This window comes from Archocentrus centrarchus, chromosome 14, assembly GCF_007364275.1.
Source record: "Archocentrus centrarchus isolate MPI-CPG fArcCen1 chromosome 14, fArcCen1, whole genome shotgun sequence".
In the NCBI taxonomy this organism is placed as follows: domain Eukaryota; kingdom Metazoa; phylum Chordata; class Actinopteri; order Cichliformes; family Cichlidae; genus Archocentrus; species Archocentrus centrarchus.
This window is the reverse complement of record NC_044359.1, coordinates 207,813-324,165: the sequence shown is the minus strand read 5'-3', so window position 1 is coordinate 324,165 and position 116,353 is coordinate 207,813. Positions and strand designations below refer to the sequence as shown.

The window sequence follows — 116,353 nt, the reverse complement described above, 5'->3', positions numbered from 1 at the left end:
CTATCTGAGCTAATACAAATCAGCTGGTTCAGGGCATGAAGTCTGAACCCCTCTCTGGCTAAACCCAGACATCTCGTTATCTCATTCTATTACATCATTAGAAATATTTGAAAAATGTGCAAGGATGGTTCAGGCTGGTTCCCATCCGTGGTTGGTTTTGGGGACCTTGGATGTTCCCCTTATCGTTCCATTTGTCTCCTCGGGTGCCTAAGCCAGCCGTTGCCGCACCGCCCAGCACTTTCTGGAATCTGTTATGACAGACACAGAGACACAGAAGGCCTAGGCTGTCCTTGCTACCAAACAAAAACAAAATGTACTTCTACTCTGGTGATTAGCACTACTATCTTCATTTCTCTCTTCTAAAACAGTTGAATACATTTAAATCAGCAAAGGCAGAAATGCATAAAATGATTATACTTGTGATTTTCATAATATTACTTCCTTCAAGGTCAGGAACACTTCAGCTTCTGTTTGTCAGAGATGCTGAGATAAGGTTTCTGATGCAGGCCTGAGTCTGTCCACTCAGGCTTCACCAACTGGTCACATGACCTGAATCCACCTGAGTGGTTCTGTCTGATGTTGCTTCCTGTTCAAAGGAACAGGACAAAGGGGTTCAGCTGTGTGAGGAGCTCAGTTCAGCCTCAGCTTCTTGTGGAACTTTTGAAGGAGTTTATCACTGGGGTCATCTTTGGCCACCAGAAAAAAATTTCAGCTTCATTTCCATGAGCGAAGAGGATGATGGTCTACCTCCAGGCACCCTCTGGGTGCCTTCAGCACAGTGTCTCTTTCCTTTGCTGTGTCCCACACTGATGACCAGCAGGATGGTGTGGGGCCCCGGGGCCGAGATGATGTTGCATTTGTGGTGCCTCTGACTCAAGAGGTAGAGCAGGTCACCTACTAATACAAAGGTTGGTGGTTTGATCCTGGCTGCTCCAGGCTGCATGCCAAAGTATCCTTGGGCAAGATACTGAACCCCAAGTTGCTCTCCGATGCAACCGTAGGAGTGTGAATGTTAGATAGAAAGCACTTAAGTGTAGAAAGAAGTCCTTGCATGAATATGGATGATTAAGGCATGTTGTATAAAGTGCTTTGAGTAGAGTAGAAAAGCGCTATATAAAAACCAGTTCATTTGCTATTTGAAGATCTCCCTCTTCACGGTGTCTTCAGGCAGAGAGGTGTCAAAGAGGCTGGGAGTGTCCACCACAGAGACAATTCTCTGCGCCTTCAATCCTGGAGAACTTTTCACCAAAAGATCTTCTAAATGTGGTTGATAGCACGAAACCTTCCTCTTGTTCAATTGATGTTGTACCCACATTTCAATTAAAGGTTTTCTGCACCATTGGGCCGTGTGTTAACAATAATTAACGGGTCACTGGTTACTGGCTCTGATATTTTAAACAGGCTGTAATTCATCCCTTATTTAAAAAGCCTGATGCTGTTCCTTCTCTCTCTCAGAATTTTAGACCAATTTCAAAGTTGCCTTTTATGTCAAAAATTGTAGAAAAAGTTGTGGACAAACAGCTAAATGTTATGTTAGCTAAATATAACATACTCAATAAGTTTCAGGTTTTGGTTTTGGTTCTACTGCCGAGAAGCTTTTACTCCATTGGGATTGTTTTTCACCTGCTAAAAAGGTAACAGGAGTGTCGAGCCACGAAACCAACACTGTTAGAGGAGTTTGATGAACTGACATTACCTCCCAATTATTTAAATTAAGCTTCAAACTTGAGGCTTTAGATAATGTATCAATAAATTGCAATATCTTTGGGACTTCTGGGTGGTAGTGGCGCAGTGGGCAGGTGCTCACCTTGCAACTGGAGGGTTGCTGGTTGGAGTCCCCATTTGAGCACATACTGTCATTGTGTCCCTGGGCAAGACACCTGTGTGAATGTGGTTGTGTGTTTGGTGGTGGTCAGAGGAGCCGTAGGCGCAAATTGGCACGCCTCTGTCAGACTGCCCCAGGGCAGCTGTTGCTACATCAGTAGCTTACCCCCACCAGGTGTGAATGAATAGTGCATGAAATTGTAAAGTGTCTTTGAGTGTCTAGAAAAGCGCTATATAAGACTAATGCATTATTATTATTATTCTGTTAAGTGCTTCATAAAGATTGTTGTATTGTCACCAAACTCTCTGACCTACCAGACTGCTTCACACACACAGACTGGGACGTATTCAAACACAAGGACCTGGAAACATTCACAGGGACGGTACTGGACTACATTAGGTGCTGCATTGGAAATGTGACTGTTAGCAAAAACATCCGGGTTTTCCCTAACCAGAAAACCCGCGATGCTGCCTTCAGGTCAGGCGACAGAGCTCTGTACAGTGCTGCTCGAGCTGACCTGAACAGAGCAATTACAAAAGCCAAGGTGGACTACAGGAGGAGAATAGAGTCCCATCTCTCCAGCAATAACACACGGGAGGTGTGGCAGGGCACTTAACTGTTTCTTTGCTCACTTTGAGACACCTCAGGACCACACAAATTTGCTGACGACACCACAGTGGTCGGACTCATCTCAAAGGGAGATGAGGCAGCCTACAGAGAGGAGGTCCTGAAGTTGAAAGCCTGGTGTTCAGAGAACAACCTGCACTGAACACCATGAAAACCAAAGAGATCATCATCGACTTCAGGAAGCACAGGACTGACCCAGCTCCCCCTCTACATCAACGGTGTCCACACCTTCAGGTTTCTTGGTGTCCTCATCTCTGCTGTTCTCTCTTGGTCAGATAACATCACAGCTGTTATGAAGAAGGCTCAGCAGAGACTTCACTTCCTCAGGAAGAACAACTTGGACTCAAACCTGCTGCTGACCTTCTACCACTCATCCATTGAGAGCCTGCTGACGTACTGTATCACAGTATGGTACAGCAGCTGCACTGAGGCAGACAGGGTCAGGCTTCAGAGGGTAGTCAAGACAGCACAGAGAATTGTTGGCTGATGGCTCTCCTCATCTCCCATTAATTTTAGTTGGCGACTGTGACTGAAATCACAGTTCCAAACAGAACACTCAGGAACATCATAGTCACAGATCTAAAGATAAAGCCATTTACATGCGCCTGTCACCCACTTCCACCAACAAACTGGCCATAATACTGCAGTTTGCAAACAGAAAATATAAATGAATCTTTTATAGCTGCAATTGAGAGAACAATAAAAGATTTTAGCTGTAAAGTTAAACACAAACACAAGAAAAACATACTTCCCTGGATGAGCTCTGACATACTCAAACTAATGAAAGAGAGGGATCTTGCATTAAAAACTGCAATTAAAACTAAGTCAGTTAGTGCTAAAAATCTGTTCACAACACTGAGGAATAAAACTGTTAAAGCCATACGCAAGGCTAAAGCAGATTTTTTCTTGACTATAATAGAAAATGCAAAAGGGGATTCTAAAACAATATGGAACCAACTGAAAAACTTTTAGGACAGGACATAAAAAGGAAACAACTTCTAGAAATTAAGATAAATGGACAAATTACAAATAACACAAACAAAGTTGCAGATGCCTTTCAAAATTTTTTTATTGAATCTATATCCACTATTGCCCAAAGCTTCCCACCTAACAATCTGAATGTTTGTCCGAAAAATAAGTCAAAGCCGATTTTCAATCTAGGCACAGACACAGAATCTGAAGTCTTACAGACAATAAAAACATTAAAAGCTTCCAGAACTAGAGACATATTTGGCATAGATATGTGCATGCTGAAAGAATTCAGTTCCACGTTATTAACACCAGTGACCAAAATTGTCAATCTCTCCATTATTGAGGCGGTATTTCCAAGTGTGTGGAAATCAGCTGCTGTTGTCCCAGTATTCAAAAACGGAGATCCATTGTCAGTGTAAAATTACAGACCAATCAGTATCTTACCTACAGTGTCAAAAGTTGCAGAGAAACTTATTTCCCAACAAATAATAACACATCTGAATACCACTACATTTTCTCTTCATTCAATGCAATTTGGTTTCAGAACTCGACACTCTACGGAAACTGCTAATTGTTTTTTCATAGAAAATATCAAACATTTGCTGGATAAAGGTGGTGTGGTTGGGGCTGTGTTTCTTGATCTAAAAAAAGCCTTTGACACAGTAAACCATAAAATATTGTTAACCAAATTAAGAAAATTTAACTTCTCAGCAGATGCAATAAAATGGATAGAATCATATCTTTCGAATCGCTCACAGTCAGTCAGGATCAGTGATTACCACTCACCGCTCCTCGCTCTGTCCACAGGGGTGCCTCAAGGTTCTATTTTGGGGCCTCTGCTATTTTCACTTTATATAAACGACTTACCTTCAGTTTGTCCAGATGTCTATATTCAGATGTATGCAGATGATACCGTTATTTACACGCATGGTAAAAACACAACACAAGTAGCTGAAAAACTTTCACAGTCTATGGCCCATGTCTCTGAATGGCTAAACCAATCCTGCTTACAACTTAATGTAAACAAAACTGTTTCAGTGTTCTTTTCTAAATCAAACATTGCAGATAATAAAGCAGATATTTATGTGACAGGTGAAAAAATAAAAGTTGTGTCAGAATTCAAATATCTAGGTATCTTAATAGACTCTAGACTAACTTTTAAGTCACAGATAAAAACAATCTGTAAGCGAGTGAAATTTAATATTGCAAATTTCCGTTACATAAGATCACACCTATCACTTCAGGCAGCTAAAATGTTCATGTACAGTATGGTTCTGTCTCATATCACCTACTGTCTTACAACGTGGTCACAGGCAAACAAAACAACACTCAAACCTTTAGAGTCACTTTACAAACAGACAATCAAAATTTTGGATAGAAAACCATCACGATATCATCAGTGTGCCATTCTACAAAAGCATAAGCTTTTAAGTTGGGAAAATGTCATCAAGTATTCAAATCTCTGTCTGATATTCAAAATCATCCGTGGTCTGTCATCTCCTCCACTCAGTCAGTTTGTTAACATCAGAAATGCCACCCACAGAGTAACACGAGGGGCGGCCCGAGGAGACTGTGTTGTTCCTCTCAGGAAAAGTGCCTTCAGTCAAAGTGCCTTTTCAGTTACAGCAGCACAGGAGTGGAACTGTGTCCCTCAAAACATCAGAGAACTGACCACATACACTCAGTTCAAAAAGCATCTAAAAAACTGGTTCATAACACATCAGATATGTCAGCATTAATAGGATTATGGACAGTGTCTCCCCTCAACCCAACTCTGTTGCCACTTGTGTCTTTATGTTATTATGTAGTATAATTTTTTTGTCTGTATTATACTTAACTAGGATTCTGTTTTTATCAGCAGGATTTGAAGAATTATCTGTTTTATTGCTCTTTTATATTTGTTCATTGTAATCTTCTTATTGTTGTTTTTTAGGTAGACAATTTTAAGATCTGTCCAGGGACAACAGATGAAAAATAGCCTTTCGGCTAATTCTGTTGCATTTATTGTAATGTTAATTAATGTACACTGTCCCTGTCAAATAAACTAATAATAATAAAAAAAAAAAAACATAAATCTGATCTGAACTGGAAACCATTGATTAAACAGCCTATACAGCACAAGACATGGAATGTGACAGAGATCCAGAAAATAACTTTATAATATATATATATATATATATATATATATATATATATATATATATATATATATATATATATATATAATCGATAGATAGAGATGGATATGCATATAGATATACGTGTGTGTGTGTGTGTGTGTGTGTGTGTGTGTGTGTGTGTGTGTGTGTGTGTGTGTGTGTGTGTGTGTGTAAAATCACATTAAATAGTTGGACTTCTGGACCTTGGCCTCATGAAATTTTCTGACTGGACCTCCTTATTTCAATACCCCTGTTTTATACTTTTGAATGGTGTTATCTTACTTGAATTATTGTTTGGAAATATAGGGTAGCAAAAACACTCTACAGCCACTATGCACATTACAAATAAGGGCAATAAGGACAGTTAATAATGTTGCATATCTGGAGCAAACATATGCTTTATTTTTTAAAGGTTGAAATTTATGGATCTGGTCAAATTTAAAACTGGTCAAATACTATACAAAGAAAGAATATGTTAGCAGAAACCATGAAAACGTGTTCACAGACAGAGAAGGGGGTTATGAACTGAGGAAAGAGCTCAATTTTAAAAAACACAAAGTAACGACAAGAATGAGGAACATGTGCAGAGTGCTCTGTGAAATGAATTTGTGGAACAATTTAGAAGATAAATTTAAAAACATGTACCAATATAAATCAGTTAAAAAAAACTATATAACACTTATAAAGAGCTATATGAACGAGGTAGAGTGTTAAATATTTATATGGTTGTTCTGTAAATAAAAAAAATATATAACTGATTATAATGACATACTATCAAAATCAATACTTCTAGCTAGGTATAGTTGATTATTAATTATTTCATAAAGATAATATAACAAGTTAATGTGTATCATGTACATATTATGCACATATGTAAATTTCTGACTGTATAACTAGAAGAGATATAAAGGATGTTAGGGGTAGGAATTAATAAGCAGTTGCTTCCTCCTACTGCTTTTTAAATAAGAAAAAGTCACTTATTGCATTTGAACTTGATTATTATGTGTATTAACTTATGTTATTTTTGATTGATTGATTGATTGAACTCATTCAATCACATTTTACACCCCATTCAAACTCACAAAAAAATATTTCCCAAAAGCACGATTCATATTTTAGGGACTAAATATTTGAAATTTCCTATTGCCCGAAAGGCCAAAGAAATTAATCTAAAGACATTAAATGGAATTTATCCATCTGGTGATTTGGTTTTGAAATAACTGTTGTGTATTTTGGGATAATGAGCCTGAATCTACAGACCATTCATTTTGCCATTGTTTGTATTCTGAAGCCTTTTGGCATGATGTTTATGATTGGTTGTAGCCAAAAGTGTCTCAGCTTGAAAAATTCTGTCAAAAGGATATTGTTGATGGACTTGTTATGGGAAATGAAAAAATAACTTTCTGGTGAACATTATTTTGATTTTAGGGAAAACATATATACTCATTCCTACGCCCTTGAGTTTACTATTGGGGGGACACATATTGGAAACCTGACAGATCTGTAAGTACTCTGAGGTGGGATAAATGTGCCTGTCTCCAATATTGGGGGCGCCCCGCCCCTCTCGGTTCCTACGCCTATGGCACCCTCAAATTCTCTGTATTTTTCAACGAGTTTCTATCATATATATAAAAGCCCTTAAAATAATGGAAAATGTGAATGCAAAAACAAAAAATTAATAAAAAAAATGTGTAGAACATAATCTACAAAAAAAAAGCCCTGACACCTTCAAGTTACTTTTTTATTTTTCTGTTATTTTATGCTGGTTGTGTTTTCATTTGTTCTTCTTGCACCTGTGCCTTTAAACTCTTTGTTTACATATTGAATTTATTTTATATGGCTTGTTGTTTGCACGATTCATAAATAAAGCATTTAAAAAAAATTTAAACAGGAAGAGGAAGCTATCACTGGCCAGGAAGTGACGTCAGGGAGCGTGTTCCGGCAGCTTCGTCTGTGTTTACAGGTGAGAGCGAAAATCAGCTGGTTTTAACGTTTCTCTGGTTCGCTATATCGCCAGACGTCACGGCGATTACGTCAGGCAGAGCTGTGACATAGGAGGTCGCTGACACCGCGTGTTGAGTCGCAGCTGACCGTTAGCTTAGCTGTTAGCAGGTAGCTCTGTTACAAATAAACCTGATCAGTGATCGATACCTGCTGATCACCAGGAAGTGATGCTGAGGTAAAGCTGAATGATCCTGCAGTGGCTGATCAACTGATCACAGCAGAAGAAAAAGAGCGAGGATGATGAGCAACAGACGCTAGCAGTTACAGCTAACATAGCTTTGTGTGGAAGGTGCAGGTCAGGGGTCAAAGGTCAGGCCTCTGATCGGTTTATAAAACTTTTTTTTTTGTCTCAGAGCTTCAGGATGAGCCAAGGAGGAGCACAGAGAGGGAGCAGAGCCACCGAGGAGGAGCAGGAGGAGGACTTCTACGACTGTCAGGAGACCCTGCAGCCTCCAAACCCCACAGGAGGAGGAGGAGGAGGAGGGGAGGAGACCCAGCAGCACATTCACATTAAAGACACTCAGACAGGTGGAGGAGCAGGGGACAGAGAGATGGAGGCAGGAGGAGGACAGCAGGAGGGGAAGCAGGATGACAGCCTGAAGAAGGAGGAAGAGGAGCAGGAGGGAGTGACAGTTCAGCAGGAGATAAAGGAGGAGCAGGAGGTGAAGGTTCAGCAGGATGGAGACTCTCAGCAGGAGGACTCTGACTCAGAGCTGAAAGAGGAGGTGGGCCTGCCCTCAGAGTTTGATAATGAATATCTGAGGGAGATGGAGAAGGAGCTGACGGAGGAAGAGAAGGAGGTAGCACCTGTTAACCTGTACCTGCGCTGAGAGGTGTTCAGGTGTTGGCACACAGTGGTAAAATAGAGTTCTTCTGTTTCAGAGTCGCCGACAGCAGAGCCTCAGTCTGAAGGAGGCGGGAAACGCCCACTTTAAGAGGGGAGGTGAGTGTGTGACCCAGTCTGTCGACCAGTATGTGAAACAAGTATGACGGATCCAGGATATGTTTCCGTGGATTCACTTATCCTAACAGGTGGTCCCATTTTTATTACTGTAGGGTCTTTACCTTGAGGCAACTGTTTGTTGGCGCTATATAAATAAAATTGAATTGAACTGAAATGAAGCTGGTTCTCCTGTCGATAACCGCACCCAGGGTTTATTGATGTATCTATGAGCCTGCAGATGTGAGAGGTGGATTTAGGACCATGTGACCAATCAGAAACATGAACAGGTGTACTGACAGCAGAGAGGCTGATTTAACAGAAAGAGATAAAAGTGTGAGATTAGAAAGGTGCAGCAGTTACACACAGAGGCAGAAGCAGCTGTGTGTGTGTGAGTGAGTGTGTGTTTTAAGACTTTGGCTCGCTCACTGTTAACAACCAGCTGTATGAATAAAGTTTATTTGAAGCAGGAAGATAGCGGCTGTCTGATTCAGATACTAGAGGATCTGATTGGTCAGATGTGTGTGAGGCGCTATGATTGGATGAGTTGCAGCCTTGTTAACACAGAGGAAAGAAAAATAAAAATAAAATCAGATTTTCATGCTTATAGAACCACTGCTGTACAACAGTTTTGAGGCCTCACGAGAACATCAGGACTGATTTTAAGAACTTCTTCCAGATGATCCTCAGATGAACACAGAGAACTTCTGACTGTCTGCACTCTGAGGGCTCTGAGTGAATGGAGATACTATTCTAGAGATCTGATTGGTCAGTAGGTGGTGATTTCATACCTGTTGGTCTCTAATCTGGAACATTACCTGCTCCAGAGCTGCTGTAATGTCATGGGATCATTAAAGTTTTATCTCTTAGCATCAGTTACCATGGCGATATACCACGTAAGAAGTGACCCACCTTGATAGTACTGAAAACCCAGGATGAACTTTGAAGTTACAGACCAAATCCTGCTTTGTGATAAAGGATTCAGGTCTGTATCTGGTCTGTAACCAGTCTGTAACTGATGTTTATTGTTCCTCCAGACTGGGCGGAGGCGGGGCGGAGCTACACGGAGGCGCTGTCTATGTGTCCAGTTTGCTTCAGCAGAGAGCGAGCCGTGCTGTTCTCCAACAGAGCTGCTGCGAGGCTGCACCTGGTAACATGCCAAAAACACACTAAATACATGCTAACAGCAGGCTGAGAACATGCTAACTACAGCAGCAGGTGTGAGTGAGAAAGTTCATCATATCCTGGCTTTCTCTGCATTAGCTGGATCAACAAATCCTAAAACCCCATTCAGAGAGTCACATCACTACAGCGGTTATCTGCTTCAGGCTCTTAGCACACTCAGGCTGCTTTCTCACCGTCGGGGTTCCGGAACCGGTGCCAGTATTTGAACCGTTCAGCGGTTTTTCCACCGCAAATGCACTCGATGCTCGGCTGAAGAACGGGTTCAGCTTGGGCCCCGCAAACTAGCTGGTCTGGAACCAAGAACGTGTGATGAAAGCGGCAGAAGGGCGTGACTCTGCCGTCTCAACATCAAGTTTTCTACCATATTACATGTGTATTACGTGAGAAAAGCGAAGTGATTTTCACGGCTGTGAATTAGGTTGGGCTCTAAGGCTGAACTTGCTGCTTTGTATCAGTTCATATCACAGATAAAAGGACACAAAGTGCGTACTTGTCGTCTTGCTCTAATCGCTGTCTGTGTTTCCCTCTGTGCTGCACACAGATGCTGCAGTAGTTTGCTTTGGACCCTAAAACGTATTTGCAGCACAAGAAAGGGGAGCGTGCTCTCCCACGTTTGTGCGCATTGGCCTCCGTGTCCAGACGAGGACCCGCCCACACTCAGACGTAAAGGAGCGATTCACCGAACCCGCACCGCAACGCAGCATATATATGTGGTTGCCGGCTTCACTGCTAAGCCACCCAGGTGCCCTGCTGGCCCATTCTTAAGAGTTTTGCCGGTTCATTGAAACTGGCACTGGCACCACCTCGCCAGTGGTAAAGTAGTATCAGACGACCCCTGTGAGTGCCGTTGGCTCTAGTCAGAGACTTTATCAGATGATGATGAGAATATGGTGATCAAATATGTCTGTGTAGATTCTCAGTCATCCAGGTCATAGTATCTCTGGAGCTTGAAAAAGGCGACTGGACTTCTTTTTGTTTCTTGAAGACGTTTCACCTCTCATCCGAAAGGCTTCTTCAGTTCTCAACCAAATGGTGGAGAGACCCAGGTATTTAAACCCCTGTGGGCGTAGTCCCCTGGAGGTGGTTATGACCCTCTATTGATCATGTGCGTGAACACATGTGCCCAGGTGTGAAGGGGGCGTGGGTCATATTTAATCAGTGGTGATCAAATATATGCAAAGAACATAAAAATCCAATAGTAAAATAATCTCAGTGGTTAATGCTGCAGAAACAGATTAATCTGCTGGTTTCTGACACAGAAACAAAGAGCTGAATGATTCTGAGTGCTGACTGAGACTTTAAATACACGAAAGCTTCCTGTCCCACAGCATGATGGAGACGTGGAAATCAGTGATCAGAGATTAATGTGACTGAACAGGTGTTCTTGGTGTGTGTGTCTGTTTGCAGCAGAGACTCTGCAGCAGGTTAACACATTTCCTTCATCTGCACATTAACACACACACAGTTTGAGCTTCATTCAGAGTTTCAGTAATGAGCTGCTATTAGAAACATGTTCTCAGCAGAGAGTCTGCATCACTCTGAGAACATGCTGGGAAGAAACGTGGCACTTCAGCTGATTTTACACTGAAGCTCTGAACATAAGCGCTTTGAGTGCTCATACTGAGTAGAAAAGCGCTATATAAGAACTAGTCCATTTACCATTTACCATCACCTGCTGCCGACCAGGTGAGGCAGTCAGCATCAGTTACCATGGTGATTTAGCAGGTAAAAAAGAGAAACTCTGACTGAAAGCTCAACACAGCTTGCTCGCACATCTGACTTAACACATAATTTGACTTACAGTGCCTCCACGCACTGTAAATGCCACTTATCGCTCTCTGAAACTCAAGTACTCACTAACTGTTTCTACTTCTTGCATCACTTCCTGTGCGATGTCCTGTATGTGGGTATGCTGCTCATCTGAGTCACCAGGTTCACACACAGCTTCTGGAGGTCCACCTTCGGAGAAGGTCCAATGTGAGGCTGTAACAGGTGGACGCTTCCTCCTGATCAGCCAATGAAAGCAAAGATCTGAAGCACATACAAAGCACTGCGTGTTTGCAAATACACTACACTGCTCAAGGTATTCACTTGTCTGCCTTCACACACATAGGAAACTGAATGACATCCCATTCTTAATTCATAGGGTTTAATTTGATGTCAGCCTACCGTTTGCAGCTATAACAGCTTCAGCTCCTCTGGGAAGGCTTTCCAAAAGGTTTAGGATTGTGATTGTTAAGGAGAGGAAAGCTTCAATTCAGAAGTGCCTGACTCTGTGGTATAACTCAGAAATGCACAGCTTAAAGCAGATAACCCGTAAACTGAAGAGGAAATGGTGTCTCACTAATTTAGGGATCATTCACAATTATTAATGTTTTCCAAAGCATACACATCGTATGCTGGGGGGAAGGGGTTTACACCCAACATATGCTTCTCAAATAGTTAGAAAATGTCAGTCAGAACTATGTAAATTGAACACCGCTGCTTGACCGCCAATGCCTGAGGCATCCACTCTCGTTCACTTGTACTGCTGCGTGGTCTGCAAGCAATATGGCCTCCGGTCTGACGGATCAGTTCAAAGGCCTCATTGAATTATCTAAAATAGACCATCATTGGTTCACAAAAAGACTCTACTAACAATATTAGGTAGGAACAAGCTGCATGTGTGGGGTGGCATGTGTGGCAAGCAGCCAAAGCCGCCACAGATAAATTAAACGAAGTGGAAGCATTGTTCCAAAAAGCCGAATCAAAAATGGAAACCATACACAGTAAACCGCAGAAAACGATGATAGATTTTATTCAGAAGGTATGTTCATTAATTCATGTTACTGGTGTATTTTCATTATTGCTGGCCTGTATATTTGTACATAATCTAGTGACTGGCGACCAGCACTGTTGCCAAATTTGTGTAAGAAAACTCGCTGTCGGCTATCGCAAAAGCCGCTAGAAGTCTCTAAAGTACAAATTGAGGTCTGAGGATTGCAAGTGGGGCGTGTCCCCCTCGATGCCAAAGTGAGGTCCAGGCAATGCCATAGCCTATGTAAGGACGCAGTACATTCACTGTATGTACACAAAACACAGTGGCAGTGGAGGATTTCAGGTTTCCAGCCTCCAAATCTCCCAAACTATCCAAAAGTCGCCAACGTCAGTGGAAAAAGTTGCTAAATTTGTCGCTTTTTGGGGGGAAAATGTCACTAGGGGGGGTCTGAAAAGTTGCTAATTAGGCAACACTTGACCCAGCTGTCTTAGCTAATTATAGGCCAATCTCCAACCTTCCTTTTCTCTCAAAGATTCTTGAAAGAGTAGTTGTAAAACAGCTCACTGATCATCTGCAGAGGAACGGTTTATTTGAAGAGTTTCAGTCAGGTTTCAGAATTCATCACAGTACAGAAACAGCATTAGTGAAGGTTACAAATGATCTTCTTAGAGCCTCTGACAGTGGACTCATCTCTGTTCTTGTCCTGTTGGACCTCAGTGCAGCTTTTGATACTGTTGACCATAACCATGGTAGCTTAGCCGCCGTTAGCTCCCCCCCAGCAGATCCCGAGCAGCAGGGAAAACAGGCCGGCTGGGTGACGGTGAGGAGGAAGCGTAGTCCTAAGCAGAAGCCCCGGGTACACCACCAACCTGTTCACGTCTCTAACCGTTTTTCTCCACTCGGCGACACACCCGCCGAGGAACAAACTCTGGTTATTGGTGACTCTGTTTTGAGAAACGTGAAGCTAGAGACACCGGCGACCATAGTCAAATGTCTTCCAGGGGCCAGAGCAGGCGACATTCATGGAAATTTGAAACTGCTGGCTAAGGCTAATCGTAGATTTGGTAAGATCGTTATTCACGTCGGCAGTAATGACACCCGGTTACGCCAATCGGAGGTCACTAAAATTAATATTGACTCGGTGTGTAACTTTGCAAAAACGATGTCGGACTCTGTAGTTTTCTCTGGGCCTCTCCCCAATCAGACCAGGAGTGACATGTTTAGCCGCATGTTCTCCTTGAATCGCTGGCTGTCTGAGTGGTGTCCAAAAAATGACGTGGGCTTCATAGATAATTGGCAAAGTTTCTGGGGAAAACCTGGTCTTGTTAGGAGAGACGGCATCCATCCCACTTTGGATGGAGCAGCTCTCATTTCTAGAAATCTGGCCAAATTTATTAACCCTCCTAAAAACTGACTACCCAGGGTTGAGACCAGGAAGCAGAGTTGCAGTCTTACACGCCTCTCTGCAGCTTCTCTCCTCCTGCCATCCCCCCAAAACCCCATCCCCATAGAGTCGGTGCCTGCTCCCAGACCACCAAAAAACAAAGCTAAAATCAGCAAAAAGCTATTTAAGCATAAAAATTCAAAAACAATAAATAATACAGCTTCATCAACTGCACCAAAAAATAAAACAATTAAATGTGGATTGTTACACATTAGGTCTCTCTCTTCCAAGTCCCTATTAGTAAAAGATTTAATAATTGATCAACGTATTGATTTATTCTGCCTTACAGAAACCTGGTTACAGCAGGATGAATATGTTAGTTTAAATGAATCAACACCCCCGAGTCACAGTAACTGTCAGAATGCTCGAAGCACAGGTCGAGGAGGAGGATTAGCTGCAATCTTCAATTCCAGCTTATTAATTAATCAGAGACCCAGACAAAGTTTTCATCCTTTTGAAAGCCTGACTCTTAGTCTTGTCCATCCTAATTGGGAAAATCAAAAAGCTGTTTTATTTGTTATTATCTATCGTCCACCTGGTCCTTACTCAAGAGTTTCTGTCTGATTTCTCTGACTTTTTATCTGATTTAGTGCTCAGTTCAGATAAAATAATTATAGTGGGTGATTTTAACATCCATGTAGATGCTGAGAATGACAGCCTCAACACTGCATTTAATCTATTGTTAGATTCAATTGGCTTCTCTCAAAATGTAAAGGAGCCCACCCACCACTTTAATCATACTCTGGATCTTGTCCTAACATATGGCATAGAAACTGAAGACTTAACAGTATTCCCTGAAAGCCCCCTCCTGTCTGATCATTTCTTAGTAACATTTACATTTACTTTAATGGATTACACAGCAGTGGGGAATAAGTTTTATTACAGTAGAAGTCTTTCTGAAAGTGCTGTAACTAAGTTTAAGGATCTAATTCCTTCATTTAATGATCCCAACACAGTGCAGAGCAGCTACCTAAACTCTGCTCCCAGTGAGGTCAATTATCTCGTCAATAGTTTTACATCCTCACTGCGTATAACTTTGGATACTGTGGCTCCTCTGAAAAGGAAAGCTTCAAATCAGAAGTGCCTGACTCCTGGGTATAATTCACAAACGCACAGCTTAAAGCAGATAACCCGAAAGCTGGAGAGGGAATGGCGTCTCACTAAATTAGAAGATGCTCATTTAGCCTGGAAAAAGAGTTTGTTGCTCTATAAAAAAGCCCTCCGTAAAGCTAGGACATCTTACTATTCATCATTAATTGAAGAAAATAAGAACAACCCCAGGTTTCTTTTCAGCACTGTAGCCAGGCTGACAAAGAGTCAGAGCTCTGTAGAGCCGAGTATTCCTTTCACATTAACTAGTAGTGACTTCATGGATTTCTTTACAAATAAAATTTTAGACATTAGAGAAAAAATTATTCATAACCATCTCAAAGATTATTCTTCATGTTCGGCTGCTTTCAGCCCTGCTGGTATTTGTTTAGACTCTTTTGCTCCAGTTGATCTTTCAGAGTTAACTTCAATAGTTACTTCCTCCAAACCAGCAACATGTTTGTTAGATCCCATTCCTACTAGACTGTTCAAAGAAGTCTTTCCAATTATTGATGCTTCAATCTTAAAAATGATCAATCAGTCTTTACTAGTTGGCTATGTACCACAGACCTTCAAGGTGGCTGTAATTAAACCTCTGCTTAAAAAGCCATCACTGACCCAGCTGTCTTAGCTAATTATAGGCCAATCTCCAACCTTCCTTTTCTCTCAAAGATCCTTGAAAGAGTAGTTGTAAAACAGCTAACTGATCATCTGCAGAGGAACGGTTTATTTGAAGAGTTTCAGTCAGGTTTCAGAATTCATCACAGTACAGAAACAGCATTAGTGAAGGTTACCAATGATCTTCTTAGAGCCTCTGACAGTGGACTCATCTCTGTTCTTGTCCTGTTGGACCTCAGTGCAGCTTTGATACTGTTGACCATAACATTTTATTACAGAGATTAGAGCTTGCTATAGGTATGAAAGGTACTGCACTGCAGTGGTTTGAATCATATTTATCTCATAGACTCCAATTTGTTCATGTAAATGGGGAGTCTTCTTCAGACACTAAGGTTAATTATGGAGTTCCACAGGGTTCTGTGCTAGGACCAATTTTATTTACATTATACATGCTTCCCTTAGGCAGTATTATTAGAAAGCACTGCATCAATTTTCATTGTTATGCAGATGATACTCAGCTTTACCTATCAATGAAGCCAGATGACACACATCAATTAGTTAAACTGCAGGAATGTCTTAAAGACATTAAGGCCTGGATGACCTCTAATTTCCTGCTTCTAAATTCAGATAAAACTGAAATTCTTGTGCTCGGCCCCACAAATCTTAGAAACATGGTGTCTAACCAGATACTTACTCTGGATGGCATTACTTTGGCCTCCAGTAACACTGTGAGAAATCTTGGAGTCATTTTTGACCAGGATATGTCCTTCAATGCACATATTAAACAAATATGTAGGACCGCTTTTTTTGCATTTGTGCAATATTTCTAAAATTAGAAACATCCTTTCTCAGAGTGATGCTGAAAAGCTAATTCATGCATTTATTACTTCTAGGCTGGACTATTGTAATTCATTATTATCAGGCTGTCCTAAAAGCTCCCTTCGCACTGTCACCAAGTGCTGCTCATAGGGGGTCGTTTTGACTGTTAGGTTTTCTCTGTAATTATCGTAGGGCCTTTACCTTACAATATAAAGCACCTTGAGGCGACTGTTGTGGTGCTATATAAATGAAACTGAATTGAATTGTTTACAGGAATTTCTGACCATTCTTCCAGAAGCACATCTGTGAGGTCAGACACTGATGTTGGAGAGAAGGCCTGGCTCACATTCTCTGCTCTAATTCATCCCAAAGGTGTTCTACCAGGCTGAGGTCAGGACTCTGTGCAGGCCAATCAAGTTCTTCCACACCAAACTGGCTCATCCATGTCTTTATGGAGCTGCTTTGTGCACTGGTGTGCAGTCATGTTGGAACAGGAAGGGGCCATCCCCAAACTGTTTCCACAGAGTTGGAGCATCAAATTATCCCAAATGTCTTGGTATGCTGAAGCATTAAGAGTTCCTTTCACTGGAACTAAGGGGCCGAGCCCAACTCCTGAAAAACACCCCCACACCGTAACCCCCCCTCCATCAAACTTTATACTTGGCACAATGCAGTCAGACAGGTACCGTTTCCCTGGCAACCACCAAACCCAGACTCCTCCATCAGATTGGCAGATGGAGAAGTGTGATTCATCCCTCCAGAGAACACGTCTCCACTGCTCTAGAGTCCAGTGGCGGCGTGCTTTACACCACTTGAGCTTGGTGATGTAAGGCTTGGATGCAGCTGATTGGCCACTAATCCCACTAACAGCTGACTGTGGAATATTTAGTAGTGAGGAAATTTCAGGACTGGACTTGCTGCACAGGTATCATCCTATCACAGTACCACACTGGAACTCACTGAGCTTTCGAGAGCAAACATTTTTTCACTGATGTTTGTAGAAGCAGTCTGCATGCCGAGGTGCTTGGTTTATACACCTGTGGCGGTGGAAGTGACTAAAACACCTGGATTCAGTGATTTGGACGGGGAGAGAAGACTTTTGGCAACATAATGTTTCAGTTAAAACTAATGCCATTAGCAGCATGCTAATAGGTTCACAGCATGCCAACAAGTTAGCAATCTGCTATTAGGTTAGTGATGTGGTAACAGCTTAGCAGTACGCTAATATTGTGTATCTCTGTCAGGATCTGAAGGAACAGGCGATCTCAGACTGCAGTAGAGGTGAGTGATGACATCACACCACACCTGTGTAATGATTAATCATTGTACTGATTGGCATTGTGGTTGCCCTAGCACTAGAGCTGGATCCTGACTACCTGCGGGCATTGCTGAGGAGGGCGGAGCTTTACGAGCAGACAGAGAAGCTCGACGAGGCTCTTGAGGACTACCAGAAGGTTCTGGAACGAGACCCGAACAATGTCCCTGCCAGACAGGCTGCCATGGTGAGTTCACTGACTGCTAGGACAAACTAGAAGCAGGCAGGCTTCTAGTTAAAAGCTAAAATGTGAACAACCTGCTGAAAAGAAGCCCAAAGAAATTGGACCTAATTCATAATTCATACACTTTCAGCAAAGTTAGACTTTTATGACCAACTGAAACTTAAATGTGATATAAACAAAGAAATAATAATGGTGGGAATTTTAACATTAACTGAGATGTAAAAACAAAGTTAACAGCTGATAGAGCAGCCTGCTAGAATAATCAAAACAAGCACAGATTTGCTGTTGTCGAATCAGCCACAGAGAATCACTTTGACTGGATGTACAAACTGACTCAATGGTGCATCTCATTCTGAAGCCTTCTCAAAGAGTCTGCAGGAACACCAGAAATATCTGTACTCAAGCAGTGATGTGTTCACAGACGGGGATGCAGACAAAGGGTTAAATTTAGTCCTTGTAAAAAAGAATGAAATGATGGCATCATTCAGCAGAAATAAGGGGCACTCTGTCCTGGTTCAGAGATGAATGCAGGAAACTGATGGCAGATGGGGAGAAAGTTTAAATCAGATGATGATTAGTGGCCAACAAAAAAATCACTGTATGAGGACCAGAGTGATACAGACCACACAAAAGGCTCATTTCTTTGTTCAGATAACTGAAGGTGCAGAGGAGTAATGGAAAATATGTCAAAATATTAATAAATTAATGTGCAGCCAGAAGAATCACAGGAACAAAGATCTAGAACTCCAGATTCATCCAATTCATCACTGAAAACCAACCTCCATACCTGCTTAATTTAATGTATTTTTCTTAAAGTCTGTCCATGAAATCCCTCAACTTGTTACTCCACCTGATGTTGGACTTACAGACTCATTACAACTACAGAGATTAGAACATACTATAGACATCATCGAGTTCCACAGGTTTCTGTGCTAGCACCAAGTCTATTAACACTATACATGCTTCCCTTACGCAGTATTATTAGAACATATTGAATACATTTTCATTGTTATGCAGATGATACCCAGCTTTACCTATCCATGGTGAAAAATACATGTCACTGTGCATTGTACTGTATAACTCTGCATGTGACAAAAACCTTATATTATCCTACTGACCAAATTAGAAAGTTAATCTCAAAGCAACTGAGCCATTAAAAGAGCTCACAGTGTGGAGCTTTGTGTTCAGCACATCACCGGCACCATGTGGTATCAACACACTCAGGTCTGTGCTTATTCAGCACCACCCCCACCCTCACGGTGGGTCACACACAGACACGCTAAGGTCAGGGTCACTCCTGAGAAGGTGTGAAAGTGAAGAAAAACAAACCAGACTCAACTTATTCCTCACAGCTCTCTCTCTCTCTCTACCTGTGTGTTCACCTGTCTATCAGAGGCTGCCTCAACAGATCCAGGAAAGGAATGAGAAGCTGAAGGATGAAATGATCAGTACGTACTCCACCTGAACACACCACTAATCAGTAATCCAGAAAGGTGTCATATGTACCTGTCAGTAAAACATCCAGGTGTGTCTCCACCTCACTACCTGTCACAGGTGAGAGGGGCCATTGAGTGACACAGGAAGAGATTAAATCAGAAGATCAATTCACCTGATTTTAAAGGCAACACAAAACACACAGTGAGTGATCAGCTGTGGCTCTGATCAGCTGTTTAAGAAGTTTAAAAGATGAATATAAATCTGTTTTGTTTCCTGTGCAACTCAATTTGCAAAAATAAGACTACTAAAATAAAAGCCCCACAGCCTGATACCTCAGTACCTGGAGTCTTTTCACTATAAAAGCCATCCATTAGTGTTCCTGTGCAGCTGTGACCTCTGTGTAACCTCTGACCTGCAGGTAAGCTGAAGGATCTGGGTAACATGATCCTGCGGCCGTTTGGACTCTCCACCAACAACTTCCAGGTGAACCAGGACTCCACCAGCGGCGCCTACTCCATCAACTTTGTCCAGAACCCCAACAACAACAACAGGTGATGATGTCACCGCTCACAGCCATGACATCACATTTCAGAGCACCGGTTCACCTGTCTGCTGATCAGTTTATGACTGATCGTGAAGAAGCCGGTATGGACTGGTTATTGAGGGTTATTGATTGTTTACTGACTGGTAATTGGTTCTTTAAAGAGGAATAAAAAAGGTGACTTCCTGTTTGGATTTGTTCCAACCCGACTCCATTCATTTTCTGTCTGATTTAAGCTGCTCTTATAAAACTTTGGTTTGACCTTGAGGTTTTTGTTCTTCACCTCTGACGCAGGAAGTGTTCAACTGGAATAGGTCCCGCCTCCTCTGCTCCAAGGGAGTAGTGAACCTCCTGAAGCTGTTTCTGTACCAGCTGTGCAGATAGATTTGAATGCTGTCTGCAGTAAAGTTAAAAAAAAAAAAAAAGGAAATGAGTTAAATCCTGTTTGACCTCTGTGATACCCTCATCTTCATGTGGACTCTGAGGTCACACTGTTTGTATTCCTGAAGTCTCTGCAGAGCAGTCCTCTAAATAAGAAATGGAGCTTCAGCACTTCCTTCATTACCTCCTTTAGCAGAGGAGACACTGGACCATCCTTTATGAAAGGAGGAAATAATGCCATCCCATAATTCATAGTGATGGACCGGCAGACCACTCATGGAAGCAAACAGATGACTGAAATAAGGCTTAATTTTTGCTTCTTCCTGCTCATAACTTCTCCTGCTCCTGCTGCGATGCCGGCTGGTTGTGCAGAGTGTTTGCAGTCAAGATTTTCTTCTTCAGAAGGGTGTGGCTACAGATGGAGGTCATCAAAGCAGGGTAAAGGTAGAGCCACCTTCCTCTTACAGAAGAGTCTGGCTTTAACCTCGTTACAGCTCACTGACACATTAATCTGGCCTTGTAGTTTCACACCTCTGATGATCAGCTGTTCTGTTTTTAGTTTGACACAACAAACAGGTAAACTAAGGCAAACTTGATTTATACTGATGGTGGGTGACATCCTGTCTGACATCCAGGTACCAATACTTTAGTAAAAGTTGAAGTACTGGTTCAACTTCTTAAGTAAAAGTAAAAAGTACAGGCTCTGAAATGTACTCAAAGTAAGAAAGTAAAAGTAGTTCTTTGGAGGACGTTTCTACCAACTATTTTTCTGTAAAGCTAACTGAACCTCATTATATATTATTACAATCATATAAAATAATACATGAGAATAGAAATGTTATTCCAATCTATATTTTAATCCTAATGAATGTACTCAGCTTGAATCTGTTCTGTAGGACACAAACTGTGAAAGTGAATTTAAACACAATTTAAACTTGGCGACAGTGGAAAGGAAAAACTCCCTTTTAACAGGAAGAAACCTCCAGCAGAACCAGGCTCAGGGAGGGGGGTCATCTGCCGCGACCAGTTGGGCTGAGGGGAGAGAAAAGACATGCTGTGGAAGAGAGCCAGAGATTAATATCAATTAATGATTAAATGCAGAGTGGAGTATAAACAAAGTAAATAAGGTGAATGAAAAGAAACAGTGCATTATGTGAACCCCCCAGCAGCCTAGGTCTATAGCAGCATAACTAAGGGATGGTTCAGGGTCACCTGATCCAGCCCTAACTATAAGCTTGATCATAAAGGAAAGTTTTAAGCCTAATCTTAAAAATAGAGAGGGTGTCTGTCTCCTGAATCCAAGCTGGGAGCTGGTTCCACAGAAGAGGGGCCTGAAAGCTGAAGGCTCTGCCTCCCATTCTACTCTTAAGTATCCTAGGAACCACAAGTAAGCCAGCAGTCTGAGAGAGAAGTGCTCTGTTGGGGTGATATGGTACTATGAGGTCTTTGAGATAAGATGGTGCCTGATTATTCAAGACCTTGTATGTGAGGAGAAGAATTTTAAATTCTATTCTAGATTTAACAGGGAGCCAATGAAGAGAAGCCAATATGGGAGAAATATGCTCTCTCTTTCTAGTCCCTGTCAGTACTCTAGCTGCAGCATTTTGGATCAGCTGAAGGCTTTTCAGGGAGCTTTTAGGACAGCCTGATAATAATGAATTACAATAGTCCAGCCTAGAAGTAATAAATGCATGAATGAGCTTTTCAGCATCACTCTGAGAAAGGATGTTTCTAATTCTAGAAATATTGCGCAAATGCAAAAAAGCGGTCCTACATATTTGTTTAATATGTGCATTGAAGGACATATCCTGGTCAAAAATGACTCCAAGATTTCTCACAGTGTTACTGGAGGCCAAAGTAATGCCATCCAGAGTAAGTATCTGGTTAGACACCATGTTTCTAAGATTTGTGGGGCCGAGTACAAGAACTTCAGTTTGATCTGAATTTAGAAGCAGGAAATTAGAGGTCATCCAGGCCTTAATGTCTTTAAGACATTCCTGCAGTTTAACTACCGTATTTTCCGGAGTATAAGTCGCACTTTTTTTCATAGTTTGGCTGGGGGTGCGACCTATACTCCGGAGCGACGTATATGTGACATTTATAACACATGAACCAAAATACTCCAGCCACTTGACATCTCCGTGAACTGCAGCTTTAAGGCAGTCTTGCGTAACCTGTGGGCGCAGTGGATGATGTATGGAGAGCACAGCTTAACGGCAACTGGGAGAATGCGCCACCCAACTTTCCTGGAAGTCATTGGATGGATCAAGAAAACATGGGCTTCAGTGACAAACCATCCTGTTGGGATTCAGAAAGGCTGGAATAATTGGAACTGCAGCTGACGATGAGTCTGACTAACGTGACACAGAAGAGGAAGCGGCGCTTCGTCTACGGAGTGTACGGAATTGTTTAGAAGTGACACCGAGGATGAAGAATTCAATGGATTGATGGTTTGGTTAACTTGTTAGTATGTTCTTTATGCTATGGTTATCTGAATAACTTAATGTTACGTTAACATACCGAACACGTGTTCGTTGTGCGTCATGTAGCTGAATGTGCTACGTTAGCATAACGTAGGCGTAACCGTGTTCGTCCTGTTCTTTAATCCATTATTATTTTAAATTGCCGTTCAAGATGGAATTTCTGCTCTGGGTCTCGGATTCTATCAACCCCACCCCCCCCCAAAAAAAAAAGTGCGACTTATAGTCCAGTGCGACCTATATATGTTTTTTTCTTCTTTATTATGCATTTTTTGGCTGGTGCGACCTATACTCCGGAGCGACGTATAGTCCGAAAAATACGGTAATTGATGTGCGTCATCTGGCTTCATTGATAGGTAAAGCTGAGTATCATCTGCATAACAATGAAAATTGATGCAGTGCTTTCTAATAATACTGCCTAAGGGAAGCATGTATAATGTAAATAGAATTGGTCCTAGCACAGAACCCTGTGGAACTCCATAATTAACCTTAGTGTGTGAAGAAGACTCCCCATTTACATGAACAAATTGGAGTCTATGAGATAAATATGACTCAAACCACTGCAGTGCAGTACCTTTAATACCTATAGTATGCTCTAATCTCTGTAATAAAATGTTATGGTCAACAGTATCAAAGCTGCACTGAGGTCCAACAGGACAAGAACAGAGATGAGTCCACTGTCAGAGGCTCTAAGAAGATCATTTGTAACCTTCACTAATGCTGTTTCTGTACTGTGATGAATTCTGAAACCTGACTGAAACTCTTCAAATAAACCGTTCCTCTGCAGATGATCAGTTAGCTGTTTTACAACTACTCTTTCAAGAATCTTTGAGAGAAAAGGAAGGTTGGAGATTGGCCTATAATTAGCTAAGACAGCTGGGTCAGTGATGGCTTTTTAAGTAGAGGTTTAATTACAGCCACCTTGAAGGGCTGTGGTACATAGCCAACTAATAAAGACTGATTGATCATTTTTAAGATTGAAGCATCAATAATTGGAAAGACTTCTTTGAACAGTCTAGTAGGAATGGGATCTAATAAACATGTTGCTGGTTTGGAGGAAGTAACTATTGAAGTTAACTCTGAAAGATCAACTGGAGCAAAAGAGTCTAAACAAATACCAGCAGTGCTGAAAGCAGCCGAACATGAAGAATAATCTTTGAGATGGTTATGAATAATTTTTTCTCTAATGTCTAAAATTTTATTTGTAAAGAAATCCATGAAGTCACTACTAGTTAAAGTGAAAGGAATACTCGGCTCTACAGAGCTCTGACTCTTTGTCAGCCTGGCTACAGTGCTGAAAACAAACCTGGGGTTGTTCTTATTTTCTTCAATTAATGATGAGTAGTAAGACAGGGTTAATACAGGAATCCTAGAGTTCAATTTACTACATTTTACTACCTATTTTTACTACCTCTACAATATTTTTACTACCAGCACAAAATCGAGCAGCAGCCTTTTTTGGGGGTCACAGCACTAAGATGATCGCCCATCTCTCATCGAAGACAAAACTTTATCCCACTTACTTGAAGGTGTAACTGACTTTTCCTTGACTAAGACCTCATACACATTAATATTCCAAAATGCATTTTAAGAAGACTCAGGAAATTTGTTTTTTTTAAGAATATTTCACTAGTTAAAGTGAATAGTGTATAATATGTATAATGACAATAAAGGCATTCTATTCTATTCTAAAATGCAATGAAATTCAAGTTTCACAAGCCAATGATTTATTTTCCAATAGAATATTTTCCAATAAAATACTGGAATACTGGTTTGCTGCTGAGGTGTGACGGCAATACTTGTGCTCATAGCTGACCTTGAGGTTGCAGTCACAGTGCTTTGTGTAGCACCAAAAAACAAAATAGGGATGTGCTCCCCACGCGAGAATCCGCTGCTGGTGAACGGTGGATGCTCGGTGTGATTTTATTGCGTCACACTATTCCAGGTCAAATTTATATTTTTTCTGCACACTTTACAAAACGCCTCTCGATCATTCTCCGTGAACGGCTTAAGCCAGTCTTTGAATGCCGGGTCATCGAGCCAAAGTTGTGAAAATTTATTTTCCCATGACAAGGCGCAAAATGACTCCGCGCATGCGCACAGCAGATCGGCAGCAGAACCAATCGAGTCTATCAATGTCAGCTCAGGTCCTGCTGAGTAGTTATATTTTTATACAGATTTTATAGTTAAAAGAATTTAAAACAAAAAGTCTGCATCAATGGAAAAGTCAAAATATATTGAAGGGGTGATGAAAAATTTACTACCAAGTCAAATTCTGTTTGTTACCTTTGCCTACCTTTAAATAGCCTTAATTTGAGCTCATTTAATTTACTACCTTTTATTACCTTTTATTACCCTGCGGAAACCCTGTAAGATGTCCTAGCTTTATGGAGGGCTTTTTTATAGAGCAACAAACTCTTTTTCCAGGCTAAATGAGCATCTTCTAATTTAGTGAGACACCATTCCCTCTCCAGCTTTCGGGTTATCTGCTTTAAGCTGTGCGTTTGTGAATTATACCACGGAGTCAGGCACTTCTGATTTGAAGCTTTCCTTTTCAGAGGAGCCACAGTATCCAAAGTTATACGCAGTGAGGATGTAAAACTATTGACGAGATAATCGACCTCACTGGGAGCAGAGTTTAGGTAGCTGCTCTGTACTGTGTTGGCACTGAAACAAATTACAAATTACAAACAATAGAACAGCAATGAGGTGGCTCTGTGGGCATGTGCAGGCTGCTGTACTTCTTGCTTCTGCACTCCAATAATAAAACACCTCATACACGTAAAAACAATGTTTCAGTTCATCGTGAGACAGTCATCCTCCAACCTGCAAACACAACACTGCCGACACCTGCTGACAGATCCCAGTGAAAACACAGACACACACACACACACACACACAAAGTTCATCGCCACATTCACATTCATCCAGTTTATAGTCTCTGTCACAGGAGCTGCTGCAGAGCTCCAGTGTAAAATGAGGACAGAAACAAACCTCCTGTGTTGGAATCGAACCTCAACATTTGAAATCTCATCAGATTGAACACAATAAAAACAGGCAGAGAGCAGCTTCAAGCTTTTATTGTGGAAAACTCACACAGGAAACACAGCTGTCTGTGAGTGTGTTACAGTCTGTGATGGGGATGATGATGATGGTGGTCACTGCGCTCTCCTGGACAGCAGCATCTCTCTGATGTTGTCTTCAGCTTCCTTAACGCTGCGTTCGAGGTACACCTTCCTCTGCTGGAAATCACACACATCTTGAGTACTCAGCTATGTGTGTATGTTACAGTGTGTGTGTGTGTGTGTGTGTGTGTGTGGGTGTGCACACCTCGAGCTCTTTGATCTTCTCGTCAGCTGTTTTCTGTTTGTCTGTCAGCAGGTTATTGATCTCCTCCTTGGACTGAAGGATGAACCTGAAACACACACAGCTGATCAACGTGGAGTCGATCGCAAATGAATGCGCAGCTGTATTGTTGATGCAGTGAAGGTGAACAAAGCTGAGTTGATCAATAAGAGGGCCAATAATCGATAATCCCAGATGAAGCAGATGCTGCGATGTGATTAGCTCACACCTGCACCAGCAATGACTCACATGCGTCCAACGCCCTCATAGAGTCGCGTGTTGTCAGGCAGTGTGGCGATCTCAGCGTGCGTCAGCTTCGCGTGCTTCTGGACACGGGTAAGCTGATCGATCTGCAGGTCGGCCATCTTGACTTTCTGCTGCGTGTCAATCATCTTCACCTGCAGCTCGGAGAACGCCTGCGGAGCACACCTGAGAGGTTAGTCATCATGGCAACTGAGGCTACACCCTCACACACCACATTGAGAAGTCCCGTTTTAGCGCAGCTGCTCGCTCTGCGTTATGACATCCTACCGAAATATAACAGCATCATACACGCACAACCCACTCGCACATGATTCCACTGCATCACTGTGACGTCAGGAGCTTTAACTATGTCACAAGGCCACTGGAGTAATTTTTGTTTCTTGAAGACATTCCTCCTCTCATCCCAAAGGCTTCTTCAGTTCTCAACCAAATGGTGGAGAGACCCAGGTATTCAAACCCCTGTGGGTGTGGTCCCCTGGAGGTGGTTATGACCCTCTATTGATCATGTGCATAAACACATGTTCCAAGGTGTGAAAGGAGGCGTGGGTCATTGCAATCAGTGGTTTCAGTTGAAACCAATATAGGACTTCGCTCCAGTGTTTCATGTGACCTATTGAGGTCACTGGAACAAAGGTGTGAATGGGGGTTGAGGCACCTGGGGAGGGAGTTCAGGACAGCACTGTAAGCGGGGGAAAGTTGGTGATGTAATCCACCTCCTCTGTTCAATGATAGTTGTTCTCTTTCAAACCATCTGTCTTCACGGTTTAAAATGTGAACATTGGCATCCTCACAGAGTGACCTTTGACCTTCAGATGCAGATGATGTACAGCTGAGTCTTGTCCTGTCGAGGTGGCTCTTCTATGTTGTGCCATTCGTTTGTGAGCTTTTTCAAGCTCCAGAGACTACTATGACCTGGATGACTGAGAATCTACACAGCCATAACTATGTCACACTTTTCTTCAGGATCAATAAAGTACCTATCTATCCATCCATCCATCAATGATGACACGGGAGCTGTTCCGTTTCTGAGCGGTTCGTGCTGCGGCTGTGCAGTCCGTGTTTCTGTGAAGCAGCAGCTGCCACGCAGGTGACACACAGGCACGTGAACAGCGCAGCGGAAGGAACCCTACCTTTTTTTTTTTTTTTTTCGACCTTTATTCAACAAATTAACAAATTCAATATCAAAATCAACAAATGAAATATCAAATATAGCTCAACTTGGGGCTGGGCGATATATCAAGTTTTTAAAAAATATGTTTTCATATGCAGTATAAGATGAGACAATATCATTTGTCAAGTTACAATCATACTTGTAGCTCCACCAGTTCACCTTTCTTTCTCTGCACAACTTCACGCTGCCCCGCCTCTCTCCCTACCGTAAGTCATGTGACCTTAATAGCAGAAGTGGGTCTTTCGTGTGTTTGTGATGCAGCCATGTGTGTAGACACTGCATTGAGCGAGCGTGCCTGTTGCTGTGATACGTCAGCACATATATTCAGTCTGTTTACATGTTTTGCTATTTGCACAGAGTACTAGATGTACAGGAGTACACACAGGAGGAAGTAATTTGGTGAAGTCTACTTCACTGCAGACTGGCTTTGTAAAGAATATTTCAGCCTTTTGCTGCTTATGTTCTGCATCTTTTCTGTTTACATTTTAATAGCACAGTTTTGAGTCGTTTGTTATGGAGGAAAAAAGCATTAATTTAATTAAAAAGCATTATTATTTAATATGCCAATAGTTGATTTTTGAGCAGCTGAATGTTAATAAAAGTGTCTGTGTGACATCTGGCACATGTAGCTTTGACTCTGAAGGGCCGTTTTGTTTCTACCTTTGGAAGAAAAAATATTGAGGTATATATCGTATATCACCATTCAGCTAAAAAAATATCAAGATACTATTTTTGGTCCATATCGCCGTGCCCTAGCTCAACTATTAATTAAGATCTTACACAACTTCAAATAGAAACCTTTCTGCAAGCGTAACAAATAACCAGAGAACAGGAAGAAACAAAAGCAGAGATAAAACCAAAGAAAAAACATCACAGCAAGGGCTGCACAATATGTAGTTACCTCAATGAATCACTGTAAATATCATTCATAAAAGAGTACAATTTTTGGCTTTTGGGAGATTTTGTAAGTTTTAATGACTTGTTATATAAATCAGATTCATTCTGTATTCTGTTTTGTGTATGAAGAACCTGGACAAATGTAAATGACTCTGACACAGATTTCTTTTTTGTTTCCTAAAGTTAAACCAAAGGTTACATCGTCTCCTGACAGAGGAGCTGGTGATGATGCAAACTTTCCTTTTAGCCATGCGATGAGAAGAATATATGGTCACTGGTTTCTTTCTCGCAAATGTACAAACGTTATCTTCAATATTAAAGTGTAACCTTAGTAATTCTTTAGATGGGCAGATGCTATTCATAATTTTAAAGTGTGTCTCTTTTGCTTTTGGGGGTATGGGGAAGGAAACATACATAAGTTATCAATCAACAAGATAAGAACTATCAAATTTATTTAAAATACCATTTTTATTTTGGCGTCCAGGGAATAATTTTTCTGTAAAATATTTTCTAGTATAAGAGTTTTTGCACTTCCTGTCCAGAATTAGAGTTCCCTGATTGACAACGAGGGCATTTGTGGTTGTATTTTTTGGTATGTCATTATACTTTTCACGGAGCCGTGCGTTACGTAATCTCACGAAGTCTCATACAGTAGGACTGAAGCTGTACTTTGTACAGAACTGTTCATAATCTAAAAGGTTACAGCATTGTCATCAATGAAGTGAGCTAATAACGCTACCTTTTTCAGCTCCAGATCTACGGACGCCGCCATCTTCTCCAGCTCCCGGCTCTATGCACACACTGCGCATGCGTGAGATCCTTCTTCTTCGCTGTGTGTGTTTTTTTTGTTTTTTTTTTAAGCTTTATTTATCGTCAAAATGTCACAGTAACAGTAGTCATGGAAGAACAGTGTACAATAATAAACAAGGACATAAAATGAAAGAGGAATATAGTCATAAAATATAGAGATAGAAAACTGTCAAAAAGGAACAGAAGCGGAAAAAAAAATAAATAAATAAAAAATAAATAAAAAGAAATTACACAAATAAATGCGAGTTACAACAATAAGTTACGGTCTTTCCAAATACTTATTGTTTTTATAGCCTTTTTGTTAACTGAGTTTGAGATTGAGTCAAGATACAATTTTACATCTGTTACGAAGAGGTCAAAAAGTGGTTTCCTGTGCATTATTTCACTTTTATGAATATGAAATTTAGCAAGCAACAATATTAGATTGATATGGTATGTGGGAGAGGAATTTTTCGCCTTGAAATCTGTGATACCAAGCAAAACATTTTTTAAAAAAGAAGGAAATCTGGTTGAATGTAGTTGGATATCAGAGTGACAATGTCTTTCCAAAACTTCTTGGAGCATGTACAGTTCCAAAACAGATGAACAGAAGTTTCTGGGTAGAGCTTACAAAAAGAGCAGGAAATATCAATATCAGCTTTGTATTTCTGAAAAAAGTGCTTAGTTGGATAAAATTTATGAATTAATTTAAAAGAAACTTCTTTGATTTTATTAGTGAGAAAAAACTGTTTATATTTATAAATGTTTATATTATTATATTATATAAATTTATATTATGTTTATAAATAAGGGACCAGGCTAAAAGTACCTGTTGGTGAAAACTGGATAGCTTAGTGGGTATTTTTGGAATACTATAATTACAGAGGAGAACAAACTCTAGGCCCCCTAAATGTGAAAAGACATGTTGTGAAATGACGTTCCAAATGGAGTTTGGGTTTTTAAGATAATTTTTGATCCATTTTATTTTAAAGGTGTTATTAAAGGAGTCAAAATCAATAAAATTTAGACCGCCAAACATATCACTGTTAAGGACAACAGTGTTATGTTTTTCCATAAAAAGCTGGAAAGCATTCTGTCAGCAGATTTACAAACTGATTTATCTACATAAAGAGACTGGGCAGTATAGGCTAGCCGGGATAATCCTTCTGCTTTAGTGAGCAGGACTCTGCCTCTCAAGGACAGGTCCCTTTGTAGCCAACTATTAAAAATCTTTTTTGACTTTTCAAGAATGGGAATGAAATTGGTAATACTTCTGTTTTTACTATTCTTAGTGATACTGATACCCAGGTATGTTACATTATCTTTAACAGGGATGCCACAAAAAGAGGACTGTAGTGTGTGTGTGTGTGTGTGTGTGTGTGTGTGTGTGTGTGTGTGTGTGTGTGTGTGTGTGTGTGTGTGTGTGTGTGAGTGAGAGTATAGACGTCACTTCACTTCCTCTTCCTGTTTAAGAAAACGAACATTTAAAAAACATTATTTTTGGATTTTGTTTCTCAAAATAATGAACATAACATTGTCAATCTATTTATCTTATTGGGTAAATTTTACATTCATAAAGCAAAGATGTCAAAAACAACCCCATTATTTATGATATTTTTAATTGAAATGAAACTTTAATTCACTAAAATATATAAACGAAAACAAGAATTGCTTATTAGCTCTTCAATTTTATTCAGAATACTTCGAATGAGAATGTCTGCCTCTTCATTTTTTGTCTTTCTTTATTCATTTATCTATTTTTATCCTATTTTAGTTAGTTGTCTTTTATTTAAGATTATCAATCTTTATTTAAACCTCTGTTCATTAGCAGGGTTTAAATAAAGAGTGAGGAGATCACAATCATTGTTCACTATCAGAGTGAGACGTCCTTCCGCTTAGGCTTTCAGAATACATCTCTGCTCTCGTTTGGCTCCGCCCCCGGAAACGAAACTCTGTGTGTGCGCGCGGAATTCAATTTGAGTAGCGTCTTGCGCGCCGATCAGTGTGTTTCCGAACGGCAGCGATAAATAATCGATAAGTGAATATGGCGACCCCCCCGAAGAGGCCGTGCCCCCCTCTCTGCAACCCGCCGCTGGACGGAAATTTTTTCCGCCACAGGAAGGAGAAGAAGATCTCCATCGAGGGAAACATCGGTGAGTTTAACGGCTCCGCGCGCCTCCAGACCGGCGGGAGCCTCCCGGACCCGGACCCGGACTCGACTCAGGTCGAGTCACCGGTCACCGAGCTCTTAGGCCCGGGTCCGGGTCTTTGTGTCCGCGGGTCCCTCCCGCATTCACGGAGACATGGCGCCAAAAAAGAACATCAGCTGTTTGTGATCAGTAATCAGCTGGCTGTAATGATGCTGTGCTGCAGGGGCAGAAGGCAGTGGTTTAAATTTTTGCCTGTTAACCTTGTGGAGCTCGCTCCTTCAGTTGCTTGGGGGTAAATACCTGAGGGGTGGAACTCAGGTGAGCACAGACTGACGGAGGTTTGCTGGTGGTGTGATCTGTGACAGACGCAGATTTGATAACAGATCGAATCCAGCGCTGAGACGACTGTTTTTAGGTGACCTCCAACACTGAGGTCAGGGGTCATAGTGGAGAGCGTAAACAGTCAGTGATCAAATGTTGGCTTCAGCTCTTCATGCAAAAGTCAACTGTTTGTTTCAAAGCTGGGTCCTTTTCTTAAGCCCCACCCACACAGGAAGTCATCACTGATCGTCTGATGAGTGACAAGTTGAACCCGGCGCTCCGTTAGCAGCTTCTGGTTCCAGCTAACAATGAGGTAAAAGGCGAGTTCGGGGTCAGAGTTCGGGGTCAGAATACCCAGACGCCGCATTAAGCGGGCGGCCCGTTGCTGTGACACGTCAGCCAGTCCGCCATGCTGAATGTGGCAGATCTGCGCTGTAAACTAATACAAGTGAATGGACTGAACTTTATAAAGCGCCTTTCTACAAAGTTCTGTAAGGTAGTGCACATTTGAATGTGTGAATGAAACGCATTAACATATACTGGAAAACTAACAGGCACAAAAAATAACGTAACTTTCTCTAATAATTAAAAATGTTAAATACTCCAGTATGTTAGGGTGCAGCATCAAACTAGAGTATGTATTTCTAATGTTTTTATGAGTGTTTACAGCTGTCGATGTTTGTAACGCTGTTACTGTGATAATTGTCTACAATAACCAGATCCTGACATGTACATAAAACATCTGCAGGGTTATAAGTAAAAAACGTTTTTATATTCACTGATTTTTATTAATTTAAGTATTAATGACGCTCTTTAAGGCATAAAATGAACAAAGTTTATAAGTTAAAATAAGACACCGCAATAGAAACTGATCTATTTCATTTTCTTTTAACAGTAAAACTGTATACTAAAATTATAGATTGATCTTTTATTGCATACAATAAAATTTTATGGTTAAAAAGGTAAAACAAAAAAAAGCACTATATCCAACCTTTATAAAGTTCTTCATGTCTAAATGTATTATTATTACTACACAAAAACAAGGGGCCAAGAAGCACAAATGCAAAAATAGACTCACGTGCAGGCAGCAGCAGACAGAAGGTCTGGATTTGACCTTAATCACGTTATTTGTATCAGAATAGAACGGTTTGGCCCAATGTAGATAGACGTCATTGTTTGGAGGTGCACCGCAGGACTACATAATATCACTGCAACGTCTGCAAATTCTGTTTTTATAATGTTAGAATGGCCAAATAGGAGCAAAAACAATTCTTCAGTCTTACCTGTGAAAGGTAATCCCATGTGATCCTGTTTGACTGTAAAATGTTTCAAACAGCTCCCCACAGCACCAGAGTGCAGCATCTCTCTCATGTTATGTTTGTCCATTTTGCCACATCCAATATGGTGGCGTTGACATACGAGTCAGCGCTCAATGCGGCATCTAGGTATGTATGTCTGTGGTCAGAATAACAACAGAATAAGAATAACAGGAAGTGAGTCATTGTTACAAGTGCTTATGTTACTATGGTAATTGACTCTTGAGGTTAACTCTCTGTGGACCTGAGCTGATCTCAGATCACAGAGTTTAGCTGAACCTGCTTCCTGGATCAGGATCACATTCTGAACCTGTGACTGAACAGGTGCACAACTACTACGATGGGGTCTTGTTCGGGATCTCTGGCAAAGCCCTGGACAGACTCCACTATGGCTAGAATTTAGCTGCCAGGCTTCTAACTAGGGCTGGGCGATACGGACCAAAAATAATATCTCGATATTTTTTAGGTGATTGGCGATATACGATATATATTTCTCGATATTTTTTTCTTCCCAAAAGGTATAAACAAAAAGGCACTTCAGAGTGCAAGCACACGAAAAAAAGAGTTTCAGTTATTAAGGTCACGTGACTTACGGTACAAACCAACTTCTGCTGCGTATGGCGGCGCCTTCTTACCTGCAGCCATGGACTCTTTGGGGTCTGGGCGAAGCCAAAGCGTACGGACGGACATACAAAGGTTGTATGTACACAAAACACAGGGACAGAGGAGGATTTCACATTTCCAAAATTCAATTCAGTTCAATTCAAAAAACTTTATTCATCCCCGAGAGGCAATTTATGGCACATAGAGCACAATAATGCATAATAATTAGTATAATAATATATATACACATATACATATGCATATGCATACACATATACCTACATACACACTCGTATGCACTCATATATATATATATATATATATATATATATATTAGGGGTGGGACTTTAACGCGTTAATTTTGATTAATTAATTACGGGGAAATTAACGCGTTAAAAATTTTAACGCATTTTAATCGCACTTTGCACCGTGGAACGTTTCTCAGTGCGCGAGTTCCCGGTATACAGATTATATCGACGCACAATGTCCAAATTAGGGGCCGCATCCTGCGAAGGACCCGGCCCACGTCTTTCGCAGCCCACGAACACCACAAAGGCCGGAAGTGAGCGGCTAGCCTTCATATCACCTGCCCTCACCTCTGTGTAGCTCATGTCGCCTAGCAACATGAGTGAGAAGCACAGCTGTGTAAAAGCAGCTGTTAAACGGAGAACGAACTTTTTCTCCTTTTTGTGGTTTAATTTTAAGTCTTTATTCAAAATAAGCTGTTAAAATAAGCATAACACATTTCATCATCAAGGAATACAGCTGAGAGAATGATTAATTTCCAACTATAACAAGTGAGACATTAATGTTGAATAAAACTATCCAGTTATGATGCTTAACTTTAATTTCAGGAGTTTGCTTATCACAGGAGCACTTCCACCCTTCGTTGCTCTGTGTAGTAGACTGGTGGGAAAATAAACAAGATTTTGAAGTTTAAGCTTATGTATATTGATTTATTCATCAACTAAACTTAAATTAATATTTCTCATGTCAAATATTGAAATGCGATTAAAATGCGATTAATTTCGATTAATTAATTACAAAGCTTGTAATTAATTTGATTAATTTTTTTAATCGAGTCCCACCCCTAATATATATATATATATATATATATATATATATATATATATATATATATATATATATATATATATATATATATATATATATATATATATATATAGACTTTCCGTTTATGACGAGTAGAACTGATATGATAGGGAGAGGTCCTCCGTAGTATTGTCTCAGGAAACCAATCTGTTGATATCAGGTAAGTATTTAGTGCCAAGCTGCATCAAGAAATCTCTGGCGTAGACAGTCCGTGAATCAGCATGAGAATGTAGTCCATTAACAAAGATACTCTTCCATGAAGAAAAAATGTGCAGCAGTAATGATATCCAAAAAAGGTTGTAAATATCCATATTAACTCCAGTGGCAACACTGCGCCCTCAGCAGTAAAAACTTAAAAACCACAAAAATGCTAAAACTACTCTAAAAATGCTCACTGAGCTCTATGAGCCGTCGGTCAGCCACACGAGCAGCGACCCGGAACCGGATAAACTCTCCAACCTCTCCGGAAAAAGCTGCTAAATTTGTCAGGGGGGGTCTGAAAAGGGTCTGAAAAGCTACTAAATCTAGCAACTAAAAAGTCACTAATTGGGAACACAATACAAACAGCCTCGGACATTACGGTCCTCAGCCACGGGTCTGCTCTTTGTCCCTCACACCAATCTCCATACCTTTGGGGACAGAGCTTTCAGTGTGGCAGCCCTGACTCTCTCCCTACTCAGCTTCACAGTACCTCATCACTGGATGCTTTAAAGAAACTGTTGAAAAATCACCTGTTCAAAAAAGGCCTTCAATCCACAGTATTCCTGATTTCGCACCATTACCCATAATTCATAGTGGAAGCCGGTAGTTTACTTCCGTTTGCGCTGTTGTTCACGGTTGCGGGCTTACACACTTGCCGTTCATTTAAACATTTTAACACTGCAGTTTCTTTTACCTGGCCTAAATGGTACCACATCGGAGGAGAATACATTGCAAAGATGTTTTAGTAACAGTGCCTCACCCGTCACCTCTCACAGTAGATGACATGAAATTATGGCCTGAAGTCGCTACATCGACATTATCAGTTACCTTGTTTTTTCCGAAGGTGTTGATGGCGAGGAATCACGTAATTATAAGAGCACCAGATTACCTTCAAAGCAATAAAATCAATAAAGTAATGCTGAACAAACAAGGCAACGTTGTTTTCCTTAAAGCAGCTGTAGAGCCGAGCCAGAGCATCGGCCAAGCTAAGCACTTAGCATGGGTCATGCTAAGGGAAAGTGGAGCGGTGGAGACAGTCAGCTGTTCCTGTATTGCCCGATTAGGGACATCATGTAGTGATGCTGCAGCTATTCTGTGGAAGGTAAATCACTGATCTGGATATCAGAGTGTTCAGATCACTGAAACAAACACTAGACTGGCTGAAGGCTGTGATCGAGGAGACACGCAGCTGTCATCCTGCTAACTGCTACGTGTTTACATGAAGGCAGGCATTGTTTAAGCTTTGTGTAGGTTGTATACTGTAGTGTCACACTATAAATAAAATAACGTAAAAAACTAAGAGGCTCTCTGACCACGACATGATCCACCTGATCCCCGCGTACAGACAGAGGCTGAAGCTCTCAAAACCTGTGGTGAGGACAACAAAGCAGTGGACCCGTGAGGCTGTGGAGGAGCTCCGCACATGCTTCGAAACTACAGACTGGGACTCAATGAGGGCTGCCTGTGACAGTCTGGATGACTACACGGACACTGTAACCTCGTATATCCACTTCTGCGAGGACAGCATTGTGCCATCACGCACCAGGGTGAGTTATAACAGTGACAAACCCTGGTTTACTCCCAAACTGAAGCAGCTGTGGATAGAGAAGAGGGAGGCTTTTAAAAGTGGGGACAAAGTCTGCTACAAAGAAGCCAAGTACAGGTCTCTGGAGCTTGAAAAAGGCGACTGGACTTCTTTTTGTTTCTTGAAGACGTTTCACCTCTCATCCGAAAGGCTTCTTCAGTTCTCAACCAAATGGTGGAGAGACCCAGGTATTTAAACCCCTGTGGGCGTAGTCCCCTGGAGGTGGTTATGACCCTCTATTGATCATGTGCGTGAACACATGTGCCCAGGTGTGAAGGGGGCGTGGGTCATATTTAATCAGTGGTTTCAGTTGAAACCAATTTAGGACTCCGCTCCATTGTTTCCTGTGGCCTATTGAGGTCACTGGAACAAAGGTGTGAATGGGGGTTGAGACGTCTGGGAAGGGAGCTCAGGACAGCACTGTAAGCGGGGGAAAGTTGGTGACGTAATCCACCTCCTCTGTTCAATGATGGTTGTTCACAGTGGACATAGATGGCTTCTTTCACTCCTCTTTCAAACCATCTGTTTTCCCTGTCCAAAATGTGAACATTGGCATCCTCAAAAGAGTGCCCTTTTTCCTTCAGATGCAGATGTACTGCTGAATCTTGTCCTGTCGAGGTGGCTCTTCTATGTTGTGCCATTCGTTTGTGAAGAGGCTGTTTGGTTTCACCAATGTAGAGGTCCGAGCACTCTTCACTGCACTGAACAGCATACACTACATCGCTGATCTTGTGTTTGGCGGGTTTGTCCTTGGGATGAACCAGTTTTTGTCTTAGGGTGTGACTTGGTTTGAAGTATACTGAGATGTCATGCTTGGAGAAAATTCTTCTGAGTTTCTCTGACAAGCCTGACACATATGGGATGACAATGTCGTTCCTCTTGTCCTTCCCATTCTCTGTAGTTTGTGTTTGGCCTTCATTCCTGTGCATCTTAGCTGATTTGATGAAGGCCCAGTTGGGGTAACCGCATGTTTTGAGGGCTTTCTTAATGTGTGTGTGTTCCTTATGCTTCCCTTCTGCCTTAGAGGGAACACTTTCCGCACGGTGTTGTAGGGTCCTGATCACCCCAAGTTTGTGTTCCAGAGGGTGGTGGGAGTCAAAGAGGAGATACTGGTCTGTGTGTGTGGGCTTCCGGTAAACTTCAATGTTGAGGCTTCCATCTTCCTCGATAAGCACCGCACAAATACCAGGAATGGTAACTTGTTATCTCTGGTGTCCTCCCTGGTAAAACGTATGTATTTATCCACTGAGTTAATGTGACGAGTGAAGGCTTCTACTTCTTGGGTTTTGATTTTGACCCAGGTGTCATCTACCAGTGGCTAGGTGCCATCCCTTTGAAAGAACCAAGAGCTTTACTTTCCACTTCCTCCATGTAAAGGTTGGCTACAATGGGAGACACTGGGGAGCCCATGGCACATCCATGCTTCTGTCTGTAGAATCCATCATTGTATTTAAAATATGTTGTGGTAAGGCAGAGATCTAAAAGTGCACAAATCTGATCTGGGGTGAAGCTGGTTCTGTTCAGTAAGGAATCGTCTTCCTGTAGTCGTCTTCTGACGGTCTCCACTGCCTCAGTTGTGGGTATGCAAGTGAAAAGTGAAACCACATCAAAGGACACCATGGTTTCATCTGGATCCAGTACAAGATTCTGGACCTTGTTAGTAAAATCTGTAGAGTTTTCAATGTGGTGGGGTGTGATGCCAACAAGCGGTGGTTTGCCAGTTTCTTTATTATTGTGGAAATGCAAATCATCACAGCATAGGAAAGGCCAAGTAGAAATTTCAGTGTTTCCTGTTATGAATTCAGAAAAGTTTTATTGTTAAAAAAAATCAAAGAATGTATTCTCCTGCAGGGTTAGGGAAGCATAAGGAACACACACACATTAAGAAAGCCCTCAAAACATGCGGTTACCCCAACTGGGCCTTCATCAAATCAGCTAAGATGCACAGGAATGAAGGCCAAACACAAACTACAGAGAATGGGAAGGACAAGAGGAACGACATTGTCATCCCATATGTGTCAGGCTTGTCAGAGAAACTCAGAAGAATTTTCTCCAAGCATGACATCTCAGTATACTTCAAACCAAGTCACACCCTAAGACAAAAACTGGTTCATCCCAAGGACAAACCCGCCAAACACAAGATCAGCGATGTAGTGTATGCTGTTCAGTGCAGTGAAGAGTGCTCGGACCTCTACATTGGTGAAACCAAACAGCCTCTTCACAAACGAATGGCACAACATAGAAGAGCCACCTCGACAGGACAAGATTCAGCAGTACATCTGCATCTGAAGGAAAAAGGGCACTCTTTTGAGGATGCCAATGTTCACATTTTGGACAGGGAAAACAGATGGTTTGAAAGAGGAGTGAAAGAAGCCATCTATGTCCACTGTGAACAACCATCATTGAACAGAGGAGGTGGATTACGTCACCAACTTTCCCCCGCTTACAGTGCTGTCCTGAGCTCCCTTCCCAGACGTCTCAACCCCCATTCACACCTTTGTTCCAGTGACCTCAATAGGCCACAGGAAACAATGGAGCGGAGTCCTAAATTGGTTTCAACTGAAACCACTGATTAAATATGACCCACGCCCCCTTCACACCTGGGCACATGTGTTCACGCACATGATCAATAGAGGGTCATAACCACCTCCAGGGGACTACGCCCACAGGGGTTTAAATACCTGGGTCTCTCCACCATTTGGTTGAGAACTGAAGAAGCCTTTCGGATGAGAGGTGAAACGTCTTCAAGAAACAAAAAGAAGTCCAGTCGCCTTTTTCAAGCTCCAGAGACTACTATGACCTGGATGACTGAGAATCTACACAGACATAAGCCAAGTACAGGTTTAGCAACGAAGTGGCCACTGCTAGATCACATCACTCTGAGAATATACAGCAGCAGATCTCAGAGAACGACGCGGCCTCTGTATGGAAATGTTTTAGGCAGATTACCAACTACAAGCCTAAAACCCCCCACTCCACAGACGACCTACAAACTGCAAATAGACTGAACGAGTTCTATTGTCGTTTTGATGGTCAGTTCAGCAGCCTTCACACCTCCACCAGTCCCAACTACAATACAGCCAACACAAATATTCACCCCCCAACCTCCCCCACTCCCCACACCTCAGAGAAGCCCACATCATCAAGGACTCCCACCCCAGAGTCCCCCTCATCCCCCACCCCCACAGTCTTTTGTATTCAGGAGGACCAGGTGCTAAAGCAGTTCAGGAGTGTCAAAGCTCGCAAAGCTCCAGGTCCAGATGGTGTCTCACCTGCCACACTGAGACACTGTGCTAACGAGCTTGCCCCATTGTTCACGAACATCTTCAACTCCTCACTGGAGGCTTGCCACGTGCCTGTCTGCTTTAAAACCGCTACCATTGTTCCTCTCCCCAAGAAGCCAAGGATCACTGGACTAAATGACTACAGACCTGTGGCACTGACTTCTGTGGTCATGAAGTCATTTGAGCGTCTGGTGCTGTCCCACCTCAAGTCCCTCACAGCCCCCCTTCTGGACCCCCTGCAGTTTGCCTACAGAGCCAACAGGTCTGTGGACGACGCCATCAACCTGACTCTGCACTTCATCCTACAGCATCTGGACTCCCAGGGAACCTACGCCAGGATCCTGTTTGTGGACTTCAGCTCTGCCTTCAACACCATCATCCCTGATCTCCTCCAAGACAAGCTGTCCCAGATGAACGTGCCAGATCCCATCTGCAGGTGGATCATTGACTTCCTGATGAACAGGAAGCAGCACGTGAGGCTGGGGAAGAATGTCTCGGACTCCCGGACCATCAGCACTGGCACTCCTCAGGGCTGTGTCCTCTCTCCTCTGCTCTTCTCCCTGTATACCAACTGCTGCACCTCTGACCACCAGTCTGTCAAGCTTATTAAGTTTGCAGACGACATGACTCTCATCGGACTCATCTCAGACGGGGACGAGTCGGCCTACAGGACGGAGGTCAAACGTCTGGTGTCCTGGTGCAGCCACAATAACCTGGTACTGAACGCCCAGAAGACAGTGGAGATTATAGTGGACTTTAGGAAGCACACAGCCCCTCTACCCTCCATCATCCTGACTGACACCCCCATCACCACAGTGGACTCTTTTCGCTTCCTGGGAACTACCATCACCCAGGACCTCAAGTGGGAGCCCACCATCACCTCTGTCGTCAAAAAGGCCCAGCAGAGGATGTACTTCCTGCGGCAGTTGAAGAAATTCAACTTGCCAGCAAGGACCATGGTGCAGTTCTATACTGCCATCATTGAGTCCATCCTTACCTCCTCCATCACTGTGTGGTACGCTGGAGCCACCACTAGTGACAAACAGAGACTACAGCGCGTTGTGCACTCTGCTGAGAAGGTGATTGGCTGTAACCTCCCATCTCTCCAGGACCTGTACACCTCCAGGACACTGGGGCGTGCAGGTCGGATCACAGCCGACCACTCTCACCCTGGGCACAGACTTTTTGACCCTCTCCCCTCAGGCCGGAGGCTACGGTCCATACGGACCAGAACCTCCCGCCATAAGAACAGTTTCTTCCCCTCTGCTGTTGGACTCATGAACAATTACCCTAAGACTGTTACCACCACCCTCCACAAACGCTGATGACCCTATGTCTATGCACCTGTCTGATTGCACTGATGTACATATTAGTGGAATATTAGTCTCTGCACTGTATATTTTGTAAGCTCTAATATCTCTGTATATTTGCAATTTGTATACTTGTATATTGTCTTATAGTTTTTATACTTATTTGTTTTTTGTTTTTTGTTTTTTTTTTCTGTAAGCACGAAGTACCGCAGCAATTTCCTAATGCTGTGAACCTGTTCACCCATATGGCAATAAAAACCTTCTGATTCTGATTCTGATTAAAGGAAAACTTAAAACATAAGGAAAAAATACAGTAATAGGATGTGCAGCTGGGCAGTATAATTTGGGGGAAAAAGAACAAATTTACAGAATAAAATAATTTGAAAAAATGTACAGACTGATGTAGTGACAACCGACAACAGCACAAGTTGAACCCGAGCTCGTGTTCCAACTAATAAAGCCGCCTGTTACAGCACAAAGTAACTGAATTTTGTCATTAACTCTGGCTCTGACTTTGGGTAACCAGAAATATAAAACCGTACAGTGGAAGTAGCCGTCTGTCATGGAGCCTACGTGTGCTCTTACAGAAACCCGTGGATACCTAGGGTTTTTTTTCCCCTTTGTTCAGCATCCTTGGATTTCTTGAAAGGTGCTATATAAATCTAAGTCGTTGTTGTTGTTGTTGTTGTTGTTGTTATTGTTGTTGTTATTATTATTAGCTGTGTTTGCTTCCTCAGCAGCAGGCTCGCACATCTGCCACTCTTGGCTTCAGTCTGTTTCTGGACCTAAGGGCATTCACCTCTGTCTCACCTCTGTCTCCAGCTGCAGGGAAGTCGACATTTGTCCGCCTCCTTCAGACGGCGTCGGAGGACTGGGAGGTCATACCTGAACCCATCGGCAAGTGGTGCAATGTCCACAATGACAGTGATGATATTTACCAGGTGAGCCTGAATGCAGCACACCTTCACTGATGTGCAGTTGTGCTCAAAATAATAGCAGTGCATTCAAAAACATGAATAAAGCTCAGAATCCTTATAATAGTTTTTATTTACAGGCATTGGGAACACTGCACATTATATTCTAAATCAAAACATGTAGAAATATGTATAAATTTTCCAATTACTTTACAGGAAATTAAGAAAAATTAATGTTGGGCTGTTCAAAAAAATAGCAGTGTCTGCATTTTTCTTTATAAACTCAAATATTCGCTTTATTAATTGAAAAATCTGTAGGAATTACCATTCCTGTCAATCACTAAACTAATATTTAGCACCATAACCACTGTTTCTGAGAACTTCACATCTGTGTTGCATGGAGTCGACCAACTTCCAGCACCTGTGAACAGGTATTCCAGCCCAGGATGATTTGACAACTTGCGACAATTCTTCTGCATTTCTTGGTTTTGCATCAGAAACAGCATTTTTGATGTCACCCCACAAGTTTTCTATTGGATTCGGGGATTGGGCTGAGCACTCCATAACTTTCATTTTGTTGGTGTGGAACCAAGATGCTGCTCGCTTACTGCTGTGTTTGGGGTCTTTGTCTTGTTGAAACACCTATTTCAAGGACATTTCCTCTTCAGCATAAGGCAATATGATTTTGATAATATGATTTCTACCAAAAAGATTGATTGATTGATCTGGTTAGTCATGTTGGATTGCTATTATTTTGAACACAACTGTATTTACCTGCATATTTACCTGCCTGTTTATCTGTAGGAGCTGAGCTCATCTCAGAAAAGTGGAGGAAACCTGCTGCAGATGCTGTACGATAAACCAAGCCGCTGGTCCTACACCTTCCAGGTAACACACTTGGCTCTGCCCCCTCAGTTGATGGTAATGTGTCTCCACCTCTGTCTCACCTGGGTCTTCACCTGTGTGCAGAGCTACGCGTGTCTGAGCAGAGTTCGAGCACAGCTTCAGCCTCCATCAATCAAACTTCAGCAGGCAGAAAACCCTGTCCAGTTCTATGAGCGCTCCGTTTACTCCGACAGGTAACTCACCTGACATGCATTTAATACAGGCACTTTACTCTGCGTGTACAGGTGTAAATGTTTTTTCTTTTATTTACCCTTTATACAGGTGGTCCCATTGAGACTCAGTGTCTCATTTGCAAGAGAGACTGTTTCCAAAACATAACGTGCCTTGTTTCTACCTGTGTGTACAGGTACGTGTTTGCGTCCAACCTGTTTGAGTGTGGGGACCTCTTGGAGACAGAGTGGAGTGTGTATCAGGACTGGCACACCTGGTTACTGAACCAGTTTGAGTCTGACATTGCTCTTGATGCCATCATCTACCTCAGAGCCCCACCACAGGTAAGAGTCATACAGGTGACACTAAAGCAGACAGGTAAATGCATACGGGTGACACTGCTGCTCTAGGGAGCAGCTTCACCAAACTCTGAGCTTTTAGTTGCAGATGAGGTGATCAGAAAAATCTCTCTTCATTACAGAAGGTGGAGATTTATCTCAGCTACGGTTCAGAGTCTGATGGTAAATCATCACACAGGTCAGCTGTTCCAGTTCAGTTTGTGCAGCTCTCCACCTGAGCTCCACCCTCAGGACCTCACAGAGTCCCAGCAGCATCTATCAGCATAATTCTCCTGATATCAGAGACATGTTGAACCTCTTTCAGCTCCTCTCAGTGATCTGCGCTTCCTCTGGAACGATTGCCACCTTTCCATTAGTACCTACTCAGTGCAGCTTGACTCGGCACGTTTTGTAGGCATTTCCGTTAGTACCAGGTACTTATTAGTATTCACTCAGCCAGGGTTCCAAGCGATCCGAGGCGATCCAAAAATGTGATGCGGAAGAACAGCATGCCACTGATTTGCCAGGGAGTGTCGTTGCTAGTGGAGTCATGAGAGAGACTCCTTCAGTTTGCGGTGGTAGCTTTGCAACAAGAGAGCATAGAATAGAATAGAACTTTATTGTCATTATACATACAATGAAATTAATCATCATACATACAATGGAATTTGTTCAGAACAATCATCCAAGAGGAGGACAGACAAGACTAACATAGGGGAGATGGGTGTCTGCAGCCGCTGCCACTAGGGGCACCACCAGCACAATCAATCCCAGGAAAGGGAAAATAGAAACAATGGGAGAGTTAGGTTAAAAAAATTCATCTCATACTGTGCTCATAATGGCCTCTTTCCCACCAACAGGGTTCCGGAACCCGTGCTGTAATTTGAACCGTTAGGCGGGTTTTCCACCGCCGAAGCACTCGGTGCTTGGCCGAAAAACGTGTTCAATTCTGGCCCCACAAACTAGCTGGTCTGGAACCAGGAACGCGTGCCGAAAGCGGCAGAAGGGCGTGACTCTGCCATCTCAACATCAAGTTTTCTACCATATTACATGTGTATTACATGAGAAAAGCGAAGCGACATTCACGGCTGTGAATTAGGTTGGGCTCTAAGGCTGAACTTGCTGCTTTGTATCAGTTCATATCACAGATAAAAGGACACAAAGTGCGTACTTGTCGTCTTGCTCTAATCTCTGTCTGTGTTTCCCTCTGTGCTGCACACAGATGCTGCAGTAGTTTGGTTTGGACCCTAAAACGTATTTGCAGCACAGAAAGGGGAGCGTGTTCTCCCACGTTTGTGCGCTTCGGCTTCCGTGTCCAGACGAGGACCCGCCCACACTCATACGTAAAGGAGCAGTTCACAGAAATGCGGTGGGAACGCGGGCCCGTTCTTAAGCGTTTCGTCGGTTCCTTGGGATCGACACGGGAACTTGCTCCGGAACCTCGGCGGTGGGAAAGTAGCAAATGAGCACCTTACAAGGTTCCCAAAAAAACACCTCAGCAAAAGCATATCGCACATTCAAAGCCTGGGATAGCAACATGGTGGGGCGGGAGGGGTAGGGGTGGGGATGCCGACAGAAGACGAGAGGGTCAGGGCATTGTGGAGCCAGGACCTATATCCCGCCTAAACAGTTTGCTGATAGTGATGGACGAGCATCAGCGGTCGTGGTAGTCCAGATCCCAGTTCACACAAATCACAGAAGGAAGGTAGGGGCGGGGAGTGCATCTGCTGTCACGTCAATCCGGAGAGATATGATTACCAGCCTCAAGGCCGGCTGAGAGAGCCGAATTCCTGATAATGCAAATGTTTTGGGACAGACTGCCTTGTTGTTTTTCTCAGCAGCCTTCAGTTTCACTGGGACACTCTCAGTATATCCAATGATCCAAGTTTGCTCAATGCCCAACCTCGCTGTACAGAACCGTACCCTTATCTCCAGATCTAATCCTTTCCACCTGCAAGCGCGTTTGCAGCTGGACTGCGAGCATCCAGCCTGCGGCTCAGGTCCATCACGTACTGAGTCTGAGTCTGTGCAGTTGTGCATAGCTCATCCGTCTGGTAGTGTTGTAGTCAAGACCACCTAACCCGAGACCGAGACAAGACCAAGACCAGAGGGTATCGAGACCGAGCCAAGACCAAGACTTTTAGGGTCCGAGACCAGTCGAGACCAAGACCGAGGGGGGGCGAGACCGAGACAAGACCAAGACCAGTGCCTGACACTACATGACACAATAAAATGTGAAACATGATCAAAATCACTTCTCAAATTGATCTGAAAGATCCGCATTCCCATAAAATTACCCTGATATTAAAAACTCACAGCTCAAATAAATATAACCATCTTTATTTAATACTCCTGGGTGACTTCCATCATTTATCACAGAATGTAAAACAATTATTCATAGTTCATCACAATAGTCTTAACTTTTCTCTGCCTTTCATAAACTATGCATAAAGTTGTGTTGTTTTTAAACCAACAACCTTTGTAAAAATGGGTGCTTTTTCAAAACCACATAGCTAAATGTGTAAAACTGAAAAAATGGCAAACACTCATCAACAGTAAGAACTAAAGCCTTTAATCTTATACAGATTAAAGCTGCAGGATGTAACTTTTATAAAAAATCTGGTTTTTACATATTTGTTAAAACTGTCACCATGTCAGACAGTATGAGACCAATAATCTGCGAAAAAAATGGAGCTCCTCCACCTCCTCCCTGAACCGCTCCCAGTCAAAAACAACCAGTCAGAGCCAGGAGGAGGGTCTTAGCACTGTCAATCACTCCTGGTGTATGCTGCTCTATGTAGTTGTGTGTGACACTTCAAGATTTGGTATCGATCCTATGCCACAGGGCCATTATCACCGATACTGATACCAATACTTTTTAATAATTATGAAGAATTTCCATGAAGTTTAACTGGTTTGAGATTTTTTTCCTTTGGATCATTAATTAGTTAAAACCCAGAATAGAATTGGGCAAAGTTTATATGTAAGTAGAAAATACTTTATCAAAATAAAAGTTATTGTTCTGAAACAATAGAATAAAACAATTTTCCCCATACATTGATGTCTGGAATTTTTTTTTCATAAATTAAGTGTACAAAATCATCACTCAAGAACAAATGCAAACTTTTTTCCAGGTAGATTTTTCAGAAAGTATAATAAAAAAATTTAATAAAAAATGTCCCTTCATTCACTAATTTTCTACAAATTTAAATTTAAATTTGATTTAAATGTTTCATAGCAAAATCCTTTTTTTTCCCAAATAAAATATGTTATGCATCACATGACAGTATAACAAAACACTGTGGGGAGGGGAGGAGCAAAGTGCTCTGTGCTGTGACAGGAGCGACACTTAGACAGTCAGCTCGCATCTTTGATGAAACCGCAGCACTGCATACAGGAGAGAAACTGAAGCCAAAGTATCGATCTCATCACACTGATATTGATCAATACCAATACAACGTTGGCATCCATATTATCGATAATAGGATCAATCTGCCCACCACTAGCTCAATGTACTAATGGCGGAGAAACAACTTACTTACTTCTCTGCTGTTACCATTGGTGGTGGCTATGGTAACTTCCGGGTTCTAGCAAGAAATATTTCTCACCCCAGCACTAATGCTAATGCTAATTAGTAAGCTAATACTAACCACCAAATGCCGCTCCCACTTGTTAATTGAGTGATGGGGCCTAAGACATAACCAGAAAGCAGTAATCAGTTTCTTTGGACGTGTAGTTACATTTCTCGAGGTGCATGTCAGGTTTGCTTCAGAGAGGATTTTCAGTTATACACAAAGGATCAATGCAGAACTCTAAATCAGGCCTTATTAGATTGATAGAATGATCATTTTTGCATATAATCCAGAAAAGTTACATTTATACATCACGCATTTAATGTGTCCCAGAGTGCCGTTTCCTTCCACTGTGTTTGCAGAAATCACATAAAAAAATACACAACAAAAACATAATCCAGATTCCTCAGCTGCTAATAGCATTTCCTACATTTGAATATCAGCCACCATATTGTGAGCATAAACTATCACGTTTTTAATGCAACAATAGGAAGTGACATCATCTTGCTGGGAACTGTAGTATTTTATTCTTGAAGGCCTCTCATAGCTCTACTGGTGCTGAAAACTAATGTTTGACTATGGCTTTCTGAATACAAGTAGGGCTGCAACTATCAATTATTTTAGTAAACAAGTATTCAGTTGATTACTCCGTCAATTAATCAAGTAATTGGATAAGAAATAATTTTTCATTTTAACAATTCATCAGCATATTTTAACTTCCGTACTGCAGATGTTTCTCTGTGTGAAACAAACAGGGTGGATGGAGCAGCTACAACGTTCTCTGTTCTTCATGTTGCTGATCAGGTGGTTGATAAAAACATTTTGACGGAGCCCCTCTGTACTGAAGGGGGTGGGGGGGCACCGAACGATTGCTAGTGCTAATGGCAGCCCCCCTTTCCCCAGTACACTGTGGTTATAGATCTGTTCTGGTGTCTACAGCTGACGTAAAGAAAAAAATAACAGCTGACATCCTCTGCACAACACGCGCACATTCAAACATGCGCACTCACAGCACAGAGAAGTGGGGGCGTGAAAAAACATCTCAGCGATCCACTCGTGTTAAAGGGTCGTTTTTGGTTTTTTTGGAAATGCTCCGCTTACACGGAGACACCTGAGCTGCAGAGCTGAAACGAAACATCAAAGCAACAAATTTGTGTCGAGGATTTTTAATAATCGAATTGCGTTATTCCAAGAATCGTTGCAGCCCTAAAACTTGCATTCAATTTTTAGTTTGTGTATCAAAATACATGAAGGTTGGTATTTACCTTTCATGCTGGGATTTTTTTGTTGAATCGGAAGCCTGAAATTTTCCTTTGATCTTCATTTTCCCTCTTACTTCTCATCGTGTTCATGCCGGTTGTTATTTCGATTTATGCAGCACACGCGTGACCATAGTGAGATCAAACGTACACACTGTGAATGAAACTGTCCGTGCTCTGTGGTAGATTGCAAACTGCGGTGAAATGATACAGGCGTAAGCAGCGATAATAGCAGCGACCTAGCCGGGGCAGAGTCTGTGAGGTGCTCCTTTGAGAGGCAGAGGAGCGCAATATTTGTGGGATTTGAATCAGTACGTTTTGCATCCAATAAAAGCAAAGATGTTAACAAATAAATTGGACAGTATTCTGGCAATTTAGTGATATTTCCACAGCTGTGGTCTTGACTGGTCTTGAAATAAAATCCCGAGTCCGCAAGGTCCGAGTCCATGACAAGACCGAGACCATCAAAAAGCGGTCTCGAGACCAAGACCGATCTCGAGTACTACAACACTACCGTCTGGTTGTGTAGTCTGCTGCCCAGACTCTCTTAATTTCCCGGTAAAGCAGATATCCTCCAAGCCCAGACAGGAGAGATCGCGCCACCAAAAAGCCGAATATGTATACGTCTTCCACGTCCTCAGCCAACAGAGCTGAAAGACACACAGGCCTCCAAACACTCCACGAGTCGACTACGTATCCAACAAGGTCTGTTCCGCTAGGAAACGTGGGCTCCCCTTTCCCCGATCTCAGTGGAGAAAATACAATCAATGGTGTTGAGAGCCCAGTTTGCCAGATCCATATTGATTCTTATTCAGTGAATGTGAGGGCAGGAGAGAGAGAGAGAAAGATGTGACCGTCTCCGTCGAGAGCAGGAGGGAGCCACCTGAAACGTGCACACAGCGTACATATTATAACCCTATACTGCCGGGCAATCATCGCTGAAGCACCTGTTACCTGCCCCTACTAGCCGTCAGTGTTAATTTTGACAGCAAATTTTGATTTAATTTTAGTCATAGTCTTTTGACTATGTAATTTAGTTTTAGTCAGAATTTGGTATCTGAATAGTTTTGTTTTAGTCTAGTTTTAGTTGACAAATTATGGTGAGAATGTAGTCGACTAAATCTACAAAATATAAAGGGTGTAAAGTGTAAATGCTTTTTCTTCAGTTCCCTTGAATTAGTCATTATACACACTTACACAAAATTAAACATTTATTAAAAGTTATGGAATATTATTAATAATATTAACATTAGCGTTTCACCTGCTCTGTCCCGTCTTCTGACCTGTGTGAACTGATATTCCTACACCAAGCTGCTGATGAACATCCCACCTGTTATCAGGAACTGTTAGCTGAGTCAGCACACAGTAACCCAAACCCTCTCACCTCCGCTGGCTTCCTTCCATCCCCGTCAGTTACCCACCCTAGCGCTCCCATGCTATTTGCTATATGTGCTCACTATGCAGAGGTTTTTCAACCTCATACTGTGCCCCCATTATGGGGCAAAAAAAAAATTTTTTTCCTCATTTATCCTATTGTGTATGCTTTGTTTCCCTCTTTAGCGCCTGTGACGGCAGCAAGGCCATGGAACACTTATCTCTTGCTTGTCTCTGTCTTTGGATGGGTGTTCTGAAACGCTCGTTATATGTTTGACATTTAACAACAATAATTTGGTCCTAAATTGAGTTTAGATTCTAAATTTATGTACAGCACTTTGGTCAACTGTTGTTGTGTTAAATGTGCTATACAAATAAACTTGACTTGACTTTAGGTGAACTCTCTGTGTCAGGATTAACGTCAGGATTAACAAAATCAGAGTTTTAGCTGAACCTGCTTCCTGAAACAGGTAATTAACAACAGGCAATACTGCTGCCCCAGAGGAAACATTGCATTCTGTGATTGGCTGAGTACCACCTTCAGGCTCCCGTGTTTGTGTGTATTTTGCAGCGCTGCATGCAGCGGCTGCTCCATCGCGGTCGGCAGGAGGAGCAGGGGATTCCTCTGGAGTACCTCGAGCAGCTGCACTTCAAACACGAAGCCTGGCTCTATCACAGGAACCTCAGGTAACCACACCACTGAGCGTGCTCAGACCTGTCAGAGGCCCAGCAGTGCGTTCAGGGACATCTCATTAACCTGTGCGTTTGATTTCAGGTTGGACTTCAGTTACCTGAACGAACTTCCTGTTCTTGTCCTGGATGTCAATGACGACTTCAAGAATGACCGCATCAAACAGGAAGCCATCATCGACAAGGTCAGTCTGAGCTCTTAATCTGAAAGTTTTTTAATTCAGCTAATAGTGCTTTTATTCTGAAAGTTTTTGTAATCTGCTAACAGGACCTTTATTTTGTCTGCAGGTCCAAGAGTTTCTCAACACATTGTGAAACTGCATCAACCAGAGCTGTTGATAGAAGTGGTGCAGAACTTATTTCAACCTGTATTGTTTTTAATGGATTCTTTTTATATTTTTGTAGTTTAATATTTTCTGCGTGTGTGTGTGTGTGTGTGTGTGTGTGTGTGTGTGTGTGCGTGCGTGTGTGTGTGTGTGTGTGTGCGTGTGTGTGAGAGAGTGACAGAGGTAACATGATGTATTTACTTGTTCTATATTAGGTTATATTTTTCCCTTCAGTCTGGATCATTCCTGTTTGTCCTCATGGTGAGGTGTTAGTAACCGCTCCACGATGCTTTCAGGGTCACTGGGTGTTCTGTGTGAATAAATTAAGTCAGACTGAATGTGTGTGCTGAAATTTTCTTTAAAGACCAAAGTCCGACATGTTGGTGAAAGACTAAAGAAAGACAGTTTATATTAATGTGTGTTTGTTCATGTTAAACTCATTGAGGTGACTGCACACCTGAGTATCTGTGCTTTTTGTGTTGTTTGTTTGTTTTGTTTTGTTTTTTCGGGGGGGCGGGGGGGGTCCCTTTAGAACCTCAGAAAAATAGACAGGTACCTTGGTTGTGTAGCTGGAACAGGTAGGAAACTGAAATACCATACAGGTTGATACCTGTCACCTGGTATTCTTTTGATACATTTGTCACCCCCACCCCCTCTTTTTGTGTGTGTGCGTGCGCGTGCCCGTGCATGCTCATATACGTATCCATGTCCATGCAGATATGAGGACATACATGTGATCTTTCCCTAACCTAAAGCGGTGAACTTGACTCAGTATAAGTGAATTTGTTTTAGAAAAAGTCACCAGCAAAGTGCACTCAGTGAAAGTATCCAGACACCTGAACAAGAATCATTTTGATGACCTCCCCACTTTTAATAAAGTCACCAGAGTCCAAACATCACAACACAGGATGGTGATAACCTACATCAAAGGCACAGTAGTAACGGACACCTTGGTGCCAAGGCAGAAACATGCAGGAAGGTCTCCACCAGTGCCTGGGGCCCTCACCAAGACCCAACAGAGGCCAGAGAGCACCCCCCCACCCAGCCCAGAGCACCGCATGTGCCAAGGGACAGCGAACAGACCTAATGCCCAGGCACAAGATTACCAGACCCACATAATGCCCACCCGAGCCCCCCAACAGAGCAAAAGATGCCCACTCCACCCCAGAGAGCCAGGCGCAGAATAACGAGCCAGCACAGTGGGGATGGGGGTGGGGTGGGCCTTTAGAGTTTGTTAATGTTCAACTGTGAGACGGGTGAAGCGTGACAGGAACAATGTTGAGTCATCGTGAACAAGACAGATTCAGTAATGGCCCTCACACACAGGAACAAAGAGGCAGGTGAGGAGGTCACTGATGTTCATGAAACCGGTTTTTATTTGTCTGCAGCTCTCGGACTGATTTATGAGTCACAGGAACTCAAGAACTGAACAAAGGCTGAAATCAGACTGAGTTTAAACGAAGGCCGGTCTGTTTAGGAAGAAACCTGAAATTAGAGTATAAATGAAGTCTGATGTTTGTAAAAATCAGACTAATTGTTTCATTGTACAGCCTTTGAAGAGTTTTTGTGTCACTAAAGAAATGTCACCCTCTGACCTCTGTATGCAGCTTCATAAACACATAAACCAAAGAGTTGTCTGCTCTGCTACATCCACACTGGGTCACAACACATGTGTCCCAGCATGTTCATGAGCCGCCGCCGTCACACTGAAACCTGCTGGGACGATTGTTTACAAAAACACTGCTGCACGAAATCCACGAGAGGGAAACTCAGCGAGGAGCGAGGACACGAAAACAGACGAGTCTGCAGGAGGCAGATGGAGGAGACCTCAGAGGTCTGAGAGGACAGGAGTTTCTGAAAAAACACTTCTTGTTGAATTGTGCTTGGCTTTTATTTTGAAATCATGATAGAATGATTCATATATTTATAATTTATTTTGAAAATCTTTTTGTTTGTATCCATTTTTTACACTTGAAGCCTTCAGATACACACTTATTATAACTGATTGATTATTTTATTGTTATTGATCTGATCAACAGGATGAGAGAGAACTGAAATTGATCAATCTAGTTCATTGAATAAAACACTTGGTTCACAGTCAGAGCAACAAAAACTGGATTTGTTTTTCCTTCTTTGATGAAGGTTTCAGTGGGTCTGAGTGTTTCCTCTCTGCTGGAGGTGGGTGGTGGTGACCTTGTTGGCGTTGTCAGCATCCCACAAACATTAACTGAAACACAAACTTAACAAAACAGACGGAGTCTCTTTAAATTCACCGATTAATGTTCAGTCACTCATTTCCTCTCAGTCTGTCAGCCTGTCCCTCCGTCAGTCGTCCCTCCGTCAGCGGTCCGTCTGTCAGCCCCTGCTCTGTAAGTACTCGGAGTAAATCCTCTTTCTCCCTCTGCATGCTCCTCAGCTGCAGACTGTAATCCTTTAAGCGCTCTCACCAGACTCCATGCAAATATTTCATGATTTTAAACTTAAGCGCAAACTCAGAGCAGCTATTTGCATGCTTTTTACTCTGACCTTTGACCCAAACACCTCAGAGCTGCGGTTTGTTTCTTGTCAGGTTTGATCTGATGGAAAAGAAGCTCAGATCCTGAGAACACCTGGAAATACCTGAAGATACCTGCTGCCGTTTGTTGTTGGGATGGGGTTCACCGATCTGTTGGACGAGGTGAGACACTTCCTTTTTTTAGTGAAATAACTCCACTGTACAAGTGTATGATTCAGTTCAATTCAATTCAATTTTATTTGTATAGCGCCAAATCACAGCAAACAATCACCTCAAGGTGCTTTGTATTGTGGGTAAAGACCCTACAATAATACAGAGAAAACCCAACAGTCTAAACGACCCCCTATGAGCAGCACTTGGTGACAGTGGGAAGGAAAAACTCCCTTTAACAGGAAGAAACCTCCAGCAGAACCAGGCTCAGGGAGGGGGGGTCATCTGAACAAGGGACAGCGAACAGACCTAATGCCCAGGCTCCCCCCCAGCAGATCCCGAGCAGCAGGGAAAACAGGCCGGCTGGGTGACGGTGAGGAGGAAGCGTAGTCCTAAGCAGAAGCCCCGGGTACACCACCAACCTGTTCACGTCTCTAACCGTTTTTCTCCACCCGGCGAGGAACAAACTCTGGTTACTGGCGACTCTGTTTTGAGAAACGTGAAGCTAGAGACACCAGTGACCATAGTCAAATGTCTTCCAGGGTGACATTCATGAAAATTTGAAACTGCTGGCTAAGGCTGATCGTAGATTTGGTATGATCGTTATTCACGTCGGCAGTAATGACACCCAGTTACGCCAATCGGAGGTCACTAAAATTAATATTGACTCGTGTGTAACTTTGCAAAAACAATGTCGGACTCTGTAGTTTTCTCTGGGCCCCTCCCCAATCAGACCAGGAGCGACATGTTTAGCCGCATGTTCTCCTTGAATCGCTGGCTGTCTGAGCGGTGTCCAAAAAACGATAATTGGTAAAGTTTCTGGGGAAAACCTGGTCTTGTTAGGAGAGACGGTATCCATCCCACTTTGGATGGAGCAGCTCTCATTTCTAGAAATATGGCCAAATTTATTAACCCTAAAACCTGACTATCCAGGGTTGAGACCAGGAAGCAGAGTTGCAGTCTTACACGCCTCTCTGCAGCTTCTCTCCTCCTGCCATCCCCCAAAAACCCCATCCCCATAGAGTCGGTGCCTGCTCCCAGACCACCAAAAAACAAAGCTAAAATCAGCAAAAAGCTATTTAAGCATAAAAATTCAAAAACAATAAATAATACAGCTTCATCAACTGCACCAAAGAATAAAACAATTAAATGTGGATTGTTACACATTAGGTCTCTCTCTTCCAAGTCCCTATTAGTAAATGATTTAATAATTGATCAACATATTGACTTATTCTGCCTTACAGAAACCTGGTTACAGCAGGATGAATATGTTAGTTTAAATGAATCAACACCCCCGAGTCACAGTAACTGTCAGAATGCTCGAAGCACAGGTCAAGGAGGAGGAGTAGCAGCAATCTTCAATTCCAGCTTATTAATTAATCACAGACCCAGAGAAAGTTTTCATTCTTTTGAAAGCCTGACTCTTAGTCTTGTCCATCCTAATTGGGAAAATCAAAAACCTGTTTTATTTGTTATTATCTATCGTCCACCTGGTCCTTACTCAAGAGTTTCTGTCTGATTTCTCAGACTTTTTATCTGATTTAGTGCTCAGTTCAGATAAAATAATTATAGTGGGTGATTTTAACATCCATGTAGATGCTGAGAATGACAGCCTCAACACTGCATTTAATCTATTGTTAGATTCAATTGGCTTCTCTCAAAATGTAAAGGAGCCCACCCACCACTTTAATCATACTCTGGATCTTGTCCTAACATATGGCATAGAAACTGAAGACTTAACAGTATTCCCTGAAAGCCCCCTCCTGTCTGATCATTTCTTAGTAACATTTACATTTACTTTAATGGATTACACAGCAGCGGGGAATAAGTTTTATTACAGTAGAAGTCTTTCTGAAAGTGCTGTAACTAAGTTTAAGGATCTAATTCCTTCATTGTTATGCTCTTCAGTGCCAACACAGTGCAGAGCAGCTACCTAAACTCTGCTCCCAGTGAGGTCGATTATCTCGTCAATAGTTTTACATCCTCACTGCGTATAACTTTGGATACTGTGGCTCCTCTGAAAAGGAAAGCTTCAAATCAGAAGTGCCTGACTCCGTGGTATAATTCACAAACGCACAGCTTAAAGCAGATAACCTGTAAGCTGGAGAGGGAATGGCATCTCACTAAATTAGAAGATGCTCATTTAGCCTGGAAAAAGAGTTTGTTGCTCTATAAAAAAGCCCTCCATAAAGGTAGGACATCTTACTATTCATCATTAATTGAAGAAAATAAGAACAACCCCAGGTTTGTTTTCAGCACTGTAGCCAGGCGGACAAAGAGTCAGAGCTCTGTAGAGCCGAGTATTCCTTTCACTTTAACTAGTAGTGACTTCATGGATTTCTTTACAAATAAAATTTTAGACATTAGAGAAAAAATTATTCATAACCATCTCAAAGATTGATCTTCATGTTCGGCTGCTTTCAGCACTGCTGGTATTTGTTCAGACTCTTTGGCTCCAGTTGATCTTTCAGAGTTAACTTCAATAGTTACTTCCTCCAAACCAGCAACATGTTTATTAGATCCCATTCCTACTAGACTGTTCAAAGAAGTCTTTCCAATTATTGATGCTTCAATCTTAAAAATGATCAATCAGTCTTTATTAGTTGGCTATGTACCACAGACCTTCAAGGTGGCTGTAATTAAACCTCTGCTTAAAAAGCCATCACTGACCCAGCTGTCTTAGCTAATTATAGGCCAATCTCCAACCTTCCTTTTCTCTCAAAGACTCTTGAAAGAGTAGTTGTAAAACAGCTAACTGATCATCTGCAGAGGAACGGTTTATTTGAAGAGTTTCAGTCAGGTTTCAGAATTCATCACAGTACAGAAACAACATTAGTGAAGGTTACAAATGATCTTCTTACAGCCTCTGACAGTGGACTCATCTCTGTTCTTGTCCTGTTGGACCTCAGTGCAGCTTTGATACTGTTGACCATAACATTTTATTACAGAGATTAGAGCATACTATAGGTATTAAAGGTACTGCACTGCAGTGGTTTGAATCATATTTATCTCATAGACTCCAATTTGTTCATGTAAATGGGGAGTCTTCTTCACACACTAAGGTTAATTATGGAGTTCCACAGGGTTCTGTGCTAGGACCAATTTTATTTACATTATACATGCTTCCCTTAGGCAGTATTATTAGAAAGCACTGCATCAATTTTCATTGTTATGCAGATGATACTCAGCTTTACCTATCAATGAAGCCAGATGACACACATCAATTAATTAAACTGCAGGAATGTCTTAAAGACGTTAAGGCCTGGATGACCTCTAATTTCCTGCTTCTAAATTCAGATCAAACTTAAATTCTTGTACTTGGCCCCACAAATCTTAGAAACATGGTGTCAAATCAAATACTTATTCTGGATTGCATTACTTTGGCCTCCAGTAACACTGTGAGAAATCTTGGAGTCATTTTTGACCAGGATATGTCCTTCAATGCACATATTAAACAAATATGTAGGACCGCTTTTTTGCATTTGAGCAATATTTCTAAAATTAGAAACATCCTTTCTCAGAGTGATGCTGAAAAGCTAATTCATGCATTTATTACTTCTAGGCTGGATATTGTAATTCATTATTATCAGGCTGTCCTAAAAGCTTTCTGAAAAGCCTTCAGCTGATCCAAAATGCTGCAGCTAGAGTACTGACAGGGACTAGAAAGAGAGAGCAGATTTCTCCCACATTGGCTTCTCTTCATTGGCTCCCTGTTAAATCTAGAATAGAATTTAAAATCCTTCTCCTCACATACAAGGTCTTGAATAATCAGGCCCCATCTTATCTCAAAGACCTCATAGTACCATATCACCCCAACAGAGCACTTCGCTCTCAGACTGCTGGCTTACTTGTGGTTCCTAGGATACTTAAGAGTAGAATGGGAGGCAGAGCCTTCAGCTTTCAGGCCCCTCTTCTGTGGAACCAGCTTCCAGCTTGGATTCGGGAGACAGACACTCTCTCTATTTTTAAGATTAGGCTTAAAACTTTCCTTTTTGATCAAGCCTATAGTTAGGGCTGGATCAGGTGACCCTGAACCATCCCTTAGTTATGCTGCTATAGGCCTAGGCTGCTGGGGGGTTCCCATAATGCACTGTTTCTTTTCATTCACCTTATTTACTTTGTTTATACTCCACTCTGCATTTAATCATTAATTGATATTAATCTCTGGCTCTCTTCCACAGCATGTCTTTTCTCTCCCCTCAGCCCCCCTCAGCAGATGACCCCCCCTCCCTGAGCCTGGTTCTGCTGGAGGTTTCTTCCTGTTAAAAGGGAGTTTTTCCTTTCCACTGTCGCCAAGTGCTGCTCATAGGGGGTCGTTTTGACTGTTGGGTTTTCTCTGTATTATTGTAGGGTCTTTACCCACAATACAAAGTGCCTTGAGGCGACTGTTTGTTGTGATTTGGCGCTAAATAAATAAAATTGAATTGAATTGAACTGAATTGTAATGTGGTTCCTTTTGCTATGGCAAGGTGGGTGGGTTTGGCAGGTACCAGTGGATCCACGTGACCCTGATCAGTTTACCTGGTTTGCTGATGGCGAGTCAGAACCTGCTTAACAACTTTGTCTCTGGAGTCCCTGCCCACTACTGCAGCCTGCCAGCCAATCACAGCTTGACCAACATGTCGCATCTTCACCAGGTGACCTGTCTAACTACCTGTCTTCTAGATTTTACTTCTGTAAACCAGATAAATAGATCAGCCAATCACAGGGATGAATGATTTCTTTGCTCTGATTGGCAGCTCAATGTGATGGATGAATGGGATTGGTTGTTTCAGGTGGATGAGAAGCAGCTGCTGAAAGTGTTCATCCCTCCCGATTCTTCAGGAAAAAGACTGGCCCGTTGCAGGAGGTAATGTTTCCTCTTTAATTTCCGGTTGAGTGGACGCTGATGCATTTTACAGCCGCTACTCGCCGAGAAAACTTTTCACGTTGTGTTTGTTTGACCGATTGGACTTTTTTCTGTGTACGTGATCTATTTTTTCTCAGTTACTCATCACTTCAGTTTTTAGTTGGGCAAGCAACAAGTTTAACTCCTTGACACTCTAATCAGCGGGCTTCATGCCCTTACCTGGCTGCTGTGACTCATAATGTGGGTCAGTGTGATTTAGATCTGGTCTGCTCTTGTTTGGACTCTTCTACCACTCCTGAATCAACCTGTGTCAGGTCTTCTTCAATTCATGGCTGCTGAGCTCCTTCGACTCTGCTGGCACCTGTCTGGGCCTCTGCCGGTGACTTTGTGTCGCCACCCAGACATCACTCTCCTGCCTTGCCGGAGATTTATTCAGCGAGGGTCCTGCTGAAACTTCCAACTCGACATGTCTAAATCTACTCCATCTGGTCCACCACTCATCGGCCTCGCAAGAATGCCAGCTGCTCTGCTGACTTCAACCTGTTGGCCAGTCCAGCCAGATTGGCTGATCTTTCTGTCCAGTGCCGGCCTGAGGAATAGGCGACATATGTGGCTGCATAGGGCCCCCTGGTGGTCAGGGGGCCCTCAAGCTCACCCACATTTGTAATGAAACTTTGTCCTTTTTGAAAATGCCAGTTTCCTAAAAGAAATAAGAAACTATTCCACCTCTTCATATTTGTACAATTGTAACAACACTAATTTAATGAGTAGGCTTCTTGCTGACTGAGTGCCTGTGTCAAGATGAATTCAGGTAGTTTGGGCAGGCTGTGCATCAGCAGTGCTCCAGGTGACCTGATGGTCTGTCAGTTTTGGTCATTTGTGGATGAAGCTACGAAACAGAAATGTGTCAGAAAGGAGCTGTCCCTGTGAGGCAGAGAGGAGGGAAAGGAGAAGATTGGAGGAAGAAAAAAGACAAAGGTATGTTTCCATGAGCAATTACAACACGTTTAGTTTGTAACCAGCTCCAAACGTACTTAGCTATCGCTAGTTGGCTAAGTATGGTATTTATCATGTCGCTGTGTGTCTGTCAAAAACAAGCTGTCAGCCTGTGTCACCGTCCTCAGTGTGTTACTAGTTAATGTACATTTTGCTTGGATCTTATCATCATGGTTGTGGGTTTATAATTTTAGGACTTTCATTTTTGCATTTTTTTAATGTTACTGTTTGATTCATAGTTTATTGTGTTTTTGCAGTTTTGAATTTTTGTCTTTTTCTGCTAATTCCTGGTTGGTTTCATTGTTTCTATCCTCAGGCTTCTTAGTTCAGCTTTCTGAGATCTGTTCTTGGCTGTTGTTCACTTTCTATTTAATCCTGTTTCAGTTCTCTGGGTTCCCCTGTTCCCGGTTCTATTTGGTGTTTCATTGTTTCTGGTTTGGTCTCCTGTTAAGTGGATTTTAGTTCTGGTCTCTGTTCCTTGTGCTGTAGTTTAACTCCTCCTCTTGTGTCTAGTTATGATCTTCTGCTCTAGTGTAGGTGTTGTAGTCCCTCAGTGTGTCTGCTTCCCTGTGTCCTCAAGGCAGCATTTGTGTCCATGTCTACTTCCTGTTTTACTTTGTATCATATTCAGTTTTACTCCCCTTGTCTTGTTCTGCTGTGCTCCCTGCTGTGTCCTCTCTCCCTGATCACCTCGTGTGTGTATCATCTGTGTCCTCTTGTTCTTTGTCACATCGTCTCACTCAGGTGTGTTTCCTGTTTCAGTGTCCCTGAGTATTCCTAGTTGTTGACCTATTAGCTCCAGGTGAGCTTTCTGGTTTCCTTGTACCTGATGTGCATCCAGAAACAAAGTTGTGTATTTCTGAGTTCATGCTTTCCCTCCTGAGTCCTGTGTTTGGGTCCTTATCCTGCCACACTGCAGAATCATGACTCTTATATGTCAGGGCTGTTCAGTAGTTACAAGGTTCAGTGGATGGGACATGCTAGCAGGAGCCTAAGCAAAGAAGCCCAGGCTTCCCTCTCCCCAGCCACCTCCTCCAGCTCATCCGGAGGGACCCCAAGGCGTTCCTAGGCCAGCCGAGAGATATAATCCCTCCAGCGTGTCCTGGGTCTACCACGGGGCCTCTTCCCAGTGGGACATGCCCGGAACACCTCACCTAAGAGGCGGCCAGGAGGCATCCTAATCAGATGCCCGAGCCACCTCAACTGGCTCCTTTCGATGTGGAGGAGCACCGGCTCTACTCTGAGCCCCTCCCGGATGGCCGCACTCCTCACCTTATCTCCAGCCACCCTTCGAAGGAAACTCATTTCTGCCGCTTGTATTCGTGATCTTATTCTTTCGGTCACTACCCAAAGCTCGTGGCCATAGGTGAGGGTAGGAACGTAGATCGACCAGTAAATCGAGAGCTTCGCTTTTACACTAAGCTCTCTCTTCACCACGACAGACCGGTGCAGCGTCCGCATCACTGCAGAAGCAGCCCCGATCCGTCTGTCGATCTCCCGCTCCCTTCTCCCATCACTCGTGAACAAGACCCCGAGATACTTGAACTCCTCCACATGGGGTAAGAACTCGTTCCTGAGCTGGAGAGAGCACTCCACCTTTTTCCGGCTGAGGACCATGGCCTCAGACTTAGAGGTGCTGATTCTCATACCGGCCGCTTCACACTCGGCTGCGAACCGTTCCACTGCGAGCTGGAACCCACCCCCTGATGAAGCCAACAGAACCGCATCATCCGCAATAAGCAGAGATGAGACTCTGAGGCCACCGAGGAAGAAGCCTTCCGCCACCTGGCTACGCCTAGATATTCTGTCCATAAAAATTATGAACAGAATCGGTGACAAAGGGCAGCCCTGACGGAGTCCAACACCCACAGGAAACGAATCCGACTTATTACCGGCTATACGGACCAAGCTCTCACTGCGGTTGTACAAAGACTGAATGGCCCGCAACAACGGGCCAGACACCCCATACTCCCACAGGACCTCCCAAAGGACACCCCGAGGGACGCGGTCGAATGCCTTCTCCAAGTCCACAAAGCACATGTAGACTGGTTGGGCAAACTCCCACGCACACTTGAATATCCTTGAGAGGATAAAGAGCTGGTCCAGCGTTCCGCGACCAGGTCGAAAACCGCATTGTTCCTCCTGGATCCGAGGTTCGACTAACGGACGGACCCTCCTTTCCAGCACCCTGGCATAGACCTTACCGGGGAGGCTGAGGAGTGTGATCCCCCGAAAGTTGGAGCACACTCTCCGGTCTCCCTTCTTAAAGATGGGGACCACCACCCCGGTCTGCCAATCCATTGGCACTGCCCCAGATCTCCACGCGATGTTGCAGAGGCGTGTCAACCAAGACAGCCCTACAACATCCAGAGCCTTCAGGAACTCAGGGCGAATCTCGTCCACCCCAGGGGCCCTGCCACCAAGGAGTTGTTTAACTACCTCAGTGACCTCACCCCCAGTGATGGTCAAGTCATCTCCCTCGTCCCCAGACTCTGCTTCCACTACAGAAGGCGTGTCAGTGGGATTCAAGAGGTCCTCGAAGTATTCCTTCCACCGTCTGACTATAGCCTCAGTTGAAGTCAGCAGCACCCCACCCGCACTATAAACCGTGTGAGTGGAGCACTGCTTTCCCCTCCTGAGTCGCCTGACGGTTTGCCAGAATCGCTTCGATGCCGTCCGAAAGTCTTTTTCCATAGCCTCACCGAACTCCTCCCACACCCGAGTTTTTGCTTCGGCCACTGCCCGAGCTGCATTCCGCTTGGCCTGCCGATACCTGTCAGCTGCCTCCGGAGTCCCACAGGCTAACCAAGCCCGATAGGACTCTTTCTTCAGCTTGATGGCTCCCTTCACCTGTGGTGACCACCATCTGGTTCGGGGGTTACCACCACGACAGGCACCAACCACCTTGCAGCCACAGCTCTGAGCAGCAGCCTCAACAATGGAGGTGCGGAACATGGTCCATTCGGACTCAGTGTCCTCAGCCTCCCTCGGAATGCTGTCGAAGTTCTGCCGGAGGTGGGAGTTGAAGATCTCCCGGGCTGTGGCTTCTGCCAGGCGTTCCCACCACACCCTCACACTACGTTTAGGTGTGCCAGGTCTGTCCAGCATCTTCCCTCGCCACCTGATCCAACTCACCACCAGGTGGTGATCAGTTGACAGCTCAGCTCCCCCGAGTGTCCAGAACATACGGCCGCAGATCTGATGATATGATTACAAAATCGATCATCGACCTGCGACCTAGGGTGTCCTGGTGCCATGTGCACTTATGGACATCCTTATGTTCGAACATGGTGTTCGTTATGGACAAACTGTGGTTTGCACAGAAGTCCAATAACAAAACACCATTCGGGTTCAGATCGGGCAGGCCGTTCCTCCCAATCACGCCCCTCCAGGTCTCACTGTCATTGCCCACGTGAGCGTTGAAGTCTCCCAGCAATACTATGGAGTCCCCAGATGGAGCACCCTCCAGCACCCCACCCAGCGACTCCAAAAAGGGTGGGTACTTTGAACTGTCATTCGGCGCATAAGCGTAAACAACAGTCAGGACCCATTCCCCAGCTCAAAGGCGCAGGGAAACTATCCTCTTGTCCACCGGTGTAAACTCCGACGTACAGGCAGCAAGCCGGGGGGATACAAGAATACCCACCCCAGCTCGCCGCCTCTCACCGAGGGCAACTCCAGACTGGAACAGAGTCCAGCCCTTCTCCAGGAGACTGGTTCCAGAGCCCAGGCCATGCGTTGAGGTGAGCCCAACTATATCTAGCTGGTATCTCTCAACCTCACGCACTAGCTCAGGCTCCTTCCCCACCAGAGAGGTGACATTCCATGTCCCAATAGCCAGTTTTGATAGCCGGGGATCGGTCCGCCAGGGCCTCCGCCCTCGGCCACCGCCCGACACACACTGCACCCGACCCCTACGACACCTCCTGCGGGTGGTGGGCCTACAGGAGGGCGGGCCCATGTAACCTCTTCGGGCTGCGCCCGGCTGAGCACCACGGGCTAATGCCCGGCCACCAGACGCTCTCCCTCGAGCTCCCTCCCTAGGCCTGGCTCCAGGGTGGGGCCCCGGTAACCCTATCCCGGGCAGGGTAAACTGTTCCCTCGTTGTTGCAAACATAGGGGTCTTCTGAACCGCTCTTTGTCTGGACCCTCACCCAGGACCAGTTTGCCATGGGAGACCCTACCAGGGGGACAAGCCCCCGGACAACATAGCTCCTGGGATCACTGGGGCACACAAACCCCTCCACCACGATAAGGTGGCGATTCACGGAGGAATAATTATTATTTATATATTAAAAATGGCTTATTTACTAGTCTGTAATTAGGTGCATTTGCACAGTTATGCAAAACTAAACATCTTTTGGATAAAAACAGTCCAACCTATCCAAAAGCAAAATCACATATTTCCTAAAAAGCCTCTAGATTGGATATGGCATGCATTGATACTTATCCCACCCTCCTCAATGTCATGGACATAGTTTTACTATGTGTCATATTGAAATAAATTGTTTTTCAGTGGGCTGAAACTGAAACAGCGATGCATCCCAAAAAATATTCAACTTCAACCTTGTTATCTTTCCACTCCCAGATCAATAATATTTCTCGGACTGCATTGCTTTCATCTCCGAAACATTAATCGTCTCAGCTCTCCCTGCACACTACCTCCATCCTTGTTCATAGTCTTTGGCCTCCCTCTCAAATCCCTCCAGAAGCTTCAAATGGTTCAAAATTCAGCTGCTCACATTATCACTAAAACCCCTCATTTCACCACATCACCCCAGTCCTACAGCAGCTCCACTGGCTCAATTCCGAATTTAATTCAAAATTCTTCTAAATACATTCAAAGCCATCCACAACCTGGCCCTTCTCTATCTACCTGATCTTCTTCTCATCGCCTCCTCGTCCCGCTTTCTTCATTCTTCTTCTTACGGGATACGGGAGAAGATGCTGTGGGAGATCTGCACAGGTGAGCTGACAGTGTATCCCTATGTTACACAGCAGGAAACGATGCAGAGCAAAGTCCTCATAAGCTATAACACAGACAGTGAACTTTACAAGGGGCAAAGGTTTAAATCACCTGCTGTTTTGGAGGTAAAACTTCTGAATTTGGTGGTGTGCCTTATCACACAGGTGCCCATCTTTGCTTCCTGAGAAAATTGGTCAATGTCATTAAAAAGTAAAGCAAAAGACTCAACAGGGCTCCAGGATGAACGATGGCTGTGTGAGTCGGCTTTTCTCTGCAGCTTCAGGGCCGGGACCGTGTGATTATGTGTGTGATTGTCACCCCCCCCCCCCCCCCCCCCCCCCCCAAAAAAAAAAAAACAGAACAGGTCTCCAGCGCTGTGTTTGCAGCTGTGCTTTTTGCTGATAAACTGGACACACTGCAGGTTATGCAGTGTGTCCAGGAAATTCACAAGACAGTTTTAACCTGAAAAATTAACAAATTTTCATCAACTTAAAATATATTTATTTTTCATGTTATGTTTGAAGAAAAATATAATTTTATATTTTATTTAATGTGTTGAGGAAAATGTTGCTGTATTCTAACCATTTAAATTTATATTGCTGATTAAAATTATTATCTTTAATCCTGTTCAGCCTGCAACTCAGACTGTGTCTTCAATTTTGCCCCGTCCTATGATTGAGTTTGACAGCCCTGGTTTAGACAAATAAACTGACTGTGACATCACTTCTTGTTGCACCTGTTGTCCAGGTATGTGACACCTCAGTGGCAGCTGTTAGCTGCTAACAGTTCTGCTAACATTAGCCAACTGCAGACCGAAGACTGTATCGATGGATGGACCTTTGACCAGTCAGAGTTCTTTGCCACCACCGTCTCTGAGGTAACGGCAGGCACATGGCAAATTTATTAACATGGAGTGCTACCATTATGTTAACGAGGTCACCAGTCTCTTACCTGTCAGTCTCTCACCTGTCTGTGTTGCAGTGGAGTCTGGTCTGCTCGCTCCGCCCTCTCAAACAGATGATTCAGACCATTTATATGGGTGGAGTTTTAACGGGAGCCATAATCTATGGGGGCCTGTCAGACAGGTGAGACTTACCTCTGTAAACCTGTTCTTTGTCTCATGTGAGCATTGCAACCAGACCCCTCTCTTTCTGTCTCTCAGGTTTGGGAGGAGGTCTATTCTGATCTGGTCATACCTGCAACTTGCTGTGCTTGGCTGTAGCTCCGCCCTCTCCCCCACATACTCCGCCTACTGCATTTTCAGGTTTTTGAGTGGGATGGCGGTATCTGGGGTCATCCTCAACGCAGTTTCCCTAAGTACCTGTCTACCTGTAAACTGTTTACCAGTCTATTTATCCATTTGCCTTTATATCTACACCTGAGTGTCTACTGACATTGTACTTATCTGTCCACAGAGGTGGAGTGGATCCCAACCAAGTCAAGGACAGTAGTCGGCACGCTTACTTCCTTTTTCTTCACCTTTGGCCAGATGGTTCTGGCTGGGCTTGCCTATTGGCTGAGAGACTGGAGGAAGCTGCAGTTGGTTGTCTGTGCACCTCACTTCCTGTTCTTCGCCTACAGCTGGTCAGTCAGACTTCCAAAATAAAAGACTAGTGATTAGTCACATGGTTTCTGTCTACACTATGATTGGTTAGGTAGTTTTCTCTGCTTTCTGATTGGTCAGGTGGTACTCAGAGTCAGCTCGTTGGCTTGTTCTGAATCGGCGCTCTGAGGATGCATTGAAGAGTCTTCACCGAGTCGCTCGAATCAACGGGAAATCAGAGATGATCGATAAGATCACCACTGAGGTAACACATCCACTGGTGTAAAGGTACAAGCTGTCCATTCAGATGCTGAGCTCCATACCATGTGACTGCAGGTGCTCCATTCTCACATGAAAAAAGAGATTGAGTCGGCTCGTTCAACATTCACAGTTTTTGACCTGCTGAGGACACCAGGGATGAGACGCATCTCCATTTGTCTGTTGGCTGTCTGGTTAGACACACATCTGCTCACCTCCTCACCTGTTCACCTGCCTCACTTACTTCTCATCCATTTGCCTGCTTCTTCTATCTGTATTTATGTACATACTGAATAAACCAAAGTTCTGGTATTTACCTGTACACCCGTGTACTCACCTCTGTGTAGGTTCTCTACTAGTTTTGCATACTACGGTCTGGCGATGGACCTGCAGAAGTTTGGGGTGAGTAACCCAATACCTGTCTTCCTTTCTATCTGCTGAAGTTCCAGTATACCTGTTGAAACCTCTCCTCTCATCCGACTGGTTGGTTCAACTGAGCTGCCTTTGTATTGGCTGGTTGTTGTTCCAGGTGAGTATTTACCTGATGCAGATCATCTTTGGGGCCGTAGATATTCCTGCCAAACTGTTTGCTCTGGGCACGCTCAGTTACCTGGGGAGGCGGGTCTCTCAGGCAGGTTGTCTGTTCCTGTCAGCCGCCATCATCTTTGCCAACATCTTTGTCCCCACAGGTACATCCTAATCTGACCCTGGTCCTGATTTTGATCTGAATACTGGGATCCCAATTCTGAGCCTATACCTGGTCCTCTTCAGAATCCTGAACCTGATTTTAATTTGGATCTGAATCCTGATCCTGATTTTATCCCAATCCAGAACCTGATCTGGATTTTAATTCTTACCCTGATCCTCATTCTAATTCAGACCACGATCCTGATTCTAATTTGGATGCTGATCCTAATTCATATCCTGATCTTAATTTGATCCTAATCCTGATACTTGATTCTGACCTTAAACCTGATTCTAATCCAGATCCAAATCCTATTCCCAATCCCGATCCTGATCCTAGTCCTGGTCTAACCCCACAGAGATGCAGACTCTGAGGACCACGCTGGCCTGTCTGGGTAAAGCTTTCACCTCGGCCTCCTTCACTACCGTTTACCTGTACACCGGCGAGCTGTACCCGACTGTCATCAGGTGAGACTGAAATAAAATTCAAGGATCAGATTTCATTAATGCAACAAGATACCATCTGAGGAGTTACATACTCCAGAGGAACAAGTTGTTCAATGTTCCTGAACAGTGGGAACATTTGCTTAGAAAAGAGAAAAATATCTACCTGTTACACCCTTCAAGGCAAGGATAACAAAATCAAGCTTGCAATTAGTGCTAAGTTTGTAAATCAAAAGACAGAAGTGTTGAGACAATCTAAAAACCTTAAGAGTAATGTTGAGTCAACAAGAGCCTAACAATGAAAAATCCTGAAATTGCCAAACACAGTCATCCTCAGGAAATAAAACAAGTCACATGGAGTTAAGATGTCATGGTTGCTGCATGGCAGGCAAGGTAGGAACCAGAATGCAGGACTCTCAGGACAAAAAATGGAACTTAAACGTGGTTTTATTGAGGAATGACACTGAACATGGTAGCGGTGTTTATCCTGGGATTGGTCAGGTGCCAGAAGTAAACTAAGGAAAACACAGAGGAAGACACACAGTCGGGGGAAACACTGATAAGGGACCAGGGTAAAATGCAGACAATATAGACACAAAGACTAATGAGGCAACAGGCAACAGGTGGGAAGCACAGGTGCAGGGAATCACAAAAGACAAGACCAAGAAGTAAAACTAAACACAGCATAAGAGACGAAGACTGACAAAGTAAACAGGAAACATATAAGCACAGGGACAGAAATGCAGACTTGTCATAACATTAGGAACAGAACACATGAGACAAGAGGAACGGTACCGAGGGCCCAAACACTGGAGCACAGAGACATGGGGATGGCATGAAGTACAAAGGTAATCAGGAATAATACATAAAAATCTATAACTAATAACAGAACTAGAAACTATAATAAAGAATCAAAACCAAATTCAAACTGGGAAACAGAACCTAAAAGAACTAAACACAAAATGCTGGGCGTATGGCCCAGGACCATGACATAAGGTGAGTGCAGTGGCACACGGACTGCTGACTTCATTTGACTAAATTTGAGAGTATAGTTTTGACTTGCATTTATAGAACACCTGGGTGGTACTGACCAGTTTATGAAAACTATAGCTTTTATTTATGTTAAAATTATAATAAGATTTTTTTTTAACAGCTACAATGTAACTTTTGTGAGTTTGTGATTTTTGCTTTGGAACATGATTAATGTTCTATTTCTTGCACTTTGAGTATTTTCTAGTGTTTCTGAGTTTGTTTTGGGTTTCAGTTTTTTGACATTTGTTTCCTTTTATGCTGAGTCCATCCCAGTCTCGTCTCTGTATTCTGTCCTGTGCATCTCCATTTTTCTGTCGTTGGTCACATTCAGATGTTTGAGTCTGTGTCTCTGTGTTAGTTACTACCTGTCTTTTTTTTTATAGTGTCTTGTTTCTTATACTCTGTGTTTAGTTTTGCTACCCTGGTTTTGTTTCCCCAATGAATCGATACATTTCAGCTGGGTTCCCTGCTGTTTCCCATCTTCCCAATTACCTGCTGTGAGTGAATATTTTCCAAGTCTCCCGCTGTTCTGTCACATCATTCCCTCTTACTATGTGCTTTCCAGTTCTGCGTGTATATCCAGAGTCTAGTTCCTTGTTCCTGGTTGTTTTTGAAAGACTCCAGCATTAAAGCTGTTTTGAGTTTAAAGTCCTTGCCCTCCAAGTCCTAAGTGTTACACAGCGGTTTATGAAAGAATGACCACAAATATGGACCTCACAGACTTGAGCAATTGCCCAGCTTCAGGATTACTGCCTGTGCGTGATCAACTACAAAGATCCATTTAAGACACATACACAGGCTATCTCATTGATTTTTTTTTTTTTTTTTAAATCTTCCACAACCTTTCTCCTGGCTTTTCCTGACAATGTGTTCTTGGCTCACAGTAAACTGGCTAAGAATGAGTCTCCGCTATGAACTCTTTAGCTTGGGCAGTCCAGTGCTTCCTCCTCACTCCGGTTTTCATTGCCACACGGTTGCTGCAGCAGCAGACCATTTTCTCCCCACTCCTTCAGCTTGATCACTCATCACCACATCGCATTATGATTCCCGCAGGAGGAAATGTGGACCCTGAGGGTGGGGCCGACAGCTCCAGTCTGCTGACACTGAGCTCTACACAGCCCCAACTTACCAACATTATGTGTCCTGTGCAGCCTCAGCTCACTCCTGCTGCTCTGACCATATGTACATGTGTACTGGCACCGAGCCATCAGGAGACCCCTCTGTGAGAAACCATTTTGTTCCCTGAAGCTCTTTCTCTCTCCAAAGCCAGCTATTATTCCGTTTAGTGTTATCTGAGCAGGCAGGAAATAAGACCTCATGTCCTGTTTCTGAGCTGGAATGTAAATGGACTAGTTCTTATATAACGCTTTTCTACTCTAACTGAGCACTCAAAGCACTTATACAACATGTTTACATTCACCCATTCATACAAGTACTATGTAACTAAGCTAAGTGCTTTTTATTTATTTATTTATTTTGTCTAGTGTGTGTGAATGTTATTGTCTAACATTCACACACATTCATACTCACACATCAGAGAGCAACTTGGGGTTCAGTATCTTGCCCAAGGATACTTTGGCACACAGCCCGGAGTAGCCAGAAATCAAACCATCAACCTTCCAATTAGTAGGTGACCTGCTCTACCTCCTGAGCTACAGCCACCCTATCAACGGAAGAAAAGATTTTGTTTAATTTCAGAGCAATGACACCTTGTGGTGAAAGAGTTAATTACAGTCACATGACTGGCTGCCCCTTCATCTACAGCAGCAAATGTAACAAGCAATTAAGATGCTTCCCATGCACTGAACATTTTCTTCTGTGTTTATGAAACTGTGAATAATAGGTTGTTACCTGTAAGGTCTGTTGCATGACCTTTTAACCCATGCCCGTTGTGGCAGCTAATTGTATCTTTGCATTGCATGTGGTGGGTAGCATCCATATGCTAGTCCAGGCAGGCTTATGGATGCCCTTGTGTTACCTGATGAGTCAGCTTGAATGTGTTATTTGTTTACCATTTACCAGTTCTTTTTGCATTGTTAAAGTATTACATAAACTACACATTTCTGTGTCAAGATTTCTGGGAGAATCAACAATGCTTAATTAACTTATGTAACTGTGTGCTGTGTTCAGATGCCACACACATACCCCATACTCCATGCGTCCCAGGTCCAGTTCTGCATGTACTCCCTGCTGCTCCATTTCTATGAAGAATAAACAATTTGAACATCTTTTCTCCAGAGAATGATTCTCCAACTGGGATTTAAGTCCATTTTGTTTCTGTCTCCACCTGCTGTATTCTAATACTAGAGTTTGAACTGAGTCTAGAACAAATTACACAAATTAAAATGGAAACAAGACACTGACTAAAGGAAAAAATTTCTAAGTTGTTGGCAATTCTTTATAAAACAAGAGAGGTATTAACCTACAAGATACACTATATAATTTATTGCTCACTTATAGTTCCTTACTTTTCTTACTGTGTGGAACTGTGGGGATAGACTTTTTCAAAAACAATAAATTCAAATGTTATAACACAAAAAAAGAGCAATACAGGTTAACAAGGATGGTTACTATGATCACACAGAGACACACTGAGGTTAAATTATGGAATAATGCTGATCAGCTTGAAAATGTGTAATTCCCTTTTGGTTTTCAAATGCTCTACAAATATATTTTTTGAAGTTACATGTTTTCTACTTTGGAAGGTTGGGTAGGGTTGGGTAGCTTTATTAAGAACACAGGCCGGGTTGTGTGTTTCAGCCTATTCAGTCACTCTTTGTTCAAACCGATCCTGGATTTTATAGGAACTATTTCACACTTTCTGTGTAACGTGATGACTGAATAAAAATAATGTTTGTTAGCTTCTGAGATTAGCATGGACCTAAGACATTAGCTCACACAGGTGGGCAAGCCAGTTACAATGTAACAGTTATTTTTTTGTTTATATTTTTCTGTTGCTATGAGTAACAAGTGCTGCTAATGCCAAACATAAGAAGCTACTCTTTGAGGACGTCTGATCTTTCAGTTCGTGTTGCTTTGATACGTTAAATGCTTTGTTTCTTTCATGCATCACATCACTTCCTGTTTGCTCATGTGTAAATAGATTTAAATAGCGGACATTTTGATCATATATCGTGTGTGTGTGTGCGTGTGCTTTTAGGCAGACAGGGATGGGCTTCGTCTCCACCATGGCAAGAGCTGGCAGCATGGCGGCACCTGCCGTCCTCATCCTAGATGAGGTAATGTAAATAATCTAACCATCCCTTGATTATTTCATTGAGGTGATCAATACAGAGAAACACCTGATTGAGTATTATATATTTCCCAGGTACTCCCTGTTTTGCCCAGCTTGGTGTATGGCGGCTCAGCCGTGCTCGCAGGCTGCTTCGCCTGCTTCCTGCCAGAGACCCTCAATGTGCCACTGCCTGACACTATCGAAGACGTGGAGGCCAAGTGGTGAGTTACCAGCTAATTGCTAGCTTCATTAGCAGAGCCATCTTTATTAGCTTCTTTCACTAGGTCAGCTACAGTAGCTGTAAAGATATATAAAGATATATATAGCGAAGCTGAACAGCGAGGCAAAGCAGAATTATTAGGAGGGTTGATTCATATAACATATAGGAGGGAACAAGTGAACATTTTAGAAGCAAGATAAATGGGCAGCATAGAATTTGAGCAGTTTGATGAGGGCCAAACTGTGATGACTAGATGACTAGGTCAGAGCATCTCCAAAACTGCAGCTCCAGTCAGGGGCAGTGGTCAATATCTATCAAAAATGTTGCTTACCTGGGGAACATCTGGCACAAGGATGGGAAGAAGGCAATCTGGCAGAGGAACTGTGATGCTTTGTGCAACGTTCTGCTGGGAAACCCTGGGTCCTGCTATCCTTGTGGATGGCACGTACCACCTACCTAAGCATTGCTGCAGGCCATGTACACCCTTTCAAGGAAACTGTATTCCCTGATTGCTGTGGTCTCTTTCAGCAGGATAATACTCCCTGCCACAAAGCCAAATCGATTAAGGAATAGTAAGTAGGTGAGTAAGTAAGTAAAGTTTATTTATATGGTGTTTTTCACAAACAAAAAGTCACAAAGTGCTGTACAATAATTAAAACACAATATCAAAAAAACAGATAAAACACCATGTTAAAAACATATTAACATTACTATATTAAAAGAAAAAGAATAAAAATAAAGTCAACAGAAAGCCTGGTTAAACAGAACAGTTTTGAACTGGTTTGTAAAAGACGCCACAGTGTCAGCTAAACAGAGCTGGAGTGGTAAACAGTTCCAGAGCTTTGGCGTCACTGCCTGAAAAGCTCTGTCTCCCCTGGTCCTTAGTCTTGTATGTGGGACAACTAAAAGATTTTGAGCTTGTGAACGAAAGCAGCGAGCAGCAGTATGTTCAACAACTAGTTTGGAAATATAGTCTGGGGCTTGTCCATTTAGTGCTCTGTATGCAAGAATGAGAATTTTAAACTGAATTCTAAAAGACATTGGCTCCCAGTTGCTTTTAGAAGGGGTTATGTGTGCTTGTTTGCTAGAGTGAGTTAGGAGTCTAGCTGCAGCATTTTGTGTTACTTGGAGGTGTGAAAGAGATGATTTTTCTAAGCTGGTAAAAAGGGCATTACAATAATCTAGGCATGATGACACAAATGAATGAACAATATTTTCCAGATCAGAGGAGGAGACTATAGCTGTCAATTTAGAAATGTTCCATAAGTGAAAGAAACAGGAACGTGTGATTGATTTTATATATGAGTCAAACCCCAAGGAGGACTCAAATACTACTCCAAGATTACGAACAGTAGTTTTTGCAGGTGAGCAAAAGGAAGCAATCACCTGACTGATACTTGAATGAATATCAGGAGGAGCTATAATCATGGCCTCGGTCTTGTCGGAGTTTAATACAAGGGAATTATTGGAGAGCCAGTCACTGATCTGGGATAAACAGTCAACTAGTGTGGACAGCCTATGCAACTGGTGAGGCTTAAGACATGTACAGCTGAATGTCAACAGTATAAAAATGGTAAGAAATGCCAGAGAAAGAACTGGCAACTCTGAACTGGCATCAAGATTAGATTTTTTTAAGTAAAGGAATTACCTCAGCATGTTTAAAATAGGAAGGAACACAACCTTATCTCAGTGAACTGTTAATAATAGACACCAGCGAACGACCAATACTTGCAAGAGAACCAAACAGGACAGAAGGAGGTACGATCTCTAATGAGGATGAAGAGGGTTTCATCTTATCCATTATACTAGTCAAGTCATTTAATATAATTGGAGAAAAGGAAGTAAATGATGAGGAGCACTGAAGGTCATCTTCAAAAGGGGAAGAACCAATGGAGAGTTTGGATTTTAAGTCCATCAACTTATTTACAAAATGATTAAGAAATACATTGCAGTGATTATTATCAATGCATGCTGAGGTGGGGGAGAAACAGTGCTATTAATGGTGTCAAAGAATATCCTAGGATTATTTTTACTACAGTTTATGAGACTGCTAAAATAAGAAGACCTTGCCTCTTTCACTGCTTCATTGTAAGAGTAGAGCAGTTCTTTAAAATGTTCTTTATGGACAGTCAAACCCGTGGTCTTCCATAGTCGCTCTGCTTTTCAACAGGAACGTCGAAGACCACGAGTCTGATTATTTAGCCAAGGTGAGCAGGAAATAACAGTGATGATTAATTTTGTAAGGCGCAACCTGATCAATAATAATTAGGCAATGCTCATTAAGAGTTTACAAGGTGCTCAACATTATCATCACAGGAGGGTGAAAAATTACAAAGAGAAGAAAACTTAACAATAACAGTCATCAGTAAAGCGCCTGCATTTAGTACAAACTCCAGAAAAAGACTGAAGTAAAAGAGATATTAAAAGAGACAGATTTATGGTCACCGAAACCAACTTCACCTACACTCAAACTGTCTAAGGCAGGGGTATTCAACTACATTTTTCCACGGGCCAAATTGTCATGAGGCTTTTTGCCATGCCAGCTTTTTGCCAGTATCATTGTAGGGTCTTTACCCACAATACAAAGTGCCTTGAGGTGACAGTTTGTTGTGATTTGGCGCTATATAAATAAAATTGAATTGAATTGAATTGAATTGGGCCACACATTTCTCGGGACTCTTACTCCTATTGAATCTACAATTAAGACAAAGCACCATGACATTTTCAGCATTTTTATTTGAATCCCAGTCAAATGACAGTAATAGAAACTGCTGGCTTCTAGTACAACTAGTAAACATAACCAAGTTTGGTAAGATTGAAATCGGTCACATAAATTCACAGCAACTGTTCTTAGTGCAAATAACTAGCAAACATGACTGGCTTTGGTAAGATTGAAATCAGTCACATGCAATTTTCTGGGTGTGTGCTGATGGCAATAACTTACAAACAAAAAACAGGTGACTAATATTCTCCTTACTACTGTACAAGTAAAAAAAAAACAAAAAAAAAAACAAACAGAAAAGCCTGTACTACTGCTGCTTCTACTGTTCAAGTCCTTCTGCATCTGGTGAGAAAAATTGCATTTCCCTGACTGAGCTAGAGCAGAAAAGTCAGGCTAATATGACGTGACAGCAATCCGCAAACAATAATGAAGATGCTCATTTGTCAGTTTTGCACGATTGTCTATTTTTATGGCATTCATGTGCGAGAAGCTGGATTCACACGTATATGTTGATCCAAACATTGTTAACACACATATAGTCAGTTTTTATATGTTTGGGTACTTCTCTGGGACAAAATACTTGGTCTAAAACTCTGTGCAGCCTTTTTCCAGAAGAGCGTCTTTCAGATCATGTGATGCTTGTATTTCAATCATCTCCACTTGCAGGGGACCTTCATCAATGTAATGCAACTTCAGGAACTCTCCTGTTTTGGGGGAAATGTTGGGAGTGCTGGTGAATGGGTTCCTCACAACATGCAGCAACTCTTTGGGGATGTCAAAGTCATTGAATCTGTGTGCAAAGTTGTGCTTCAAGTTGTCCAGAAAATCTGACATAACCTGTGTCACTCTTCCACTTTGTGATGACTTGATGAAGTCACTGAGGATGGGAAAGTGCAGCAGTCTGCTCCTGAGATCAGAAGAAAAAATGTCCAGTTTATTTTGAAAAGCAGTTAGCTTTTCAACCACATCAGCAACAGTTTTATCCTTCCCTTGAAGTCCCAAGTTAAGTACATTCAGATGATGAAGGATATCAGTTAAAAAGCACATCTCAGACACAAATTTATCATCCTGCATATTTCTCAGAAATGTTTCAGCTTTCTTGTGCTTGTACTCATGAAGGAAAGTGATAATTTCCTTGCTAAGTTCAGACTCTCATGAGTGCATTTCCCTGGCTTAACCATCTAACATTGTGATGCAAAAGTAGGTCAAAATGATCAGCTGACATAATAGCAATAGAATAGAATAGAATAGAATGCCTTTATTGTCATTATACAGGATGTACAATGAGATTGGAGGGCCACTCCTGTTCAGTGCCATGTAACAGAAAATCAAACTCTCTAAAATGAAAATAAAAATATTATAAAAATATTATAATCTAGTATAATCAATATGATCAAGAGATATACAGAAAATAAACAATGTGTAAAATATACAAAAAATAGAATGTGTAAAAATATATATATACATACCTACATTGGTGCATCTGTACATTGCAAGAAAGTAAATACGTGTATACATATAATAATGAAGATGATGAATATTGCACTTGGTGAATGAATATTGCACTAGTGAATGAATACTGGATATTACACAATATAGGAATGTCAGATATTGTTCAGTATGAATAATATAATATTGCAGAGATGTGGGTGTTGCACAGTTACAGTGGGTGAGTGTGTGAGTTCAGGGTGGTGATTGCTCTGGCGAAGAAACTGTTCCTGAGTCTGTTTGTTCTGGCTTTGATGCACCTGTAGCGCCTGCCAGAGGGCAGCAGGTCACACAGGTCAAAGCCAGGGTGTGAGCTGTCCTTGATGATGTTCCTGGCTCTGCTGATGCAGCGGGAGGTGTAGATGTCCATCAGGGAGGGGAGAGGGCAGCCAACGATTCTTTGTGCTGTCTTGACTACCCTCTGAAGCCTGACCCTGTCTGCCTCAGTGCAGCTGCCGTACCATACTGTGATACAGTACGTCAGCAGGCTCTCAATGGATGAGCGGTAGAAGGTCAGCAGCAGGTTTGAGTTCAAGTTGTTCTTCCTGAGGACCCTCAGGAAGTGAAGTCGCTGCTGAGCCTTCTTGATAACAGCTGTGATGTTATCTGACCAAGAGAGATCAGCAGAGATGAGGACACTGAGAAACCTGAAGGTGTGGACCCTCTCCACACGCTCGCCGTTGATGTAGAGGGGAGCTGGGTCAGTCCTGTGCTTCCTGAAGTCGATGATGATCTCTTTGGTTTTCATGGTGTTCAGTACCAGGTTGTTCTCTGAACACCAGGCTGTCAACTTCAGGACCTCCTCTCTGTAAGCTGCCTCATCTCCCTTTGAGATGAGTCCGACCACTGTGGTGTCGTCAGCAAATTTGACGATGAGGTTGTTATTGTGGGCCGGACTGCAGTCATGGGTGTAGAGGCAGTACAGGAGGGGGCTCAGCACACAGCCCTGTGGGGAGCCAGTGCTCAGTGTGCGGGTGGAGGAGAGATGGGGGCCAAGTCTCACAGTCTGGGGCCGGTTGGTTAAGAAGTCCTTGATCCAGGAACATGTGAGAGGGGGGAGGCCCAGGGTGTGCAGTTTGGTGGTGAGAATGTCCGGGATGATTGTGTTGAACGCTGAGCTGTAATCCACAAAGAGCATGCGAGCGTAGCTCTGCTGCTGCTCCAAGTGGCTCAACACAGAGTGGAGAGCTACAGCGATGGCGTCCTCTGTGGATCTGTTTGCACGATATGCAAACTGATGGGTGTCGAAAGTGGGGGGCAGGTGGTCTTTGATGTGCTGGAGAACCAGCCTCTCAAAGCACTTCATGATTACCGGTGTGAGGGCCACAGGGCGGTAATCATTTAGGCTGGTGACAGATGACCTTTTGGGCACGGGGATGATTGTGGCTGTTTTTAGGCAGGGGGGGATGACTGCTTGGGCCAGGGAGAGGTTGAAAATCCTGGTGAGAATCAGGGTGAGCTGGTGGGCACACGCTCTGATCACCTTGCCAGGTACTCCGTCTGGTCCGGCAGCCTTCCTGGGGTTCACTGCCAGGAGCACACGCCGTACCTCATGCTCCTGGACAGTGAGTGGGGTGCAGCCTGGTGGGGGGGGCAGGACTGGAGCAGATGGGTGGTCCTGAGGTGTCTCAAAGCGAGCAAAGAAACAGTTAAGTTCCTCTGCTAGTGACACACTCAGGTCTCCTGCAGTCACATCACAGCCTCTGAAGTTTGTGATGTTCTGAATGCCCTGCCACACCTCCCGTGTGTTATTGCTGGACAGATGGGACTCTATTCTCCTCCTGTAGTCCGTTTTGGCTTTTTTAATTCCTCTTTTCAGGTCAGCTCGAGCAGCACTGTACTGAGCTCTGTCGCCTGACCTGAAGGCAGCATCACGGGTTTTGAGGAGTGAACGGACCTGGCTGTTCATCCAGGGTTTCTGGTTAGGGAAAACCCGGATGTTTTTGCTAACAGTCACATTTCCGATACAGAACCTAATGTAGTCCAGTACCGTCCCTGTGAATGTTTCTAGGTCCTCGTGTTCGAATAAGTCCCAGTCTGTGTATGCAAAGCAGTCCTGTAGGTCGGAGAGTGCATTTTCAGGCCAGGTTGTAATGGTTTTTACAGTAGGCCTGGCTCTCCATCTGAGGGGGGTGTATGCTCGGGTGAGCAGCAGGGAAAGATGGTCGGACTGGCCGAGGTGGGGGAGGGGTTTGGCTCTGTAAGCGTGCTTAATGTTGGAGTAAACATGGTCAAGAGTGTTCTCCCCTCTTGTAGAACATTTGACATGTTGGTGGAATTTCGGGAGTACAGTCTTTAAGTTGGCCTTGTTAAAGTCTCCCGCGATAATAAGAACACCGTCGGGGTGGACCCGCTGCTGTTCGTTAATGGCGTTCAGCAGGAGAGAGAGCGCCATGCTAACGTTAGCATCGGGAGCTATATACCCAGCTGTGACGATCACTACTGTTAGCTCTCTGGGTAGAAAAAAAGGCCGACATCTTACAGACATGTACTCGAGGTCTGGGGAACAATGTTTGTCTATGATTGTTCCGTTGTTACACCAGTCCTCATGCACGTAAATACAGAGACCCCCTCCCCTGCTCTTACCGGAGTCCTTGGTCCGATCTCCGCGTAGCAGAGTGCGGCCTGCTAGCTGCACGCTAGCATCGGGAATGTGGGGGTTTAGCCAGGTCTCGGTGATAATCATTACACAACAGTCACGAACATAGCGATTTACAGCCAGCTCTAACTCTAGGTTGTCTGTTTTATTTACCATGGACCTGGCGTTGGAGAGATACAGGCTCGGCAGAGGAGGCCTGTGTGGTTGGCATTTCAGCTTCAGCATAAAGCCGGACCTGCAGCCCTGCTTCTGCTTCCTCTCCCTCCGCCGTCGGCGGCGCCTTCCAGACCCGATAACAATGCACGGAGCCCCCGGCGGTCTCGCTATAGCGTCTGGGATGTTATGAGTGTAGTGAAAATCACTCGATACTGATATCTTGTGCCGGTAGCCAATGTCCACAAGATCCTGGCGTGTGTAGCAGTTGTTTGCAGAGACAAATGCACCAAAACTAACAAATATGAAATACAAAAAGTACAAAAAAGAGCACCGAAAGGAAGAGCCGTGAGCCGCTGCGTCTGTGCGCGCCGCCATCTTGACCTAAGCCAAGAAGTTTGCAGAACAGTCTGTGCTGGAGACTAGATGTTGATCTGATGAAGTTAATTGTAGCCGTGACAGAGTCCATGATGTTTTTCAACTCACCACTTAATTGTGCACAAAGGACACTCTGATGAATGAGACAGTGCAGCGACTTCATTTTTGGTGCAACAGCAGACAGCCGTGCAGACAGTCCTTTGATCTTCCCTGCCATCGAGGGAGCTCCATCTGTAACGAGCAGGTTGACACGCTTCAAGTCCAGTCTGTTGTCTCGAAAAAAATCTACAATCTTTTGGAAAATAATTTCTCCTGTAGTATGCCCATCCAGTGGTATTAATCCCAGTATGTCCTCTTTGAAACAGTGACCATCAAAAAATCACACAAACATACAAAGCTGAGCGGTGTCCGAATTGTCCGTGGATTCATCCACAGCCAGGGATATGAATTCAGCTTTTCTCAGTTGAACAAGAAGAGTGTCAAAAACGTCTGTGGCTAAAACTTCCACCATCCTTCCAGCTGTTGTGTCCAACAGAGGGATTGTTTTAATTGAAGATATCACCTGTTGTTTAACTTTGTCATCCGTCACACCTCATCAACAGCAGCTTGTATGCACTCTTTCACCGTTTCAGCATCTGTGAATGGTCTTTTCTTTTTGGTCAGTATCCATGCTATTTGGAGAGACCCTACTGTAGCCCTCTGCTGCAGAGTGAAGGTCCGGGTGAAAATTGCAGAACTTTTTTGGTAGTTTTCAGTGAGCGTTTTTATTTTTGTCCAGCGCAGATTGGAACCCGGTGGATAGTCTTTGTCACAGTTTGTATGAACCGTCTTGAAGTGCCTCCGCACATTATATTCTTTATTCACCGAACAGATGTCGAAACAAACTAGGCGCAAGGGATTGCGATCAGCATTTATTGTATGTACGTACTTATCGGTCCAGTTGTCATTAAATTTTCTGTTTTCAAGGTCCACCTTACGTCTCTTCTCTTTTGATTGCACCATGTTTTTGTCACAAACTGCTGTCTGGCCTCCCGCCAACAGTGTAAACAGCAGTACTGCATGTCATAAAATGTCGTAAAGTGCCGTTCTTCTTCTTCTTTTTCTTCTTGATGGCGGTTGGTAATCAACAATGTGGTGCGTTACCACCACCACCTGTAAGGAGTGTAAATTTACATGCCGTGCTTACAGTTTAGTTGCAGCTTATTTTAAAATTTTTATTTAATAATAGAGGGTAAATGGGCAGTGGGCCAGTCCAAAATGACTGATGGGCCGTTCTGGCCCTTGGGCCGCCAGTTGAATACCCCTGGTCTAAGGTAACGCCATAGCTGAGCACCAGGTCTAAAGTATGCCCTGCAGTATGAGTAGGACCAGATACGTGTTGAGAGAAGCTGAATGTATCCCAGATGCTCAGGAATTCCTTAGCAGTACTGTCAGATGAATCATCAACATGAATGTTGAAGTCCCCGATGATGACCTTCCACATCCTCTCTAGCTCTTCCCTGAGGCCTCGATATTTATCGAGCTTCTTGTGTTCCTTCTTCTTGATGTTGACATCACTTGGTATTGCAACATCTATTACTATCGCTTTCTTCCTCTGCTTGTCCACCAATATTATATACAGTTGGTTAGCCATTACCAGTTTGTCTGTCTGTATCCTGGAGTCCTGCAGGATCTTAGCTGTTATTCTCAGCTACCCTTGGGGTCGTATCCCATTTTAACCTCGGGACTTCCAGGTCGCATTCAGCACAGATGCTCCTGTATACTATGCCAGCCACTTGGTTATGACATTTCATGTATGCCCTGCCTGCTAGCATCTTACACCCCGCTGTTATGTGCTGGATTGTCTCGGGGGCATCTCTGCACCGCCTTGCCTTGTGTGGTAGTCCCCTGGGCTATCGATCTGTGCTTAGAGCTTGTTCCTGTGCTTTGTTCCTGTCTTTTCGGTCCAGCCATTGGTAGGCTTTTTCAATGTCAGCCACTTCTTCTATCTGCCAGTGGTACATGCCATGCAGAAGCCTGTCCTTCCTCATGAAGGCTCTTAGAATCCTGTTGATCTTGTACAGTTCTAGGCATTCCAGGATCTATGTGTGTGCTGCATCGAGCCATAGGCTTTCTTGTAATCAGCCCAGGCAGTGCTTAGTTAGAGCAGTCACTTGAGACTGACCAATCAGTAGCTAGTGTTTTGTGTTTTGCTCTGTTTTGACTAACCGACAACTCAGGCACTTCACTGGAAGCAGAGTTTAGGTAGCTGCTCTGCACTGTGTTGGCAGATGGCTTTAAATGGCATAATAATGGAAGCATTTTATCCTTAAACTTAGTTATAGCACTTTCAGAAAGACTTCTACTGTAATAAAACTTATTCCCCACAGCTGGGTAATCGATTAAAGTAAATTTAAATGTTACCTGCCATGAACAGCAGGTTGACACTGATCGTGTTATCGTTGAGACTAGGGATGGCACGATACTGATACCGATATTTTACATTTGGATATCTGCCGATACCTATACAAAAACGATCTTTTTTTTTTTTTTATTGTTTTTAAATGCCTGAATGCAAGTCAAAAGTCTCACACAAAAAAATCTTTTAGTTGTCCCACATACAAGACTAAGGACCAGGGGGGAGAGAGCTTTTCAGGCAGTGGTGCCAAAGCTGTGATGTTATCTGGAACTGTTTACCACCGCTCCGTTTAGCTGACTCTGTGGCATCTTTTAAAAAACAGAAAACTTTTCTGTTTAACCAGGTTTTCTGTTGACTTTATTTTTATTCTTTAAATATGGTAATGTTAATAGGTTTTTAACATGGTGTTTTATATGTTTTATTTTGGGTTTTTTTTTGATATTGTGTTTTAATTATTGTACAGTGCTTTGTGACTTCATGTCTGTGTAAAGCGCTATATAAATAAACTTTACTTACAACAATCACTCTATCATCTGAATCCTGCTGCTCCTGCTACTATTTTAGTAAACGAGTATTCTGTCGAGTATTCCGTCAATTGCCCAAGTAACTGGATGAGAAATACTTGTTTTCTATTAACAGTTCATCTGCATATTTTAACTTCCGTACTGCAGTTTTTCCCTTTGTGAAACAAACAGGGTGGATGAAGCAGTTACAAAGTTCTCTTTTCTGCACTTACAGATCAGGTGGTTGATGAAAGACCTCCAGCTTTTTCCCAGTAAAGGTTTAATGGTGCTTACTATGGCAGGCCGTTTTAACATAAAATCCATTTGTCTGACTATCCGTAATTACATTTCAGATATCTAAAACTACATTTTGACTATCGAGAATGGTAATTTAAGATATCCGCAATTACATTCTGACTAGTAAGAATAATAATTCAAGATAACTTCAATTACATTTTGACGAGTCAAAATTCCTTTCAAGATATCTCAAATTACATCACCGGATTCGTCATTTGATTGGTCACACATCCATAATTACAATTTAAGATATCTAAAACATAATTATGACTAGTCTAAATTACGTTTTAGATATCTGAATTTAACGATTGCGTGAAGGCCCCCTGGTGCTGTACTGAGCTGTCCAAACAATTGCCTGTGTAGAATTTCAGGTGGCTGCAATGGCGCTGGCCGTTATGGACAAAATTGTAATAAAATGCAACAATATAGAAAGAGCTCTTCAGTATGGGATATGCGGAGAACGCGAGAATCGTGTACTTAAAGACTGCTTCAGAAATCTGCACAGAATCTGATTTTATGGCCGTTTTAACAAACTGCCTTATAAACATTCTGCCAAAATGCTCCATATTTCAAAATATCTCAAACGTCATTCTGACTAGTCAGAATGTTAATTTAAGATATCTTAAATAGAAAAGTCGTCTAATTCAAGATATCTGTAATTCATTTGGAGATATCTTAAAGGGCATTTTGACTAGTCAAAATTACAGTTCTAGATATCTCTAATTTAGTTTTGCCTAATCATTATTTGCTTTCAAGATATCTAGAATTTAATTTGCACTAGTCAAAACTATGTATCGCCTATCTAAAAATACATTTAAGATATCTTGAAATATGGTGTCATTTAAGATATCTTTAATTAGAATTATGACTAGTCAGAATAAAAAACAAGATATCTTGAATTAACTTTATGACTAGTCATAATTTAATTGTAGATAACTGAAATGTGAGTTTCAGATAGTAATTAATTGAAGATATCTTGAATTGAAGTCGCCATGCAACTCAATGGTAAATCTGACGTCATTTTGACTAGTCAGAATGTAATTAGAGATATCGCAATTAGGTATTTTTTCTAGTGAAAACATAATTAGAGATTTCTCAATTTACTAATACGTCTAGTCATAAATCAATTTCAGATATCTGGAATGTAAGTGTGGTGAATCGGATCTTATGTTAAAACGGCCTGCCATATGCTTACAGGGAGAAAATTTTCTTCCACTCCATCTGAGCTCACTGGCTCCGCTTCTTTGCGCTTGTGCAGACGGGCCTCTTTCCCACCAACAGGGTTCTGGTGCCGGTGCCTTAATTTGAACCGTTAGGCGGGTTTTCCACTGCAGAAGCACTCGGTGCTCGGCCGAAAAACGGGTTCAACTCTGGCCCCACAAACTAGCTGGTCTCGAACCAAGAACGCGTGACGAAAGCGGCAGAAGGGCGTGACTCTGCCGTCTCAACATCAAGTTTTCTAACATATTACATGTGGATTACAGGAGAAAAGCGAAGCAATTTTCACGGCTGTGAATTAGGTTGGGCTCTAAGGCTGAGCTTGCTGCTTTGTATCAGTTCATATCACAGATAAAAGGACACAAAGTGCGTACTTGTCGTCTTGCTCTAATCGCTGTCTGTGTTTGACTCTGTGCTGCACACAGATGCTGCAGTAGTTTGGTTCGGACCGTAAAACGTATTTGCAGCACAAGAATGGGGACCGTGTTCTCCCACGTTTGTGCGCTTTGGCTTCCGTGTCCAGACGAGGACCCGCCCACACTCATACCTAAATGAGCGGTTCATCGAAACGCGGTGGAAATGCGGGCCTGTTTCGCTGGTTCAATGGGAACAGCACGAGCACTGGCACACAAACTGGCTCCTTGGCGGTGGGAAAGTAGCAACAGACCGCTCGTAAAACAGCTGACTGCTCCTGTTTTGTCATCAGTGTTTATGTTGAAAAACTGGGGGCTGTGTGAGCGTAATGTTGTAATGCTTTGTATTCACAAGCATGGTCCTAAATACGTTTCTACTGCAGGTCAAGATTTAGTCACTAATCAGAGATTAAAGTATAAAAAATATTTTGACGGTGAAGGGGTCTTCGGGTGCCGAACTATTGCTAGTGCTAATAGCTGCGCTCGCTAGCAAACTGGGAGCTGAAGTAGAGAAAAAAATAACAGCTGAAATTCTCAGCACAGCGAGCACAACACACAAACACAGCAGAGAGCGGTGGAGGCGTGGAAAAACATGTCGGCGATGATCCACGATGTTAAAGTGAATCCTCTGTAGTGACGGAGAACTTCTTAGAATCTGAGGGTTTTTTTTAACTCTTGATCCACTCCATTCCAGTAGGTGGCAGTAATGCAGCTCTAAGCTGGTTTGGTCAACCGCAAACCCACAAGAAGAAGACGATGACAGAGAACTGTAATACCTCCAATGTGGGTCGGATTGGATCAGATTGCATTTTTTATTTATTTCCGATATCCGATCCAGAAATTTAGGTCAGGATCGGACCGATACTGATACTAAATATCGGATCAGTGCATCCCTAGTTGAGACATCCGATCAAACACACTTTGAATTACTGTAATTACACAGCTGATTCCTATTGGAAAACTTCAAATGGTTTCTGAAAGCTGAGAGGTTGCACTTCACACACAACATTAAGGTAATTGTTGCAGGAAGTCCGCAAATGGAGGGACATTTCAAATGTTCTGTCATTGACAACACGTTCAGTCTTAAAGGGTTAAGAAATCTTTCAGGGAATACTGTTAAGTCTTCAGTTTCTATGCCATATATCAGGACAAGATCCAGAGTATAATTAAAGTGGTGGTGGGCTCCTTTACATTCTGAGAGAAGCCAAATGAATCTAATGATAAATTAAATGTAGTGTTGAGGCTGTCATTTTCAGCATCTACATCAGGGGGCTCAAACCCCCAGCCACTGGCCACTTATGCCCCCCCCCCATTTCCAGCACATGAATTGATATCAAAATTATATTACAATTTGGCCCTTTGAGTTACTTTTTAAAATTTTGCTTTTCCCTCCAGTTAAAGCCACTATTTCTCATCTAATTTAAATCAGAGATCCCAGGTACCAGCCTGTAGGTCATTTGATACTGGGCCACACTGAAAAATATTACGTTGAACACTCCCATAATGCACTGCACTGGTGGCATCATGATCCCAAGCTCTATTAATTAGTTTAATTAGCTTCAGTAGCTGTGTTAGCATCATTACCTGTGTTAGTTGAATTAGCTGTAATGCTGCAGTTGCCAACTCACAGCCTGATGATTGCAGATCAATAATCAAATCTTTTGTCTTTGTGAAGGTCTGGCCAGAGCTCCACCTCCCTACAGACGGAGTGCATGTCTCTAAAGAAGGGTGTGGTCTCCAAGGAGGGCATGGCTTTAAAGGAGCTTAAGGAAACAGAAGGAAGTGGCCTCAACATGCTCTGAACAATCAGATGGCACTGCATCATACAGTCAAGCCCAGTGCCAATGGGACTGACTGTTGACCAATCAGGTGCTGATGTTTTAAGAGGGACCACTGAGGACATTGAGAATAAATTAAATGCTGAATCAACAAAGGTGATTATTGATTGATCAGATTTGAATGATCAGATCATAACAGGAGCCAGTGATAACGACGAATCTTAAATAATACACTCATTATTGTTGTATGGAGCAGTCATTAATAAAGAGATTGAGCTGGTCCTGAGTTTTGAGGCTTTAACCCTTTATTAACCACAGGCAGTGGGCCTGTTAACTTCAAAAGTGTTGCCATTCGTGGACGCCCAGAAACAATTAACCTGGCAGACAACACGGAATTAATCTGGTCATGGGTAAGATAAAGTTTTTATTGACAGAAGATGTTTTTCAAATCTTTATTATCCACAGGTTCGGGTACAAAGCAAAAGGTGATTCATCTGCTCTGAGGCCCCATTCATGCGAGTGTGTTTTCAAGTGGTAAACTTCTGTGGTGATGGAGCTGTGATGTTAGCCAGACCCTCTGAGACTGATTTGGGTTTCAGACTTTGCTTTCTAAGCATACGTTGACTGACCTCAATCTATGAACTGAACATGAAATGTAATCAGATTACTTTCAGACCATCTGTGGCTGGTTTAAAAACCCACCTTAACCTCTGACTAGCTTGAGAAAATTATTGATCACTGATCAGTGTATGTTTTTTTGTTTTTTTTCGAAATCAGAATGATGATCCAAATGGACTGTTATACCAGTCATATTTGCTTTTACAAGTACAGCTCTATAGGTTTTCTATAGGCTATTCTTGTTAATGTGTGTAGTTTTATTTTTATTTAATTTATTCATACCAGGTCTGACAGGCAGGAAAAAAAGGGTATAAAAAGAAAGATGGAGAGAGAGAAAGAAAAGAAAGGAAAAAGAGAGAAAAAGGGGTAGAAAACAGAAAAAATAATTGGAGAGAGGTACAAACATTCATACACATATTCACATATACATGCATATACATATACACACATACACACAATCCTGCTGTGGTTTGTAGTAATGTGTGTGTGTGTGTGCCTCTGTCACGGAATGTGTTCAATAATGAGGGCAAGAAGCTGCAACCACACTCCTTGGGATCCAGAGGCAAACAGCGAAAGACCCAGGGGACCTGGGCCATCCACGACCCATCAGGAGCTCAGAAGACCTGAGGCTGCACATCCCGATGGCAACCATGCACACACCCCAGAGTAGGAAGGAAGGAAATCCCAGATGGATCCCCCACAGTCAAAGAGCAAGAGCCCAGAGAGCCAGAGGCAATGAGCGGCCCAACCCCCGGAGGCCGGCCCCACAGCATGAGCCGAGAATATGGCCCACAAGAACCACCCGACACCCAGGCCCAGCTGTCCTTACATCCGCATGCAAGCGCACAGGTCATATACTCATACACACACATATATGCCAGTCACACACTCATGCACACACACACACACACAGACCTTACATGGACACTAAGTGTGGGCAATCAGGTACCAGCACAGAGCCAGTGGCAAACCGGGGAAGCAGCCAACCCAGCCCCGAATCACTAGCCAGTCCCTACCCCAGGCAGGGTGCATGAAACCGGGGTGTGGGAAGACCCTCCCACCCCGTCTCCCTGCTCAACTTGGTTGGGGTGATGTGTTGGGTGTATGTAGTGGGAAGAATGTGTATGACTGTGTGAAAGCTAAAGTGCTATTAAAATTTGAGGGACAGATGTAACATGAGCACTGAGCAACAGCGCCCATCCACACCACCCCCAAGGCCCTCAGTGTCTAAGATGTAAATAAAATTGAGGAGCAGGCAGCAGTGAAAAGACAAGTGGAGCCACCTCAGCAGCGCCACCTACTAACCACTGTGTGACACACCTGCTGTCCAAGGCCCTATGTGTACTATGATGTGATGTGAGCTGTATGATATAATTAAAAAGGAGGGGTGGGACATCATGCAGTACAGCGAGCAAAGCCAAGGGAGTGGCCCTACTCACTGCAGTACAACACACAAACACACACACACACACACACACACACACACACACACACACACACACACACACACACACACACACACACACACAGTGGTCCTGAGTCCAGGACCAACCGGCCCCTTGTGGTAAACCACTGCCCCCTCATATGAGTGCCTGCCCAGAGAGATTCAAATTTGTCCAATTGGTTTTTAGAGGTGGCAGACATTCTTTAAAGACTAATGTGGTCTAAAAGTAAATTCCTGTGGTAAATAATGAGGTGTTCCGGGCATGTCCCACCGGGAAGAGGCCCCGTGGTAGACCCAGGACACGCTGGAGAGATTATGTATCTCGGCTGGCCTGGGAACGCCTTGGGGTCCCTCCGGATGAGCTGGAGGAGGTGGCTGGGGAGAGGGAAGCCTGGGCTTCTCTGCTTAGGCTTCTGCCCCCGCGACCCGGCCCCGGATAAGCGGAAGAAAATGGATGGATGGATGGAAATAATAATTTTTTTTTTTTATTTCTGAATTCATGAGGATAGTTTTCTTAGCGATGCATAAGGCAGTAAGAACTATGTGTGATATATTTGCTTCCATGTCTAATTCACTTACATCACCTAAAATGCACAGTTATGGTGATGCTGGGATACCGCAAATAACCATGTGGATAAGTCTTCACATATCCTCTGCCAGAATCTCTGAACAGGTGTACAAGGCCAAATAGCACGCATAGAGTTCTCAGCATGATTGCCTGATTTGTATTGTATGAGTTGTAATTTTGGACTTTTAGTCATTTTGAAAGTGTTTAAACATATCTGTGTCCAGGAGTTCATCTGGGTTGATGGTAAGATCTTGCTCACATTTTGCAGTTGGGAGGGAAATTGAGTAATTAATTTTTAACAATAATATATATTTTTTATAACAGTTTAGGGGTATAAAGATTTAGAAATTCAGTTACCCAAATGGGGATTTCTAATTTCAGATTATTTAAATTAAATCTTGCCTGTATGATGGACGTAAATTGCTGATACCGGTGTGTGTGGCTGCTCGTCCGTCATTCTCATGTTTGTTTGTGTTTATATTGTTTTTAACCTATGTCATTTATGGAACTGAGTCTCTGCTGGTGTATGATCGCTGAACACTACTGGACCTCCAACCTTCGGTCCAGGACATGGTAATATTTGATGTTGGTGGGCAGCAATCCTTGCCCCCGCTTCTGTCGGAGATTCCGAGTCATCTGTGGCGAGTTCCTGTACTGCCTTCCCAGCGAAGACATCGTCGTCACGGCAGACAAAGCGGCCGGCTAGTGAAGCTGAAGTTTTACCTGACGCACTGTTCTGCTTCTACCCGATCAGCACCTGGATCATTTCTAGGATCTCGTGTGCCTCGGTGTTTCCTGGATCCCGTTGATGCCTGCGTGGTGCCCGTGGTCGACTTGGTGGTGCCGCCCCTGCCCTCTCCGGCTCAACATGCGCCAACAATGTCTCCGAAACCTGAGACTGCTGTGCCGGGTTTCCCGACTTGTTGAATGTACAGACAAGTCCATGCTCCAGCTCTTGTCAGGATTGGCCAGGTAAATGCCAGGTTGCTGGCGAATAAAACTTTTATTTTGGGGATTTTTTTAGTTCCCATAACCTGGATTTTTTGTGTGTGACTGAGACGTGGCTGAGTGTTGGTGAGTCCAGTTCTCTGTCTGAGCTTTTACCAGAGGATTGTTGTTGTTTTAACTGACCACGGGCTTCAGGGAGAGGGGGAGGCACAGCGACTGTTTCCAAACAGAACTACAAATGTAAGCAGTGCTTTCTACAGTCGTCATTCTCCAAATTTGAGTTTACCTCATTTGAGATGAGACACGTTAACCCAGTTTTCTGCGCCGTGGTTTACCGGCCCCCCAAATATGACAAAAACTTCATAAACGACTTCTCTGATTTTTTTTTAGCTGGGATTATACCTAATTATGAACATGGTCTTATTGTTGGAGATTTTAATATACATGTGCGTTGTCCTGATAAGCCACTGGTAAAGGACTTTTTAAGCCTTCTTGAATCGTTTAACCTGGTACAGGCCGTACCCGGCCCTACACATGAGCACGGACACACACTGGACCTGGTTCCTTCCTGCGGTCTGCCTGTGACTAACCTGAAAATCTGTGACTCTGTATTCTCGCATCACCTGCCTGTTTTATTCACTGTTAGTTTGACACGTACTGCAGGTAAAACTCGCGCTCCTGTTTGACGCTGTTGGGTTATTAACCCTTCCACTGCCGCTCAGTTTTCTACTGCTTTTCTTCACCTCTGTGGGCCATTTTACTTTCTCTCCTCAGATACAGAAGAGCTCATTTCTTGGTTCTACTCTTCCTGTCGAACCATCCTGGACTCGGTGGCTCCATTAAAAACCAGGCAGCCAAAGACTAAATCCGAGCCTTGGTTTAATGACAGGATTGTGAGGAGGGAATGTCGATGAGCTGAACACAGGTGGAAAAAAAGATAAACTGCAGGTGACTCTTCAAATTTTAAAAGACTGCTAGCATCACTACCAGAGCACGGTTAAAGACGCAAAAAGGAAATACTTTGCAAAATTATTTCCTCCAACAGCCATAATCAGTGGCAGTGGGTAGGTGTTCACTTTGCAGCCGGAGGGTTGTTGGTTCGAGCCCCTGCGCTGCATTGTGTCCTCGGGCAAGACACTTAAACCACATTGCCTAACAGTAGTGCCAGTCTCTGGCTGCATGACCGCAGATGCTTGTCTCTGGATGAGTGATCTGGAACGATCATTTTGTTGTGTGCCTTGTGCGCACAATGACAATGAGTTGAATCTAAAGGCCCTTTCACACCGGATGCGTTGCGTAAAAACGACACGAAATTCCGAATCTTTCGGATGAGAACCTGTTGTGTAACCTACATACACACTGGACGCGTTGCGTTTTTGCGACTAAATCCTCCCTATATAACGCACGGTGGAAAAAAAAATGCAGTCGACATCAAGTGATGATGTAATGAGGTCCTGATGTTTCTAAACAAGAGAAGGAAGAAACAGAGTTTATGTGTTCATCCAACTCATAAGAAAGCAGCAGCAGGGAGAGTTTCATGGTTTGATCCCGGAGCTGAAGCTGCATCACGGATGCTTTCACTCAAATTTCTGGATGTCACTGGGACAGTTTGAGTTCTTGTTGGCAGAGTTGGGATCACATGTGAGGAGGCAGAGGATAATATCAGAGAGCCGACTGACCCGGAGCAGCGTGTAGCTGTGTGTCTGAGGTAAAATATTATGATTTTATTGTTCCCACATCACTGTATATTCAGTACATCGGTTCGTGTTTTGAGCTATGACCTCGCATGCTGCTAAATGCAGCGCTCTGATTGGTCAGTCCTGTTTGTTCACTTGTGAAAGTCAGAAATATCGAACTTGATCCGAAAAAATAAATGCCGCAAATTCGTCCTGTGAAATGACGCGGTCGGTGTGAACGGCTGCATTAAGAACAGGAGAGTCCGAAAAATATTATTAACGCACGAAACATTCGCACGGATTTTACACGTCCGGTGTGAAAGGGCCTTAACATCTAACCCAGGTGTTTTATTTAACACTATTGACTCTGTGCTTAATGCTCCACAGAATGCCTGTTTGGAAGCTTCTTCTGATACATGCAATAATTTTCTGCATTTTTTTATTGAAAAGGTTGCTTGTACCAGGGCTCTTATCACAGCTCCTGGTTCTGACCCCTCTGTTTCAGTCCCTTGCTCTGCTGTTTTCACTCAGTTTGAGTCTGTGACTCTCTCACTTTTAGAGGATGTGGTCGGCCATATTAAGCCATCAGGTTCCCCCCATGATCCTGTCCCTCCACGATTTTTTAAAGAAATTTTATCTAGTATAGGGCAGCCTGTTCTTGCCATTATAAATAGCAGTCTGTCCTCAGGTGTGGTCCCTGCAGTAGTGCAGCCACTGCTTAAGAAACCTGGTCTTGATCCTGCTGTGCTGGCTAATTATCGGCCTGTTTCCAAGCTGCCTTTTCTTTCTAAGGTTTTAGAAAAAATTGTATACTGTCAGCTGAAACTGTTTTTAGATGAGAATAGCACCCTGGAGGTTTTTCAGTTAGGTTTTAAAACACTTCATAGCATCCATCCATGACATCCTTCTTGCATGTGATTCTGGTAACCATGTTGTTCTGGTTTTACTTGACTTAATTGCTGCCTTTGATACAGCAGACCACAACATTTTAATATCTTGATTACACCACTTAGTAGGTATTGGTGGCACTGTTCTTAAATGGTTCAGTTCTTACCTGACAGAGAGAACTTTTTCTGTGAACATTCTCGATGCTGAATCATCTGCTGCTTCCCTGCCATGTGGTGTCCTGCAGGGCTCAATTCTGGGCCCACTGATTTTCTCACTGTATTTACTGCCTCTGGGTTCTATATTATATATTTATATTTAATCATTTATTCATTTTAGTTAAAAACAAAACAAATTTCAATACAAAAAAACAAATCTCATAAAATGAAAGGAAGCAGATAGAAGAAAAGAATCTTATAATCTCTGCCCCTATTTAACAAAAAAATATATGCATACACACATATACAAATTTCACACCCTTATTGATAACCAAACAAAAAAACTTCAACCATTCAAATAATAGCATGCATAAATACATGTTATATAGTTTTATATCTCTTCAACAGATTTACTTTTAACATTCTACCAAATAATTTAATCGAATCAGCATTTTTGTTGTCACTAGCCAAATTGTTCCACAACCTTATTCCTTGAACAGTAGTACATCTCTCTTTCAAACTTGTTCTATCCTCAGAAAACATGGAATCTCATTTCATTGTTATGCTGACGATTGCCAAATTTATTTACCCTTGAAGCAGAAGGATGTCCATTCCATAAAACATCTCCTGGCATGTCTAGGTGATATTAAAGCTTAGTTGGCCTTGAACTTTTTAAATTTTAATGAAAAGAAAACAGAGGTGATGGTGTTTGGACCCAGTGGCTCCTGTGAGTCCTCATCTGTTGACTTGGGACCCTTGGAGGTATATTTTAAACCCATTATTACTATTACTGATTTTAAATTGGACAGCCAAATCAGAGCCATGGTTAAGTCTGCTTTTTATCATTTGAAGCGATTGGCATCAGTAAAACGTTTTCTTTATAGGCAGCACTTTGAAACAGTGATCCACACTTTTATTTCATCTTGACTGGATTGCTGTAACTCACTCTAGCTGGTAGTCAATCAGTTGCTACTCTCACGTCTGCAGCTGGTTCAAAATACTGCTGCATGACTTTTGACGGAAACTCAAAAGAGAGAGCACATGACCTCTGTCCTGGCCTCACTTCACTGGTTGCCTGTATATTTTAGGATTCATTTTAAAATTCTTATGTTCATTTTTAAATCTTTGCACAATCTTGCCCCGCCTTACCTCTCTGAGCTTCTTCAACCCTACATACCTTGTCGGTCTCTCAGGTCAGCAGACCAGCTGCTCTTGGAGGTGCCAAGATCAAGAAGGAAGCTCAGAGGGGACAGGGCTTTCTCTGTTGTTGGTCCTAAGTTGTGAAATGACTTACCTTTGCAGGTTAGAGAGGTCCCTTCACTGTTCACTTTTAAAGTTCATCTTAAAACCCATCTTTTTTTCCTTGGCTTTCAACTCTCAACTTTCAGCAGGATCTAGATTTAATCTGTATGTTTTTGTTTGTTTTTTAACCTGAAAGAGTTATTTAATTGTTATTTATTTGTGTTATAGGGAGATAATGCGACTTAAAAGAAGTTGGATTACCCATGTATTTCATTCGAAATTTAATGCCAAGGCTAGAGGAATGGCCATACTTTTCCGTAATAACATTATTTTTGAACAACACAAAATAATAGCTGACGTAGAGGGCCGTTTCATAATTGTAACTGGCAAACTGCAAAACTCTTTGGTGATACTAGCTGGTGTTTATGGTCCAAATTGGGACGATGATACTTTTGTGTCCAGATTTTTTTCATCTATGCCTGATGTGGAAAACTATTATTTAATCATTGGGGGAGACTTTAATATGATCCAGGATACCCTCTTAGACAGGTCGTCAAATAGAACGGTTTTATTATCTAATGCTGCTAAATGCCTTAGTGTTTTTAAAACTCAGTTGGGACTGGTGGATCCGTGGCGACATGGGAACCCGACACTTAAGCAGTTCTCCTTTTTTCATAGATTTTTGCATAGATTTCTTCCTTATTGATATCAGATTGCTTTCTAAAGTAAAAGCCTGTGATTACCACGCCATAGCTATATCCAATCATGCACCAGTCTCCCTAGACATAGAGCTGGGTTGTCAAGTTCACTGTTTTAAATTTTGGAGGTTTAATTCTACATTGCTTGCTGAGGATGACTACAAACAGTTCTTAAAGAGTCAGCTTTCACTATTCTTTGACCTTAATGATTCACCTGAAATTTCATGCAGTATACTTTGGGAAGCCTCTAAAGCTTATATGTGGGGTCAGCTTATTAGCTTTATTTCCAATTTGACAAAGAAAAGGTTACACTACACCAATGATGTGCTGAACAAGATTAAAGAAGTTGATTCTAGATATGCAGCTAACACAGATCCTGGCCTTTATAGTGAACGTGTTAAACTCCAAACCGATATTAACCTGAGTACCTCTACAGCAGCACTACTTCAGTTAACTAAGATAAGGCAGCGCTTTTTTGAATCGGGTGACAAAGCTGGAAAGCTTTTAGCTTTCCATGCACGATCGGAGGCAACCTCCAAACTAATCCCATTCATTAGATCGGCCACAGGGGAGATTCTTTCTGATCATGGTAAGATAAATGAAAGATTTGCATCGTATTATTCAGAATTATATACCTCCATTTCTCCACCTTCTTCTCAGTACATACTTAATGCCATTAACTTTCCACAGATAGATAATGAATTGATGAGAGTTCTAGGTGGGCCTATCACTATAATGGAGGTGCGAGAAACCATCAAGTCCTTAAACTCTGGTCAATCCCCTGGCCCCGATGGTTTTTCTGCAGAATATTATAAGGCCAATCTGGATCTTCTGGTGCCTGTTTTGGCAGATATGTATAATGAGGCCTTCTTAAATCACCGGCTGCCTAGTACCTTATCCGAGGCGACAATTTCCCTGATTCTTAAGAGTGATAAAGACCCCTTATTGTGTAGTAGTTACAGACCCATTTCCCTCCTAAATGTGGATTTGAAAGTTCTATCCAAAATTCTTGCAACTTGTCTCCAGCGAGTGCTCCCCTTCATTATCTCGCTAGATCAGACAGGTTTTATGACGGGGCGGCAATCATGCCATAACACCAGAAGGCTTCTCAATGTTTTCAGTTTGTGGCATAATATGGGGATCAGGAGTGTAAAAGACCTCTATACAAACAATATCTTTTCATCCTTCGCTGAAATTTCATTTAAATTCCAATTGCCCAATTCTCATCTGTTTCGCTTTTTTTCAGGCCAGAGATTATGTTAAGAAGGTGTTTCCATACTTCCCGAATCGACCTCCTGAAACACTTTTAGATACTCTCCTAGAAATAGACCCACAACAGAAAAAATGTATTTCATTTTTATATAAGTCCTTTGATAAGAAGACTTCAAAGTTTGCTGACTAAGGTCTAAGGTGTTAGAGGAACAATGGGATGCGGCCATGAGTTTAATTCACAAGTCCTCAATCTGTGCCCGACATGCTTTGATTCAGTGCAGAATATTCTATAAAGTGCATTACACAAACGCAAAGTTAGTTAAAATGTATTCAACTGTTAGAGACGCCTGTGATAGGTGTGGACAGTCGCCGGCTAATCATACCCATATGTTTTGGTGCTTGTACTAAGTTACGTGGGTTTTGGGGTAACATTTTTAAAACACTTAGTCAAATATATGATCAGACAGTCTTCCCCCAATCCTCTGTCAGCTATATTTGGCATCCCTCCAGACCCAGACCTCTCACGTTCTTTGAAACACGCTTTAGCTTTCACCACCCTTTTGGCTACCACGGAATTATTTTGCTGAAGTGGAAATTATGCATTCCTCCCTCAGTAGTAATAGGGAGGCGGCCCTTTCACACCTAGGTGTGAAAAAAGCCCCGCGCGTGCATGAGAATGCGTGTGCGTGTGTGTGTGCCCGTGCGTGATTGCGCTGATTTATGATAATGACGTACAAGGTGTCCGATCAAAACAATCGAGATCACTGTCTCTTCCTCCTGCCTCTCCTTACAAGTGTTTTTCCCAGACGATCATCAAAGAGGTTCAATCTCGCATCACAGTGTGTAATTAAAATACTATGGTAAATAATCTAATATCCGAGCTCACCTGTCGAGCATAAAACAGTCAACACAGTGCTTAATTACTATGATGAAATAAAAGCCAATGTCCGAGCTCACCGCTGGGCTGTTAAGCTACATCATGTACATACAGAAAGCCGGCTGGCCCAGGGGCACGTCAAAGGTTAAAAATATCTGTTAGCAGATTCAGCCTGAAACCCCCAACTTTTTATTTACACACACACACACACACACACACACACACACACACACACACACACACACACACACACACACACACACACACACACACAGCACCTAAGGTTTACTGCGTTCATGTGTGCAGATCTCACTTATTCATGGACTTATAAAAGACAAGACTTAAATTACTGGCTTTTATTTTCCATTGACATCTTCCGCTTATTCTTCCGGTCGGGTTTTTATGTTATGTCACATATTACAGCAGATGATCAGCTCAATCACAAACAAACAAAAAAAGTATGTCATTTGTATATCAAATGCAAGAAGTTGCGATCGAGCGCGCTCTCGACTCTCTGGAGCGCCTTGTGTGTGCATGCGTGTGTGTGTGTGTGTGTGTGTGTGTGTAAGGCGGCGACAGTAGGAGAGGAGGTGAAGGAGCACAGAGCCGGCTTCACCTTCAATCAGCGCCATGCCTTTGTTATTGATCATATCATATGCAGAGCTGTTAAATAGAGAAAATGCCAAATAGAGAGAGCACCTATGTAATGCATATGTGCGGCGCCCCTATGCATTGCATATAGTGCGTACCCACTTTTTGCGCCATTGACCCCAGATTAAATAAAACAAGAAGAAATCCATGTCAAACAGAAAAGTGATGGTTAAGGATCGCAATTAAATAGCACAATTCAGCTGCCGAGGCTCCAGTACAAAACAAATGACAAATAATAAACGTGATGGGGTCACGAAAAAAATTTCTAATTGAATTATAATGCAGGTTAGACATGTGCTGCCTTCTGGCGCTGTCACTTGGTGTTGGCTCTCACTGCGGTATTGTATCACTTCCTGTTCCTGTTTCGGAGCACAGTGTTTTGCTGTCTGTTAGCTGTTATATCTGTATAACTCGATTTATCTGGATAATAACATATTTTAGTGTAATCTTCACCTACTTTAAATAGCATATTCTTTGCTGAATCACCTGTATTCACATTACTCACTTTATTTGTTTTTAGAAATTCGCTAGCTTAGCTCAGCTAGTAGCTTAGCCCTTAGCCGACTCACTACCAGCATGGCTTCTTCTCCTGCACTTTCCTGCTCTGGGTGTCACATGTTTAGTTACTCCTCGGCCTCCTTTAGCAGTAACGGTACTTGTAATAAATGTAGTCTGTTTGTAGCTCTGGAGGCCAGGCTTTCTGAACTGGAGACTCGGCTCCGCACCCTGGAAAATCCTGTATCTAGCCAGACCCCTGTAGCGGGTGCGGACCATGGTAGCTTAGCCGCCGTTAGCTCCCCCCCAGCAGATCCCGAGCAGCAGGGAAAACAGGCCGGCTGGGTGACGGTGAGGAGGAAGCGTAGTCCTAAGCAGACGCCCCGGGTACACCACCAACCTGTTCACGTCTCTAACCGTTTTTCTCCACTCGGCGACACACCCGCCGAGGAACAAACTCTGGTTATTGGTGACTCTGTTTTGAGAAACGTGAAGCTAGAGACACCGGCGACCATAGTCAAATGTCTTCCAGGGGCCAGAGCAGGCGACATTCATGGAAATTTGAAACTGCTGGCTAAGGCTAATCGTAGATTTGGTAAGATCGTTATTCACGTCGGCAGTAATGACACCCGGTTACGCCAATCGGAGGTCACTAAAATTAATATTGACTCGGTGTGTAACTTTGCAAAAACAATGTCGGACTCTGTAGTTTTCTCTGGGCCCCTCCCCAATCAGACCAGGAGCGACATGTTTAGCCGCATGTTCTCCTTGATTCGCTGGCTGTCTGAGTGGTGTCCAAAAAATGACGTGGGCTTCATAGATAATTGGCAAAGTTTCTGGGGAAAACCTGGTCTTGTTAGGAGAGACGGCATCCATCCCACTTTGGATGGAGCAGCTCTCATTTCTAGAAATCTGGCCAAATTTATTAACCCTCCTAAAAACTGACTACCCAGGGTTGAGACCAGGAAGCAGAGTTGCAGTCTTACACGCCTCTCTGCAGCTTCTCTCCTCCTGCCATCCCCCCAAAACCCCATCCCCAAAAAGTCGGTGCCTGCTCCCAGACCACCAAAAACCAAAGCTAAAATCAGCAAAAAGCTATTTAAGCATAAAAATTCAAAAACAATAAATAATACAGCTTCATCAACTGCACCAAAAAATAAAACAATTAAATGTGGATTGTTAAACATTAGGTCTCTCTCTTCCAAGTCCCTATTAGTAAATGATTTAATAATTGATTAACGTATTGATTTATTCTGCCTTACAGAAACCTGGTTACAGCAGGATGAATATGTTAGTTTAAATGAATCAACACCCCCGAGTCACAGTAACTGTCAGAATGCTCGAAGCACAGGTCGAGGAGGAGGATTAGCTGCAATCTTCAATTCCAGCTTATTAATTAATCAAAGACCCAGAGAAAGTTTTCATTCTTTTGAAAGCCTGACTCTTAGTCTTGTCCATCCTAATTGGGAAAATCAAAAACCTGTTTTATTTGTTATTATCTATCGTCCACCTGGTCCTTACTCAGAGTTTCTGTCTGATTTCTCAGACTTTTTATCTGATTTAGTGCTCAGTTCAGATAAAATAATTATAGTGGGTGATTTTAACATCCATGTAGATGCTGAGAATGACAGCCTCAACACTGCATTTAATCTATTGTTAGATTCAATTGGCTTCTCTCAAAATGTAAAGGAGCCCACCCACCACTTTAATCATACTCTGGATCTTGTCCTAACATATGGCATAGAAACTGAAGACTTAACAGTATTCCCTGAAAGCCCCCTCCTGTCTGTGTCATAACCTAGGGAGAGGGTCTGTGTGTGTGTGTGTGTGTGTGTGTGTCTGTATACATGTGTGTTTGTCCTGCGGGCCACAGCGGAGGTTCCGGTGTCTCCACCTCCCTAGGGCGGAGATCACCACACCTGCTACGGATCAAGTCATCAGGCATGGTCTCTTTAAGCTGCCAGCAGACCATCACTCTTCGCTGGATCATTGACTACTTCTCAGTTAGTACCGGCTCTCTCGTGTGACTCTCGCTCTCGTGTATTTATATTACTTACCTGCTCTTCGTGTTCGCTCCTTTTCAGATCCCCGTGTCAGTTCCTGCTCGTCCTTTCGGAATCCCGGCTTTTCGTCATCCCGCCGTTCCACGCCGTACCACGGCTGGCTCCTTTCCCTGACTCACTCACCTGCCTGACCTCCCCTCACCACCTGGGAATTCCTTCAGCCTCTCGACCCGCTTCAGCCGCCTCCACCCTCGCCTCCCTGGACCCCCTTGTCTTTGCACATTTCTCGATCACTGTAAATAAACTTGCACCTTGCTTTCATCAGCCACCGCTTGTGTGTCCTCTTCCTCCCCGGGTCCTGACAGAATGATCCAGCCAAAACCGGACACCGCGGACTCTGATCTGGTTCATCGGGCCCTGGCTATTCAAGAGGAAACCCTCCAGCGTCACGACCATATGCTCCGTCTGGTTTCCAGTCAGCTGGGCGCAGCCACCCAACAGCTCGCCGATCTCCGAGGTATGTTGGAATCCACCATGTCATCCGCTACGCCCCGTCACCAGGATTTATCCACTCCGCCGACAGATCCGCCGGCTGGTTTGGCTTCCGCGACCGAGCCCGCCGTAGCGTCGGAGAAAGCCCTGCCCATCCCGGAGGTGTTCCGCAGTGAGTTAGGGAAATGTGGAGGTTTCCTCACCCAATGTTCCCTCGTTTTCTGGCAACAAAGAAATGCCTACGCTTCTGATTGTGCAAAGATTGGTTTTATGGTCAATCTGTTCCGCGGAAGAGCATTAGAGTGGGGGCACGCTGTGTTACGGGGAAACCCCGATCTGTCTTTCCATGCTTTCTTGTCTCGATTTAAGGAGGTGTTTGATAAAGGAACCAGCCCCGAATCCGCATCCCAGAAGTTGCTCAGCCTGTGGCAGGGACAACGGAGCATGGCGGATTTCTCCGTGGATTTCCGGATCCTCGCGGAGGAGGCCGGCTGGGAGGAAAAGGCGCTCAGGGGAGTATTCCTGAACAATATTAATGATGATCTCAAGTACGAACTTGCCACTAGGGATTTGCCTCAGTCCTTGGAGGCCGTGATTTCATTGTGTATCCATGTAGATGACCGCCTGAGAGCACGACGGACACCGAGGAACTACAACTCCCAGCCGCCTCCACCCTCGCCTCCCTGGACCCCCTTGTCTTTGCACATTTCTCGATCACTGTAAATAAACTTGCACCTTGCTTTCATCAGCCACCGCTTGTGTGTCCTCTTCCTCCCCGGGTCCTGACAGAATGATCATTTCTTAGTAACATTTACATTTACTTTAATGGATTACACAGCAGTGTGGAATAAGTTTTATTACAGTAGAAGTCTTTCTGAAAGTGCTGTAACTAAGTTTAAGGATCTAATTCCTTCATTGTTATGCTCTTCAGTGCCAACACAGTGCAGAGCAGCTACCTAAACTCTGCTCCCAGTGAGGTCGATTATCTCGTCAATAGTTTTACATCCTCACTGCGTATAACTTTGGATACTGTGGCTCCTCTGAAAAGGAAAGCTTCAAATCAGAAGTGCCTGACTCCGTCGTATAATTCACAAACGCACAGCTTAAAGCAGATAACCCGAAAGCTGGAGAGTGAATGGCGTCTCACTAAATTAGAAGATGCTCATTTAGCCTGGAAAAAGAGTTTGTTGCTCTATAAAAAAGCCCTCCGTAAAGCTAGGACATCTTACTACTCATCATTAATTGAAGAAAATAAGAACAACCCCAGGTTTGTTTTCAGCACTGTAGCCAGGCTGACAAAGAGTCAGAGCTCTGTAGAGCCGAGTATTCCTTTCACGTTAACTAGTAGTGACTTCATGGATTTCTTTACAAATAAAATTTTAGACATTAGAGAAAAAATTATTCATAACCATCGCAAAGATTATTCTTCATGTTCGGCTGCTTTCAGCACTGCTGGTATTTGTTTAGACTCTTTTGCTCCAGTTGATCTTTCAGAGTTAACTTCAATAGTTACTTCCTCCAAACCAGCAACATGTTTGTTAGATCCCATTCCTACTAGACTGTTCAAAGAAGTCTTTCCAATTATTGATGCTTCTATCTTAAAAATGATCAATCAGTCTTTATTAGTTGGCTATGTACCACAGGCCTTCAAGGTGGCTGTAATTAAACCTCTACTTAAAAAGCCATCACTGACCCAGCTGTCTTAGCTAATTATAGGCCAATCTCCAACCTTCCTTTTCTCTCAAAGATTCTTGAAAGAGTAGTTGTAAAACAGCTAACTGATCATCTGCAGAGGAACGGTTTATTTGAAGAGTTTCAGTCAGGTTTCAGAATTCATCACAGTACAGAAACAGCATTAGTGAAGGTTACAAATGATCTTCTTAGAGCCTCTGACAGTGGACTCATCTCTGTTCTTGTCCTGTTGGACCTCAGTGCAGCTTTGATACTGTTGACCATAACATTTTATTACAGAGATTAGAGCATACTATAGGTATTAAAGGTACTGCACTGCAGTGGTTTAAATCATATTTATCTCATAGACTCCAATTTGTTCATGTAAATGGGGAGTCTTCTTCACACACTAAGGTTAATTATGGAGTTCCACAGGGTTCTGTGCTAGGACCAATTCTATTTACATTATACATGCTTCCCTTAGGCAGTATTATTAGAAAGCATTGCATCAACACATCAATTAATTAAACTGCAGGAATGTCTTAAAGACATTAAGGCCTGGATGACCTCTAATTTCCTGCTTCTAAATTCAGGTCAAACTGAAATTCTTGTACTTGGCTCCACAAATCTTAGAAACATGGTGTCAAACCAGATACTTACTCTGGATGGCATTACTTTGGCCTCCAGTAACACTGTGAGAAATCTTTGAGTCATTTTTGACCGGGATATGTCCTTCAATGCACATATTAAACAAATATGTAGGACCGCTTTTTTGCATTTGTGCAATATTTCTAAAATTAGAAACATCCTTTCTCAGAGTGATGCTGAAAAGCTAATTCATGCATTTATTACTTCTAGGCTGGATTATTGTAATTCATTATTATCAGGCTGTCCTAAAAGCTCCCTGAAAAGCCTTCAGCTGATCCAAAATGCTGCAGCTAGAGTACTGACAGGGACTAGAAAGAGAGAGCATATTTCTCCCATATTGGCTTCTCTTCATTGGCTCCCTGTTAAATCTAGAATAGAATTTAAAATCCTTCTCCTCACATACAAGGTCTTGAATAATCAGGCCCCATCTTATCTCAAAGACCTCATAGTACCATATCACCCCAACAGAGCACTTCTCTCTCAGACTGCTGGCTTACTTGTGGTTCCTCGGATACTTAAGAGTAGAATGGGAGGCAGAGCCTTCAGCTTTCAGGCCCCTCTTCTGTGGAAACAGCTCCCAGCTTGGATTCAGGAGACAGACACCCTCTCTATTTTTAAGATTAGGCTTAAAACTTTCCTTTATGATAAAGCTTATAGTTAGGGCTGGATCAGGTGACCCTGAACCATCCCTTAGTTATGCTGCTATAGGCCTAGGCTGCTGGGGGGTTCCCATAATGCACTGTTTCTTTTCATTCACCTTATTTACTTTGTTTATACTCCACTCTGCATTTAATCATTAATTGATATTAATCTCTGGCTCTCTTCCACAGCATGTCTTTTCTCTCCCCTCAGCCCAACCGGTCGCAGCAGATGACCCCCCCTCCCTGAGCCTGGTTCTGCTGGAGGTTTCTTCCTGTTAAAGGGAGTTTTTCCTTCCCACTGTCACCAAGTGCTGCTCATAGGGGGTCGTTTTGACTGTTGGGTTTTCTCTGTATTATTGTAGGGTCTTTACCCACAATACAAAGCGCCTTGAGGTGACTGTTTGTTGTGATTTGGCGCTATATAAATAAAATTGAATTGAATCAAGCTCAACATGAGCCCATTTAAATTAAAATGCTTCATTTCCACAGTTCTGATATGTTTCTGTTACTGTGGAGGTAATCTGGGTTCATGAAGTTTGCAAATCATTTCATTCTGTTTCATTCAGATTTTACTGACACCAAACTTCTTTTTCTTTAACTGAAGTCCTCTGATCTCATAATCAGATGTTAACAGACATGAAGCTGCTGGTCTCTGAGGACTTTCCCTCAGAGGTTCACATCCAGCTGATTTTTCTCTCTTAATTTGAAATTAAAACATATTAATAACCTCATGATTCTGACGATTTACTTTTCTCTGAATGAAAATCAGTAAAGCTGCTGATCTTTTAACCCTTTAAAATATTTTCAGACGCTACAGGAGGCTGGAGAGACACGGACCGGCCACACAGTGACGCTGTAAGCACGAAATGAAATTAACGTTCAAGGTTATATTCAGGATCCACCCACTTTATGAATCAGGGCTGTGACTGGCTCCAGACACACACGTAAACGTTTTCTTTAGAGAATAAGAGTGATGGTTCCGATTGACCCGGTTAGAACCGGACCTCTTTCAGAGCTTTAGTATAAACGTGGATTTAATGTGACAATATTTATAGATGGTCAAGTTTACATCTCACTCAACAGAACACAGAGAGCCCAGCTGACCGATCAGCGGCTCATACTGTGATCAGCAGGCTCTGACAGTTTGAATCAGTCTTCACGGTGATGTTGAATGTTTCTGTTGTCGGACTGGATCTCCGATCACATATTGACCCACTCTGTATCGATTACTACTTGTGTTTTTGTTCGTCTAAAGATACACGCCCCCTGGCGGCAACTGGCAGTCTCACGCAGAATGACAGAGTCCGCCAATCAGAGACGACGCTCTGTCGCGACCCTTTTGATTGACAGGCCCGTCAGCGAATGGCGGTGCGCCTACGCCACTGGCCGTGCGACGGGAGGGCGGGGCTCTGCTCCGCTCGGCAGCACAGCGGAAGAAAATGGCGGCCGTGGCTGCAAAGCCAGGAGCTGCGGCGGTTCCGACGACAACAACAACAACCGACGAGGGCCCGTCAGAGCCGGGCCCGGCCGGACCGGGTCTCCCTGGAGCCCCTGCGGAGTGTGAGGGACTGCGGGAGCCTGGGCCGTCTGGGGACCTGGCTGCGCTGCGGGCGGAGGACGGAGGAGACGCGGAGGGCCGCCATGTCAAGACGAAGCTGGAGCCCGCGGAGCTAGAGCCTACGGCGGGAAACGCGCCGCCGGAGAGTGTCGCTAGCGACGAACCGAGCAGCACTGGGCCGCCGGACTGGGTCGCCGTAGATCGGTTTTCCCCCGGGCTGCCGGCGGACCCGGAAGGTGGTGGAGACGTGTCTGCGCAGGAGGCGTACCGCGGCCCGGACCCGCAGCCCTCAGCCGTTTTCCTACACTCCTTCCCGGCTGCGCCGTCCGTCACCGAGGCCGGCCTTTCTCTGGCCGAACCGGCCGAGCCCACCACCAACGAGACTACAGACCGAGCCGAGACCGCGGGACGGGACCGGGTCTACACGACCCTGGCACCGGAGGAGCTTAGGCCCGGGCCCTCTGAGGATACTGTGCTGGACGGAATCGCGGAGGGTCCGGAACCGGACCCATCGGGGCCAGAAGAACCGGGGGCCCGTGGTCTGAGGGACTCCTCTCCGCCCTGCCGTTCACCGAAGCGACGGCTGCTGACGGACGCCGCAACGGAGGACTGCCCCGGAACCGGACCCGCCTCTGTGCTGGACCTCAGTCCCGGGTCCGAGGTCCGAGTCTGCCTGGATCACGTCATCGATGACGCGCTCGTGGTGTCCTTCCGGCTGGGAGAGAAGGTGTTCTCCGGGGTCCTGATGGACGTTTCAAAAAGGTGAGACTTTATTAACTGGAAGGCTCTTTGACAGCTGATTATTGATCAGGTCAGTTAATAAAAACGTTATTGATCCCGATCTAAGAGGGAGCCTGTACAGATGAGATTTTGGTCCGTTTGAATAATAAGGAAAAGTCCATGTTTTTATTTTTCTGATATCATTTTTCTTCATATTTTTATTACATTTATACTGAACAGTCATGAAATACTTGAGTACAGTAATGAGATTACTCTGACCCACGGCCCACAGAGCATCCCAGTTTTATTAGGGGAAAACTTGATTGGAATGTGCACAGAACAGTTCAAATGGTGGAAACTGAAGACAAATGATGATGAAATTTACATCAGCAGGACTGAATCTGAAACACTTCGGTGTGACAGGTGTGTCTGCAGGGGGCAATGTGACTGCCTGTCAGCTCGTTAGAAATTAAACGTTAGCTCCTAGTTTTCTGTGAGCTCCTGATGTCTGCTCTGATCTAATCAGAATAAATGAGAAAACAGTGAAAATCATGGTGGAAGCAAACTGCAGACAAAAGGTAAAAAATAAAAACCAGATAGAGAACAGTTCTTTGGCCTGCTTTAACATTTGACCTCTAACCTGCTGCGTGGTTTAGATCTTTTGGAAAACTGAACAAACATCAAACTTTATTGGCATGAACATGAGTCATATGCAACAGGTAAAAGCTGGTGAGTATGCAGGACAAGCCCAGAAAGCATTGAGTGTTCCTGACACATCTGTGTTAATAAAGTTTATCAGACGAAAATGTGGAAAACAGTCTGTTTTATGTCATCACAGCTTTTAGAGGAAGGTGTCACCATGGTAAACGAGATGGCGAGCCAAACCGTGACCTTTTACTGACCCTCACCCAGTCATGTTTTTAAAAACGATGTGACGATCAGTCAGCTGTACAACAAGAACAAACGAATCTATGATTTTGCTCCACCCTCTCCTCCAGCCTCTGAGTGTGGAGTTTTTCATCTTTAAAACAGGAAATATTCATTTTGTGTTCAGAACCACGAATCAGTGATTTAAAGGTTGTGATGGTTTCATCAGTCTGAGCAGATGCAGGTGTTTATTACAGTCAGTGTTGACCCACTTCACGCCTGAGCGGCTTTAAATGCTGACATTTTTACATGGTTGGTAAGATGCACCAGACTGAAGCGAGCGACGAGATCCTTGTGATGGTCACCCTGTGGCAGCTCCACCAGGTGGTGATGGCTGTAGCGGCAAAAAGACTTAAAGTCCAAAAGAAGTCACGGGGAAAACAGCTTTATGACCTCTGTAAACACTTTCCTGTGTAATTACTGGTAACAACTCGGGGATCTGGCAAAAAAAAAATCACAGACCAGCCATATCACAAGATTGGATGACTGCTTGTTAGTGCTGATAGCCTAATAGCCATGCCCAATTGCTAATTGTGGTGATAGTGAGCATTTCTGAAGGTTAATCAGTGAAATTCTCAGCCTGCCCTAGTGCCAGATGATCAACAGCTGATTAGAAGCCTGTAACTGTTACAACTAACCCTTAACCACATACCAGCAGGCACACAGTTGTAGTTGCACAACCATAGTTATATTCATAATTGTGCAGTTGTCGTCACAGTTACAGACATAGTCACAGTCGCAGTCGCACAGTAATTCCAGGTTCATGCAGGGTCAGTATTCTAGCTGACAGCGTGTTGGTCTCACTGTTACGTTTATATGATTTCTTATTGTGATGGAATAATTTAGTTATTGATCATCCCCTCCATCTGTACCTGGGTTTAATTAATGAAGGCCTAGTCAATGTGTGTGTGTGTGTATGTGTCCAAATAACTACACACACACACACACACACACACACACAATTGTGCAGAAGTATTGAATCACCTGTCATTTCTTTATATTTTGGAGGAAGTGTGAAAGTTTATTGAAACGTGCAAGCATTTATGAGGCAAAAACTGAGTTTGTACAATTCTAACAAGCTTGAAAGTCAATATTTTATGTGACCTCTTTTATTTTTCAGCCTGAACTCTCTGAGGCAGCTTTCATTTTTTAAGCAGTATTCAGGAACAGTTCTCCAGGCTTTCCTGAAGGACATTCAATGTTCTTCTTTGGATGTTTCTGCCTTTGGTTCTTTTCTCTGTCAGGATGATCCCACACTGCCTCAGTAATATTGAATATTTTAATACGCCATATAGGATGAGACAGTATAGTGTATATTGATATAGTGTAGGTCGCGTTAGAATTAGGGATGGCACGATACCACTTTTTAATGTCCGATACTGATACCAATATTTTATATTTGGATATCTGCCGATACTGATACAAATCCAATCTTTTTTTAAAAAAAAAACAATTGTTTTTAAATGCCTGGATGCAAGTAAAAAGTCTCTCACACAACAAAATAAAAATCTTTTAGTTGTCCCACATACAGCTTTTCAGGCAGTGGCGCCAAAGCTCTGGAACTGTTTACCACTCCAGCTCCATTTAGCTGACTCTGTGGCGTCTTTTAAAAAACAGTTGGAAAACTTTTCTGTTTAACCAGACTTTCTGTTGACTTTTATTCTTTAAATATGGTAATGTTAATATGTTTTTAACATGCTGTTTTATATGTTTTGTTTTTTGTTATTTTGATATTGTGTTTTAATTATTGTACAGCACTTTGTGACTTGTTGTCTGTGTAAAGTGCTATATAAATAAACTTTACTTACAGCAATCGCTCTATCACCTGAATCCTGTTGCTCCTATGTGAAAAGGTGATGCATTGAATTATGGCATGTTGCAAATTTAATTAGGACTACAACTATCGATTATTTTAGTAATCGAGTATTTTATCGATTATTCCATCGATTACCCAAGTAAGTGGATAAGAAATACTTTTTTCTTATTAAGAGTTTATCTGCATATTTTAACTTCCGTACTGCAGTTTTCCCCTGTGTGAAACAGACAGGGTGGATGGAGCAGTTACAAAGTTCTCTTTTCTTCACTTATTGATCAGGTGGTTGATGAAGGACCTCCAGCTGTTTCCCAGTAAAGGATTAATGGAGGTTACAGCGAGAAAAGCTTCTTTTGGACGCTAGAACAACATTTAGTCCACTCCATCTGAGCTCACCGGCTCCGCCTCTTTGTGCTTGTGCAGACCGACTGCTCGTAAAACAGCTGACTGCTGCTGTTGCTTCATCAGTGAAAGACTGGGGTTGTGTGAGCGTAATCTTTTGTATGCTTTGTAATAATGCTTTGTATTCACAAGCATTCTCCTAAATACGTTTCTGCTGCAGGGCAAAATTTAGTCACTAATCAGGAATTAAAGTATAAACAATATTTTGACGGGGAAGGGGTCCTTCCTGTACCGAACTATTGCTAGTGCTAATAGCTGCGCTCGCTAGCAAACTGGGAGCTGACGTAGAGAAAAAAATAACAGCTAAAATTCTCAGCACAGCAGCACAACACACAAACACAGCAGAGAGCGGTGGAGGTGTGGAAAAACATGTCAGCGCTTTGAGTGCTCATATCTGAGTAGAAAAGCGCTATATAAGAACTAGTCTCTGGAGCTTGAAAAAGGCGACTGGACTTCTTTTTGTTTCTTGAAGACGTTTCACCTCTCATCCGAAAGGCTTCTTCAGTTCTCAACCAAATGGTGGAGAGACCCAGGTATTTAAACCCCTGTGGGCGTGAAACCACTGATTAAATATGACCCACGCCCCCTTCACACCTGGGCACATGTGTTCACGCACATGATCAATAGAGGGTCATAACCACCTCCAGGGGACTACGCCCACAGGGGTTTAAATACCTGGGTCTCTCCACCATTTGGTTGAGAACTGAAGAAGCCTTTCGGATGAGAGGTGAAACGTCTTCAAGAAACAAAAAGAAGTCCAGTCGCCTTTTTCAAGCTCCAGAGACTACTATGACCTGGATGACTGAGAATCTACACAGATATATAAGAACTAGTCCATTTACCATTTACCATTTATCCACGATGTTAAAGTGAATCCGTCGCAGCAACAGAGAACTTCTTAGAATCTGAGGGGTTTTTTTAACTCCTGATCCACTCCATTCCGGTAGGTGGCGGTAATGCAGCTCTGAGCTGGTTTGATCAACCGCAAACCCACAAGAAGAAGACGATGCCAGAGAACTGTAATACAGCTAATGTGGATCGGATCGGATTGCGTGTTTTATTCCTTTCCCATATCCGATCCAGTAATTTAGGTCAGGATCGGACCGATACTGAATATCGGATCAGCGCATCCCTAGTTACAATCATACTTGTAGCTCCACCAGTTCACCTTTCTCTTCTCCCAGTTTGTCTCTGCACAGCTCCGCACTGCCCCGCCTCGCTCCACTTCACCTGTTAATCATGCAGGAAGCGACTGCATGGCAGTGTTCCCAACTTAGTGACTTTGTTGCTAGATTTAGTAGCTTTTCAGACCCTGCTGGCAACTTTTTCCCTAAAAGCGACTAACGACAAATTTAGCAGCTTTTTCTGGTGAGGTTGGAGAGTTTTGGAAACCTGAAATCCTCCGCTGTCGCTGTGTTTTGTGTACATACAACCTTTGTACGTCCGTTTGCACGCTTTGGCATCGCCCAGACCCCCAAGAGTCCCTGGTTGCAGGTAAGAGGGCGCCGCCATACGCAAAAGAAGTTGGTTTGTACCGTAAGTCACGTGACCTTAATAGCTGAAATGGATTTTTTTTTCGTGTGCTTGAGGACGCTGCATTGAGCGTGAGGGCCTGTTGCTGTGATATGTCAGCGCATATGTCTATGAATTTACTGAGGTGGCTAAAATCCAGCAGATGGAATTTTGTTCATTCAGTCTGTCACAGTACTGGATGTACAGGAGTACACACAGGAGGAAGTACTTTCCTGTGAAGTAGACTTCACCAGACTGGCTTTGTAAAGAATAATTCAGCCTTTTGTTCTGTATCTTTTCTGTTTACATTTTAATAGCACAGCTGTGAGTCTTTTTTTATAGAGGGAAAAAAAGCATAAATTTATTTGAGGAGCATTATTATTTAAATATGCCAGTGGTTTATTTTTGAGCAATTTCTCATTGATATCTACAGCTGAATGATAATAAAAATATCTGTGTGACATTTGGGACACGTAGCTTTGACTCTGAAGTGCCTTTTTGTTTTTACCTTTGGGAAGATAAAATATCAAGGTATATATCGTATATCACCATTCAGCTAAAAAATATTGAGATATTACTTTTGGTCCATATTGTCCTGCCCGAGGGAGGCCGATAGTGATCCACTGTGTGTTTTTTCTATCCAGGTGTGCTTTTCCTGCACTGGCATTGTATTTGGGATCATTGTCATGGTGAAAAATGAAGCTGTTCTCTATCAGAAGCTTTCCAGATAGCATTGCATGGTAGTTAAAATCTGATGGTACCTTTCTGTGTTCTTAATTACAATTTTGATGAGAGACTCCAACACCACTGGCTGAGATGCAGCCCAGACCATAACGGTGTTTATAACAGATGGTTGTAGGCATAATCTGCTGACCTATTGGATTTGGATCCATCCCTCCATAAGACCCATTGCCACTGATTCTCAGTCCAGTTTTTGCGTAATGTGGCATACTTCAGCCTTTCTTCCACTCCCCTTCCTTAATGGCTTCCTGACAGCCACTGAGACTATTTCTGATGACACTTCAGTGAACAGTAGATGGATCAGCTGAAGGTCCAGATGCATCTCTCAGGTCCTGTCAGGTCTTTACTGGATTTGTTTCTGTTTCTTAAAGACATGACTTTCAGATGCTGTTCATCTGCTGTTCATCTTCCACATGTCCATTTTCCACTATATATATATATATATTAGGGATGGGACTCGATTAAAAAAATTAATCGAATTAATTACAAGCTTTGTAATTAATTAATCGAAATTAATCACATTTTAATTGCATTTCAATATTTGACATGAGAAATATTAATTTAAGTTTAGTTGATGAATAAATCAATATACATAAGCTTAAACTTCAAAATTTAGTTTATTTTCCCACCAGTCTACTACACAGACCAACGAAGGGTGGAAGTGCTCCTGTGATAAGCAAACTCCTGAAATTAAAGTTAAGCATCATAACTGGATAGTTTTATTCAACATTAATGTCTCACTTGTTATAGTTGGAAATTAATCATTCTCTCAGCTGTATTCCTTGATGTTGAAATGTGTTATGCTTGTTTTAACAGCTTATTTTGAATTAAAGACTTAAAATTAAACCACAAAAAGGAGAAAAAGTTCGTTCTCCGTTTAACAGCTGCTTTTACACAGCTGTGCTTTGCACTCACGGTTGCTAGGCGACATGAGCTACGCAGAGGTGACGGCAGCTGATATGAAGGCTAGCTGCTCACTTCCGGGCTTTGTGGGCTGCGAAAGACGTGGGCCGGGTCCTTCGCAGGATGCGGCCCCTAATTTGGACATTGTGCGTCGATATAATCTGTATGCCGGGAACTCGCGCACTGAGAAACGTTCCACGGTGCAAAGTGCGATTAAAATGCGTTAAAATTTTTAACGCGTTAATTTCCCTGTAATTAATTAATCGGAATTAACGCGTTAAAGTCCCACCCCTAATATATATATATATATATATATATATATATATATATATATATATATATATATATGTATATGTATATATATATATATATGTGTATATATATATATATATGTATATATATATATATATATATGTATATATATATATATATATATATGTATATATATATATATATATACATATATATACATATATATATAATATGTAATATCTAATAGCGCTTAAACCCTTTCTTTAACAGACTTTAACACCGAGCACATCACCGAAACGTCTGTGCAAGTGAATTTGCATTACCGTAGTTACGCGACAATTTGTCCTGTCCTGAAACCAATTCAAATGGTTTCTGAAAGCTGAGAAATTGTGCTTCAGACCTAACATAGCGTTATTACAGTAATTGTTGTCAGAAGTCCACGAACAATGGGACATTTGAAATACACAGTCAGTGTTAAAGGCTTAATAGATTGTTTGCAGCCCGAAATTCCAATTTTATGGCTTCAAACTGTGAGTGGCTGCTAGAAACAAAGAGCCTAAAGATACAATTAAAATGTGTTCTTTGCTTAGTTGTCTGTTTTGTGCCAACACAACACTTCATTCCCTGTGTTAGGAGCCTTTTTTTGGTTTTTAATGGTCACCGATCATAGTTGTCTTAAACAAAAAATGTTCTCTGAAAATGGTGAGATACAAGAAAATGATTGATAAAGCAGCCAGTGTCGAAAGAAGAACTTTGAAAGGCCTGCTACTCAAGAGCACTTTATATTACAAGGTCTGACTCATTGGAAACGAAATGTATAGAAGTACTTTGGCACAGTACTGTGTGTACTGTGTGTATTGATCATTCGTTGGATTATGTCAACGAATGATCAATTCTCAATATCGTGTGTCAGTGTGAAGGTTCTCATCCTTGGCTTGTCTGCTTCTAGGTTTGGCCCGTATGGGATTCCCATTACCGTGTTTCCACGCCGGGATGACCGAAGTCGACGTCCAGTGTCTCTCCAGCAGCCTCTGCCAGTTAGCAACAACATCCCACCCACCAAAAAGGAAGAGGATGCTGCACTGCCCCCTCCTCAGGACTGGACCTCTAAACCACCGCCGCTGTTTCAGGAGGGGGCACCATACCCGCCACCATTGTTCATCAGGGACACCTACAACCAGGCCTTACCTCAGCCGCCGCCACGCAAGATTAAACGGCCGAAGAGACGCTACCGCTGTGAGGAGCCCACCTCTATCATGAATGCCATCAAGCTCCGCCCCCGCCAAGTGCTCTGTGACAAATGCAAAGGGGTGGTGGCATCAGGTGGGCACCGGGAGGCACGGCGGGGCCAGGTGGACCTGAGGGGCGAGGAGGCTTCGCGGCGGCGGAAGGCAACAGAAGGACCAATCTCCGCCGAGGTCAAGCGTCTGAGGAGCGACGACAAAGGAGGACGGCCAGCTGCTGACCGGCGCTCCTCATCAGGGATACGTGTGTCATCTTCATCACCATCCTCATCCCGCCGTGTCCTGAGGGGAGTGGCCTCATCATCATCCTCAGCAACTGCGAGCCGCATGCGCCTGAAGCTGAACTCTAAGAAGGTTCTGACCAAAGGGTCAGCTGACCGCTCAAAGGCGCGGCAGGTGCTCAAGACGCTGGTGAGGAGCTCACAAACGCCACCCCCACGAAGGCCCAAAGACCAGGACCAGAACCAGGACCGCCCCAAAGCTGTGACCCGAGCGGCAGCCCTGCAGAACCACAACCAGAAGGTCCACTTCACGCGCCGCCTGCAGCACCTCAGTGGCACGGCCACCAGCACGCCACTCCCACCCAGAATGCGCCTCAAACCCCAAAGGTATCGTACCGATGACAGCCAGGCGCCAAGCTCCTCCTCCTCCTCGTCCCTGCCCAAACACAGCACTCGCTCGTCGCCTCCCAAACCTGCACTAATCTCCACCCCCACGTCAAACCCATCCACAGCCCAACCCCCTGTTCAAGTCATTGCTCCTACCCCAATGCCCTCTTGTGCAGGAAGCATTGCTGTGGAGATGCAGGCAGCTCCTGAGGAGGGAGTAGGAGGTTCTCCCTCCTCCTCCTCTGTAGACTCTGCCCCGTCAGAGTACAGCTCCACAGACACCTTTGAACTCCCCCCTCCAGGAGACCCGCCCTCTTTCTCTTCTCCTCCCCCTCACTCCCCCTGTCCCTCTTCAGCACCACAGTGCCCACCCACCTCCCCCCCAGCCACCCCTCCCCTCAGAGCCGATGCCGAAGAGGTGCAGGGCGGCGTCGAGGAGGAGGGCGGTGACCTGAAGAGGCGCCGTAAGTCTTCCACGTCGTCTTCCTCCTCCTCCTCGTCATCCTCATCCTCTGTCTTCTCAAAGTCTGTTTCTAAATGTCCACTCCCCGACGGCCGCACCGTGTGCGTTGGCGACATTGTGTGGGCGAAGATCTACGGCTTCCCGTGGTGGCCGGCGCGCGTACTTGGCATCACGATATCACGGCGTGGCGATACGGGGCTGGCAGTGCGACAGGAGGCGCGGGTGTCTTGGTTTGGCTCACCCACCACGTCCTTCCTGCCGCTCTCCCAGCTGTCGCCCTTCCTGGAGACATTCCAGTCACGTTTTGACAGGAAGCGGAAGGGCCCGTACCGCCGTGCCATCGCTGAGGCTGCCAGCGCTGCCAAGCAGCTCACGCCGGAGGTCCGAGCACTCCTCACGCAGTTTGAGACGTAGCATTGGCTGCTGCCAACCCACCCATATACAGACCCTTTCCCCGCCCCTTTCACACAAACCCTGTCCCTTCAGAGGAGGTGGGAGGAGCTAGAAATTGACTGACAGATAATGATGTTTCTGTTTCATATTTGTTGGGGGGGGGGGGCTGTCAGGGAGCAGGGCATATTTGCAGATTTCTCCTTATCTACAGTCAGTGGTGGTGTTTCAACTTGCCACACCGCCACAATTACTTATAGCATGATGATGTCACTGAAATAGGAAACGGAAATGTTTTTGTAAATAATTCAGCCTGATGATTGGCTGACAGAGCAATGATGTCACAGTATTAATAAACACTAATTAAGCTTCTCATAGTGATCTGATTGGCTGATGGCGGCTTGGCAGTGTGAAACGCTGCAGTGGCGTCACTTCCTCTTGAGAAACAGACTGAAAACTTTGTTTTTTTTTTCTAGAAACTTCGTTTCCGTTCAAATGATTTTAAAAAATGTGAACAAAGTGAGGTCCAACCTGCGGCCCGGGGCCCCGAGCACAGCCATGCTGAGCCGCCGCCAGTGTCAGAACATTGTGTTTGAGACCCCGAGCCGCTTGGGTGGGCCCTGATGATGATGATGAAGGTGATGATGATGCTGGTGATGAAGGTGTCTCTGCTGTCAGACTCTCTTTACCGTCTGTTTGCAGATCAGAGAGTCCTGCTGGACAAAATGACGGGAACAGTGTGTACATGTGTTACTTCCTGTTTGAATCTGAATAAACGCTCAAACTTCCTCTGACCTTCGGCCTCGTCATTTCCAGTCTTCTTCTGTGGTGTTTCTCTGACGGAGACCTCAGACTTTCTAACCTGCAAACAGATGCTTGGTAAACGGGTCTCCACAGCTGCTCTCAGACTCCGCCCACATTTGTCTCTTTTTGTTTTTTTTTTTCTTTTTATTAAAGCTGCCTGAACCATCAGGTTGGTGTGTTCACAGGCCAGGTGATCAAACACCTGACCTACTGGTGCTGAATAATTCCTGGAGTTCACAGGAACCCTGCATGACTCTGAGGTCAACTAACCTAAACCTGAGCTCAGGGTTAAACCTCAGGTTTAGTTTGTTTGGAAAGTTAAAGAGGTTCATGGAAAATATTCAAATATTTTTTATGTACCTGAGTTTGGAGATCAATTTTCAGAGCCCACCATCAAATATTCTGATCACCTTTCAACGTTCAGCATTATTGATCAGCACTAAATTGGACCTCAGATAATCTAACACATCCTCTTTGTACTGTGAATGCTGCCGTGGGCATCACATATAAGACTGAGATCAAAATCTGACCAGTCAGATTTCAGGCTTTAATAATAATTGCTTTTTTGATAATCAGCTAATCTGCTGTGAACATCACAACCGGCTCGGTCCAGCTGAACTAAACTAACCTCCATGAAATGGTTAAAGGCAGCTCAGCCCCACGGGGCATTCTGGAAACAGGAAATGGTTCATTTAAATTCATCAATGTTTGATCAGTAATATGATCAGGTGACTGGTGAAGCTAGTAATCTGTCAGCAGGTTCAGCGTTACCACAGTCGATCGCCTCACTTCTTCCTGCGTAAAGACACAATTTATGGAGAGGGGCTCAATTAACTTTGAAGTAATCAGTCACTAATCCATCAGTGGTTATTGACCGCCAGTGATCAGTGGAAGGTGAAAGAGGATCAATAACTTCGGAGTGGCAGGTCATAAGTGTGTGAAAACAGGAAGCAGCAGGTGAAAGGAGTGCACGTGTTCTGTACATACATGTTAATCAGTATAAGCCACTATCAGACTGAATATAGAATATTCAACATGATCAGTACAGCTTATAACAAACCATCATCTATATCAGGGTCTCAATCTTTCTCTCCCTCTTCCAGTTCATAGATTGCACTCCCTGATCCTGATCCGGGTGCAGATCCAGACCCGTGACTTGATTCTGATAAGATCCCAGATATGGACCAGGATCAGGACCTGTTACTATTCCAGGCCCTAGTTTTGATCCTGGTCCTGGTCCAACTTTAAGAGGTTGGCCCATTACAGTCCACATGTAGCATGGCTATTACAGCATCCGATCACAGAGCTCCACCCACAGTCAGTGAAAAACTTGATGCAGCTTCTGCATCAGAAAAATGAAGCCAGTGAGGTGTAACCAAATCAGCTTTCTGACCTCTGGGCTCAGTCACTAAGTTTGGGTCACACGGTTTTAGAAGGAGGGTTATCTGGTATGCTCATTGGCTAACGACACGTGACTGACGTGACACGTCAGACCCGCCCCTCTGGTCACAATTTTTTTATTTTTTTAGTGAAAACGTCTCAGACAGGACCAGAAAATAACAGGTGAGGTCACTGGAGCTCCATGCACCTTTGA

General features: G+C 43.3%; 5 protein-coding genes across 7 annotated transcripts; 4 read left to right on the top strand and 1 right to left on the bottom strand.

The window, feature by feature from the left end:
* Positions 1 to 7,489: 7,489 nt before the first annotated feature.
* On the top strand, positions 7,490 to 20,099 carry ttc1 (tetratricopeptide repeat domain 1). Of its 2 annotated transcripts, none has more exons than XM_030745528.1 (8): positions 7,490 to 7,546; positions 7,941 to 8,387; positions 8,470 to 8,530; positions 9,565 to 9,677; positions 17,685 to 17,721; positions 17,794 to 17,942; positions 19,333 to 19,387; positions 19,795 to 20,099. In XM_030745528.1, the coding sequence occupies exons 2-8, from the start codon at positions 7,950 to 7,952 to the stop codon at positions 19,929 to 19,931; spliced, it is 990 nt and encodes a 329-aa protein (XP_030601388.1). In that variant the 5' UTR covers positions 7,490 to 7,546; positions 7,941 to 7,949; the 3' UTR covers positions 19,932 to 20,099. The 2 variants fall into 2 exon arrangements, with proteins under 2 accessions (XP_030601388.1, XP_030601389.1); XM_030745529.1 differs by lacking the exon at positions 7,490 to 7,546 and adding an exon at positions 7,553 to 7,762.
* A 5,743-nt stretch (positions 20,100 to 25,842) lies between these two features.
* pfdn1 (prefoldin subunit 1) lies at positions 25,843 to 29,328 on the bottom strand. Of its 2 annotated transcripts, none has more exons than XM_030746966.1 (4): positions 29,195 to 29,328; positions 26,373 to 26,539; positions 26,109 to 26,193; positions 25,843 to 26,020 (listed from the first exon to the last, which is right to left on the bottom strand). In XM_030746966.1, exons 1-4 carry the CDS (start codon positions 29,225 to 29,227, stop codon positions 25,937 to 25,939), a joined length of 369 nt encoding a protein of 122 aa, XP_030602826.1. In that variant the 5' UTR covers positions 29,228 to 29,328; the 3' UTR covers positions 25,843 to 25,936. The 2 variants fall into 2 exon arrangements, with proteins under 2 accessions (XP_030602826.1, XP_030602827.1); XM_030746967.1 differs by having other exon boundaries at positions 25,843 to 26,017.
* Positions 29,329 to 31,273: 1,945 nt separating this feature from the next.
* Positions 31,274 to 50,987, top strand: LOC115792137 (deoxycytidine kinase-like). Its single transcript, XM_030746550.1, has 8 exons — positions 31,274 to 31,397; positions 41,950 to 42,068; positions 42,846 to 42,929; positions 43,011 to 43,120; positions 43,294 to 43,441; positions 50,212 to 50,327; positions 50,416 to 50,515; positions 50,619 to 50,987. The coding sequence occupies exons 1-8, from the start codon at positions 31,289 to 31,291 to the stop codon at positions 50,643 to 50,645; spliced, it is 813 nt and encodes a 270-aa protein (XP_030602410.1). The 5' UTR covers positions 31,274 to 31,288; the 3' UTR covers positions 50,646 to 50,987.
* Positions 50,988 to 53,135: 2,148 nt separating this feature from the next.
* Positions 53,136 to 85,733, top strand: oatx (organic anion transporter X). The gene is made up of 15 exons (XM_030746795.1): positions 53,136 to 53,333; positions 57,791 to 57,958; positions 58,097 to 58,170; positions 64,880 to 65,009; positions 65,114 to 65,217; positions 65,295 to 65,449; positions 65,548 to 65,716; positions 65,817 to 65,940; positions 66,012 to 66,127; positions 66,281 to 66,335; positions 66,463 to 66,622; positions 66,977 to 67,085; positions 71,254 to 71,332; positions 71,422 to 71,549; positions 85,393 to 85,733. The coding sequence occupies exons 1-15, from the start codon at positions 53,307 to 53,309 to the stop codon at positions 85,517 to 85,519; spliced, it is 1,725 nt and encodes a 574-aa protein (XP_030602655.1). The 5' UTR covers positions 53,136 to 53,306; the 3' UTR covers positions 85,520 to 85,733.
* Positions 85,734 to 103,859: 18,126 nt separating this feature from the next.
* Positions 103,860 to 114,573, top strand: pwwp2a (PWWP domain containing 2A). Its single transcript, XM_030746270.1, has 2 exons — positions 103,860 to 104,742; positions 112,200 to 114,573. Exons 1-2 carry the CDS (start codon positions 103,862 to 103,864, stop codon positions 113,977 to 113,979), a joined length of 2,661 nt encoding a protein of 886 aa, XP_030602130.1. The 5' UTR covers positions 103,860 to 103,861; the 3' UTR covers positions 113,980 to 114,573.
* The last annotated feature ends 1,780 nt before the right edge of the window (positions 114,574 to 116,353 follow it).

What these genes read in the sequence shown, in the direction of transcription:
- ttc1 (XM_030745528.1), top strand. Translation starts at nt 7,950, where the DNA reads ATGAGCCAAGGAGGAGCACAGAGAGGGAGCAGAGCCACCGAGGAGGAG. An exon ending in GATCTCAGACTGCAGTAGAG is followed by an intron (nt 17,722 to 17,793) that starts GTGAGTGATGAC and finishes TGGTTGCCCTAG; the next exon opens with CACTAGAGCTGGATCCTGAC. An exon ending in GCTGAAGGATGAAATGATCA is followed by an intron (nt 19,388 to 19,794) that starts GTACGTACTCCA and finishes TCTGACCTGCAG; the next exon opens with GTAAGCTGAAGGATCTGGGT.
- pfdn1 (XM_030746966.1), bottom strand. Translation starts at nt 29,227, where the DNA reads ATGGCGGCGTCCGTAGATCTGGAGCTGAAAAAG. An exon ending in TATGAGGGCGTTGGACGCAT is followed by an intron (nt 26,194 to 26,372) that starts GTGAGTCATTGC and finishes TGTGTGTTTCAG; the next exon opens with GTTCATCCTTCAGTCCAAGG. An exon ending in AGAAGATCAAAGAGCTCGAG is followed by an intron (nt 26,021 to 26,108) that starts GTGTGCACACCC and finishes TGTGATTTCCAG; the next exon opens with CAGAGGAAGGTGTACCTCGA.
- LOC115792137 (XM_030746550.1), top strand. Translation starts at nt 31,289, where the DNA reads ATGGCGACCCCCCCGAAGAGGCCGTGCCCCCCTCTCTGCAACCCGCCG. An exon ending in ACAGTGATGATATTTACCAG is followed by an intron (nt 42,069 to 42,845) that starts GTGAGCCTGAAT and finishes GTTTATCTGTAG; the next exon opens with GAGCTGAGCTCATCTCAGAA. An exon ending in CGCTCCGTTTACTCCGACAG is followed by an intron (nt 43,121 to 43,293) that starts GTAACTCACCTG and finishes CTGTGTGTACAG; the next exon opens with GTACGTGTTTGCGTCCAACC.
- oatx (XM_030746795.1), top strand. Translation starts at nt 53,307, where the DNA reads ATGGGGTTCACCGATCTGTTGGACGAG. An exon ending in TTGCCACCACCGTCTCTGAG is followed by an intron (nt 65,010 to 65,113) that starts GTAACGGCAGGC and finishes TCTGTGTTGCAG; the next exon opens with TGGAGTCTGGTCTGCTCGCT. An exon ending in GAAGACGTGGAGGCCAAGTG is followed by an intron (nt 71,550 to 85,392) that starts GTGAGTTACCAG and finishes GTCTTTGTGAAG; the next exon opens with GTCTGGCCAGAGCTCCACCT.
- pwwp2a (XM_030746270.1), top strand. Translation starts at nt 103,862, where the DNA reads ATGGCGGCCGTGGCTGCAAAGCCAGGAGCTGCGGCGGTTCCGACGACA. An exon ending in CTGATGGACGTTTCAAAAAG is followed by an intron (nt 104,743 to 112,199) that starts GTGAGACTTTAT and finishes GTCTGCTTCTAG; the next exon opens with GTTTGGCCCGTATGGGATTC.